This window comes from Petaurus breviceps, unplaced genomic scaffold, assembly GCF_028583685.1.
Source record: "Petaurus breviceps papuanus isolate PSGF00001 unplaced genomic scaffold, PetGlider_PUasm1.0 91041, whole genome shotgun sequence".
In the NCBI taxonomy this organism is placed as follows: Eukaryota; Metazoa; Chordata; class Mammalia; order Diprotodontia; family Petauridae; genus Petaurus; species Petaurus breviceps.
Window position 1 is genome coordinate 6508127 of NW_027187400.1, and position 110755 is coordinate 6618881.

The following is a 110755-nucleotide window of genomic DNA, read 5'->3' on the forward strand; positions in this document are numbered from 1 at the left end:
CCCCTTCCCCAGGCCAGATGTCTTTGAAGCCTTGGGCCTGGGTACTGTGTGAAATTCTTCCCAGAAGCCACAGTCTAGTTAGTTCTACTCCTAGACACCTAGCAGCGCTTCTTAAACTGTGGGTTGGGACTGAAAAGTTTGACAACAGTAAAAGGTTTTGGAACACAACCAAAAATTAATTCAAAATCAAACTCCTAATGAATCTGAGGTATTTCTGGCCACACTTGCCCGTGTTGCATCGAACAACTTCACAGAAGCCTTGGTTCTGAACACAAAGCATGTACACTCTGCCCTGCACGTACCCTTGGGCCACACAACTCAACAAACACTGCCTAAACTCAGAAAGGGATCATGAGTGGGAAAAGTTTAAGAAGCCCTTCCTTGCAGCACCTCAGCTGCCCAACTAGGTTGAGATCCTTTAAGGATCTAGTACCTGGTCCCGTTTGACCCTCTCAAGAACATGGGTCTGCTCATGAGTTCACAAAATTTTAGAGCTAGGGGACCCTGTAGGCCATCTAATCCAAACTATAAGGGGAGAAAACTGAGTCCCAAGGAGAAGTGATCTGCCCAGGCTCATAAAAGGAGTTCACAGCAAGCCTGGGACCAAAACTTAATTATCCTTACTTCCAGCTCAGATCAATGGAAACATTGTATCATAAAGTTTAAGTCGATTCAATTCACAATGTATTTATTGAATCCACATGTGTCAAGGCAATTTGTTTTTTTAACCTACCTGCAATTTCATCAGGGTAGGGAAGCCTTTGGAAGGAACTTTCCCTACCAACCAAGGTTGACTCCAGTAGTCAGAGAGTTGCCTGGGCCACATAAAGGCTAAGTAACTTGCTACCCCCTTCACACCCCCCCCCCCCCCCCCACAGCCAATATGTTTCCGAGGGAGGTCTTGAGGCTAAGTAACTTGCTACCCCCTTCACCCCCCCCCACACACACACACATAGCCAATATGTATCAGAGGGAGGTCTTGAACTCAGGTATTTATGAGTCTCACATCAATTCACCATCCACTAAACCAGCTGCCTAGAAAGATATAAAAAGAAATTTATTTTATAGTACTTTCCCTCAGGGAGCTTATAACCTTATTGGCGAAGTGAGATTTATAGATGTGAAATAATCATATAGTCATATTTTTTTTTCCATTGGAGCATTTTATTTGTATGTATGTTTTACATCCTTAGAAAAAGAATCCCAGCATTTTTCCTCCTGTGTGTTTTCGTCTTGCTTCCTCGTGGTCCATGATGCCAGCTGAGGTTGTAAGCACAATAAACCCAAACTGACGGGATGGTAGCAGATTATTCTGCCACTTTTCCAGATCTTTCAATTGAACATCAAATCTGGGGCTGATTACACCACACTTGTTTAATTGGCCGGTGAGATTCACAACAATTTTTCCTGCTCTGTGATCATCAATGATCTCAAATTCACCAATGTAACCATGCTTCATCATCACAGTTAAGAACTGGACAATTACTTTAGAGCACGGCCTAATGAGAACCTGGCGTTTTCCTCGCTTTTCTGCATTATTGATGCTTTTGAGAGCATCTGCCAGGACATTCATGCGCACCATGGTGGCAGCGCTGCAAGATGGCGGAAAGAGCCACATAGTCATATTTTTAAAAATCATTCTCTTTATGGAAATTCCCTTCACTGATGCAGTTTAGCAACTGATCTCTAACAGTTTTTATTTTATTTTGTCAATTAGTATTTATTTCCTCTCCCTCCCATTTTCTCCTCCCCACCCCCACTGAAAAGGAAAAGAATAACAAAACCTTTGTAACAAATATACATATTCTGGCAAAACAAATTCCTACATTGCCCATATTAAAATATGTACATGTCATTCTTGAGTCCATCCATCTTGAGTCATCTTTCAGCAGGTGGGATATCAATCGTCTAGAAATCATCATTGCTTATTGCAATTTATTAGATTTCTTAAGTCTTTTAAGGTTGTTTGTTTTTACAAAGCTGTTATTGTATAAATTATTCTCCTGATTCTACTCACTTCACTACACATCAGTCCACATAAGTCTTTTCAGGTTTCTCTGAAACCACTGATTTTCTCATTTGCTATGATGCAGTGGTATTCAGTTATATTTATATATCATAATTTGTTCATCCATTCCCCAACTGATGGGCACCCCTTTGTTTCCAGTTCTTTGCCACTATAAAAAGAGGGGCTGGAACCAGAAGAACATTGTACACAGTAACAGCAACATTGTTCGATGACCAACTTTGATTGACTTAGCTCTTCTCAGCAATATAAGGATCTAGGACAATTCAAAAGGTTCATGATGGAAAATGCTATCCACATCCAGAGAAAGAATTATGGAGTCTGAATGCAGATCAAAGAACACATACTATTTTCTTTTTCTTTCTCATGATTTTTCCCTTTTGTTCTGATTCTTCTTTCACAACATGACTAATGTAGAAATACTTATAATATGACTGTATATATATAACCTATATCAGACTGCATACTGTCTTGGGGAGGAGAAGGGAAGGGAGGGGGAAAATTTTAGAACTCCAAATCTCATAAAAGTGAATGTTGAAAACTAAAAATAAATAAATTTATTAAAAAAATAAGAGTAATTAGAAATATTTTTGAAAATACAGGTCCTTCTCCCTCCCCCCCCCCCCCGTCACCTCTTTTTAAAAAATCTCTTTGATGTAGCTGGGTTAAAAGGTATGCCTAAGTTGATAATTTGGGGGGCACCATTCCAAGTTGTTGTCAGAATGGCTCAACCATTTCAGTGCATCAGTCTACCTTTTATCCCACAGCCCCTCCAACATTTATCATTTTCCTTTTATCCTCAACTTTGCCAATATGGTGGGTAGGAGGGGGGCTTTCATATATAATTTAGAGTCTTTGACAGTTGCCTGGAAGCCCCAACAAGTTAAATGCCTTGCCCATGGTCACACAGCCAGTAAGTATGAAGGACAGACTGGGAAGCCAAGTTTGTTCAACTCCAAGGTTGGCCCTCTCTCCACAGTGACACAATGCCTGTCTTCATTAAAAGGAAGAAAGACTAAATATAAAGCATAGAACAAGCAAGCATTAGTCCCAAAGGTGCATATAAATCCCCCCAGAATCATTATAATTTATAATTGTTCTCATTAATAACTGTCAATTTGAGATTTACTCACAACAAATAGAAATAGGAGAGCTGTCACAATCATCCAGAGTTTGGGCAAATCACTTCATCTCTCTTGGCCTCAATTTCCCCCTCTGTAAATGTGGATGTGGACTAGGCCACTGCTAAGATCTCTCTCAGCTCTAATCAATGACCTTGTATTTCTTTTTCTCTGTATATGTTGTATTGTCTCAATAGATTGTAATTTCCTTGAGGGCAAGAACTGGTTTCATTTTCTCTCCATATTCCAGCACCTGGCAGCATCACCTCTGCACATACAGTTTGGTTCATGGATTTGAAGTGTCTACCCTCAGAGAGCTTATAATCTAGCAATTAGTGAGTGATCATAAAGTCATTTACTCTACTAAAATTCTCCTTCAGGGCCTCATTGTGGCATGTGATTTGACTCAGGGTATTCCAGGAAAAGAAAGTTCTAGCAGTTTCTGCTAGACTGGAAAGGATTTGAGTATGACCCAGGGAGTGGCTGGATACCTTATATTCTGAGGACCAGAGAGGTTCATTACCACCAGGTGCCCATGGTCACACAGCAAACAAAGAATCATTAGGCCATAGCAACTCTTGAAGACAATGGAGTCCTTGTGATCTTGCATGGGTGGAGGGACTTTTCACACCGACTATTCCATAGATGCTTGATTGATAACAATATACACTATACAATATACACAATAGCAATGACGCTGTGCATACATTTGTTCATCATTCATTCATTCGCTTGTTTGTTTATACTAATGTGTGACCCTGGGCAAATCAATTCACCCTGGTTGCCTTAGTTTCCTCATCTGTAAACTGAGCTGGAGAAGGAAACACAAACTATTCCAATATCTCCGCCAAGAAAACCCCAAATGGGGTCATAGAGAGACATGTAATTGAAATAACCAAACAACTCATTTTTTATATATATTTATATATATATGTGTGTGTGTGTGTGTGTGTGTATGTATATATACATACACACATATACATGCATATACCTGTATGAATGTATGCGCATATAGGCAAATAATCAATTTAAAGTCTTCAAAATGCTTTATTGTCCATTATCTCATTTGAGGCTCGTAACAACCCAATGAAGTAGAAACTACTGGGATTGTTGGTCCTGTTTTTACACACAAGGCCTGGAGAGGTGAAGTGAGTTGTCCAGGGCCATAGTTAGTAAGTGGCATTTGAACCCAGGTCTTAATTGATTGACTTTTCCCCACAACATCAAAGCTAAAGATTTGAAGATCTGTAGATGAGGAGGGAATGAGGAGGGCATTCTCCTAGTCCAGGGGTGGGGAACCTGTGACCCTCTAGGTCCTCAAGCACGGCAGTATTTGTTCTTGAAGTTTGGAGTCAGTCAAAGGGCCGTACTTGAGGACCTAGAGGGCCACATGTGGCCTTGGGACCACAGGTTCCCCATACCTTTCCTAATCCCTCTGTGGAGTAGGCATGGTTGATATCATTATATCTGTTTTTACAAGTCCCATACTCTCTTGCAGAATTTACTTATGTTCCCCCAGAAGGCTTTGGGGACTATTAGTAAAGCCTCACAAAGCTTCTGACACACACAGAGAAAGTGAATGGTTAATGAATGGTTCAACTTCAAGGCTGGCCCTCTCTCCACAGTGACACAATGCCTGTCTTCATTAAAAGGAAGAAAGACTAAATATAAAGCATAGAACAAGCAAGTATTAGTCCCAAAGGTGCATATAAATCCAGATAAGGAAGAGAATAGAAGAAATAAGGAAGAGATAAGAAAAAGTGATTTCTGTGTTCAGAGCTCTGGTGATTGTCCAGTTCCTGGGCCATGGAGAAGCTATGACATTTTCTAGCACACTCCATGGCAAGGGGAAGCACCAATGCTCTCTGTAGTGCTCCTGGATCCCATATCGGCACCCTTCCAGGAATGATTCACTGTATATTGCACTAACTGTATGGTGGAGGCAGAGTAGTTAATGGGGGACTGAGGGTAGCACTTTCTAGAAGGTACATGGTGGGTGGAATGTTTCATTCAGTGTCCTTGATTAATCTTGCTGCTCTGTCTTCATTAAATAGCTTTTACTGATGATTGCATATGTCAAAATGGTTCGGTCTGCATGAGAACACATTGGATGAAGGCTCAATTCAGAGCAGTCAAAAAGAGCACCTCAAACCAGTATTGAGGGCCTCAGAGATGTGCTGGGGGCCTGAGGTCATTTGTGCTATAAGACACTATCTTAGAAAGTGCTGAATTCATCCCCTCCAGTTCTAAATCCTGTGAGCTTCTTATGACAATAGACTCCAAAGAGGCTTGTGGCATGTGGACAATCAGGGCTGTAAGCCATCGGAAAGGGGAGAGATCAGTTCAGTTATCAGGGAAGACTTCTTGGAGGGGGTGGGACCTCTAACAATAACCCTTCAGATTTCTACAGTCATTCTACACATCCATCCATTTATTCAACTAGCATTTATCCACTGCCTACTGTGTGCCAGGGACTTTGCTGACACTTCACAATCATTATCTCATTTGATCCTGACAACAACCTTGGGAGGTAGAGGCATAATTAGATAGCAGTCTGAAAAAGATCTAGGGGCCTGAGTGGGCAGCATGGTTACTATAAGTCAGCTGATGTGAAGCTAGACTTCATTGTTGTTGTTCAGTCATGTCTGACTTTTCATGGTCCCATTTGAGGTTTTCTTGGCAGGGATACTGGAGTGGTTTACTATTTTCTTCTCTAGTTCATTTTACAGATGGGGAAACTGAGGCAAACAAGGGTTAAGTGATTTGCCCAGGATCACACAGCTAGTAAGACTTAAACTCAGATCTTCCTGGACTCCAGGCCTAGTGCTCTATTCACAGGGCCACCTAGTTATCTAGAGAAAACATAGGCATGGATGTAAGTAAAACTGCAATAGAAAATGTAAAGTGTTGTGATTGCAAGGTCCTGCCTCCTCCAAGAAATCTCTGATAACTCAAGGATTCTCAGAGCTGTAGGTGAGAAGGGATTCACATTCTCTTGAGGCAGGTGTGGGCAGAGCTAATATTATATCTGTCTTACAGATAAGGAAACTTACTTAGGAAGGTACTTACAATCTGATGTAGCCGGGACTAGAACTGGGGACTCCCACAACTCTTCATAAGATCCCCCGTAGTCTAGAACAGGACTCAAATCAGCTCACAGATTTGAAAAGCACTTTCTATACAACTCCTTTTTCCCCCCTTGAGGCAATTGGGGTTAAGTGACTTGCTCAGGGTCACACAGCTGAGAAGTGTCAAATGTCTGAGGCCAGATTTGAACTCAGGTCCTCCTGACTCCAGGGCCAGTGCTCTATCCACTCTGCCACCTAGCTGCCCTACAACTACCTTCTGGGATAGGCCATAACCTTGCTAGTAGAAATGCCTTGAGGAGAGGGGTTATTTTATTTTTGCCTTTGTTACCCCAGGGCTTAGCACAGTGCCTAGCCCACAGCAGGGGACTGATAAAGGCTTATTGAATTGACTTGTGTCGGGGAGAATATTATCATTACCATGTCATGGAGGAGGGATCTGAGACTCTGGGTCTGGAGCAGGATTCAAATCCTGGTGTTCTTGATTCCTGGAGCAGTAGAACCCTTTCTACTTCTCCCTTGCATCTGAGTAGTAGTGGTAGTACTAGTACTAGTAGTAGTAGTACTAGTAATAGTAGTAGCAGTAGTAGTTGTTGTTTTGTAGTCTAGTCATCAGGAAAGGCTTCCTGGAGAAAGGGAGAGGATCTGATCTAGGGCTTGAATGATGGGTAGGACCTGGAAGGATAGAAGAAAATAGGGTTCTACCCGGGGGAGGGGAGCACAGGGTTGCAAAGGCATGAAGAAAGAACACTGCCTCCGTGGAGTGGACAGAGCATGTTGGGAAGTCCTGGGATGCCCAGAAAAAGCAGGGTCACATATAAGATCAGAACTGGGATACGACCACTCACAGCTAAGGAATTGGGGGAGGGGGAGTAGGAGTGGGGCCAGGGGGCAGGGCCCATAGCCACACTGATGCTGGAACACTTCTCCTCCCTCCTTCCTCCCCACCCCCTCCTCAAGCAGCAGCCCCATAAACACATGTGAATCTTTCAACGAGATGCTGACACTGAGTCAGGGGGCTATTTATAGGCCACCCTCTTCTCCTCTCACCTACTTTGCCAGTATTTACCAGGTTTGCTGCTGGCTCAGGGGGGTGACAAGCAGTTTATCATGTAACTGCTCCCAGGCACATAAGCAAGTTGTTGGGACATCTTCAGAGAACTCAGGCAGGCTGGAGGGCTGCCCAGTGACCCCTTCCCTGCCCACCGCCATTGAGGCAGCATTCCAGCTGTTTCCTTAGCATCTTTTGTAGACTCAGCTTGAGCCTCAATCAAGGCTGGAATTCCCACTTCCAAGCCACTTTTCCCATTCTCCACTTCCCCTCCACTTTCCACTTTTCCCTTCCACTTTCCAATAAGCAGTGAACGGGCCAGCTGTGCCACATCTGGATCACGGACTAGAACTTGAGATTTTGTCCATCCCTCAGGTCTGCCCCTTGATACTTTTCACACTCCACTGCTAGCTATGAAGACCCCAGAGGCCAACCCATTTGAGTGTCCCTGATCCCAGGTGGAGACAGACATGCAGGGACTCAAATCCAGGTCCTTGGACTCCAAATCCTGTAGTTTTCCACTGTACTGTGGTGCTTCCCTGATTAAAAGAGAAGGGGCTTCAGACTGGGGTAAGGAGAGGGAGATCTTGATCTCCATGGAAATCTAGTGTGGATAAAGGAACATTGGACTTAGGATTCATAAGGCCTGACTTCCAGACCTATCTGTGATTTAGTAGCTTTGTGACCTTGGACAAATCCCTTCCCTTCTCTGGGCTCAAGTTTCCTCTACTGTAAGATAAAGAGAATTGTATTAGATGGTTCTTTGCTTTTTTTTTTTTAGGGCAATTTTGGGGTTAAGTGACTTGCCCAAGGTCATATGGCTAGTTTTTGTGTTAAGTATCTGAGGCTGGGTATTACATGGTTCTTAAGGCTCCCACTATTTCTAATATCTTCAACCCCACAAAGGTTTTATTAAGTGATTACTATGGGCAAGGCATTATGCTAGGCAATGGAGACTCAAAGGCAAAAACACAATAATCATTTCCTTCAAAGAGATTCCATTCTACTGGAGGGCAATTCAACACATGCATAAGTAAATAGAAAATCATTTCAAGAGGGTGAAATTGCTAATAATTGGGAGGATCAGGACAATAAAGTTATCATATGGGGAAGGGAAGGCCTTTGTTCTTTATTCTGTTCAGTCATTTTCGGTTATGTTCAATTTTTTATGGGATTTTCTTGGCAGAGATACTGGAATGATTAGCCATTTCCTTCTGCAGCTCATTTTACAGATGAAGAAATGGAGGCAAACAGGGTTAAGTGACTTGCCCAGGGCCACACAGCTAATAAATGTCTGAAGCCAGATTTGAACTCAGGAAGATGAGTCTTCCTGACTCCAAGTCTAGCCCTCTGTCTACTGTGCCACCCAGTTGCCCATACTTTATTCAACTGTGAGTTATTTGAATCGTTCAGGTGTGATAAGAAAGGGGGTCAGAAGATCCAATTTTGTTTGCTTTCTGGGAGGAAGTCCAAACTATGGTGACAGTGTGAGTCTCAGAAAGAGACTGTGTGGAACCCTGTGGGAGAGAGGGATTTCACTAGAATATCAGGGCTGCCTGCTTGCAACCCTAAGCTTTAGTTCCCTTCAGAGGGGAGAATTGTGTTAAGTTACTTACAGGTTACTGTGAGTGCTCTCTGTGTTTTCTCTTTATGAGCTCCGGTAAATCATTTGTGCCTTCTGTTATTTTCTGTGGAGTGAAATAAAGCCTCTAATCAGAATACATTTGTTACCATGAATACTTGTAAGGGATCTGTGGTTCTTCTTTACTTTTGTGGAAACCTAGATATTAGCATGCTTAGAGATTTCCCAAAGGAAATTCTGGATAAAGGTATATGAGCCAAAAAGAGCTATTGACCTTTCAGAATAGGCATCCAAGTTTGGACCCTATCTGTGAACTGAGGTCTTGGGGGTCTGATATATATACACATGTGTGTGTATGTGTATTCTAAGGCCCCTTTTCAGCTCTAACATTCTATGTCCCTTTAAGGTTCCTTGTAACTCTGATATTCTATGTTCTAAGACCTCTTCCAGCTCTTAACTTTCTACAAGGCTATTTTGGACATGTCCAGCCCCCAGCTATCAGGCTGCGGTGGCAACTCTTGGTGTTGAGCTTACAGGAGAGCTGGGGCCTTGGGGCAGGACTAAGCAGCTGCTCCCCTTGTTATGGGTCCAGATCTCGAGGCAGCTTCAGTTACTGGGCAGGAGCTGCTTTTATTAACACCCCTGGTCTGGCCATGAACTCTAGAGACTAACTTTAGGATATAGAATCATTATATCTGCAACCGGAAGGGACCTCAGAGGCTACTTAGTCCTCCTTTCACGGTGAGAAAACTGAGGCCCAGGGAGGTAGTGACTTACCCAAGGTTACCCTGGTAGTAAGTATCAGAGGCAAGATTTGGATTTTATTCCTAGAGCCCATGCTCTTTACACTGTACCAAACTGCCTCCCTTCCTTCCAGGTTTAATAACCTTATGCAGGGCCCTCTCTGTTCTACCTTAAGGCCTTGCTGCCAAATCTACCCCAGTTCAAAGTTTTCCTCTTCCAGGAAGTCTTCTCTGATTGCTCTACCATGGGCTCCCTCAGGGTTTAGAAATTTGGCAGACTCACTTGCATTTATCTCTATTTAGGTCTAATTTTCCCAACATCTGATTGTGGGCTGGCTCCCTGTAAGCCTGTATTATGGTACCCTAGATGTGGTCTCTGGAGGCTGGGGCTATGTCTGGCCGAATCTGATGAGGGTTCCCTGAGGGGAAGAGCTCCATCTGTCTGTCAGAGGAGGGGCTCCCTGAGGGCAGTCTAAGACCATAGACCTAGAACAGGAAGGGACCTTAGAGGCCAACTCTCTCACCTTACAGATGAGGAAACTGAAGCCCAGATCACACAACTAGTAAGTGTGTGGGAGTGGGGATTTGAACTGAGGTCCAAACTCAAATCCAGTCCACATTCCACCATACCATATGGAGCTCATCCAGTCCCTGACTTCTACCTCCCCTTGGGTTCCCAGGAACATCTAGGACTAGACGCTGAGTACAGGAGACTCTCCTTTCACTTGTCCCCTAGGAACAAATTCTGCTCCTGTGTTATTCCCTCTTCCCCCTCCCCCTGCCAGCCTGCCTCCCCCCTCCCCCTCCTACTGTATTTCCAGCAACTCTTGAATCATATGTCACCCAAGCAGTTCTCATTCCTCTGTCCTCACCATCTGCTAGGCTGGTGCCTGACCCTTCCAAGGTTCCAGACCTCCTCCAGGAATGATCCTGCACTCAGAAGAGGGAAGGGGGCTCAAGTTCAGCTGTCTTCAGTAGGCAGGAGGCAGTTTTGCCCATGTTCTCTCACTGTATCTCTCTGACTCTGGCTCTTTCTCTAATGATATTGATATATGTATATTTTTCTTAAGTTTTTCAAAGAGCTTTACATATATTTTTTCCTCATTGTAGCGGCAAGCACCCCAAGCGTCCTCAGGGTTTGCAGCTACCACAGGTTCTTGGATCTGCTTTGTTAAAGGAAAGCAACTCAAAATGGGTTAACAAGCTTACTTTAATCAGTCAGACATATATCGTTTACCTTGTTCAGGGGAAATGGTCAGCACCCCGAACTTCAAAGCATACAGGCAGAATTATCAAGACAGAAACAGATCAAGTAGACAGCTTTCCAAACTGTCCAGCCATTACATCCATACCCAGTCAACATCTGGGTTTCCACATCTGAGTTTTTCAAAGCCGGGGGACTCTCAACAATGGCTTCCCATAATTCAGATCAAATCACAGAACACATCTCAAAGTGAGTCCCAAAACAAAGCTACACATCAGGGCTTATATAGCCTCTCCAGGCTCAGAGAATGTAACAACCTTATTGACTCACTGGCCAATCAAGAAGTATCTACTGAAAAACTAGCCTCCCTCCCCAGGCTTCTGGTGCATTTTAGCCTAGGGGCAGGGAAGATCTTCCAAATTTGCATTCCCATTACACTCATCTCCCCCAGTAAGGTAGGTATTACAAGCCAGTATTATCCCCATTTTATAGATAAGGAAACCAGGATGCTTGTTGGTATTTCAAGCCAGTATTATCCCCATTTTATAGATAAGGAAACTGAGATATGGAGTGGTTAGGTGAACTGGGGAGGGGGAAGAGAGCAAATGTTTATTAAGCACCTATTTTCCAGACATTGTGCTAAGTGCTTTACAAATGTCAATTTGACTTCCCAGAATCACAGAGTTTGATCCCAAGTCTTCCTGATTTCAAAACCAACCCTGCCTTGATTATACCTAGATGACTAATCTCCCCTCTAGGGTTTTGTAAAGGTTTGCAATATACTTTATAATATTTAATCTTCACAATAACCCTGGGAGGTAGGGAGCTATTATGATCTCCATTTTATAGATGAGGAAATAGAGGTAAACAGAGATCAAGTGTCTTACCCTGGGTCACGCAGCTAGTAAATGTTGTGAGTTTGGATTTGAACTCAGGTCATTCTGACTCCAAGGCTAGCACTCTATTTCACTGTAGACAGCTTTTCTCCATCCTTGTCTTCCTCCCTCTGTTCATCTTCTTACTCCACCCTTATTCACTGTCTCTGTCTCTGAACCTGTCCCCTAGAGTCCCTGTTCTGTTTATCTCTGCCTTGCTTCTTTCTCTGTAATTATTGTTGCAGCTATTCAGTCATTTCAGTCATGAAACCCCTATTTGGGATTTTCTTGGCAAAGATACTGGAGTGGTTTCCCATTTCATTCTCCAGCTCATTTTATAAATGAGGAAACTGAGGTAAACAGGGTTAAGTGACTTGCCCAGGGCCACACAGTTAGTAAGTGTCTGAGACCAGACTTGAATTCAGGAAGATGACAAGCTTGAATTTTCTCTCCTGCTCATGGCTGGGGGTCTTAGCATTGGGCAGGTGCTAGGGATTGGTATTCCTCCCTCTCCAACCTAACAACGATTATAGATTCAGAACTGGAAGGAACTTAGCATCTAGTTCAACTCTCCTTTACACATGAGGAAACCGAGGCCCAGGATGGTGACGTGATTTGTCTGAGGCCATGTAGATAGTGTCAGAGTCAGAATCTGAACACAGACGCTGTATCCAAAGCTAGAACTCTTTCCATGCTGCTTCTCAAGATAAGTTTTCCTAGTCAGAGGGAGGCTGAAGGCTCTCCAGACACCAGAAGGAAGAAGCAACCCCGAATGGCCCATGAGCCAGTACATTGTGGCAGAGAAGCCAGGGATGTGTAGCCCAGGGACGTGTAGCCCAGAGACCTGGACAGGTCAAGTGAGGCATCTCAGGCTGCCTTGGCCTCCACTCTGCTAATGCTGGCTGTCAGGTTAAATATAGTTTGTTTTCTTTCCGTCCTCTTGTTTTCACTCCTTCATCCCGATGGGGAGGAATGGCAAACCCCCAAGCTCAGGCTAAAGGGGCAGGGAGCCAGACAGGGCAGCTGGGCTGGATCCAGAGCCCCACCGGAGAGGAAGAGGAAAGCAAACCTGGGTCAGAACCTGCCCCCTGGGCTGTGGGATTCCCCATGGTGTCTTCCTTCAGGCCTCCCTCCAAATCAGCCTGCCATAATAATCCTATGGCCCACCTACTCTCTACTACAGAGACTTTCAGGAAAAACTAGTAGATAGAAAGAGCAAAATAGGAAATAATATAAACCAACATACTGTCATTGAGGGGAGGAGCCCTTAGAACCTAGAATATGAGAGCAAAAAGAGATCTTAGAACATGGAATTTTGGATCAAACTTAGAGACTACTATGAAGGGTGGAAAGTGGCTTACCACACAGAATGTCAGGCCTGGAAAGGGGCTTAAAATATGGAATTTGAGATCTGAAGGGGAACTTGGAACATGGAAGGTCAGAGCTAGAAGGGGGTTTAGAACATGGAATCTCTGCTAAGTCTGAGCTAAAAGAGCTCAGAACATGGAATGTGAGATGGAATGGGGCTTAGAACATGGAAGGTCAGAGCTGGAAAGGGGCTCAGAACATGGAATGTCATAGATGGATGAGGGTTTAGAACAGGTAAGGTCAGAGCTAAAGGAGAACTGAGAACATGAAAGGTTAGAACTGGAAGGGGGCTTAGACCAGAATGAAAGAGTGAGGAAGGAATCTTATGAGGCAGCTAGATGCTTCAGTGGATAAAGCACTGGACCTGGAACCAGAAAGACATCTTGTTGACCTAATACTATATACTAATATTAATACTAATACAGATACTAACTCTATTACCCTTTGTAAATCACCCAAACTCTATCTAACTAAGCTCAGTTTCCTTATCTGTAAAATGGGCATAATAAGAACCCCCACCTTCCCAGGTTACAGGGTCAGATGAGACAATATTTGTAAGAGCTTTGCATACCTTAAAGCACTGTTAGAACATAACATAAGATCTGGGAAACACTTCAGAACATCAAACATCGGAGCTGGAAAGGACCTTACAATTGACAAAGAAAGAGTTAAGAGGATTGCTAGAACATAGAATATTAGAGTGGAAGGAACCTTTGAACTCAGCCCAGTGATGGGACCTTAGAACATAGAATGTTGAAGCTGGAAAGGGCTTTAGAATGGAGAATATCAGTGACTCCTTATTGCCTCCAGGATCAAATACAAAATGCTCTGTTTGGCATACAAAGCCCTTCCTAACTCCTGCCCTTCAGCCTTCTTATACCTTTCTCTTCAATGGGTACTCTTCGATACAGTGACACTGAGTTCTTGGCTGTTCCATGAGCAAGACACTCCAACTCTCAGTTCCAGGTATTTTCTCTGGCTGTCGTCCCCCATGTATGGAATGCTCTCCCTCCACTCTGACCTCTCTGACTCCTTAAATCCCATTTTCTATGGGAAGCCCCCCCCCTCTTAATTCTAGTGATTTCCCTCTATTAATTATTTCCTATATAGAGCTTGTTTTGCAAATATTTATTTGTATGTTGTTCCCTGCCCCCCCCCATTACATTGTAAGCTCCTTGAGGGCTGTTACTGGCCTTTGACTCATTTTTTGTATCCCTAGTACTTAGCATAATGTTGGTCACATAGTAGGGTCTTAATAAATGTTTATTGGATTTAACTGAATTGAAAGATCACCTAACCTAAATCCCTCTTTTTACAGATGAGGATGCTGACTTGCAAGTGAGAGGGGGTGTGACCCACAAGGCAGGCGTTAGTGCCCAACTGGGGTCCATACCTGGAGTCTTCTTTGCACTTCTCTTTCTCTCTCCTTTGTCTCTCCCTGTCTGTCTCTGACTATCTGTGTCTCTGTGTCTGTGTCTCTCCCTCTCTGTCTCTCTCTGTCTCTGTCTCTCTCTGTCTCTCTCTCTCTGTCTCTGTCTCTCTGTCTCTATCTCTCTGTCTCTGTCTCTCTGTCTCTCTCTGTCTCTCTGTCTCTGTCTCTCTGTCTCTCTGTCTCTCTCTCTGTCTCTCTGTCTCTGTCTCACCCTTCAGAGGCGGAGAGACACTCCCCACTTTTCAGGATGCTCATAGCTGCCCAGAAGGCACTAGATTCCATGATCTCTGAGGTCTTTCTGAACTCTCAGATTTTCTGATCCCATGACTAGAAGGACAGAAGAATCGCTATGAAACCCATCACCATTCCAGGAGCTCTGGAGTCCCAGTACTGTGCTAGGTACTTGGAACATAAAGCCAAAAATAAATTAGTGCCTGCCCTCAAGGAGCTTACATTCTACAGAAATAAAATAAATTATACAAAATATATAACACATACCATACATTATATCTTTTGGATATATGTACTTCTCTGTACATATTTTGTAGTCCTCTATAGAACTTAAAATTCCTTGGGAAGCAATATGGCCAAATGGATAGAGAGACAGCCATCTGAAGCCTGGAAGACCTGGGGGTGAGTCCCACCTCTGACCTACCATGGATAAGCCCCTTACCCTCTCTGTAAGTCTTTAGGACTATCAGTTGCAGAGGAGATGCCAACCTGCCCTGGTGGAAAGAGTTTCCTCTGCTGGGAGTTCCCTATACCAATGAAATCACAGGTCTAGTCCCTGTGCTGTTTTCTTGTGGCAGAGTGGATCCAGACCTGGCCTTGCAGTCCTGGGTGTGAATGGCCATGGACTTAGACTGAATAAGTCACTTAACATCTCTGTTCCCCAGGAAACTTTCAAGACTGTTGTAAATCTGTAGGAGTAGAAGTAGTTCTGTCACAAGGAGCTCCTCAATAAAATCACACCCCCCCCAAAATGCAAAATATATAATCCCTAGGCGAGTGCTCCCTACCAGTCATGGCGACAACCAGGCAGGAGACCTGCTCCTATCCCCCAGTGAGCTTCTGACCCAGCTCATGGGGGTCACATCTCCATGGGCCCCACCCGGTACCAGCTGCCCTGGCCACAGGAATGCCAGAAAATGGATTCAGTGACCCATACATTTGATCCTTTGATCAGGATGGACTTTCCAAGGAGCATGACACAGAAACAGCTGACTAATACCCCCAAAGTGTGGAAGAAACAGTGACCCTCCTTCTAGGCATCTCCTTGGTGGGGGTGGAGGGGTACAGTGGGGTAAGATAGGGGTGGGGATCCTTATGAAGAAGGAAAAAGGAAGATGAACCAGACACATGCACATGAATAAGGCCCAAAATGTGTTTTGACTGAGAAAACATTTAAACAGGCACAAACACTGCAGTTTGGTGGAGCCCAAAAGGAAGACATAATAGTGTCTCAACTCTGCTAAGTGCAAGCTGTGCAACATTGGGGAAGAGTCCCAGATTAGGAGTCAGGATCATAACATCTAATTCTAGAGAGCAGTAAGGCTCCTAACCCCATAACCACCCTGTGTGGTGAGTAACACAGGCCTTATTCTTCCCATTTTAAAAATGAGAAAGCAGAGGCAGAAAAAGGTTAAGTGACTTGGCCATGATCACACCGCTGGTCAATGGCAGGATTTGAACCTGGGTCCTCTGACTCAAAGTCTAACACTCATTCTGTTCCACCATGTTACCAGATCCCTGGGTTCTAGTCAAAGCTCTGCCTCTGACTTGCCTTGGGCAACTTAACTTCATTTCTCTGGGCTTCAGGTTATCTATGAAATGAAGAGAACAGATGAGATGGTCAGTAAGACCCTCCCAGCTCTGACATTCCGGGTTCTAAGGGCCCTCCTATCTTGGATATTCTCTGTTCTAAGGCCCATCCTGTTCTGACGTTCTATGTTCTAAGATCCCTCTGAGTTCTGACATTGAACAGGCTGTAGTCTTTGCTAGTCTGATTATCTGATCTATTCTTCATTTTACAGATGAGAAAACTAAGGCTCAGAGAAGGAAATGACTTGCCCAAGGTCCCAGGTGAGTTAGTGCCTAAGCCCAGGTCTCTTGTCCAATGTTCCTTACACTTCTACTTGTCTAGACCTTTGAATCAGCATGGTCCAGAAGAGGCTGCCTCAGGGGGTCCTAATCTCTCTCACCTTCACTGGAGGGCTTCCAGAGAAGATGCGATGCAGAGGGGATTTCTGCTTAGCTACACATTTGATGTGACACTGAAATCTCTTCCAACTCTGAAATTTATAGTATTCTATGAATATGGGTTGTTTGATGTCACATGATCCTGAACCTAGAACCAGAAGCAACTGCAGAGTCCATCTGGGCCAAGGGTTCTTAACTTGCACCCTCAAAGATTGAAATAAAGATATATGTAAGTTCCCACCCATGAAATTGGATAGATTTTTTTTAAGAAGTACATCTTTATTTCGATTCTATTGGTTTCCTTTGTAATCCTATGTATTGTATTGTATTTTATCTCATTTTATGCATTTAAAAGACAGGTACCATAGGCTGTACCAGTTGCTAAAGGGGTCTAGGACACACACACACACACACACACACACACACACACACAAGGTTTAGAACCTCTGATCTAGGTCACTCCTCTCATTTTATTGATAAGGAAACTGAGGCACAGAGCAGTCGTGGTTTGCCCTGGTCACCTAGATAGTAAGTATTCTAGGGGGAATCTGAATTCGGGTCTTCTTGACTCTAACATTTTACCCAGAATGCCATGACTAGTCCCCAGACTCATGCTCTTTAGGGCATGATTGGAATTAACCCACTAAGCCCAGCTGCCAAGGAGGTGGGTCACACCACCAGTTTGTGGTTCAGGTGAGCAGGGCATCTGATTTCCAAGTGAAATCCTGCTGCTGAATGGTACCCGGACAGCCTGTCCTTGTTTACGGCCCCCATCCCCTGAGAACAGCGATTGCTCATTCTGGCATGTGATAAAGCCAGTGCTGTGCAGGGAGGAAACTCAACTCTCCTGAAATCCACTCCCCACCCTCCTCCCTTCCCCCCTTCCCCCACAGCCCCTTGGCCAATTTGGGCATCGGCATGCCTGGTCAGTCCCCTCTCCTACAAGCTCACGTGATCCAAGACTGGCTATAAATAGCCAAGGAACTGTGAACAAAGACAGGATCCCAGAGTTTGAGAAGAGCTGAGAGGAAAGGGGATTGTCATTCGGCAAGGCGAGGGTCTTTGCCTCTCAGGGTACCTGCTCAGTGTGTGCTTGTGAAGCCAGAAGCTGCTACCTCAGCAGGATGGATTATAAGTCAGGTCTCATCCATGATTCGAACCCCATGGAAAACCTGGAGAAGCAGCTGATCTGCCCCATCTGTTTGGAGATGTTCACCAAGCCTGTGGTCATCCTGCCCTGCCAGCACAACCTATGCCGAAAGTGTGCCAACGATATCTTTCAGGTCAGTGCTTGGAGGTGCCTGGCCCTGGAGGCCCTAACAATTCCCCCACCCTTATCCTCGTATAAAGCTTCCTGAGACTTTGGGGGCCTAAACTGGCCCAGCCTCATGTGCCAGGCTCTGGGTCATCACAGTTCTTCTCTAGGAGGCAGCATGGGACAACAGATCAGAGTCAAAATCTCAGTTAAATCTCAACTCTGCTTGTATGAATTGGGCCAATCACAACTTCTCTGGGCCTCAGTTTCCCCTTCTGGAAACTCAGGGAATTGGCTTAGGTTTTCTCTATGATTCCTTCTATCTCTAAATCCTAGGATCTCCCACTGTTCTTACCACCCTCCCCACCATGGGCCCTTCCCCAAAAGCCTCCTGTAGGGCCTGGGAGGGGATAGGAGACAGTTGGCTGCCCCTTTCCTTCTCCATGACGCAAGCTTTTTTTTTCCACTAGTGCTCCCCCTAATCCTCTCATCCTCCTCCCTCTTTTGATAAGATTGTTGACCAATGAGTTCCAAGAGGCAACTGATTTTAGTAATAAAAGGGGGGGTGAGGAGAGAGAAACCAGACCCCTCCAGTTGGAGCCAGCTCCAGGGTGGCAGTGGGCCCAGAGCCTCCGGGTGCAAGGGGGAAGAGGGAGGGGTTGGGACAGGGAGCAGGTGATCAGGAAGGCAGTGTCTTCCCCAGCTAAGGGTTTACAGCTGTTCCTGAAGTTTGTGTGTGTGTGTTGGGGGGGGACCTTTCTCAAGAGAGGGATAGGGTCGTGGGGGTGCATGGTCCCTATGCTAGTCTGGGAGAGAAATCTCCAAGGTAGAAGAAAATGTTAACTAGCTGACTGTTATTAAATGCAAATACTTAAATATGTTATCTTATTTGAGCTTCAAAACATTAGGAGATGGGAATCTAAGACACAGATTGTCCAGAGTCATACAATTAGAAAGTTTCTTGGGTGGGATTCAAACCCAGGTCATCCTGACTCAGCTACACCATACTACCCCTGGTTGGTTGCTTTGAGCTACAGTTGAATCATCTATGAAATGGGTCCTTCCTCATTAGAACTCTTAGGATCACACATTTTTATACATAGAGACGGGAGGGACCTCATTCAGTCCAAACCTGTCCTTAAAATTTTACAAATGAGGAAACTGAGGCCCAGACTTGCCAAGGTCATACAGGTAGTAAATGTGTAGGGCTCCTATTGGTTTATTCCATGGAAGGAGGAAGCTAAGAAGTAGAGTGATGCTTGGTTGGGGGGGAGAGTGGAGGTAGGAGGAGGAGGTAGCAGGGAAGGGTGCTCTCTGACACGGTGAATCCCCAGACTTCTCCTCTATCCTTGGCATCCACAGGCTGCAAACCCCTACTGGTCCAACCGGGGTGGCTCCATTTCAGGAGGCCGTTTCCGATGCCCATCCTGCCGCCATGAGGTGATCATGGACAGGCATGGGGTGTACGGGCTTCAGAGGAATCTGTTGGTGGAGAATATCATTGACATCTACAAACAAGAGTGTTCAAGGTCAGTTCCTTCCCCCATGTCCTCTGGGCTGCTGAGTGGGGAGGGGGGGACTTGGGGAGGGATTTGCTTTTCTTAGTCTCAAAGGAGTCCCTGGCGAGGAAGAGGAGAGGTCCCTACTCTCTCAGGCCAAGCTTCTAGGAAGAAGGTTTGGATACTAGATCCCACTCTGTCTTCCTACCTCCCATCCCTTCCACAAACCTGCATCCAGATTCTGCATCCAGCTAAGCCCACCTCCCAGAGCCCACTGCCCACAGCTCCAAGGCCTGATGGGGCCTCCCTTGCCAGAAGCCCAGGGAGTGGAAACTGATTCCCCTCTACCCAGGCCTTGGGCATTAGACGTAGGATGGAAGGGTTAGACTGGCCATCCAGCCACCTTCAGGGGTGATGATAATAATTAGCATTTTTAGGGTACTTGAGGTTTACTTTAAAACACTTTACAAATATTATCTCATGTTTATCCTTATGACGACCCTGTGAAGTAGGTGCTATTATTATCTTCATTTTACAGATGAGGAAATCGAGGCAGACAGAGGTTAAGTGACTCATCCAGTATCACACAGTTAGTGTGTGTCTGAAGCTGAATTTGAACTCAGACTTTGGTGACTCCAGGTTTAGCGTGCTATTCACTGCATCCCATAGCTGCCAGTGCTGAAGAGGGAAAAGAGAGAAAGAGATAAAAAGGGGGGAAGAAACTAAAAAGCTGGAACTTTAACAAATGATGGAACTAATTTTGGAAACATTCTTCCTCAGTGGAAAAGAGTGAGAACAGCCATAAAATTGAGCTAGGGAAAGAATCATAATCAGCATTAATTTATGGCTTTATCATTAATTTAGTGCTTTAAATACATTAGTTTTTTTTTTTTTGATCTTCAGAACAACCCTGGGAGGGAAGCAGGATTAGTATTATTGCACCCATTTTGTAGATGAGAATACTGAGGTTCAGAGGTGGGAGATGATCTGCTGTAGGTCACTAAGCGGCAGCTCATTGACCCTTAGGCAGAAGTATATGATAAGCACTGCAGTACTGGGGCCCAGAAGCTCTTAGGAAAGCAGCTGTGGTGCCTGACTTTCCCAAGTCCTCCTTTCCCTCCAGCCTCCTGTCAAGGGCCTGCTTGGATGTGTTCTATTCCAAAGCCCCAGGGCTGCACAGTGGGACTCTGGTTTAGCTCCACCACACTGTAGGGGCTGAGGCATGGTACTTCCTAGGGGGGGGCTCTGTTTTCTGTCTGTAGAGATAAAGAGATTTCTTGTCAGGATAAAAGGAGATAGAGGATGGGAATGCACTTCGATAAAAAAAAAACCCTACTCAAATTATTTAGATTATGAGAACTAGAAGGGGCCTCAGAAGGGAGAATGTCAGACTTGTGAGGGTCTTTAGAACACAGAATGTCAGAAGTGGGGGAGGGGGAATCTTAGAACACAGAATGTCAGAGCTGGGAAGACCCTTAGAACACAGAATGTCAGAGGTGGGATGGCCCTTAGAACATAGGATGTCAGAGCTGGGAGGGTCTTAGAACACAGGATGTCAGAGCTGGGAGGGCCCTTAGAACACAGGATGTCAGAGCTGGGAGGGCCCTTAGAACACAGGATGTCAGATCTGGGAGGGCCCTTAGAACATATAATGTCAGAGTTGGGAGGGTCTTAGAACACAGGATGTCAGAGCTAGAAGGGGCTGCAGAGTGCTGGACTTGAAATCAGAAAGACCTAGCTTCAAATCCTCTCCTTTACTAGCTGGGCGACCTCTCCAGGACTGTTTCCTCATCCATAAAATGAGGACAATACCTCCAGTGTCTCCCTTACAGAGCTGTTGTGAGGCTCAAATGAGATAATGTTTACAAAGAGCTCTGCAAACCTTAAAATGACATGCAAATATCCATTACTGTTATCCACACACACACTCACTCACACACACATACGCATATTCACATACACACACAATGCTCACATACACACTCACACACATATACACTCCCACATACACATACACATGAACATACACACACTCACAGAAATATACACACATACACACACACTCACTGTCACACACATATAGTCACACCCACACATACACACATACACACTCACACAAATATACACACATATACTCACACACTCACTCACACACACATACACACACACACAAACACACACACACAACTGGGAATTAAGACCCAGAGACTGATCCCAAGTGGTACCACAAGCCAGTGGCCTAACCAGGATGAGAAGCTGCATCTCCTGGCTCTCTCTTTCTATTCTATACCCCTTCTTGTTAATTATTAGTAATAATAATGTCACACTCCAATGATCAAAAATCAGCTGAAGGGGATGGAGGAGTTAAACATCTGTTCCCACAGCCACTGCACCCACAACACCTCAGTGTGTGGCCTGAACAGACTAAAATGCAATCGTGTAATGTTTAACAAAATTAATTAATTAACCTTAAAAGAAATACATAAACAGGTATGGATTTCTAAGTCAACATGCAGCCAACAGGGATCCACGCATATAATTTGGTCATCCTTCTCTCTGTCATTGTCTTATGGTGACATCAACATTGACTAGAATAAAATAAAGTGGGGAAAGAAAAAGGCAAGTGGGAAGGATCTCTTGGTTCAGGAATTATGGCATCAGCTCTAGAAGAATGTTAGAAGTCACCCAGAGGCCCAGAGAGGTGAGGGGAGCTCCCCCTTGTCACAAAGCAGTAAGGGGCTAGAACCAGGATTAGAAGCCCAGTCTGCAGCTCAGTGCTGGGTTCTTTTGTTGCATTGCATGGATTCAGGAGGAAATGCTGGAGAGAGGGGTAGATGAGAAATGCTAAAGGGATAGAGGAGAGGATTAGGGAAGGCAGGCTCCATGGTTGGATGGAAAGAATTCCACAGGACCTGTGTTCAAATTTTAGTTCTACTGCTTACCACCTGTGTGATCTTTGGCAAGTTACCCAACCTCTCTCTGCCTCTATTTCCAAATTTGTAAAAGAAGGGGCTCAGACTAGATGACCTCTAAGGTTCTCACTAGCTGTGCATGCAACAATCTTATGAAAGCCAGCATCAATCAAAGAGGGCTGCCTGGAGGAGGAGGTTTTGAAGGAGAGAAGAGGAGAGGTATGAATTAATTAATGGACGAAAAACAGAAGGGAATTAAGGATTGAGAAGTGGGGCAGGAGAAGGCCTGGCCTGGGAAAGGAGTCTTTGCTGGAAGGACCCTTTCCTACTTCCTCTGCTCATTCAGAGCACCATTCCTTTGCTAGCTCTCAGCCTTAGCTGTGTGACCCTGGGTAAATCACTTAACCTCTCTGGGTTTTATTTTCATCATCCATAAAATGAGATTGGACTCAATGACCTCTAATTCCAGCTCTGAATCTAGGACCTTATGAATATTTGGAGCCCTCTACATCTAATGAAAAGCCCAAACTGGGGTAGCTGCCCTTGTCCCTGGGAGCAGGAGTGGACACTGGCTTATTTGGGATCAGAGTTCTTGTTGCCAGCCACATGGAGACAAGTTTGTTCTTGGGACACAGCTGCCCCAAGGCCCCCAGGGCTGGGGGGGAGGGGCAGAGCAGAGCACTCCAGTGACCTGGGCTGGGCTCTCTCCTTCAGCCGGCCCCTGCAGAAGGGCAACCACCCCATGTGTAAGGACCACGAGGATGAGAAGATCAACATTTACTGCCTGACCTGCGAAGTGCCCACCTGCTCCATGTGCAAGGTGTTCGGGGCCCACAAGGCCTGTGAGGTGGCCCCGCTGCAGAATGTCTTCCAGGGCCAGAAGGTAAGGAGGAGCCTTGGCTGTGCCCCTGGGAGGGGCCAGCTTGATAGCTCATGCCTCACACTGCGGATTGGAGTTCAGGGGATGTGCTGAGCTGGACCTTTCTGGAATAGCCTTGGAGGGACTTCCCAGGGTGCTGGGAGAAGCCATCTCCCCACCCCTCTCAAATCGGAGAAGGGAGGCCTGAGGTCACTTGTTATATTTACTGTCACTTGAGAGTTACAGGGTGTGGCCCTAGGGAAAAGCCAGACCCTAAGAGATATCCTCTCTTGCCTTGCCCCTCTCCCCATGGGCCATCTCAGGTCACAGGTTACATTAATTCCTATAGCAGGAATGGAGGGGCTGTTTTCCCTTCTAACCCATCAATCCCCATCTCTGTGAATACAAATTCCTCTCCTCCACTCCCCAGGACTTAAGAAAATTCCATTTTCTCATCCTTGCGGCAAGCCGGGCACATGGGGAGGGGTTGAAGAAGGAGCCTCTTTTCTTCTTCTCTCACACACCCTCTCCCAGCCTCTCACATCTTTACGGGCCATCATTCTTTTTCTCTTCTTTTCTGTCCTTCCTGATCCTAGCCCTGGCTAGGCTGCCAACTAACCATGAAGTCATATTCACAGGATTTCAGAGCTGGAGGAGACCTCCCTGGGCCTCAGTTTCCTCATCTGTAAAAATGGAGAGTTTGAACTGATTGGTCACTGGGGTCCCTTCTAACTCTAAGGTTCTGGGTTCTAAGGTCCATTTCTACTTTAATATTCTATATTTTTCTTTTTTTATTCTTTGTTATAAGAGACAACTCTTTGTCAAGGTGGGAGGGATCTATCTGGGGATGAAAATGATGTAAAAACAAAATATCAAAATAAAAACATCTTATACTCTAAGAGTTTAACAGCTCTAATTTGAATATTCAATGTTTTGATTCCTTCTCAAGGCTAAAGCCTGCCACTGGTCCCTAGAAATAGAGAGGTTCCCAGTCCCTTTGGGGAACCCTCCCTAAAGAGAACGATTGGAGATCTGGAACAAGGGTGTCCCTGCTTCCCTTTGGCTCGTGGCAGAGTAGAGGTTAAATCTATTTTGGTCTCTCCTCCACCCTCCTTATCCAGACAGAGCTGAGCAACTGCATCTCCATGCTGGTAGCTGGGAACGACAGAGTACAGACGATCATCAACCAGCTGGAAGATTCCTGTAGAGTTACCAAGGTGAGGATGGGAGAAAGGGCCCAGTCTGGGGAAATCAGAGCCACCCACGGTAACCCAACCCTCCCCCTCTCCTACTCCAAATGACTGCTAATGGCTCCTCCAGATGTCATGGGTAGAGGCCCAGTGCCCAGGACTGGCTGGCAGCTGTTATAGATGTGGAGATGAGTGGGAGTGAAAGAAAACTTGGGACTTACAGTTGGAAAAGTCCCTCATTTTCCAGATGTGAAAACTGTAACCTGGAGGAGCTCAGGAATTTGTCCAAGATCACATGGAGAGCAATTTACAAATTTGGGATTGAAACCCAAGTCCTCTTGACTCTAAATATACTGCTCTTTCCAGGCTAATAGTCTATATTTCTGTGGATTCCTTTCTCTCTGTCTACTGCTTATATAACCAATCAATTCTAGCACTGGTTTTTATGAATGAAATTGAACTGCTATAAAAAAAAAAAAACTACCAAGGAGGGGGGGGAACCCACATCGATCCAGAAAGAACTTATCAAATGATTAAAAAACATCTCAACTATACAAATTATTCTCAAAATTTAAAATGCTGCCAAATTCCTTTTATGAGATTCAACATAGTTCTAATACCTAAACTAAGGAAGAATAAAGCAAGGAAAGGGAACTATAGAGCAATACCACTAATGAATATTAATTTTTTAAAAAAGTTTAATGAAATTTTAGAATAGAGCCCACAGCAATATGTTTTTAAAATTATTCAAGAAAGGGAAGCATCATGGATAGCAGAAAGAATAGATGACCTGTGGGATCAGGTTAGATTTCTATCATGGATAGAAGAATGGTTCAAAATTGGGGAAACCATTAGCACAATTATATTAAAAACATAACTACACCAAACACTTGTTTTTCTGAATCCCATTAGGGTAGGAATTCAGATTAGAGAGGGAGATAGTAAAACCTTGACCTAGAGTGCCCACCCTGGACAGCAAGAGCCCTGAATCAGGTGATAATCAGCTAAGAATAATCATAAATAATAATCATATAATTACAACTTATATTTCTATGTATTTTATAGTTTCCAGAACACTTTCCTCAAAAAGTCCCTTGGGGTAAGGAAGGTTCTTTATGGCTATAAATCTAGGATCAAAAGACTATAGAAATATGAGCTAAGAAGAAACATAAGGAAGAATCCAGCAAGGAATTCCAGAATAAGGGACTGGCCCCCCCCAGAGGAGGTGACCCCATATATTTCTCTCTGTTTCTCCAGGAAAATAGCCACCAAGTAAAGGAGCAACTGAGTCATAAGTTTGATGCCCTGTATGCCATCTTAGATGAAAAGAAGAGTGAGCTGTTACAGCGAATCACTCAGGAGCAAGAGGAGAAGATCAGCTTCATTGAGGCCCTGATACAGCAGTATCGGGAACAGCTTGAAAAGGCCACCAAACTGGTGGAGACAGCCATCCAATCCATGGATGAGCCAGGAGGAGCTGCCTTCCTGATGGTGAGCAGCTGGCTTCTCGGTATCCCCAGTCAGCTGTCAAAAGATCAAGAGGATGTCAGAGCAGTATGGAATCTTAGTGTACAGAATGGCAGAGCTAGGAGGGATGTTAGAACATAGAATTCCAAGGTTGGAAGGTGCCTAAGAACATAGAATGTCAGAAATTGAAGGGAGCTTAGAGTGTCAGGGGTGGGAAGGGACTTAGAACAGAGAATGTCAGAATTAGGAGGACCCTTAGAGATCATCTTGTCCCATTCATCCTTCACTGATGAAGAGACTGTAGGTCAGAGAAATAGAAACAACTTGCTTAAGGTCACACCATGGATAAGGATAGGAACCAGAAGGCTGTCTCCAGAGTCTGTGTAGGGCTCTCTGCTGCAAGCTGCTTCCTTATGCCCTTGGGGGAAGACAAAGAATCCTGGATAGCAGAAAGGACAGGTAACCTGTGGGATGGGACTCTAGTGGGTCTCCCTTCTGCCAGGAACCATGGAGGCAGGGGTTAGTCAAACATCAGGAGTTCCCAACCCATTCCTCCAGAATTGGCCAGATTTGGGACTTTGTAACAGGGTTTGGGAAGGGTGCCAGGGAAATGATTTTTGACCACGGCAAAGGGGAAAAACCCAAGAGATTGGAGACATTCTTCAGCTCTGGTACCACAACTGGCTCAGGGAAATCCAGGTTGCTAGGAAGTCTTTGGCTCATGGGAACCCACCTTTAGCACATTTGAGTGCTAAATGTCCGTGGCTGAACCTCTACCCAGCCCTAACCCTCTGCCTTCTCTCTTTCTTCCCACAGAATGCCAAGCCACTGATCAAAGCGTAAGTGTTCCCTGAAGAGTGTAGAGATTCGGGGTTTTGATGCTTCAATACTCCAACAAGCCTATAGGGAATTCCCATTCTCTCCATCCTGACCTTTCCTGATGAATTCTGTGTGCTGAGAGGTTCTGTAACTCCAAGGCCCTGGAACATTTTGCTTCCTTTCCCCCAATCTCTAACTCTCTGGTTTGTCCATTATAATCTCTGCGCAATAGAGGGGAAGGTACCTTCTGTATTAGAATGTCAGAGCCTAGAAGGAAAACTTGTAGGAAAAAAAAGCTTATAGAAAATAGAATGTCAGAGATTCACAGCACCTTAGAACTTAGAATGTTAAGGCAGAGAGGGGGATTGATCAATGATTCAACAAGCCATTATTAAACACCTGCTATGTAGATGCCAGGCACTGGGCAAGGTGCTGGGTATCATAATGGATAGCACTCTGGGCCTGGAATCCTGCCTCAGATTCTTACTAGCATTTAACCCTAGGCAATCATTTCATAGCCAGGAGGGAGGAACCTGAGGCCTCAAGGCCACATGTGGTGGTTCCTCACCCCTGATTTTAACCCTCAGTTTCTTTAGCTATAAAATGGGGATAATAATAGCACCTACCTCAAAGGGTTGTTGTATGGAGCAAGTGAGATGATATATGAAGTACTAAACTGCTATATATTTGGCTCAAGGAGCTTACATTATAATGTCAAAAATTGAAGGGACCCTCAAGAATACTAAGTTAACCTGTCCCATTTTTCAGTTAAGAAAACAGGTCCAGAGAGGTAAAGTCACTAATTTAAGGTCACACAGCAAGTAAATAGCAGAGTCAACACTAGAACCCAGGGCTCCTGACTTTCAGCACTTGGTTGACTATTTTCATGAGTGCCTCACTCTCCTGCTGCATGTGCCCCTAGGCCAGATCCCCTGGGGGATCCCTCTTCTGGAGGGGGAGTATGGCTAAATATAGAGGGAACAGTGAGGAGCAGGGGGAGAAGCTGCTCTCAAATTTAAGAGAGGTTCAAAAGGAGTTGCTTTCCTTGGGCTCTGAAATGGTAGGAGATGAGATCTCAACCCATCCTGTCTTCTCTTCTCCAGCATTGTGGAAGCATCCAAGGGCTGCCATCTGGGCAAGACAGAACAAGGCTTTGAGAACATGGATTATTTCACCCTGGATCTGGAAAACATAGCTGACGCCTTGAGAGCAATTGATTTTGTGTCAGGTAAGACTTCATTGGGAAGGACTGGATCTATTTTCCTACCCTACTATAGAAAATCCAGCATACCAATAGGCAGAGCTAAGCTGATAGAGGACAGGCTATAGGAGAAGAGGGAGAGACTTCCCACTATAGGGCTATGCTTACATTCAGAAAATTAGGGAAGCTTCAAAATGGAAAGAACTTCAGAGGCAATCTAGTTCAACCCCTATACAGATTAGCTGACTGATGGACATCAGGGACCCTGTCCAAGGGAAAACAGAAAGAAAGCTCTGGACTGGGAGTCAGATGACTCAGTTCTAGTCCAGGTTCATCTACCAACTAGTTGTGTGACCCCAGACAAGTCACTTCCCCTCTCACTTTCTTCCATTGTAATATGAGGGCATTGAGACTAGATGGTCTCTAAGGATCCTTTCAGATTTAACATTTCAGCTTAATAATAACAACTCACATTTCTAAAGGGCTTGAAAGTAAACAGATTTCCTCACAATGACCCTATGACATGGATTATCCCTACTTTACAGAGGAGAAAACTGAGGTTTATGAAAGTATCTTTTAAAAAAACTTTATGAATATTTATATCTAGATGAATTAGAAGATGATTTTGACAGTAAGAACATAGAGATTCTGTTAGCTGTATAAGAAAGAAGGTTTTGGATTTTGAAATATTCAAATCTGTCTGATGCTTAGCAAGGATAAATGACCCTGCCGTGGCCACAGAGTACAAGTATTAGAGCTGAAATTGAAACTGGAATCTCCTTTCCCAGCATGGACAGCTCTGTTCACTACATCACAATGCCTTTTTCCACTTTCTCCATGTCCATTCTATATTTTAAGATCTCTGCTAGTTGGTATTCTGTATCTACATTCTCCAGCTCTAAAATTCTATATTCTATTTTTTGTGTCCTGAAATCACTCCAAGCTCGGACACTCTATGTTTTAAGACCCTTCCCAGCTCTGACATTCTGTGTTCTAAGGCTCCTCCCAATTCTAACAGTCTCTGTTCTATGGGCCCTTCCCAGCTCTGACATTCTGTATTCCAAGGTCCCTCCCAACTCTGACAATCTCTGCTCTATGGACCCCCTTAACTCTGGCATTCTTTGTTCTTAAGTCCCTCCCAGCTCCAATAGTCTATATTCAAAGGTTCCTTCTAGTTAAAACTTTCTGTGATTCAGCAAAGGTAGGTAATCTGTACCTTGCAGGCATTCAAAAGACCTCATTTGCTTTAATTCACCTTCCAACCCAGTATTGAGTCCTTAAGGAAAAATCTTTATCCTGTAATTTGGAAATTCACAGACCTCCTTACTGGACTGAAGAATCCTGCTGAGGAATCTCGTGCCTTATTCACCTTGTATTCCATGGAAGTCCCTTTTAGTGGCATCATGGGTAACTCAGACGTTATCTCATCAAATCCAAGCTCTTCATTTTATGGTGCACTGGGCTTGGCCCATAGTAAACCCCCATTAAATATTTTTTCATTCATTCACAAATGAGAAAAAGGCCTTAAAATATGAAGTGGATTGCCCAAGCTCACACAGATAACAAGCAAAAGAGCCAGGATTGAGCCCATACCCTATAACTCAGATGATTCTTTTATTTAAGAAATATGTTTTTAAAATTTTATTGATATATATATTTTTGCATGGACAAAATTTCCCCCTACAGTAAATTCTGAATAGGTGTTTGTTTCATTGAATCGGTGTAAATTAATTTCAGGCCCTCCAGGGTGAAAAGTTTTGCAAACATTCAATCTGGTTAGTAAACAGGGTCCAGTTAAGAGTCAAGGAAGAGATGATTATGGAGATTAGGAGATTTGTTCCCTTTCTTCAGATCCCCAGGAAACAAACCCCTTTCAGAGGAAAGAAACATGGAACAAATTATGTGATCATAGGAAACCAGAGTGGAAAGTGACCTTAGCAAGCATCTAGTTCAACCCCCCTTCATTTTACAGATGAGGAAATGGAGGCCTAGAGAGGGGAAGGGATTTCCTAGTTACATCTGAGTTGACCCACCCAGGCTTTGAGTCTGAGAGAGCTGAGAAGCTGGTGCAAAAGTCACCCACCCAGCTTCAAAGGAGTTACTGAGAAGATAGAGTACAGAAAGTTGGAGGAACAGGGTGAGCAGGACAAGGCGTGCCAGGTAGGGAGAGGGCTCAAAGGCTTGGCTTCCAGGACTGAGCAGAGACACAGAGTTGAGTTTCCAGGGAGGACCTTGACCTCTGAGCCCAGATAGCATTCTCCCTGTTCTTGCCAGACCCCCGTTATCTTTCCTGTGGTTTCAGGGAGACGCAGACAAATTGTGTCTTACCCAAAGTCCCTCTTCGAGGTCACAGCAAGATCAGGTGATACAGGCAATGGGTGACTGAAACAAAGGAATGTCTTTGTGTCAGTCCAGGTTGGGGGGAGGGGAGAAAAAGGGACGGGAGGAAGAGGAAAAAGGGAAGACTCATTCATTCTCCAGGTGTGCTAATACTTGCTGTTCCCCTTGGGTCTTACTCAGCAAGCCTCTTACCCTCTCCATGCCTCTGGTCTCCCCTCTAGAAAGGAGGCCTTGAATGGATGAAGAAGGGTGGAATGCCCCTGCTCGGTATATCTGGAAGTGAGGATGGATGGACAGAGCAAGGAACCCCAGCCCATTCTAAAGCTGTCATTTGCTTTTCATCTACAGATGAGGAAGAGGAGTTCATCGAGGCAGAGGTGGATGAGGATGAGGAAGAGGAAGCAGAGCCCTCTGGAGGGGAAAGTGGGAGGTGAGGAAGTCTATTCCATTTTTTGGATCTGTAGAGATTGCACTGAAATGCAAAGCACAAGGGATAGTTAGGTGGCACAGTGGATAGAGCACTGGCCCTGGACCTGAGTTCAAATTTGACCTCAGACACTTTGACCCTGGGCAAGTCACTTAATCCCAATTTCAGAAGGAAGGAAGGAAGGAAGGAAGGAAGGAAGGAAGGAAGGAAGGAAGGAAGGAAGGAAGGAAATGCAAAGCCTAGATTGGGAGAAACCCTGAAAGCAACATAGTGAGTGCTCCCAAAGAAAAACACAGGGTTTAAACTCAAGGAAAGTTAAAGACCACCCGTAAAGGCCAATTTCTCATTCAGTAAAGAATATCTTAGCATGTAGAGTTGGCCAGGGCTCCAGAAACAGGCAACTGGCTACCCTGACAAACTGAAGCAAAGCCAAGAGGAAGGTGATAGAAACGACCTATAGAAACAGCAGTCAAAGGAACCAGACACCTAACAGGATTATAGATTTAGGCTTGGAAGGGACTTCAGTCATCCCCAAATCCAACCCCCTCATTTTAACAGATAAGGAAGTTGAAGACCAGTGGGTTGAGATGATTTGACCAATTTTACACGGTTCGTAAGCAGTAGAGCCAAAATTTGAACTCAGGTCCTGTGATTTCAACTCAAGAAAGCTTCCCAACACACCACACAGTTTGTTAAATTGTTAAATTTAGCCTAGAGAAGAGTAAAAGGAGGGTTTGTTTTCATCACTTCCTTCAAATATTTGAAAGATGTTTCACGGAAGAAGGTACAACAGGGGACTGACTGTCTAATAGGGGTTTCATCTTTTCAACAGGCAGAATGTCTTGCCTGCTGCATTCTGTTTCCTACCCCCCAATAAGGCTTGGCCTTAGTGGGCTCAGTCCACTTCTGAAGTACAAAACACAGTCCTCTGTCAGAAGACCTGGAATTAGGCATACTAGATCGAATGGGTGGAAGTTACAGAGAGGAAGGTTTCAACTCAATGTACGAAAAAAAAAAGTCCTTCCTTATAAGGAGAGCAGTCCCAGTGTGGAAGGGCTGTCCCATAAGGCAAGAAGGTGTTCCTGAAGATATTGATGACCACCTGTCAGGGATTTTGTAGGGAGGCTTTCTCTATTGGATGCAATTGCATGATCTTTGGGCAACTAGGGGCCACAGTGGATAGAGCACTGAGCTTGGAATGGGGAAAACTCATCTTCATGAGTTCAAATCTGGCCTCAGACTAGCTGTGTGACCCTGGGCAAGTCACTTAATCCTTTTTGCCTCAGTTTCCTCATCTGTAAAATGAGCTGAAGAAGGGAATGGCAAACCACTCCAGCATCTTTGCTGGGAAAACCCTAAGTGCGGCCACAAAGAGTTGGACACGATTGAAAAATGACTTAACAATAACAAGAATATGATCTTTAAGGCCCCTTTCAACTCTGAAACTTTGTACTCTAAGGACCCTTCCACCTCTGTTATTCTGGGTTCTGAGGTCCCTCGCAGCTCTGACATTCTGTGCTGTAATGTTCCTATGATTATACCTCTTGATGTCACTTGTTATATTGTTAGATATTTTTGTCTCTCACATTTCTAACACTAAGTCAAAATATGCTTCTTTGTAGCTTCCACATCTCGATTCTGGTCTTATTCTGTGGAAGTCTAATAATTATTTGTTATCATCATTGCTGACATTTATGTAGCATTACATGGTTACAAAGAAAGCCGTGTTTAATCCCCCATGCCCTATGAGGTGGGTGGTGCAAATATCCCATTTTTCAGATGGGGAGACTGAAGCCCAGAACTGGGATGTGACTTGCTATATTGGAAGAGCCAGGATTCAATCCAGGTCATCTATCTCCCAGCCCTGCTTTCTTTTCTCATCAGATACAAAATACCTTGAGTGTTTGTTGTAACAGGATATGATCCATATATTTGGGCTATGTTATATTACATTTTTTAAAAGGACACAGAAAAAGAAAGAAGAATTTAGGGCACAGAATATCATGGTAAGAAGACTGAAGAATCAGAAGTCAAAGAATGTTCCAGTTCTGAGATGTCATGACCTGGATCTTGGATTCAATCCCTGTGTGACAAGTCACTTGCCCTCCCTGGTTCTCAGTTTCTTCCACTGTGAAATGATGGGGTTAGACCTAGATCTAGATCTAAATCTCTAGAAAGATTTCCTTCTCCCACCCTGTTCACCAGTCTCTTGCTCTCTTTCTTCTAGGAGTACGGGAAGGAGGCAGGAAGATGTCCAGTGAGAAAACCCAAGCCAAGAGAGAGATAGGGGAGAAATGAGGCCTTACCCAGGAGAGGAGTCTCTGTGACAAGCCCTGGGCTTAGAGGCGAGAAGGATCCTACTCTGCCAGGTCGCAGAGACTGGACAGACCCCATGGCCTAGCAAGTGGCCACTCATCCAGGCTTAGAGACTTGTTGAAACACAAGACACAGGACACTTTTCTACGTTGGTGCAAAATGGAATGTTTTGTACAATTTCTTTTTTAATGTTGTTTTTTTGTATATAACTGTAAATGTATATGGATATGGTGCTTTTCGGGAAAAGACTTTGCACATTGTGCAGGGGAGGGAAGTCATTGTGTGGAACGGCTAGAAGTGGTCAGAGATGCCGAGGGACTGGGCACTTGGCACCTGTCGAGGCCCTGCTCCACACCACTTTCTGGACCTAGAAAGAAAGAGTGTACTGTACTTTAATGCATATTCCTGTCACACAGGGTACTTACTTACTGAATTTATGTTGCACATTGTCCAAATAAATGCACAGTTCTATGAGATGTTCCTAAAATGGAGGGAGGTGTTCACTTTATATCCTTGAATGAAGGGTGTGGTACAGAGAGACAGAGGCCTATGGAACCAATCCATGATAGAAACTATGGGGAGAAGAGAAGAGGGTGCATTCATAGAGCTGGATGCTTCTCTGATGTAACGGATAGCATGAGCGATGACTTCGGCATCAAGAAGGCCTGGGTTCTATTCCATCTTCTTATCCAAGGAAGTCACTTAACATCCACTTGCTTTGGCTAGGATTTCACTTTTCAAGGGGAAACTAAGATTTAGGAAGTCTGGAGGTTGGGGGAGAGTTAGCATCTCACTCCAGCCTTATAACATTCCTTTGAAATAGTGCTGTGAGCACTGATATGATATGATCATTATCTCATTCACAGAGGAAGTAACTAGGACTAGAAGCTAAAAGGCAAAGAGAGTGACCTGTCAAAGATCACTGGATTAGGAAGCAGAGCTGGGCTAATAAGAGTGTTAATTACAATCAATGACAATTAGACTGTTCTTTAAGGTTACTTCCAACAATCCAATCCAACAAGCATTGATTAAATACTTATTAAGTGTAAGTGGTTGAGGATACAAAGACAAAAAGGAAAAGAAGCTCATTTTCTGGCTAAGTAATCTAGTGAGATCCTTGATGTCCTTGATTAAGGTATTCCTCCTAGAATAATTCATAAGAGCTTGACCTAACTATTCACATGGGAAAAACTAAGTGGATGAAGAAAGCCATTTAGATAATTTAGACTACATGACAGAGAATCTAGGTAGAGAAACTACAGATAGAGAATCTATAGTTAGTCTATCAGCATAGATAGATCTAGATATAGATGTGTATATATGTACATATGTGTATATTAATATTTTGGACAGACACTAAAAACAGTGTGTACAGGAGAGTATAGGAGGAGGAAAGCAGACTGGATTGCATTTGGAAAACTGTAAGATTGTTTTAATGACCTCAAACTTCTCCCTGAAAAAAAAGGTCCATCTTTTTTTAACACCAATATTATCATTCTGATGTTCTATGGTGGAATCATGAAACAGTCTCCAAAGATATGAATTTGGAAATCTCCCATAGGGTATGGGGGTAGGGAGTATGGTAGTCATGAACAGGTTATAGGACATTACAAATAAGGGATTACACATGAGATGGGGGATAAAGGATGTCATCAGGGAATCCTACAATGGAAAAAGCTGAGTTGCTCAGTAACAAATAACAGATAATCTGTGTTGATATCTCCAAGATGTCAGTAGAAAAGAATTATCCTCAATTGTCATCTTTACTCAGATGAATCTCAGACCTATCTGCCCAGCCCTACCCTCTCTCCTTACCTCCAGTCTTGCATCTCCTATTGCCCATAATGTGTCTTAAACCAAATGCATTGTGGACGTCTTAAACTCAACATGTCCAAAACTGAACACTTTTCCTCTAAATCTCCCCACCTCCCCCTTCCAGGGTACTACCATCCTCTCAGTCATCCAGGCTCCTCAGTTTTGAGGTGTCATCCTCAAACCCTCACTCTCTCACCCCCCATATCCAAGCATATGCCAAGTCCTGCCACCTCTGTAACATCTCTCCTGACACTTCTACCACCCAGGGACAGGCCCTCATCACCTCACACCTGGGTTATTTCAATAACCTGCTGCTTAGCCTCCCCACCTCAAGGCTTCTCCCACCCATCTCCCACTCAAGCTGTCAAATTAATCTTCCTAAATTGCAAACCAGACCTTGTTATACTCTTATTCCACAAACTCCAGCAGCTCCTTATCAACATCAGCATTAATTATAAAATCCTCCATTCATAACCCAGTCCCTTCCTATATCTCTAGTCTTCTTATACCTTGCATCTCCATATACTCTAAGACTCAGTGTCCCTGGGCTCCTTTGCTGTTCCTCCTAATCTCCTGAATTGAGCATTTTCTGGGGCCAACCCCCCTGCCTGGAATTCTTTCTCTCCTCATCTGTACCTCTTGCTTTCCTTCAAATCTCACCTGAAATCCCACCTTCTGTAAGAAGCTATTCCTGGCACTCCTTAATCTTAATGCCGTCCTTATTTGTCTCCACTTTACCCTGCATGTAGGTGTGAGTATGTGTGTGTGTATACATACATATATATATATATACACATACATACACACACAGAGAATGAGAATGAAAGAAACACTGAGAGAAAATAAGAAAAAAAATGAGAATGAGAGAAAGAGGAAATTCAGAAAGAGAATGAGAAAGAATAAGAGAATGAAAGAAACAAAGAGAATGAGAGAGTGTGTGTGAGTTTATACATAGTTATTTCCATGTTGTCTCCTCCATTAGACTAGAAGCCGCCTGAGAGCAGGGCCTCCCCCCCCACCCCCCCTTTTTTTTTTTGGTATCCCTAGTGATCTAGCACTATAGGCCTGACACATTCTTACACACATACTTAATACATGCTTGTTGACTTAATTGCCTGCTCACTATAGCTTATAGTCTGGTTGGAAAGATAAGACCCATGCACAGGAAATGGGGACAGAGCACGTATGACATCCCTGAGAATCACTCTGCCAGGTGCTGCAGATACAAAGACAAAATCCAAGCAGTCACTACCCCAACGAGTGGATCATGTCAGTGTCTTGTGCAGCAGACGTCATGCTGAGGGGTCCCTGAGTGCACACCTGCCTTTCCTTAAGGTATATCCCCAACCCTACATTTTTCTTGTTACACCTGTCCTCAGTTAGAGGAAATACAACTCATCAATTCATCAGGCACCTGATGCAAAGGAGACCAATGGAGACACAGCCCTTGCTCTCAAGTTGAGCTCACAGGTCTACAGCACTTACAAAGGGCTTTCCTTGCAAGAGTTTTATGAATGAAAGTGTGTAAAGATATTATTTTCATTTCCATTTTACCGAGGGGAAATTGGTGCCAGGACAGGGAAGGTAACTTGCTCAGGGTCACACAACTAGTAAGTTTCAGAGGGTAGAACTTGAATCTAGGTCTTCCTACTGAAAGAACATTGTTTTCTCCAACCTTTGGAACAACCTTACTTGCTATCTGGGTGATTTTGGCAAATTCACTTTACCTTTATGGGACTCAGTTTCCTCCTCTGTAAAATAAGGTCTCATAAGTCCTTGTGGCTTCTTATCACTGATCAGATAAACAAGAGTGCTTGTGACAACATCCCTGACAAGTGGTCTTTTGTTTCTGCTTGAAGATTTCCCATTAGAGAAATCCACCTTCGTGTGCGTGGCCCATAGCTCTGATTGCTAGGAATAAGAGCCACATTTATATAGTGCTTTAAGGTTTACAACATATTTTACAGATGTTACCTCATTTTATTCTCACAACAGGAGATATGAGATATGTGCTATTATTATCCCCATTTTAAAGGAAAATTGAGAAGTTAAATGACTTGCTCAGGAACACTCAATCAGATGCAGGAACTGGAATCAGGTTTTTCCAACTCCAAGTTCAATCCTCTTTTTTTCCCTAAAGCAATCAAGGTTAAGTGACTTGCCCAGGGTCACACATCTAGTGTCTGAGGTCAAATTTGAACTCAGATCCTCCTGACTCCATCCACTGTGCCACCTAGCTACCCCTCATATTTAATCCTCTTAACCAACGATCCACTCTTCCCTCCTTGTTGTTATTTGTCCTTCTTTCTAGAAGAGGATCATGGAATCAGGAAGGTGATGCCATGATATGCAAAGGAATTGAATTCAAATGAGGGAAGGCTGTGCAAAGTCACCCGCCTCACTTTCTCTTCCAGAGCCATCTGGGTCTAGTGGCCAGATATAGATCAAGATGAATAGAGATGGTCCCCTTCCCCCTTATATGGATTAACCTGAACTCAGCCTCTCAGCAATTTCTACTTGATTTCTCCCAACTCCCCGAGGACACTCTGGGGCCAGGAAGAACAAATTTAATCTCTCTTCCATATGACAGCCCTGTAGATAACAACCTATATTTCCAAAGGCATTTTAAGGTTTGCAAAAGCTCTTCCCTCACAACAAGTGAGATAGGTAATATATTAGCATCATTATCCCCCATTTTACATTTGAGGAAATTGAGGCCCAGAGAGATGAAGGGATTTGGCCATCAGCTTCCTAGGGCTCCTGAGTATCAAAGCTGATGTAAACCCAGGAATTACATGATCATAGATGAATAAATAAAAGGAACTTCAGAGGCCAGAAATTCCAAACTCTTTATTTTGCAAATAGGGAAACTGAGGTCTACAGAATTGAACTTACTTGACCAAGGAGGCCACACAAGTGGATTTGGACCCAGGTCCTTGGACCCAATTCAGAGCCTTTTCTACTGAACCACATTGTGTCCCCAAAATCTTCAGACCTCAACACTGGAGGCATAACTGGAGGCAATGGTCCAGCTGCTGGAGTGCCAGACTTCAAGGAAGGACTCCTGGGTCAAATTCCTTCCTAGCCGTGTGATCATGGACAAGTCACTCAACTGGGTTTCAGCTTTGTCATCTGTGAAATGGGAATAATAACACTTGCACTCTCTCCTACTCCCAAATTGTTGTGAGTTTTCTCACAACATCATTTTCTTTTAAATAAATGTTACTGAGGAGTTTTTACATTGCCAAAATTTCCCCCAGCATTCCTCCCCATTCCCAAAGAATAAATAGCATAATTATAGGATTTAACAAACTTCAGTGTCTTAAAAATGCAAGCAATTACTACAACACGCTGCTTATTAAACCAAACCACCTCTGTGATCAGTGCAGATGCAAAGCCTTTTCACTCAAGATAGAATTAATAAATAGAACCTCAGGCTTCTGTGAAAAAGATTCTTATGCCCAGACACCACAGGTATCATTATTCTGCTTTTCCTCTTGCTGTTCACTTGTGTCCAATTCTTCATGACCCCATTTGGGGTTTTCTTGGCAAAGATACTAGAGTGGTTTGCCATTTCCTTCTCCAGTTCATTTTCCAGATGAGGAAACTGAGGCAAACAGGGTTAGTGACTTGCCCAGGGTCACATAGCTAGTTCTGAGGCTGGATTTAAACTCAGGTCTTCCTGACTCCAGACCCGGCCCCCTACCCACTTTTTTTTTTTATTTTTTGCTTTTTTTGGAGGGCAATTGGGGTTAAGTGACTTGCCCAAGGTCACACAGCTAGTTAAATGTTAAGTGTCTGAGGCTAGATTTGAACTCAGGTACTCCTAACTCCAGGGCTGGTGCTCTATTCACTGTGCCACCTAGTTGCCCTTCCTCTTCCCATTTTCAACACCTAGCAGATTGAGAGAACATTAAGGGACTTGCCTTTTTGTAAGTGTATAGGGCAGAATTTGAACCCAGGTTTCTCCTCACTCCACATCCTAACATTGTTGCACTGCATAGATTCAAGGTATTGGATTTAAAGGAATCCTCCAAATAGTCACACATCATCTGATATTAGTTAGAAATTCTGAGGGTGTGGAATCATTCAAGCTTCTATTATATATCTGGAGGATAGAGAGGGAAAGTCGGGAAGGAAGGAAGAGAAAGCAGAGGGATTAAAATAGTGGAAAGAGACCTCCCCCTGCCTTCTCCCAGGTAGCTGTGTGGGCCACAGGCCTGCACCCCTCTCCCTATCCCACTGCTACTCTACCTACCTATTGATGGTCTCTAATGGCGGATGATGAGAAGATGCCAGTGGTACTGATGCTGCTTCCTGAATGTCCAAGTAGACCATGGTAGGGTGGGGGCCCTGGGGTCCTTTCCATGCTAAGCAGGAGGGTCTACCCCATAGCCACCCAGATGATCAGCACCTTATCCTCTTCCAAACCCACCCTCTAAGGAACATTTGCTCTAAAAGGCTCCAAACAGGCCAGTTTAGGAGAAGCTCAATCCAATGAACTGGAAGCTTGTAGTGGAGCAAACCTGTAGCTTTTTCCCCTCCTGCTCTCCAGAGCATTTGGTTCACAAGGTTTGGCCTCTAGTGTTTGTGACCAGGCTGGCTGAGCTCCCCAGCTGGGGCCTGACACTCCCAGTTCCCAGTTCGGCATGTCCTTGCACTGTTTTGTCCCCAGCCTGCCTCTCCTCCATCCAACTCCCCCATAAGCTCACTTCCACAGAACTGATGGAACTGATGGACTGCATCGGAGGGCCTGATGTGGTCCCTTCCTTAGGCCCTGGGCCTGATGAACTTACTAAGAGGTAGGAGATAACATCTTCGGTCCTAGATTTCCACATGGGGCACTAGAAGGAAGGAGCTCCCACCCCCAAAGCAGATGCCTAGGCTGCTAAGTCAGTCCTACCCTTTCCGTATTTAATGGCCCCTGGGGAACAAGATTCTATCCCAGGTGGATGAAGCTAGGTGCAGAGGACAGAAGAGACAGTTCCCAGGTATGTTTGGGAGGGGTGGGGGCAATTGATCTGAGCAGGGAGATCCAGCTTCTCTCCTTATCTGATGGGGGTGACATGGGTCCTCACTTTCAGGGACCCCACCTTCCCCTAGCCTGAGCCTTTAGAGAAATTGAAAGTCTGAGTCCTACCTAAAGAAAAAAACAAACCCAAACTCAATGTACTTTTTTGGTGAACCCGCCTAGAGTGGGGGAAAGGCACATCAGTTTATCTGGACCTGCTTTAGGCAGGGGTCATTCAGTTCTCTCAAGGCTCCTGGTCAGAACTGTTCCATTCCTTTCCCAAGGGTCCCTGGAAGTCCTTACTCCTTCTCTCAACCCTGACCAGAGCTTTCCCTGCCCCCTCCCTTCTAGGTACCTGGGACAACCCTTCCCAAGCCTGTGGTTTTTGCCGTCTCTCTCTCTTAGGAGCCCAGTTTTGAGTTAGGTGAATCCGGGCGACGCTGGCTCCCTTCCCCACTCCCACAACCCTTCCCCCTCTATCCCCTCCCTTCCCTCCTCCCCCGCTGCGTCCCGGGCTGCAGTACCTGCAGGTACTAGCCCTAGAGTAGTGCACACGGCGGTCCAGGCGCGGTCAAGGCGCTCTTTGCAGCCGGTCCCCCTACACCTCACGTCCCCCACCCCACCCTATACACCCCTCCCCCCCGCGGGTCTTTGCACACGACGCGCCGGCTGCAGAGGTTTCACGAGCAGTACCCTCCGGGGATAAAGCCGAGCGGGCGCGGGACGCGGGAGGCAGCTGTTGAGACGGGAGGAGCGTCCTGCGCGAACTGGCCCACTTGGGATTCGGCCCGGGGGGCCAGGGGCACGCACGCGCACGGCGAACTTCCCGAGTAGGGCTTCTAGGGGTCACGAGTGGGGCGCCGAGGGCGCATGGAGCCCACGGAGAAGGGGTACCTGTTGGACGTCAAACCTGGAGCCCGGTAAATCAGGAGCAGAGGAGCGCCTGGGGTGGAAGGGGTGGGGGTGGAGGACGCACTCTCCCCACCTCTCCTCAGGCTGCTTCTCATCCTGCCCTGGCCCGCCTCTTGGTCCTCAGCTGACCAACAGCCACAGTTTTAAGGCTGGTGTCGGGTGTCAGTGGTCAGGGGAGGTGTGCACTGCACCATCCCCACGCACCCCCTGGTTTTTCCCGTGGGTTAGGCGCCGGCAGCTCAGTAAGAGACAAAATGACAGAAACTTCCAGAGGCGGCTGGGAAAAGTGTTCGGGGCAGGCTCCGGGAGGGGTTGAGAGAGAGAGACAGAGAGAGGGAGAGCAGAAGGGAGAGGAGTGGGGGAAGACAGGATGTAGGTGCTACACCCTCTCCTTCCCTCCCCCACCTAAGGATGAGAGGTAGGTGGTGAGTCCCCCCCCCCCCATCTGCACTCTGGCCTCCCCGCTTCAGTGCCTCTGTCTGCTTTGCCTTCAAGTCACCAGATGTCTGGGGTGTGGGGAGAAGGCTGGGGGAGAATCACTTTAATCTGTGGTCCCTTGCCGTTTCCTGTGCGGGTGGGGAGTGAGAGATTGCAGCAGTGGCCTCGTCCCCTGAGGGGTTTTCTCTTGGGGCAGAACCCTGTTAACTCTGGTGAGGAAGGGTACCATATTGCCTTACATCCACCCCAGTGGAGGAAGCCAGTTTGTTAGTCCTCTTTTCCCCCTGTCCCACTCACCCACTCAGGCACAATCACAGAATCCCAGAACCATAAATTTTAGCCTTTGACTGACCCTTAAAAATGTATAATGTCAAAGTCTGAAAAGATTTTAAAGACAATCTAACATTCATATTCTCTCTCTCTCTCTCTCTCTCTCTCTCTCTCTCTCTCTCTCTCTCTCTCTCTCTCTCATTTTACAAAGGAATGAACTAAGGGACAAGACTTGGTTCCACAGGATGATGTAGATGGTGATAGATAGCACATTAGAAACCTAGATTCTGTTTCTTCCCCTCTCTTTTCCTTGACTTCCTTCTTTCAACTAGAGGATCAGTCCTTCAGTGCTGCCACTTTGTGACCTTCTCTCCTCCCCAACATGCTGCTTCCCTTATCATATTGTCTCCCTGGTCCCCTTAGAATGTGAGCCCTTTCAAAAAGGAGACTGTCTCTGCTTTACCATGTGTATTCCTAGTACTGAACCCGGTAAGCACATAGTAAGAGTTTTAACAATTGCTCATTAATTCATTCATCCCAAGTATTCCAACCCTTGGGGATGGAATAGGATGGGGTGCTTATTCTCTACCCAGGTCATACTCTGAAGCTCCTTGGCAGAATGGGGCCAGCCCAACTCCCTTGCCTGAGCCTGGTCTGAATCTGCAGGCCATTGGACTCGACTCCCAGAGCAATCAGCACTGCCATGCTCAGCAGGGCCTCAGTGACCCTTATGACCGTCAGAAGGAGAGAGCCCGGCGACAGCTATATGTAGCATCCATCATCTGCCTTGTCTTCATAATCGGAGAAGTTGTGGGTAAGGAACAAAGTGGGCTTCTTGGACAGGTTCTGCCATCTGTGCTGATGGAAGAAAGCAATAGGGAGGGGAGAGAGGAAATAACCCTTTTAAGTAGATGTCCATTAGGTTGGATTTCACTGGAGCCCCATGTTAACCAGCTAGGTTAAGAGCTACCCTCAAGTGGCAGGATGAGAGGAGCAATCAAAGGTTCTAGGCATTCAGGCCCAACAAAGTGTCTCCTTGACCCCATTCCTCTGGCCCTGCAGGGGGTTACCTGGCCCACAGCTTGGCTGTCATGACAGATGCAGCTCACCTGCTTACTGACTTTGCCAGCATGCTCATCAGCCTCTTCTCTCTCTGGATGTCTTCCCGGCCAGCAACCAAGACCATGAGCTTTGGCTGGCATCGAGCAGGTAAGGGACACTCAGTTGGGGCTTTAGCATTGGTTAGCCTATCCGTCCCCAGGGCACTTCCAGTGGGCAGAACTTTGTGCTGGGCCCAGGGGGTAGGAATGGGACCCAGAGGAAGGAAGGCATCATAGAGGCACAGAACAATATAGTTAGAATAAAGAACCTTAGAACATAGACTGTCAGAGCTGAGAGAGATCTTAGAACAGAGTAGATCAGAGCTGGAAGTCACCTTAAAAAAGAGAATGTTAGAGATGAAGCCTAGCAAGGAGGAGTGAATCACCCATAGTCAGATAGCAGACTTGACCTTTACCCTTGGGGAGTCTCATCTGACAAGGAGGAAGAACTCCCGTGTTTGGAGTAACAGTGCCCCACAAGACCAAATGAATGTAAGATTAACTGTGTTTCTGCATTTTTGAGGGGAGGTAGCTGAGTGGACTGTTCAAAGCCAGGTAGGGAAGTGGCTCAGAGACTTATTATCATAGTATCTTGAATTTGGTCCTTGGGGGAGCTGCCACGCCCCTTCTCTTCAGGTATCCTTTCTTAATGTGTATATTAATTCACAAGCTCCCATAGTGCATATGACTTGACAAAGTATCAGTTCCCCCATCTATAAAATGATGGAGTTGGACAAGAAGATAGTCAAGAACCCTTCTAGCTCTAACATTCTGTGTTGTAATGTTCTCTGCATTCATGTTCTAACATTCTAGATTCTGACTCTTTCAGTTTTGAGATTCTGGGTTCTAATCTCAGATGACCACTTAATTTTAATAAGTTTTAAAGTTCCTCCTATCAACAACAATTTTATGTATCATCTGTAAGCAGTACAAAGTGATAGGACTCATTTCTGGTGCTTGGTCTCAGCCAATGGGCCCCATTTTAAACTGTCTTCATTCTGTTTTAAAGGAACCCGCTCCCTACCCTCATTTGTTCATTAATTGTTAGTGTTTGGGATGGGGTTTGCTTTTCAGAGATCTTGGGAGCACTGCTGTCTGTGCTGTCCATCTGGGTGGTGACTGGAGTCCTGGTATACCTGGCCGTGCAGCGTCTGATCTCTGGAGACTATGAGATTGAAGGTGGGGCTATGCTGATCACTTCAGGCTGTGCTGTGGCAGTGAATATCATGTGAGTCTGGGGTCTGCCACTCTACCGCCTTCTCCATCCAATCAATCCATCAGTCACTGATACCTGCTTTTTTGGGAGGGAAAATGGAAGGGCAAGTTCCCCCACATGTTGAAGAGACAGATTCCTCCCACTTTACGTGTGCTGGAGCTTTCTAGAAAAAATTGGCCAATACTTAGCCGCGAACTCTGGACTTTCCATTCTGGGGTCACTTTCAGTTCCATAGCTCTCTGCATCTGGCTGTGAACTTTCCCTATTCCTGGGATTCGTTTCTTTCTTATAGACCCTACTTCATAACCTGGGGCCAATGGAGAAGTCCACCCTTAAGGGAATACATTTCAGGTAGGATCCACCTTCTCTAGGTCCATCCCTATACTTCTAGCCAGCAGTCCTTTCCCAAAGGGCTGCCTGGAACACTTGGCATGAAGCCAGACAGTTAGTGGTCTTAGCCAGCTCTGGGGAGGGAGAGCATCTCATCTGGAGAGATGGTGTGTTACAGTGGAGAAAGGCCTCGATCTGAAGGCAGAGGATTGGACATCCAACCCCACCTATGCCACTTACACCTTTTTGACTATGGGCATGTGAGCCTCAGTCGCCTCAATTGTAAAATGAGGTGGTTGGATTAGGTAGTCTTTGAGGCTCCTTCCAATTCTAGGTCTAGTCTGTTTTTTAGGTTATGGGACAAGAACTGATTTTTCTTAATGTCTGAATATTTTTAAGAATCTAATCCTGAGTAGTGGATAGAACACCAGCCCTAGAGTCAGGAGGACCTGAGTTCAAATCCAGCCTCAGACTTACTAACTATGTGACCCTGGGCAAGTCACTTAACCCCTGTTGCCTCAAAAAAAATAAAGAGAATCTAATCCTAAATTTTAATAATAATAATAATAGCTCACATTTATATAAAGCTTTAAGGTTTACAAAGCTCTTTACATATACCTTACTTGCTCCCAGCTAGGTTGCATAAAACTGATCTCACATTCCTTCAACAAACATTAATACCTGCTGTGCCGAGGGAGAAAATACTGCTTCCATAAAGAACGATTCTTGCCCTCCCACAGTTGATAGAAAGTAGGCAGAAATAGAGACCAAGAGTCAGGAGACCTCGGTTCCAGATGTAGCTCTGCCGCTGACTCAACTGTGACCTTGCTCAAATCATTTATCCCAATCTAGCCTCAGTTTCCTCCTCCATAAAATGAACCTGTTGGTCCTCCAGCTCCCAGAGTCGCTATGAAGATGGAATGAAATCATCTGTGGAAAGTGCTTTGCAAATCTTAAAGCTCTAGCTAGCCATTTATTATTTTTCCAGCTCTCAGGTTTTATGATTGATAGGATTAAAAAGTACGATTCAACAATTCAGTGTCGATTAAGTGTCCACACCGTGCGAGGTGCTAGTTACACAAAGAGGAAAAACAGAATAACTCCTTCCCTGGAACAGGGTCTGATTCTCTGTCTCTGACTCTGTCTCTCCCTCTTCTTCTCCATCTCCATCTTCCTCTACTCTCTTCCCCTCTCTCCCCTGTTCTCTTTCCCCCTTCTCCCCTCTCCCCTTCCTCTTCTCTTCTCTCCTCTCTTCCTTCCTTTCCCCCCCCCTCTTTCTGTATTCTTTTTTAAATAGGTACATTTTGCTATGTCCTAACCAGTATCCAAATGCTACATCTTCATCACATCCCACAATAAAGCACATTCCCCTCCCAAAAGAGTTAAACAGTATATCCTGATTGCAACTGCTAGTATGTGTCACTTTTCACTTTTATGGTTTACTGATTGTCAACAGAAAGGAAGCTCATGTACCCTTTAACTTTAATGATATTATGCCAGCATTGGTCTTTGTAGCTGACCTGAGTTCAGCTGTGTTTCAAAGATGTCTTTATTGACATTGTTGGAACCATTGTATTTATCAGTCCTCTGGCTCTTTCCTCCCTCTGCATCACTTCATACAAGGCTTCCCGCATTATTCTGAATTCCTCATAGTCATTATTCTTGGTGATCTAATTATATTCACAATAACCCTCATCTACTACAGTCTGTTCCAACTGTTCCTCAGTGGTCAGAACTATATTTTGTTGGTAGCTTTTTGTTATCCAAAATAATGCTTCTCTTGGTCATTACCTCCTTGGTGGTGGAGGGTGGGGGATGGAATCCAGTCCCAGGAAAGGAATTTCTGCATCAAAGAATATGAACAATTCAGTAACTTTCCTTGTGTGATTTCAAATTGTTTTCTGAAATGCTTAGATCAATTTACGATTCTATCGACAGAAAACAAGCATAGGCATCTTTCCTCTGCCCCTTCAACATCTAAATTTCCCATTTCGTTTAAGCTAGTTAGATTCTATAATTCTTTGATACTAGGATTCTCCAAAAGTGAAATTCCTGGTGGTAGAGCAGGGAATTGTGGGGGCAGTGAATCTGGTATTTTTTTTTTGTGCTACCAACCTATTGAATTGGCTCTCCAGATCTAGTTGATACAGGCTGTGCTGAGAATAGAACCTTAATTGGGCTTTGAGCCATGACCCCCTAAAGTTCCCACCCTCCCTTTCCCAGAGGTCCCTGCAGAGTTTAGGGGGTCATAAGACAATTCTGAAAATAGAGGCTAACACTGGTGCTCAGGATTCTGCCTGATTCTCTCTTCTCTTTGCTAGAATGGGGTTTACTCTTCACCAGTCTGGCCATGGCCATGGGCATAGTCATGGACACAGTCACGAGACCAGTTCAAAGCAGGAGGAGCAGAACCCCAGTGTCCGAGCAGCCTTTATCCATGTGGTTGGGGATCTACTGCAGAGCCTGGGTGTCCTAGTGGCCGCCTATATCCTCTACTACAAGGTAAGGGGAGTATAAGCTCAAGGTAGGAATGAATGCCTTTTCTGAACTGAAAGGAGATGTGAATATGAGCTTCAGCTCTACCATTTAACTAGTGGTAAGCCTAACCAAGTTCCTTAATCTCTCTGGACTTCATTTCCTCTTCTGTAAAAGGTGGATGACAATAACTGCCCTGTCTTCCTTTTAGGGATATGGGTAGGTGTAATATAATGCCAAGGAAAGGCAACTTCCCAAGGTTCAGAATACCAGCATAGGTGCTCTCCATTTTATTCAGTGACAAACCAAGAACAGAGAAGGTCAAAACATGACATCATTCCAAATACAGCATTTACTAAATGTGATTAAATAATCTCCAAGGACTACCCCACCCCAGGACCTTCCATTCATTCAATCAATTACAAAGTCCCTGTTCTAAGTACTACTCCACCCCTAGGCTGTGCCTTCATTTAGTCCACCACAAAGCCCCTCTTCTCAAATGGAGATTAGTTTCCAAACATAAGTAAAATACATTCACTTGTTCAACCATAGAACACAAAAAGGTCAAAAGTTCCCCACCCCTGGATCACAATTGAATCTACCCCAGAGTTACATCAAGTTTAAGCACAGCACTTAATACCCAAATGGAGGTCTTTTCTTCATCTTGACACCAGACAAGTTCTCAGCAATCTTAGTTCCTGGGGAGACAAGGCTTAGCAAGGCCACAAGATACATTGCCAGTCTCTTCATTAATTCATCCTCTGTCTGTAGAACAGTCCTAGAACCCCTGAAAACATTAGCAAAACCCTCTCCCAGGATTTCTGTAAACATACAACCAGAAAATCCTTCTTCAGGGCTTCTGAACCAACAGAAAGGTTCCCAGACCCCTGCAACAACAGCACTGTCCTTCACCAGTGGACAGTATTCATTCTGTCTGCAGGACAGATTCCAGACCCCTGCAGATCCAAGAACCTGTATGGGCAGCCACCCTGAGGACGCTTGGGGTGCTTGCTGCTACAGTAGGGCAGGTCAAATGAGATCATGGGCAGTGAAAACCCTTTGAAGAGCTGTCTTCGTGGGAGAGATTATCATTCAGAAGTAAAGCTTTGAGAAGAGATGATGGATGGGTCTCCCAATAAATACAATGTCATTTCTCAGCTCCAGAAACTTAGAGCTAAGACCCTGCCCTGAGGGAGGCCAGTGACTTCTGGAAAGAAGTGAACTGGGGCAGAGCCAACATAGATGCTGCCCATGGTGAGCATGCTGTACCAGAAAGAGGGAGTGACTTGCTGAAGATCAGATAATTTTCAAATCATAAACATACCCATAAAATATCTGGGCAAGAGGGAACCTTACAAACCATCTAGTCCATGACCGTAAGTTTGCAGAGCTTCAGAAGGCCTAGGAAAGATTTCTTTCATCTTTGCCTTGCAGAATCCTAATCTTCCTTTAAGGCTTAGCCTAAAGGACATATCCTCCATGAAGCCCTCTCTGTTTCTCAGTAATGAACAGAGTACTGGACAGAGCAAGACCTGGATTCCAATCCTGTCTTGAATACTTATTAGTTGTGTGACCCTGAGCAAGACACCTAACCTCTCTGACCCTCAGTTTTCTCATTTATAAAATAGGCATAATACCTATAGTAACTAACCTCCCAGAGTTGTGGTGAGTCTTAGAAGATGGTGGTAAAGTGTTTTGCAAAGTTTAAAGTGCTCTATAAATGGCAATTACTATGAATAATTTCCCTCAATTTTTTTTCCAAGAGCACTTTTTTTGTTGGTCAGTTGTTTTCAGTCACGTTCAACTTTTCATGACCCCATTTGAGGTTTTCTTTGCAAAGACACTGGAGTGGTTTGCCATTTCCTTCTGCAGTTTTACAAATGAGGAAACTGAGACAAACAAGGTAAAGTGGCTTGCCCAGGGTCACACAGCTAATAAGTGTCTGAGGCTGGATTTGGATTTAGGAAGATGAAGTCTTCCTGCCTCCAGGTCTGGCACTCCATAGACTGTGCTCACTCTATCTAGCTGCCCCAAGAGAACTTTAGATGTCCTTTTTATCCCATGACTCTCTACCTTTTATTATACTTGCCTATGAATAGGTCATATTCGCTATTATCTGGTAGAAGATAAGCTCCTTGAGAGTAGGAACTATTTCCCTAGTGCTCAGCACAGTGCCTCACACATGGTAAGAACTGAACATTTGTTGGGCTGAATTGAGAAAAGCAGGGCCCAGAGAGGGCAGAAGTGACCTGTCCAAGGTTACACAGCTAGTAAATTGTAAAGCCAGGATTAGAATCCTGGTTTCCTTGGGGTGGCTAGGTGGCACAGTGAACAGAGCACTCACCCTGGAGTCAAGAGGACCTGAGTTCAAATGTGACCTCAGACACTTAACACAAAACTAGCTGTGTGACCTTGGGCAAGTCACTTAACCTCAATTGCCCTGCCTTCCCCCCCCCCCCCAGAAAGAATCCTGGTTTCCTAATTCCTAATCCAGAAGCTTTCCCCTCTCTCCCATTGTTCCTGACCTTCCATGTCAACTACCTTTTTTCTCTCAAAGTCATTTCTTCAGTGTATATGGCCCAAAATAGAGACAGTGTGCCATAGTGGATAGATCTTCAGTTCACAGCCCGTCTCTGACCCAATAAGTCCTAGGAAATTGCTTGAAATATAACAATCAGTTGGTTCAATAAGCAGTTTTTTAAATTCGCTGTGTGCCAGACGCTGTCCAAGGTGCTGGTGATAGACAAAAATGAAACAGTTCCTGCCCTCAAGAAGCTTACATTCTGTAGGAGGGGGACAACATGTGTAAGTGTGTGTGTGTGTGTGTGTATACATACACGTATATAACAAGTATATATGGAAGCATATGCAATATTGTGTGTATATATGATGAAATAATGGGGTAGGGGAATGGGGAGGGCCTAGCATTTGTAGGGGATCAGAAGGCTTCACGTGGAAGATGAAATGACTTGTCCAGGATGACATAGCTCATACAAGTGGCAGAGATGAAATTTGAATTGCAGTCTTCCTGACTAGTCCCAGTATTTTTGTTTCCTCCACCTCATTGGCCTCTCTTTAGGAGCACATACTCCGAGCAAGTGATCTTGAGGAAACAAAGGCATATTTGGCACTGATAGGTTCATGAACAATGTGGGGGAGGGGAAAGAAACCCTAAGTTAGGAATGTCCTGCCCACTAGTAGTACTCCCTGATACAAATTTATTTATTCTTCAGATATTCCTAAAGATGTGCCCCAGAATGGGAAAAGGTGTGAAGAGTTCCATTATTACTGCTCTGTGTGCAAGATTGGTCTTTCAGAGCCCGGACTCATTCACTCTGACTCTGGCCTGACCAGTACGGACTATGTCTACCTATTCATTCATTTGTTTATTTATTTATTTGCTGGTTCAGTGGGGAAGGCCAGTATTTGGGAATCAAGATTGGGAATGGGTTCCTCAGAACACCAGAATCTCAGACTTGAGGGGGACCTCAGAGATCAATATCCTGGGTCAACCTACATCAGAGCAAGACCCCCACCCTTCTAATGTAATAGACAAGTGATCACCCAGCCTCTTCCTCCAGTGATAAGGGATATTTTCTGAGGCAGCCCCTTCCATTTGGGGGAGATCAAATTGATAGAAAGTTTCCCTTTGATCTGAAGCTGCTGTCTGTCTCCCTAGAGCATCCTGCATGCCTCACCCCCCTTCTGGGTGGCAGCTGCTATGGTTAAAAGAATGCTGATCCTGGGGTTAGGACACCAGAGTTGAAAACTTAGCTTGTACAGGAGACTTTGGTTCAGATTCTACTTTAGACAGTTATCAGCTTGTGACTGTGGAAAATTCACTTGATTTCTCTGAATTTTAATGTCCTTACCCTAATAGAAACTTAGGTTTTAGGGCTGAAAAGGCCTTAGAGGCCATCTGATCCCATACATTGATTTTATAGATGAAGAAACTGAGACCCAGAGAAATTAAATGACTTAATTATATTTGGTTTTTTAAAACACTTCACACAATGCCTGGCACATAGTAGCTGAAGCTCTTCCTTCCTCTTTCCCCTTATCCGTGGTCTCATAGGTAAGAAGTAGCAAAACCATGTTTTGAAGCCGTGTTCTCTTACTCTGGGTTTTTCTCCCTGTCTGACCACTGGATCATCTTCTCTGTCCTACCCAATAAACGCAGAATATGCCCCAGAGCTCTCTCCTGGGCCCTTTTGTGTTTTCACTCTGTGTACTCTTGGTACAACTCCTTGGGTTCAATAATTATCATTTATGTAAATGATTCCTAGATCTATTTATCCAGCTCTAAGCTCTGGTCCTTCACTACTAACTTCTTAGAGGGCATGTCACACTCAGAACACCGAAAGCAGAGCTCATTATCTCTCCCATCCCGCCAAACTCATTCCTCTTCCAATCTTCCCACCTTCCTGCCAGGTCCACAGCCATGGAATCATCTTCCCTCGCACTCAATCCACACATTCAATCAGTTGCCAAATCTTGACATTTCTGCCTCCTCAACATCTCTTAGATAAGGCCCCTGGTCTGAACTTGCACTGCTACAACACTGGTGCAGGCCCATGATGATGATGGTAATTTATACCATTTATATAGTGCCCACTATGCTCCAGGCACTGTGCTAAGCCCTTTACAATTATTATCTCATTTGATCTTCACAACAACTCTGAGAGGGAGTATTGTTGTAGTTGTTTAGTTTTCTCCAGTCGTATTTGACTCGTCATGCCCCATTTGTTGTTTTCTTGGCAAAGATGCTGGAGTGGTTTGCCATTTCCTTCTCCAGTTCATTTTACAGATGAGGAAACTGAGGCAAACAGGGTGAAGTGACTTGCCCAGGGTCATCCAGTTAGTAAAGGTCTGAGACTGGATTTGAGTCTTCCTGACTCTAGTACCCTTATCTCCTTACACTTGGGCTACTGAAATAGCTTCATGTCCATCCTTCAGTCCATCCCCCACAGTGCTGCCAAAATCATTTCCCTCAGTTATAGGCCTAACCATGTCAGTTCTACCCTCCACCCCCACAATAAATTCCAGTGGCTTCCTGTTACCTCCAGCATCAAATATAAAAGACCTGTTTAGCTTTGAAGGTTCTTCATTTTGACATTGCTACCTTTTTAACCTTCTTGCCTCTTATTCCTCTGTCCAGCTTAGTCATCTATGTATACTGAGTCGAGACTGTATCTTGCACAGGGTGTCTCATATCCTGTCTCTGTCTCTTTGCATTGGCTGTCCTTTCATGCCTGAAATTTCACCAATCCTCGTCTCCACCTCCTGGCTTCCCAGACTTCCTTCAGGTCCTAGTTAAAATCCCTCCTGCAAAGAACCCTCTGTCAGTCCCTTTTAATTTAAGTGCCTTCCGAGCTTGTTTATCTTGTCCATGTTGTCCAATCTGTCTTGTCCATGGCTTGTTTGTGCAGAATCATATGCACGTTGTCTCGGGTGGTAGAATGGGAGCTCCTGAGGGAAGGGGGCTGTCTTTGGCCCCTTTATAGTGCTTGGCACAGTGCCTGGCACATAACAAGTTCATAATAAATGCTTGTTTTACTTGGCTTCAATTTCCTGTCTCCCTACCCCTTGAGCCTTGCCTTCTAACGATGTCCATGAGCTTGTTTTGTTCTTTTCATTTGGATACCTGCACATCAATATCATCATTTCCTTTGTAATCTTATGGATTTTATTTTGTGCATTTAAAAACATTTCTTGGAGGAATTCATAGACTTCACCATTCAATCAAAAAGGCTGATGAACCCCTGTTCTACAGTCACTTTGCATGTAATTTGTATACACACACCCATGTGTGTGCATGTTGTCCCTCCCAATAGAATGTAACCTCCTCGAGGGCAGGGACTCATTTTGTTCTTTCTTGGCATCTGTAGCACTTAACCCAGTGCTGGGAACAAAGTAGGCACTTAATAAGTGCTTGTCCACTGAATGACTCCATATCTGGTGTCTTTATACCAGATTTGGAGTCTACAAGACTCTGGTCCCTGTGTTTTCTTTGGAAGGTTTTTCCAAGGAAAGAAGGGATGAAACAAGTATGTGTTAGACAGCTACCGTGTGCCTGGGCCTTTACGAATTCCATCTTATTTGACCTTAAGAACAACACTGGGAAGCAGATGCTCTTATGATCCCCATTTTACAGATGAGAAGACTGGGGCAGGTAAAAGTTAAGTGACTTGCCCACAGTCACACAGCTAATCTATGTTTGGGCCTGGATCTAATTATATATCTTCCTAACTCCAGGTAAAGTGCTCTTACTATGAACCACCTGGAAGCCTTGATCTTGACCAGGATTAGTGCTGTGGTCTAACCAGCCCTTTCTCCTCCAAGGGCCTGCTTCCTAGGTTAGTTGCTATAAAGGTACTTTGATAGCCTTAAAGTGCTATAAAGCTGTTGGTGTATTATTCTAATTCCTAGTTCAGCCCCTGGGACAAGGGAGGCAGAACAGAACTCTTTTCTTTTCCCAGTTACATCCTTTCAAATGCTTGGAAATGGGTGTGGGGAGGAGTGGGGATAGGAGGGCAAAAGGAGGCCCTGATGCACACACCCTTCTCCAGGCCAAAGAAAGTCGCTCCCCTAGCTGAGGTGAGCCGGGCCCAGGGCTAGGCAGGTGGAAAGGCTCTCCAGTTCAAAATAGTCATTTTTTTGGCTGTCCCTTAGTGGCAGGGAAGGATGGTGGACAAGGCATTTATTTACAAGACTAGTTGAGGGTGAAGTCTTTGCTTCTGTGTCAGCATGGAAGCCTCAGCTACTGTCTAAAGGTAAGGTGCTGGTTCAGGAGTCAGAAGAGCTGGGTTTCAATCCCACCTCAGATACTCTCCATACTTGATTCCCTAGGCCTCAGTTTCCTCATCTATAAAGTGAGGAAGTTGGGCTATATGGCCACTGAAGTCCCTTTTAATCTGTGGTCTTTTTTCTCCCACTAGCCTGAGTACAAGTATGTGGACCCCATCTGTACCTTCCTCTTCTCCATCTTAGTTCTGGGTACCACTCTGACCATCTTGAGGGATGTGGTTCTGGTGCTGATGGAAGGTAAACTTCTTTACCCTAACCCAGAGAGCAGGGGGCCCCTTGAGTCACTGGGAAGTGAGAGATGAAGGAACTATGGCTTGGAGGAAGGGCCCACCCCATGGGATGTGCCCCGGTCTGAGGATTCCCCTGATGCCCACCATTGTATAAGAAGACTTTCTGTTGTTCAGTCTTGCCTGACTCTTTGTGATCCCATGGCCCAGAGTGCATCAATATCATCCATGGGTTTTTGGGTTTTTTTTTTTGGCAAAGATCCTAGTTTGCCATTTCCTTCTCCAGTGGGTTAAGGCAAACAGAGGTTAAGTGACTTACCCAGGGTCTCACAATAACGCCTCATTTGAACTGACTCCAGGCCCAGCTCTCTATCCACTGAGCCACCCAACTATCAAATGGAGGCTCAGCTTTGCCACAAATTCATTGTTCCATCTGGTGTATGTTACTGGGGTATGGACCTCAGCTGCCTTAACTGTGCATTGAGAAAATTGTGATCTAAAAAGTTCTTTCTAGCTCTGCTATTGTGTTCTAAGGTTCCTTCTAGCCTTGAGCCTCTATGAGTTTTTTGTCCTGCTTGTGTTCACCCAAAAAGAAGGGGTTCTCGGCTAAGGGCTGGTAGGCGTCAGGGCTTCCTACACTTTTGTGTGAGCTGGGTTTGGGCTTTGGCCGGGCTCCTTGGCTCTGTACTTTTTCCAAACCCCAAGCCCTACCCCAGCACTGCTGAGCTCTAGCCAGCCAGGGCAGTTCCTGGAATTAGAAATGTCTCTTGCACCCCTCTTTCCTGTTTTTGGGAGATTTCCCCTACTCTGAGCTGTAAGAGGGGCACACTTGTCGGATTGGCTTCAGAAACTCCTTGCCTAGGAACTCTCTCATCTTTACCTTCTCCCAGGGAGAGGGAAGGGCAAAGGTCACACATCCCATTGTACAGACAGCAAGTCACAGTCAGAGTCAAGGAACAGAACCTGGGCCTCTCTTCATGGCCCAGTGCCCTTCCTCCTGGGTTGCAGGTGACATACCACGCTACTCCTTACCAGTGAGGCACAGACATTGAGCTGTTTTCCTACAGGTGGGAATGGATTGCCAGTAAAGCAATCATCTTTGAATGAAGTTAACTGACTGAAGCAGTGAAAAGTAAAGTGCCAAGGCATTATTCTGAGGAATACCTTGACTTGCTGTGTTACTTTGAGCAAATCACTTCCTCCTCATGGGCCCTGTTCAGTTGTTTTCAGTCACGCCGGTCTCTTCATGACCCCATTTGGAGTTTTCTGGGCAAAGAAACTGGAGCGGTTTGTTATTTCCTTCTCTGGCTCATTTTACAGATGAGGAAACTGAGGCAAACAGGGTGAAGTGACTTGCCCAGGGTCACACAGTTACTAAGTTTCTGAGGCCACATTTGAACTCAGGTCTTCCTGACTCCAGGCCTAGTACTCTCTATCCCCTTTGAGAACCAATGGCCCCTAGATTCTGCACATTTAAGGTGGGGAGAGGGGGGAGGGAATTGGGCTCAATGGTCTCCAAGGGCTCTGATAATATATGAAACTGGGTCCTGAAGCAGCCCTTGAGCATTGGTCCCAGGGACATTGTACTCTAACCACTGACATCTCCTTCGTCGTCACATAGACATAGATGCTCTCAGCTTCTCCCAGAGAGCTGGGTGGGAAGGATGAATTCTCAGACCTGCCAGGTCCTCCTCGCTGGGCTTGTGATCCCAGGGGTAGAAGAGGGTGGGGCAGAAGAGGAATAAATCTCTCATCCTCTTTCCCTGATTATCCTTAGCAACCCCCAAGGGGGTGGATTTCACCGCAGTCAGAGACCTGCTGCTCTCCGTGGAAGGGGTGGCAGCCCTACACAGCCTGCATATCTGGGCCCTGACTGTAGCCCAGCCTGTACTCTCTGTCCACATCGCCATTGGTAAGAAGCCACCTAGCCGGGGCTGGGGCTGTTCATTCCTGTAACTCAGGGTTGGGGTTTGGACTGAACAGGGCTGAGGAGAGATGGGAAAGGTAACAGTGGTAGGGATAGAGTTTGGGGTGCAGCTGAGGATAGTCCTGGTGATGGGGGCAGGGCCAGAGGCTGGGGACAAAGACAGGTCCCAGAAGAGGATTGGAAGGCTATTACTGGTATTTGGATGAAAATGATGACCAGGACCAGCAGCTGAGTCAGGGCCCAGACTCAGATCAGGGAATGGACCAGAAGGGGACATGGTTAGGGATAGGGGGCATTGGGATGAGAGCACCTCTCCCTCACTGGAATGTGAGGGCTTGCGGGGTAGGGGCCAGTGGTGAAGGAGATAAATGACACATGGTCTCTCCACCCTTCCGTGCCTCCCTAGCCCAGGAGGCAGATGCCCAGGCTGTGCTGAAGGAGGCCAGATCTCGGCTCCAGGGAATGTTCCATTTCCATACGACCACCATCCAGATAGAGGATTATTCAGAGGACATGAGAGATTGTCAGGAATGCCGAGGCCCCTCTGACTGAGCCTCGTTCCTCCCCTGAGCTGCTGCCCATCCCAGAGATGCCTGGAATCTCAGTGATGAGAAGTGTATGGGACCGGGGGTGGCGAAGAAGAGGGCAAATGCTTCGTGCTTTTCCCAGACCCCCAGGGCCCCTCGCCAGGACTCGACCCATTCCTACGTTCCTTTTTATATATATATATATATAAATTTAGGCACATCCAGGACCCTCACCCCTTTTTGGGACCTTGGACCATACTGGATTTACTGTCTGAACTGAGCCGAGCTGGGCCAGCCTCTCACTTAGGACCACCTCTGCCAACAGTGCTCCCTGGTTGGCTCCCCTTGGCTCACTGAAAGTGCCAGTGCAGGACTCTAGATCATTTCTAATACATGATGACTTCTTTCCTTCACTTGCAAAGTTCCAGACTCTTTATGTTAATGGTGAAGAAAGCTTGCCCCATATACTTGCAGGTGGCCCTTTGTCTAAGGCTGGCTCTGGAGCCCTATCTGTGCCCCCAAGTTGGCTTGGGAAGGTTCTTCTCCTACCTCTGGTGGGAGGGCTTGTTGTGTTTGTCCTTAGGTCTCGAAGGGAATGCTGACACGATTTGCAGTTGACTTGGATTTAAGTGAGGGAGGGCTGTGCAAGATTACCATCCTCACTTTCTCCCCCAGAGCCATCTGGGTCTAGTGGTCAGATGTCCATCAGGAGGACTGGAGATGGCCCAGGATGCAATGGAAGACCTGGCCCTTTCAGGCTGAGGCCTTTTCAGGTTCTCACAGGAATTAGTTGGATGTTCTGAGAATAGAGTTGAAACATGTAGGTCTACCACTACTCTGACTTTGAACTTGGCTGCAAGGGCTGGTGCTGAGGCTGAGGTGAGGAGAGAAAGGGGAAGAGAAGGAAGGGACTTGCTCCCAGCTTCTCCCACCTTCCTGCTGCTGGGTCCAAGGCTGTCTCATAATTTTCTGTACTAGGCACATTCCCATAATCCTTTTTGTTTTTCCTCCCTCTCAAAAGACAAATTATATTTAAGAAAGACCTAATGGGAAATGATGGGCTTAGGCAATCTACCCCCTCACATCCCCATTAGAGGTGCCTAGAGGGACAGACACAGGCCCCAAATGGGAGATTTCTGAGCCTCTTAGGGCATTTCAAGTAGCCTTCCTATGCCTCAGTTTCCCCAGCTATAGGCCCTTTCATTGAATTCGAGTTTTAGAGCTAGAGACCACCTCAGAGACCAGGTAGTCCAACCCTTTCCATTGACAGGAGAACCTGGGGCCCAGAACTAAAAAGGAACATTCTCAAAGTCACACAGCTGGAAGGCACCTCAGAGGCCATCTAGTGAAGACCCATTTTACAGGTGAGGAAACTAAGGGCCAGAGAAGGGACTTGCCCAGAACCCCACATAAGCAGAAAGCATCAGAGGTGGGTTTCAAACCCAGGTCCTGTGACTTCAGTTATCAGTGCCCTGCTGTCTCCAAGGGTGGAGCTGCAGCTCAAACTAAGAAGCTGCTTCCTGGTACTTCTTTTGACATGGGAGGGGAAGTCACTTCTGAGAAGGGAAGTCAGTGTTTTTCCTCCTTCCTCCCTTTCTTCACACTCCCCTCTTTAGGAAAGTATCCAGCTGACACAGAGTATCAGGCCTGGAGTGGGGAAGACTGGAGCTCAAATCTGGCCTTGGATACTTAGTAGCTGTGTTACCCTGGACAAGTCACCTAACTGCTGCCTGCCTCAGTTTCCTCATTTGTAAAGTGGGGATAATAAGGGCATCTACCTCCCAGGATTATTTGTAGAGATCAAGTGAGATCATATTTGTAAAACACTTTGTAAACCTTAAAATGCCAGATAAATGTTAGTTATTGTTGTTGTTAGGGGAGTTAGGAGGCTCATTGGATAGAGTTCCAGACCTGGAGTCGGGAAGACCTGAATTCAAATTCAGCTTCTGACACTTACTAAGCTGTATGACCTTGGGCAAGTCACTTAACCTGGTTTGCCTCAGTTTCCTCATCTGTAAAATGAGTTAGAGAAGGAAATGGCAAAGCATTCTAGTATCTCTGCCAAGAAAACCCCAGGTGGGATTATGAAGAGTTGGACAGGACTGGAATGACCAACAACAAATCATTCTTCTTCTTAATTTACCTTACCATCTGTGTCAATGGCCAGAAAGCCCCTATCCCTCCCAGTAGAGTGGGGCCAACCACAACATGAGAGGGCTGAGGTCACTTGGCGGCCACCAGGGACCCAGAGCGTTTGTCAGGGTTGAAAAACAATCTCACAGGGTCCTGCCTGCTAGACCTGTACTCTCTCTGTACAAGAACTGACATCGATGAAGTACTTTGAAGTTTGCAAAGTGCCTTCCTTACATTACCTCACTGTGGTCAGTTGTCCTCCGAAGACATCTGCCAGAATGAAGTCTGTAAACACTCCCAGAACATTTCATAAACACAACACAGGCCGGGGTCAGGTTGTTGTGGGACACAGACCTGCCCTGAGGGAGCACTTGGGCTTTGGGACCTTTAGCTGCAGATGACTCAGAGCTCAGGAGAGCTCTGTTTCCCCCAAGGGAGGGCGAGGCCTGGGAGGGGTGAGGGTGGGGGTGGCTGCCACAGGGCCATTCCTGAAGGTGGAGAGTATACAGGAGAGTTCTTTCAACAGCTCCTCTTGGTATATGGCCCAATCCTTTTACTGTCATGATTACCTTCCTCTAGAGACTTTTTTGGGGCAGCTTGGTCATTTGGTGGAGAGCACCAGGCCTGGAGGCAGGACGACCTAAATTCAAATCTGGCCTCAGACACTTCCTAGCTGTGTGACCCAGGACAAATCCCTTCACCCTGTTTGCCTCAGTTTCCTCATCTGTCAAATGAGCTGGAGAAGGAAATGGCAAACCACTCCAGTATCTTTGCCAAGAAAACCTCAAATGGAGTCACAAAGAGTCAGACATGGACTGAAATGACTGAAAGAAGAGACCTTTTTATAAGTGGGTAAACTCAGGCCCAGAGAGATGTGACTTGCTTAGGGCAAGAGAAGACAGAACCCTGGGCCTGGAGTCACGAAGACCTGAGTTCAACTCCAGCCTCAGACTCTTACTAGCTGTGTGACCCTGGGCAAGTTATTCCCCCTCTCTGCCTCAGTATCCTCATCTGTAAAATGAGCTAGAGAAGGAAAGGGCAAACCACTCCAGTATCTCTGCCAAAAAATACACCAAATGGGGTCACGAAGAGTCGGACATGACTGAAAAATGACTGAAATCCAGATGTTATCCAGGCATGGAGGTTCTTGGCATGATGGGAGGGGGAGGTGGGGCAGGAAATTGTAGTTTGGTATAGGGGAAAGAGCTAGCCCTGGAGAGCATCTAAGTCCTCACACTCTAACCTTGTGACCTTGGCCAAGTCACTTCTTTCTAAGCCTTAATATCCTTACCTGTAAAGTAAGAGGTTGGGGATGAATAATCTTTAAGAGTTCTTCCAGTCTGATATTCCACTGACTTAAGAGAGCATTGGACTACTACTACTGTTTTTATTACTACCATGATCACCACCACTACTGCTACTACTGCTGCTGCTGCTATGACTACTACTAGCCAGCTAGCTGGCATCTCATTTGAGCCTCACAATAACTATGGGTGGTAGGTGTTATTATTGCCCCCATTTTACAAATGAAGAAACAGGTTAAATGACTTACCCAGGATCATACAGCTAATATGTGTCTGAGTCTGGATTTGAATTCAGGTTTTCCCAACTCCAGGTCCAGCCATCTATCCATCACTTTCCCCTAACTACCTCTAGATAATAGCTAATATATAGAGAGCTAAGGTTTGCAAAGGGCTTTATATATATAATTTCATGTGATCACCATAACAATGCCTTTATGAGATAGATATTATTAACCCCATTTTACAAATGAGACTGAGTGTCAGAGGTAGGATTAGAACTCAGATCTTGAAGGGCCTTCCCTACTCTGTGAGGTTGTGGACCTTGCACCTCTGCTTATAGCCACCTGTTCCCTCTGGCTGGCCAGGTGCTCTGTTCCTGAGTTGGCCCTGTAGACTTGCCGAGCAAACCTTTTCCTGGGTTCCATTCACTGGCTCTGAACTGTTCTTGACTTTCATCCAGGCTACCTGAGCCAGAGCTCTTGGCTCTCTGGACCCTTTTTTGGGGGAAGGAGGGATTTCTCACTGAGTGCTCTCAGCTTCCCCAGCCCTGGGGAAGGCATGAGTCATCCTGTCCCAAGTGAATCAGGAGGCACCCTAGGGGACAGTGCGTTCCCCTGGAGCTGGGTCACTGGGGGTTTCCAAAGCTCCTGAATCCATCCAAACACCTGACGCCCCGGGCTTTGGGAAGGCCCACCCACCCTCTTCCTCATCCTCCCCCCAACCACCTCCACCAGGGCCTCGCCAGAGCTCCACCTCCTGCACAGTCCCTCCCCCAAGTTCCTAGGTTTCTGGTAGTGCAGCTGCTCGAAGAAGATATTTATAGCCTGGGCAAGATGAGGCAGAACCTGGGCCCCTCAATTCCCAGAGAGACTGTAGCAGCCCCACCCCAGGGAAATTGTGATGGGGTGGGGGCTGAGGTGTGAAACTCCAAGAGGAAATTTAAACTCATCCCTCCCTGGAGTAGGTCAAGGCTAGACTGAATGGGCCAAGGTTTGGGCCTCAGGGACCCCGCAGCTGATCTTGGGTCAGCGAAACAGTAATCAGACACTGATAGTTGGCCAAAACAACAATATCCCTTTAGCTCGATTAAATGTCACCAGATGGAAAGGTAGGAAACCTGAACAGGAAGAGTTCTGTTGTTAATATAGGCAACCACTTATAGCACCCCAGGATTTGGAGCTGGATGGGGCCTCAGAGATATCTGAGTCAATCTCCCCTCCCCATTCTTCCCCCCTCTCTTGTTTAACGGATAAGAAAAAGGAAACCAGGAATAAAGTGCTGGGCCTTGGAGGCAATTGGGGGAGCCAGAATTGGAATCCAATTCTTCTGACTCTGCTGGACTCAGTTTCCTCATATGCTAAAATGAGAGGTTTGGTTGAGATGATCTCTAAAGGTCTTTCCCAGATCTAGGGGAGAGGTAGTCTGTAATAGAAGGAACAGGAAGGTCTTGCTGCTTAGACATGAGCTTTCCAGAGCTTCCATTTCCACCTTCAGGGTTGCTGTAAGGAAAAGGCTTTTGCAAACTGAGGAAGCAAAGTGGTCACTGCCACATGGCAAATGAGGCTTTGTCTCAGGCTAACCACTGTCCCCACAATCAGCTTCAGTGACACGGGATGCTAATGTTCTCACACACACACACCCTTCAATTTCCCCCAGGCAGGTATACACACACACACACACACTCAGTTTCCTCCAGTCAGTTACACACACACACTCACACCACTCAATTTCCTCCAGGCAGTTACACACAGACAAACACACACACACACCCTCGATTTCCTCCAGGCAGTTGCACACACACCTCAATTTCCTCCATATAGTTACACACACACATACCCTCCATTTCCTCCAGGCAGTTACACACACACACACACACACACACACACACACACACACACCCCTCAGTTTCCTCCAGGCAGTTAACACACACACATACATACCCCTCAATTCCCTCCAGGCAGTTACAAGTTACTCTGAGCGATTTTCCTTTGGGGTACCTCTGATTCTGCCTGGCTCTACCACACTACTCCTCCACCCCCATTTCCTCTTCCAGCCCTGCTTTAGCTGGTCCCACTCTGGGTTGGGGAGGGGGTTTAACACAACACTCCAGGCTGTCCCCCTTTCTGGCAGCTCAGCAAAGCAAGGGAGCCTAGGACAGGTTAAGAAGCCCAGACTCAGGTGGCCTGGTGCTGTCCTCTAGTGGGACCAGGAGGGATTGTAGGGAGGGTGTTTGAGGAGCTCAAGACCTGGGGAGTGGGTATGGGTACTCTTGAGTCAGCCCTTTCCCTCTTCCTCCCAAGGCTAGTGCAGGAGACCCCGGGAGTCACCTACTGATCACCTCACACAAGGATTAGATGTCTCTGGAGCTATGAGCTCTGCTGGCATGGGCATGGAGGTCCAAAGGCTTTAGATCACTGAATATTAGGGCTGGAAGACCTTCCAAGTCATAGGATCACATATTCTGAGCTGGAAGGGGCCTTGGAGGCCCTCCAGTCCAACCCTCTTATTTTACAGACCAAGAGACTGAGACCCAGAGCAGGTAAGTGATCAGGGCACACACGCAGCATGTAGAAGAGTGAGGCTGTGATCCCAGATTCTTAAACTACAATGCCTCATCCACTTCTGTTCCTCAGTGATCCTCTGGAGCCGTACAGAAAGTGCCCTGCGCCCCACCTGGTCTGATGCTTTCCCCCACGCTAGGCTTTCGGCAAGGTTGAGAACCTCAGCCCAGGGCGATGTCTCAAGCTCTAAAGTCTCTCCAAGTGCCGATACTTTTTCCGTAAGACAGACACCTGGTCCTTGAAGAGTACGGGGTCCAGGCGGAGCTGCGAATGCACCAGAGGCATGCGGCCAAACCACGAAGCAAACTTGTTGATGCAGTTGTTTGACTGCTGTTCAGCGCTGGGATGCTGGAGAGACTAGGGAAAGAGCAAGATTGAGACACAATGGTGGGGCTCCCCATCTCCCATACTTTTCCCCCAACCAACCCTTCAACAGAAGGGATTTCTATTGAACATAAATGAGAATTTCTGGGCATAGATAAAGGTCAAACGGGGGACAGAAGGTGGAGATATCTTCTTAGGGGGGACTTTAAACAGGAACATAGGATTTCATAGTTGGAAGGGATCTCATTGGCCACCTAGCCCAACCCTCATCCAAAAAATGAAGCCCTGCCATGACATGCGTGAGAAGTGGTTCTCTAGCCTCTCTTCCTGAAGGCTTCCTATTAGGGGAACCCAATACCCTCCATAGGCAACCCATTCCCCTCATGGGCAACTCTCATCATTAGAAAGTTTAAACCTGCCTCTTTGTGATTTCCTCCCATTGCATTGTGCCTGGCCCTTCCCAGTTTGTCTAGGAACTGAACATAATAATCCAGGAGTGGCCAACCAGTGTGGAATACAGTTGAACTGTCCACTCCTTGGTCTTCTCTTAATGCAGCCTACCAATATGTGGAGCCAGAGCTAGGCTCAAGTTGCTTGGGTGGCCTTGGGCAAGTCACTTAATGGGACCTCAGTTTCCTTATCTGTATAAGGAGAGGCTTTCACTATATGATCTATGAGATCTGATGATCTTAAGGTCTTGCCTCTGACTCACAAGGAGTTTGTGGTTCACCAAAACCCAAAGGTCTTATCTAACCCTGCCTCCTCCTATCTGGTACTCATGAAATTGATTTTTTTTGGAGCCTCAGTATAAGCCTTTGCATTTCCTGCTATTAGGCTTCATCTAATTAGATTAAAGACACTACTCTAGCCTGTCTATCATCACCTAGTGTGTTGGCTCTCTTTCCCAGCATTGTGTCACCTGCAAACTTAATAAACATACTCTATCTGCCATTATCGAAGTCACTGATTAACATGTTTTCACAACAGAAGGCTGATTCAAACATGTTTCAGTGCCTGGAAGCAGGAGGATGGATAAGATAATCTTCCCAAGTCCAGACAATTCTGGTGAAGAAACCCCCCGCCTGCCCCTCCTGCATGACCTGTTTTAGTGAATGGGTACGTCTCCCGCTTTTCCAAACCTTTCCAAAGGGAAGGCCGTAATCACCTTCTTGTACTTGGGTCTCCTGACTTTTAAGCTGGGGGGTTCATTCCATAGTCTAATCTCTCATTCCTTTCTTAGGTTTCCCCAGCTCTCCCCCTTCCACAGTGTTCCCTCCCCCCACCAGTGCTCAGCAATGCCCTCCTCCCTGGTTCCCCCCGAGGAGCGGGCACCTCCTGGAGTTGTTTCCGCTGTGGTACTTTGATGGGGGGAAGCTTGGTGACTTCAGCCACAAGGAAATTCATCAGGATATCTTCACAGGCCAAGAGCTCATCCACAAGGTCCCTTAATGGGGCAGGCAGGAAGTGGGTGAAGAGGTTATGGTAATACCTGGGCAGTGGAAGAGACCAAAGTCATAGTGTCAGAACTGTGAGGACTCACTCTTAGAACACAAAATGTCAGAGCTAAAAGGAACCACACAACATAGAATGTCAGAAGCGGGAAGGCCCTTAGAACACAGGATGTCAGAGCTGGGAGGGCCCTTAGAACACAGGATGTCAGAGCTGGGAGGGACCTTAGAATGCAGAATGTCAGAGCTGGGAGGGCCCTTAGAATGCAGAATGTCAGAGCTGGGAGGGCCCTTAGAACACAGAATGTCAGAGCTGGGAGGGCCCTTAGAACACAGAATGTCAGAGCTGGGAGGGAACCTAGAATACAGGATGTCAGAGCTGGGAGGGCCCTTAGAACACAGGATGTCAGAATGTCAGAGCTGGGAGGATCCTCAGAACCCAGGATGTCAGAGCCGGGAGGGCCCTTAGAACACAGAATGTCAGTCCAATCTAATATTCCAAAGTGGGCTGTGAGCCTGAAGACAGAAAGTGGATTGGGAAGGCCCAGGCCATTGGCCCCATTCCAAGCATCTTTCCCAGTGCCTCTCCATTAGTCTCCAGACGATGGCGCCTTCTGAGCTCCATAGTCAATCAGGGCAATCTGTCCAAGCACATAGCTGGGCTTTGGTTGGGGCAGTGTTTGGAAGCATTCCAGCTAGCCTCCTTCATTAGGTAAGCTAATGAGATGTGACTCTTAGGGTGTGCCTCCCTTTATGCAAACCTGGTATGTAAAACTCCAGATTTATCCAAAGGTGAACTGGGGGTAATTCTTCACTCTATGATTCACCACAGAACTCTCTTAATGCATTTAAAACAGGATCCAGTTTGCACGCAGAGCTTTCTGAACACTCCCTACTGCATAAAATAAATGTGGCCTATGAGTAGGGGCTGATTTCTTCTTGGGACTGAAAAGACAGCCCCACAGAGCTTTTCTGGACCTGCCTCCCGGAGCTGCCCCTCCCTGGCAGGCACTAGCCTGCGGCACTGGCCATACCCTCTACACAGTCCTTCTCCTTCTTCCTATCGAACCCCATTCCCTGGTGAAAAACCCAATGGTCCAAAAAACAAAACCTTCTTGGCTGAGTGTCTCCATAGCAACTGAGGCAGCAGACAATGTGCTCCCTCCCCCAGCCTCCGAGTCCTCAGAAAAAAAGATGAAAAGAATGAGGGCTGGGAGAGACCTTAGAGGTCCTCTAGCTCAACCCTCTCATTTTACAGGTGAGGAAACTGAGGCCCAGGATAGTGAACTGATTTGTCCAAAGTCACAATTTAGTACGGGGCAGGATTTGAATCCAAGTACTTCCACTCCAGAGCCAAAGCCAACACTCTTTATATTTTATCATAAGAAATAGTTTCTCTCCCTCCCTCCCTTCCTCTCCCTCTTCTCTCTCTCTCCCTCCCTCTTCTCTCTCTCTCTCCCTCTTTCCCTCCTCCCTCTCTCTCCCTCCCTCCATCTCTTTCCCCCTCTCTCCCCTTTCTCTTTCTCTCTCTCTCTTTCCCTCTCCCCTCTCTCTCCCTCTCTTCTCTGTCTCTCTCTCCCTCTCTGTCTCTCTGTGTTTCTCTCTGTCCTCTGTCTCTCTCTCTCTCCCTCCTTCCCTCCTCCCTCCCTCCTTCCCTCCTCCCTCCCTCCCTCTCTTCCTCCCTCCCTCTCTTTCTACCTCCCTTCCTCTCTTTCCCCCTCTCTCCCCTTTCTTTCTCTCTCTCTTTCCCTCTCCCCTCTCTCTCCCTCTCTTCTCTGTCTCTCTCTCCTTCTCTGTCTCTCTGTGTTTCTCTCTGTCCTCTGTCTCTCTCTCTCTCTTTCCCTCCTTCCCTCCTCCCTCCCTCCCTCTCTCTCTTCCTCCCTCCCTCTCTTTCTACCTCCCTTCCTCTCTTTCCCCCTCTCTCCCCTTTCTCTTTCTCTCTCTCCCTCTCCTTTCCCCCTCCCCCTGTCTCTGTCTTTGTCTCTCTATCTCTCCCTTTCTTCTCCCTCTCTCCCTCTCCTCTCTGTCTCTCTCTCTGTGTCTGTCTCTCTCTCCCTTCTTCCTTCCTCCCTCCCTCTCTCTCTTCCTCCCTCCCTCTCTCCCTTCCTTGCTTTCCTCCTCTCTCCCCTTTCTCTTTCTCTCTCTCTCCCTCTCCTTTCCCCCTCTCTCCCCTTTCTGTTTCCCTCTCTCTCCCTCTCCTCTCTCTCTCTCTCTCTGTCTCTCTGTGTCTCTCCCTCCTTCCCTCCTCTCTCCCTCCCTTCCTTCTTTCCCCCTCTCTCAGCTTTCTCTCTCTATCCCTCTCCTTTCCCCCTCCCCCTGTCTCTGTCTTTGTCTCTCTGTCTCTCCCTTTCTTCTCCCTCTCTCCCTCTCCTTTCTCTCCTTCCCTCCCCAGAGGTTCTCATCTCCATCAGTCATCCACTTCAGTCAGAGGATCTGGATTAGAATTCTAGCTCTGCCAGGTCCAAACCTCTAGGCCTTTGGACAAGTCCCTTAATCTCACTGGCCTCAGCTTGCTCATCTATAAAATGATCAAACTCCCTTTCCATCTCTGCCATTCTGTTTTCTAATATCTGATTGTCTAAGGTCCTTTCTAGCTCCAAATGCAATGACCCTGAGATTCCTGAGATTCTATCAGGTCCCACTTTAATGCCCTGGTGCATTCTGGGGGGAGCCTCCTGGGGCAATACCTGTGATAGAAGGCAGCAGCTGTGAGGACCACTGAGAACTCATTGGGCCTCTGGTCTGTGTAGCCCCAGGAGCCCTTGGTTTCATCCCAGAAGTGGCTCCGGGTCTGGAAACCCACAATCCGTTCTGGGAAGCTCTGCCAAACCACAAAGGCAAAGTCCACCTGTGGGAGGAATTGCAGTGACATGCTTAGAAGGGCTTCCCCAACGGGAGCTCCCTATGAGATGCCAAGGCAGGCAGCAAGGAACATGTCAACTCTGGGTTAGAGTCCTGAAAGAATTTTCAGAGCCATGAACTCCAAGTCAAATCAACAAATATTTCTTAAAGCACCTACTATGTGCTAGCCACTATGCTAAGCTCTGATGATACAAAGAAAGGTAAAAAAAAAAAATCCCTCCTCTCAAGGAGCTCACAGTCTAATGAGGGAAACAGCATGCAAGCAACTATGCAATCTAGAACCAGAATATTTTACCAAGAGACAGGGTTCAAAATCTCCTTTTCTGGACATTTTAAAATCAAGAAGCTGGTTATTTATCAGCAACAGTGTTGGAGGCAAAGGAAGAGATTACATGACTTCTTCAGGTCCTTTAGAACTGGAGGCTATTTTGAGACCTAGAAGGGACCTTAAAATATTTTGGAGCAATATTTTGTGGAATTGAGGAATAGTTCAATTTGAATATGAATATTTAAATTAAAATTGAGCAATATTTAAGGAAGAGACCTTAAGAATTGCAGAGAAGAAGGGTCCTTAGAATAGAGGCTGTCAGAGTTGGGAGGGGTCTTAGAACAGAGGCTGTCAGAACTGGGAAGGGTCTTAGGACAGAGGCTGCCAGAACTGGGAAGGGGCTTAAAAATAGAATGTCAGAGCTGGGAAAGGCCTTAGAACTCTAATGTCAGAACACTGGACCTTGAAGGGACTTTGGAGCTCATCTAGTCCCTCCCCCCTCCCCTGTTAGGCACTCCCCCACCATCCAATCCCCTCCTATACAAATGAGAAGCTGAGGACCAGAGAAGTAAAGGGACTTGCCCATAGTCACTCAGTGGCTGAGCTAGGACTAGAACCCAGGACTTCATATTCCCAGTCCAGTGTTCTTCCTTCTCCAGTTACACTGCCTCCCCTCTCTAGGATTTTCTCAGGTCTCCAGCATCACTAAGCATGATGGAGATGCTAAGTATGGCCTGCAGCCCACTAACCTCCCCTAGACCTCACCTCACTCGTTGAAAGGCTGCTGTGGGCATCCAGGCTGAGGATGGCATCAGTGCTGATGGTGCTGTAAGGGAAGAACCGGTCGCTCTTCTGTAGCAAGAAGAAAACAGGAATCACTCCCCTGGGAGTAGAGGCAGGGGTGGGAGGGCACTTCAGCAAAACCCCTCCCTCTCTGTTCCAGGCCCATCCTGGTCACCCTTCCCTCTGCGCTGATTCCCGTCTGTTGGAACCACCTTGGACCATTTCTGAAAGGTATTTTATATAGGCTCACAGATCAAAAGATTATAGACTTAGAGCTGGGGCCATCAGCTCCAATCCCCTTATTTTACAAATAGGGAAACAGGAATGGGGAAGATAAATGATTTGTTCAAGATAAGGTAGGAAGTAAGCATCAGAGGCAGGATTTGAACCCTTATCTTCTGACTCCTAATCCAATATTCTTGCCCCTGCACAATGATGTCTCTTAGAGCTAGTCTAAATCTTCTGTATTACATGTAGATGAGGGTATTGAGGCTCAGAGAGGTCAAGGGACTTGCCTGAGGTCACACAGCTAAGCATGCCCACTCCCAGACCAGTCCTCTTCCCACTAGGCCATGCTGTTCACATCTCCCAGGATGGGCCTCTTTCCAATCTCTCTTTATAGAATTCATACAATCTATCGTTTCCAGCACCTTGGATTTCATTAATTCTACCACCCTGGATTTCTTCAGGCCTCAATTCAGGTTCCGGAGAACACTTGGTGTATTTATCTTGATTTATTAACATTCCATAGATGGATTAATCCCCTACCAACCTGGAGGATGCCCTCCCTGCCTCATGCCCCTCCCCACCTCATCCACCCTCCACTCTGCTATCAAAGGGATCTTTCTAAATCAAAGGTCTGACCATGCCAGCCCTCATACTTGGCAAACTTGAGTGTATACTCAAAGTAAACATTACTTCCAAGGTCAATACAAAGTCCTTGGGATGGCTTTTAAAACCCCCTCCACCTTGGCTCTTTCCTGCCTTTCCAGGTTTCCTACACTTTTGTCCCTTCCATGGACTCCATGATTCAGGCTCCTGGGATTCCTGAAAGTTCCTGGGGTTCCTGGAGGCTCCTGGGGGGTTCCTGGGGCTCCTGATGGCCCCTGGGGAGTTCCTGGGGCTCCTGGTGGCTGCTGGGGGGTTCCTGGCTGCTCCTGGGGGGTTCCTGGGGCTCCTGGGGGATTCCTGGGGCTCCTGGCAGCTCTATCTCCTAACCTTAGGTCTTTTCACTTCACTGTTTCCCATGCCTGAAAACGTGCTCCCTCCTTACCTTGGCCTCCTGGGTTCCACGGCTTCCTACAAGTTTCAACTCAAATGCCACCTTCTATAGGAAGCTTTTCCTAGTGCCCTTCACTGCTGGCATCTCCCCTCTGAGATCGCCCCCATTTATGCTAGGCATGCCTTGTTTGTGCACAATTGTTTGCTTGTTGTCCTCCCCCTTAGACTCTGAGCTACAACAAGCCAGGGAAAGGGTTGTATCTATTTATTTCCCTTAGGGCCCACTTGAAAACAGTCCCACTAAGTCCCTGGTACTTAAGAAATGCTGAATGAATGAAAACGCTTAGTAGGCAGCTGGGTAGCTGGGTGGTGCGGTGCATAGAGCACTGGGTTGGAATTAGTAAGATTGGTCTTCATGGGTTCAAACCCAGCCTCAGACACTTATAAGCTGTGTGACCCTGGACAAGTCACTTCACCCCGTTTGCCTCAATTTCCTCATCTGTAAAATGAGCTGGAGAAGGAAATGACAAACTACTCCAGTGTCTGCCAAAAAACCCCAGATGGGGTCATGATGAGTCAGACGTGACTGAAATGACCAAACAACCAAAGTAGGCAGCTAGGTGTCATGACTGGTGTCACTGGGCCTGAATTAAAATCCAGCCTTAGACACTTACAGGCTGTGTGACTCTGGGTATGTCACTTCACCTCTGTTTGCCTCAGTTTCCTCAAGTGTAAAAAGCGTCCACCTCAGAGGGTTGTTGTGAGGATGAAATGAAATAATTATTTGTCAAGCACTTGGCATAGTTAGTACTTGGCACATAGTAGGTACTATCTAAATGCTTCTTCCCTTCCCTGGGCACTTAGGAGATGTGTTGAATCAATAAATGAACAAACTGGTTGAGGGCAGGAGTTGGAAGGAGAGTCCCCCTTCCACCTTCTTTGTCTTCCATTCATTCTTCCTTTACCTTCTTCCTCCCTTCAATGACTGTCAGGGGCACTGTAGTCTGGGGCCACTTCTCCTGAGCTGGAGTAGGGCTGTCATTGCTCCAGAGGACCAGAATCTATGAGAGAAGGGAGAGATGGTGAGAAGAAAGGACTTAAAGTGAGGGAGGGGGGTTCAGAGCCACCCAGGGATAGGGAAGAGGCAGAGTGGGGGAGGGGGGGTTCAGAGCCACCCAGGGATGGGGAAGAGGCAGAGTGGGGGAGGGGGTGTTCAGAGCTGCCCAGGGATGGGGAAGAGGCTATTATTGTTGTTACTTCTGTTCTCCAATGAGGGGGCATGCTGTTTATTGACTCATAACAGCAGTTCTTTGCCCAATGGCCAGGTCTGCAACTAACTAGAAAGGAACTTGGAATTTGATGACTGGAAGCAAGGGATCCTAAATAAACGCTTACCCGTGTCCCCACCAGTTACTCCATCTCTGTCTTTTTTTTTTTTTAAGCAATTGGGGTTAAGTAACTTGCTCAAGGTTACACAGCCAGTTATTTCACGGCCAGGTGTTTCTGGGTGGGTGCTAAGTGTCTGAGCCCAGATTCGATCCCCAGGTCATCCCGACACTGGGGCAGGTGCTCTTACTCGCTGTGCTACCTGGCTGCCCCAACTCCATCCCTGTGTTTAACCTCTCTCCCCACAGTTGCCATTAACAATTAGATTTTTGCATTATCATTTTCTTCCAAAGTTATGGAAACACAGATGTCAGAGTGGGGAGAGACCTTGGAAAGCAGAATGTTAGTGCCAGAAGGGATCCCAGAACGTGAAATACTGAAGTTCAGAGGGACCTAGAACATGAAATACTGACTCTAAAACAGATCTAGAACACAGAGCATTGGAGCCGAGAAGGATCTCAACAATAACATCCTGGCACTAGAACCGATGTAGAGCGCGGAATGTTGGCACCACAAAGGCCCTAAGTTACAAAACACTATAGCTAGAATGGATCTAGAACATGGACCGTTGAGGTTGAGCAGGACCTCAATGATTAAATACTGGTGCTAGAACAGGTCTAGTACATGGAGTGCTATCATCAAGAAGGTCCTAGATTCTAAAACACCATTGCTAGAATGGATCTAGAATACAGAATGTTGGAGTTGAGAGGGACCTTACAACAAAGAATATCACCTTTCAGGACTAGAAGAGACCATCTAATCCAAATCAATTCCCTGCCTCTTCTCCCTTAATGAGAAGCAGGGGTTATTCTTTCCATTTTACAGATGGAAAAAACTGGCCCAGAAGAAAGATGGCCTGCTCCACTGCGTCAGAGCTGAAACTGAGACTATAACTGGAATCTCCTGCATCCCAGCACCACAAAGAAGCCACACCACTTTCACTTACTAAAATCCTACTTGAGGGGCAGCTAGGAGGTACAGTGGATAAAGCAATGGCCCTTCAGTCAGGAGGGCTTAAGGGCAAATTCAACCTCAGACACTTCCTAGCAGTGTGACCCTGGGCAAGTCACTTATCATCAGCTCTCTCCAAAAAACCAGACAAAAATCCTACTTGGCCTTCAAGGCCCAGCTCAAATATATCTTCTAGGAAGATATAATTTCTGGATCCTTGACCACAAGTCATATGTGATCCCTTCCTCTTCTGAATACACTCACCAGCTCCAATCCTTGGAATATCCCAGGGCCCCCATTCCACTCCAGCTCCAGCCTATTCCCTCCTTCCCCAGGTAGTGGGGCCTAGACCCCTTCTGCTTTGAAGCAGATATGGCCAATCACACTGATTCAGTGGGAAGGGAGTTAACCACAATGCTTTCAGGCCTCACTATCTGCTCTGTCATTATGCTCCCGCCCACCCCCCCATCAGCTGATGCATCCTAAGGAGCCCTCCTAATTAAAATATAAGCCTCTAGAGGAGAAAGGTTGTGTTTTGTCCTATTTGTTTCTCTAGTGCTTAGCACAGAGCTTAGTACCCAGTAAGTGGTTAATAAATGTTTTCATTCATCCTAGTCTTTTGTAAACATATTCTTTCTAATAAGTTGTAAGCTCTAGGAAATCAGGGACAGTACCTCATTCATCTCTGGTCCTGTACATAGTATGTATGTCCTGAATTGTGAATCCATATTCCTCTCAGGCCCTTGTACATAGTATGAGCTCCATAGTGGTTGTTGAATTATTTTTTGGCAGGGAGTGTCACTGTAGTTACTTTCCCTCCATCAGGTTTCCTACTCTAGTCATTCCAACCCCATCTGCCCTCTCACTCCCAAGGATCCTAGGTGGGACAACTCCTTCCCAAGGTTGCCAAGCTAATTCCTGCATTAGAGGAAGAACTTGGTGACAATAGTTTTTTTTTTTTTTATTAAAAAGATCTAGGGTTCTTAGTGGCCTTCATGCTCAATAACTGAACAAGATGACATGGAAGCCAAAAAATATTAGTGAGATATTAAGATAGGGGGATGATATCCCAAGTGAGGGAGATAACAACCCTGTTGAATTTTGTAAGATTAAGTTTTGACACATTTTAGGAGGAACACTGACAAACAGGAACACATAGGGAGGAAGGGGCAGATATTAGTTCTATTAAAAAAAAAAACATCTCTGGACACTTAGAGGCACCCCAGGATAGTAGGGGCTGCCCTTAGGAAGAGGTGAGTTCCCTGTCACTGGTGTCTTTGAGTAGCAGCTGAAGACCAGTTGTTGGGAATAATAAAGAAGGAATTCCTGCTTGAGTATAGCTAAAGACAAGGTGCCCTCCAGGTCCATTCCAACTCCCACATTCTGGAAGCTTTGATATGTGTATCACTCAAAGGCAAGGGCTGGATGGAGCTTTACAATCTCACCTTGCTCCCCCACCCAGAAGGAGTGAGGCCTCCCGCCTTGGGGATTATCTCTCAGTTCTCACTGGGGTTCTCTGAGGGAACCCCACCCTCCACTGTGTCCTTCCAGTCTCCCTCTCCCCTCCATGGGCCCACTTGGGAAAGAGGCAGACCTGGGCACAATGCTGGGAGCCTGACACCTCCTGGATCAGCTTCAGAGGGGGCTGGTCCAGGGACCCCACCCAGATCAGGGCACTGAATCTGCCAGAGGGACGGGAGCCTGTGGAGTGGAATGGAGATGGAGACATGCCGTTAGGGAGCTCTGGTTCAGGGGAGGTGATGGAGGTGCTGGCCGGGAGAGGATGGGGTCCCAGAGGGGTGGAGGCATCTCCACAGCGATGAGCTGAGGAACCAGTCTCTCTGATCAGCTTCAAAGGTCTCAGAGGAACGGCTAGGAGGCAGCTCTCAAAAGGGAGCATTGGGATTACTCAGTGGATTTGTTTCTGGGGGGGTCCTCAGTACCAGAATGGGGAGGGAGAAGGAAATAGAGGATTCAAAGCTAGGAAAAAGCCAAATCCAACCCATAATACACTACAAAAGGCACTGGGCCTAATGTAAGGAGAGACCTAGATCTGATCCTGCTTCAGAAACTTATTTGCTGTGTGACCCTGAGCTAACTGGTTCCCCTCTCTGATCTTCTGCTTCCTCATCAGTAAAACGAGGATAATTCCTTTTGTATCTACATATGGGCTTATGAGGATCAGAGGAGATAGCGTGTTAGCATTCTGAGAGCCTTAAAGTTGTATAAATGTCAGCTATTACTACGATTACTATTATGAAATGACTTGTATAAGGTCACACAGAATGGAAGAAGTCCTCAGGAAGATGGCCTCTGTGGGACTGTGTGTATGCGCGTGCGTGTGCGTGTGCGTGTGCGTGTGTGTGTGTGTGTGTGTGTGTGTGTGTGTGTGTGTGTGTGTGTAAGTGACCCCTAGGGATTGGATGCCTCTCCAGGAATGGTCTCTCTGGGATCCTGGGTCTCTCTCTACATGGAGATCATCATAAAAGTAACGATAACATAGGGTCTGTCCTGGTGAGGGAAGCATCCTTGCAATCCCGGTGTCCTCTAGAACAATAACAAACAGCCCACACACACATAGTGCTCAAAGCAATTTGCATCTATCATGTTACTTCAGCCCCATAACACCCCTGTGCGGTGAGGGCTGCTGCTGTCCCCACTTAGCAGCCAAGGACACTGAGCTTCAGGAAGGGAAGGGATCTGCTCCAGGCCACAGAACAGGCACAGAAGTATCTGAAGCAAGATTCAAATGAAGGTCTTACTGACTCCAAGTCTATTCATCTCAATAGACATTATCATCATCAATATTATTATTGTCAATATTAAGGGTGGTCCCTGAGGGGCAGAGTCATAGAATCATAGATCTAGCACTGGAAGGGACTTCAGAGGCCATCTAGCCCAACCCCCCCATATTTTACAAATGAGGAAACTGAGGCCCAGAAAGGCGACTTGTCCAAGGCCCCATGTGGAGTAATTTGCAGAGCTGGGATTTTTAGCTATGCAGTCTCACTCATAAGCCTATGTACCTGCCCCTTTCCCACTGTGCTTTTAGTGTTTGTGAAGGTCTTTGGATCAGGGAAACCTGGGCATGAGCTTTACGGAGGGGGAGGGTCTCTGTGGTATCTGATTGGGGAGTATTGCAGGGGTCTAGTGCCCAGGGGCAACATACCACGCTGTAGATAGTAGAAGGGGAAGTCTCCCAAATGTGTGGAGAAGGTAGGCAGGGCCAGGAGCCCCCCAGGAGGGGCATTCCACAGCAGCCAGGGACGGGAGGCTGCCCTAAACACGCGGTCTCTGATGATCTGCAGGGGAAACCATGAGGGTTCTCATTTCTTTAGAACCATTAAGCTTACAAAGCGCCCCTCTCTAGACCACCCTGGGAGAGGCAGCAATGTGAGGAACAGACCCTTCTTTTAAACATGAGGTTTGGTAGCTTCAGAAAGGTAAGTAATTTCCCCGAGGTTATGCAGCTAGCAATTGTCAGAGTCTGAGACAGTTTTAAATCCTGCCTCTGCTGCTGACTACCCATGGAGTTTTCAGTTCCACTTTTGTTTTTAACTAGGTCTGTGATTTTATCAGTAAAGGAACCAGTGAAGAAACGCCCAGCACCAATGCAGATGAACCCAATGCAGGCTGGATAGCCTCAGGATACCAAGAAGCTATGAAACTTGCCCAGGGTCACCCTGGCATGTATCAAGGTCCTATAGCTTTTTTTTTTTTCCCCTAGGGAGAAATATCAGAGGGAAAAAAAATTTGACCTAAGAAAACAGGTCATTCATATGTTATGGCAATGTTTATATGACAACTTCTCACAATAAAGCTAAAAATGAGACTCCCATTGGTGCCCCATAGCACACTCTGCAGCCTAAGAAGGGGGTAAGACCTGTGGTCCCCCCCAACCACTGTCAGGCTAGAAGAGGGAGGGCTGCAAGACAGGAACCTCCCCCCAACAACCTGCTCAGACCCCCTTCAGGGGCCTGGGTTCACCTCCAGTGTGGTGTGGACAATCTTCTCCACTGAAGAAAAGTAGGCATCCCACAAGAACTGGGTCTGCTGGCGGAGGGCGAGGACCCGGGCAGGGGTCAGCCTTTGCAGGGCTGACTTGATCTGAGGGAAAACACAGAGAAATTCAAGGAAGGACAGGCTGAGAGCTAAGCTGGGATGTAGGCCCAGCTCCATCACTAAAACATTGTCACAGATCACTGTTCTCTGGCCCAAAGAACTCAGCAGAGGAGAGACAGAAGGGCAATGATGCATCTGGGGACTAGCTCTCCATTGCCTCAGCACTCTACAGCCAACTCCAAGACCCAGGCTGACTTCTCTTTCCCTCCCAACCTTTTCCAGCCCATTCCCAGACCCTTCCTAACCCATCTGTGCACTGCATCAGCCCCAAGAACTTAGGAAAACCACACACATTTTAATATTTGCTCCCTTTTTGGCTCTCTGTTTCCTTATGAAGGAAATTTACTAAAGCTATCTAAGGCCCTTTCCAGCTCTAAAAATCTGTAATATTATAAAAATAACAATAATTCCTTTTTCTATGTAGGCTTAAGATATCCAAAGTATTTTCCTTATAATTGCCTTTTGAGATAGGGAGCACAAGTATTATTATTCCCATTTTACAAATGAGGAAACTGAAGACCAGAGAAGCTATGTGATTTCCCTAAGGTCACACAGCTAGTGAATGTCAGAGTGAGAATCAAAATCCAAAGTTCCTGATTCCAAGTTCGTACTCTCCAGCTCTAATGTTCTATGTTCTAAGGACCCTTCCAGCTCTCATATTTGCTCTTCTAAGTTCTTTTGTCAAATTTAACATTCCCTGTTCTAAATTCCCTCCCAGTTCTAACATTTTCTGTTCTAAGGACCCTCCCAGCTCAGACATCTTGTATTCTAAGGGCCCTGCCAGTTCTGACATTCTGTATCTGTGATCATCCAGGGCTAGAAAGAATTAGTAGGCACGATCTCCTGCCAAAATGGTCATATTTCTGATTTGATCTTTAAAATAATGATCATCTCTGATTTCCTCTTATCCATACCAATGTGTTCCTCCATTGGCACAGATCACTGAGAAGCAACTGAACAACATTAGGTTAGACTGGGAACCTTCCACTTGCCTCATTTTAGAGATGAGGAAACTGCTGCTCAGGGGCAGGAAATGACCTATCTTCGGTCAAACGCAATCACAGGACCTAAGAGGCTCCCAGTCTAACCTGAGGATCCCTCCTATAGCATCCCCTTACAAATGGCCCTTCAGTTTTTGCTCAGGAATTTTTGATGGGGAGAGGAGCTGCTGCTTTGTAAAGGCATCCAGCCTACTTTGGGGCCTCTTGGAGTTTTCCTGATATCAAGCCTGAACTTGCCTCTCTGCTTCTCCTGTCCCTTGCTCTGGGTTCTGATCTCTGGGCCCAGCAGACTCCAGCTAATCCCTTTTTCATGTTAAGACCCTTTAAATGCTTGAAGACTTCTCTCATGTTCTGCTAAGTCTTCTCTAGGCCAAACATTCTCTGGTCCTTCTACCCATCCTCAGCTGGCCTGATCCTGTGGTCCTTCGCCATCCTGGATGCCCTCCTCTGGACACTCCAGCTGATCACTGTCCTTCCTGAAATGTATTGCCCAGAACTAGACACAACACAGCAGATGAGGCCTGACCAAGGCAATGGGCTGTCGGACCAGCAGTGTCCTGGACTTTATGTCTCCCTCAGTGAGGTCTTGGTGGGAAGCTAGGTGGTGCAGTGGAGAGAGGGCCAGGCCTGGAGTCAGGGAGATCTGAGTTCAAATCTGACCTCAGATATTTACTAGCTGCATGACCCTGGGCAAGTCACTTCCACCTTTGTTTGTCCTCAGTTTTCTCATCTATAAAATGACCTGGAGAAGAAAATGGCAAGCTGCTCCAGTATCTTTGTCAAGAAAATTCCAAAATGGGGTCATGAAAAGTCAGACATGACTAAACAACAATGAAGTCTAACCTTACATCAGCTTTATTAGCTGCTATATTCTCCAGCTGACATATTAACCTCACTGCCCACTCAGGCCCCTAGATCTTTTTCAAACTGCTATCTAATTATACCTCTCCCATCTAATATTTATGAATTTCACTTTGTGAACCCTCCTATGAGACATTTATCCCAGTTAGGTGGTACGGTGACAACAACTGGAGTTAGGAAGTCCTGAGTTCAAATCTAGCTTCAATCACTGGGCAGCCTCAGTTTCTCTATCTGTAAAGTGATTATAGTAATAGCACCTACCTCCCAGGGTTGCTGTGAGGATAAAATGAAATAATATTTGTAAAGCTCTTTGGAAAACTTAAAGTACCTTATAAATGCTAGCTATTATCCTAATTAAATTGGATCATATCCTGTCTGACCCCATTCTTTAAGCCTGTCAGGATTTCTTTGCATCCTGCCTCTTGTCGTCTCCTTCGTTAGCCTTCTCTCTGGTTCTGAATTAGAGGCAGAGCCAGTACCAGAACCCAGGTGTCCTGATTCCAGCTCCGGGGTCCTTTTGGTTTCTTACATATCCTCAAGATCCCAGCTGTCAAATGCAGGCAGCACTCCTAAGCAGCCTGGACCAGATTTAAATGTAACTGAGAAATACTGAATAAATAGTTCATTAAATACGTAGTTAATAAAATAATTAGTGAAACAAATATTTAATACATTTGATGAAATAAATATTTATTAAAATATTTGATGAGATGAATGTTTAATAAGAGTAAGATGGAACCTAGATAATGTGTTGTTTTCTGAGTCAATCTGCAGCAGGAAGGGGTTCTTATGCATGTTTTAGTTGCCCCCATTTCTTTGAGTTTGACACCACTGGGCTAACTGACTCTGTCACTCCTTCAGTGTCCAAGTGTTCAATACCAGGAGAGCTATGGGGAAAGGAGGAAGCCCCAATATCGGATGCTCTTGGAAGATAGCTACGAGGGAGTGGGTCATCAGACTCTGAGTCAGGTTGCTTGGGTCTCCCATATGTCTCCCGGGAAGCCAGCCTCTCCCAGCCCCAGTCTCCCCTTTACCTGAAGCAGGTGCCTCTCATCTATGATGATGGCTGCAGTACCCCAGTCAATGACCTCGGAGAAGGGAAGCTGCCAACCCCGGTTCAGTAGCACAGGGATACATCCTGCCTGGAAAGGAAAGCAGAAAAGGGGGAATGTTATGAGGGAAGCCCCAGACTCTTGGACTAGACTCTCCTTATATCACTGTTGATGGTGTCAGAGAGGAGAGAGGGGTATGGTGGATCATGGAGAGAGGGCTGCCAGTGCGTCATTGATCACAGGACAAGTATAAAAGTGCATGCCAAGATTCCTCCGGTCTCCTGTAGCTCCAATGAAGGGCTTTATAATGCCCCAAGACATGAGGGAGGGTGGTTGGTGCTTACACAAGCCCAGCCCTTTCCAAGATTCAGGATTTCTCAGGTCTAACCTCACTCTATGGCTAGACACTCAAATACCTCAGAAGGCATTTTAGTGTACTCCCTTCTAGAAACAAGACTAAGCCCACACAGTGTAATCAAGGGGGAAGATCATAGAGTCTGAGATCAGGAAATTTGGATTCTGGTCCTACTCAGCTACTAACTAGTTATATGACCCTGGGTAAATCACCAGACTTCTCCAGGGTCACAGTTTCCTCTGTCTGTCTTGGCTTGTATCACCTCTAAGACCCCTCATGGCTTTAAATCCTAGGATTGCCAACAAGGCATGACCTTGGGGTGCTTGGAGATCTCCAGTGACAGGGAACTCAGTGCCCTGACAAAGGCAACCCTAATTGTTAGCAGTTTTTTTTTTCTGTCGATTGAGGTGAGAGCTGCAACTCAAACTCTTCCAGCCCACTATCGCCTCTCCAGCTCCTAATTCTGCCCTTCCCCTTCAGCTGTGTGAAGGCAGCTAAGCCTTCTCTTTGGCTAACCCTCATTCCATCCTCACATGACATACTTGCCAAGCCTCTCCTCTGAAGGACCTTAGGTTTAGCCATATCCCTCCTAAAATCCCAATGCTCTAGACTGGGTCTGGCCAGAGCAGAGGCTCCTTCAGACCGTGCACTGCTTTTATTAGCCCAGCCCAAGAACTCCAGAACTTTGGGGACACACCAGGTCCCACTGTTGATTCCTATTAAGCACATGATGCATGAAGGCCTCCAGTTCTGGAAGCAGACAGGGTGAGGTTTGGCAGGGGTGGGGAAGAGGTTAAGCTGGGGAAAGGGAACATTGTGGTACCTTCAGGGCCTGGAGGAGGCGGAAGGAGCCCAGGTGGCAGTTCCGGGGAATGAAACAGAAGGTAGAGTTGTACGGGCGTTTCTGATCCTCAGACCTAAGGGAAAGATACTGAGCGTTTCTAAGGTGGCCTTTCTCCTCCCCTTCTCCCCAGTCCTTACCCCCCCCCAAAAAAAAAACATAGGCCCCAGGAGAGCTGCTCACAGAGGACCTTCTGTCTCCCCTGAAGCAACAGGCAATGCTCAGGAAAGGGCTTGTTGACTTGACATCTGAACTCTACTCCCCACCCCCAACGACCACCACATAGGGAACTCTTATACCAGCCGCTGAGAAGCAAAGATATGAGCAGAGTGTGTACACAAAGACACACACACACACACACACACACATTCAGGCAGCTCACTACACACTGCCACAAACACACGTGGACATACCACAGTGTACAAACACAAGCACACACCCACACATACCTATATGTGTACATACATACACACAGCCCTTCACCTGAGCAGTCAGTCCTAATCCCCAAGTCCAGCCCATGTCTCTCCCACTCCTCAATGGCCCAAACCTATGAAAGGCCTTTCTGTATACAGGCTGAAGATACACCCCTACCCCTACCCCCACTCCCCAACCTGGCCTATCCCTAACTCCCCCCAACCCTCTGGCTCAGCAACCACACAGGAAGCCTATGTTGCCTACACAGGCCTACTCTGTTCCCTGGGCTACGTGTGTGTGCGCGCGCGGTGTTTGTGTGTTCTCTCATGAGGGGGCAGGCAACCCCACCCAGTCCCTGCCCTCCCTTGAGCTCAACATTTCCTACCTAGAAGGTCTGAGATGAACATTTGGAGTTAACATAGGAATCCAGTGAAGTCCCAGAAACTCGGGACCCCTTTGGCCATGGGGTCTGCCAAGATCAAGCAGACTAATGGAAGAGGGTGGGTTGAGTCACCTAGGCTGCCTTGGGTTCAGCTGTCCCCAAAGGCCAGAGGCTAGCTGGGCTGGGCTCTGCCAACTAGATTCACTGGAGTGAGTCCTAGGGACAAGCTCTCTCCAATCTCATGCTGCATACAGCTGAGTCTGGAAATCAACCATGAGCTCCAGGCTTCTACTCTCACCACAAATAGCTCCCCAATTTTCCAATAACTATAGAAAGTGACCATTTCTACAGGGCTTTAAGGATTAGAGAGTCATATTTTCTCAATATACTGTAAAGTAAGTATTTCAAGGACCATTATCCCCATTTCATAGATGAGGAAACTGAAACTCAGAGAGAAGTAGCCATTATTCCAGTTACACAGCCAGCAAATGTCAGATCATAGAATTTGGGGTTGGAAGGGACCTTAGAGATCACCTAATTTTAATCCTTTCATTTTATAGAGGAGAAAACTCAGGTCAACTCGCCCAAGGTTACCTAGCTAGCAAACAGCCATGTCAGGATTTGAACTCTGATCTTCTGACTCTAAAGCCAGTGTTCTCACCCTACAGCAGGAAGAGGAAGGTAAAGTACAGAACCCCCACATCAAAGGGAACAGGGTGTGTGAGAGGCATAAAAAGTGGGTCACCAAGCCTTTGGTCCCATGGATACCAACAGTTCCAGCCCAACCACCAGTGAGCAGGGATGGGGGGGGGGCCCTCAGGGAAAGAGTCTGGCCTGCCCAGCCCCACCCTCTTGAGAAAAACCTGTTTTGGCAGCCTTGATTCTGTCCCTTTCGAGGCTGGGAAACAGGTCCAGGGGCTTGCTCCCAGCTCCTCCCAAGAGCTCTCTGACCCATCAAGCCTAGTGCTGAGAGGAAGGTGAAGCTGGACTGGGAGGTGGGGAAGAGGAAGGACAAGGGGGCTGTGAATGGGCTCTTTTTCTGCCTAAGCTTATTTGCCCAGGCAGTTCCTGGAGCCAGAAGAATCTGGTTGATTATATGGCCTTCCTGTATTGCCTGTTGGTCTCTGACCTGTGACCTCTGGCTTGAGGGAAACTGAGGCACAGGCCACTCATGTCATCACAGGCCCAGTCCCACAGTGAAGCCAGTCCAAAGCAAAACTAAATTAGGAAGCTTCTCTTGAAAGTTGGAGGAAACAAAAGGGTCCTGATGTGGGGCTTTATCATTGCAGGGAATTCTTAGTAGAGAGCAACTCCTCTGTCGGAGACTTAGAGAGAATTGCCCGGGGAACCGAGAGTGGACTTGTCCAGGGTCATACAGCCAGTATGTCAGGGATGGGTGTTGAACCTGGTTCTTCCTGATTTCAAGGCTGGCATTCTATCTACTCTACTACTTGGTCATTCCTGAGATAAGTGTATAACCCTCCCAGCTCTGACATCCCATGTTCTATGGCCCTCCCAGCTCTGACATCCTATGTTCTAGGACTCTCCCAGTTCTGACATCCTGTGTTCTAGGGCCCTCCCAGCTCTGGCATCCTGTGTTCTAAGATCCCCTAAAACTATGACATTGTGAACCCTTGGGATCCTTGGCATGATGGATAGAGAGCTAGGCCTGGAGTCAGGAAAACCTGTTTAAATCCAGTCTCAGGAATTCACAAATTAGGTATCTCTGGGCAAGTCACCTAACCACTGTCTGCCTCAGTATCAACTGTAAAATGGGGATGATAATAGCTCCTACCCCCCAAGACTGTTGTGAGGATCAAATGAAATAAAATGTGTAAAACACTTAGCACAGGGCTTGGCACATAGCAGGCATCTAATAAATGCTTGCTTCTTTCCCCCTTCCCAGCTCTGACATTCTATGTTCTAAGGCCTATGCCTATGACTTTGCACAGCAGTGAATAGACAGATCTAACTTCTTACCCACTGACATTCCAATAACAGCTAAGTTATATTTGTGGATAGAACTATAACAGGTTAGTAAATATAGCTGAAGCTGTCTGGGGATGTCCTAACCACTAAGCATGACAACCACTTTCCCCTCCCAGTAACTCCATCAGAGACAAAGTCTTGGACTGGGTAGATATGTGCCTTGGGACAGTAATCCTAACTGGTTTTTGGTTTTGGGGTTTTTTTTTTGCTTCTTTTGGAGGGGAAGGGTAGGGCACTTGGGCAGTGACTTGCTCAAGGTCACGTGGCTAGTAAGTGTTAAGAGTCTAAGGTCGGATTTGAACTCGGGTCCTCCTGACTCCAGGCCCGGTGCTCTATTTATTGTGCCACCTAGCCGACCCATTCCTAGTTGTTTTTTTTTTTTGTTTGTTTTTTATTTATTTATTTTTTAAAAGCATTCCGGGTTAAGTAACTTGCTCAAGGTTACACGGCCAGTTATTTCTGGGTGTGGTGCTAGGTATCTGAGCCCAGATTTGATCCCTGGGTCATCCCACTGGAGCTGGTGCTCTTACTCGCTGAGCCACCTGGCTGCCCCTCCTAGTTGTTTTTTAAATGTGTTGGGAAGACTTCTTGGAGGAGGTGGGATTTCAGGAACCATGAGCTCCCATTTTCTCCATCAATAGGGTATCAGGGCTCTTTAACTGAACCTGATCCTAAATAGCCTCACAGCCCTGTAGGTACTTGGCCCCATGATGAATTCCTGGGAGAGAGATGGAGAGCCCAGAATAGCTAGGCTCCATTACTTTAACAGAGGGTGGGGTAGGGAGGACAGGGGAGGGAGGGAAGAGGGAGGTACTTGAGGTTTGCCAGGTTCAAGTTTGGCCTGGTCCTAGGGGAAAGCCACAATCCCCAGAGTCCTTGAGTGACCCCAACAACACATGAATTTAACCCTTCCCTTACAAGTCAGCCTTTAGGAGGCTCCAAGAACAGACCGTTCAGCAGCCCTCCTGCCTCAAGAGTGGGTGATCATCTCTGCCCTCCTAAGTAAAGTGGAGGCCTCTCTTTTCTGCAAAAATGCTCACTCTTCTGTGGCCTTCCTCAGGTTCCTATTACAATGCCTACCAAAGAAGGAGTTCTTTCAAGTCTAACCCGGGGGGTCTTAACTATTTTTATGTTTCATAGCAGTCTGGTGAAGCTTGTGGACCCTTTCTCAGACGGATACTTCTAATGCTTAAAATAAAATGCAAGGGGCAGCTAGGTGGTGCAGTGAATAGAACACTGGCCCTAGAGTCAGGAGGGTCTGAGTTCAAATCTGACCTTAGACACTTACTAGCTGTGTAACCCTGGGCAAGTCATACCCCTATTGCCAGCCAATAAAATAAATAAAATGCATAGGATTACAAAGCAGGTCAATTATTTTGAAATAGTTATCAAAAACATTTTTTAGGTTCACACAACCCAATAAAATAAATAAAATGCATAGGGTTACAAAGCAAGTCAATTATTTTGAAATAGTTATCAAAAAACATTTTTTAGGTTCGTACATCCCAAGTTTAGAACTCCCAAATTCTAATCCAATGTTTCCATTTTACAGGATGAAAGAGTTCCCGGTAAGTTAAGTGATTTGCCCATGGTCACAAAGCTAATGGCAAAAGTAGAATCCGAACCCAGATCTTCCTAAATCTAAATAGAGCATTTTGTCTACTACTTGCGGTTTAATATCGCTTCTCTTGGCTTCTCTAACACCAAACCATTACATTTTACCCGACTTCTTTGACTATCTCTTCTTGGCCTCTTTCATGATCTTCCATCTCTTTCAGTAGGAACATCATAAATGTGGACGTTTCCCTGGGATCTGTCCTTGGCCGCTCTGGCTTTCAATCTCATACAAGCTCAGGGCTAGAGGGCACCCCAGAAGACATCTAGCTCAACCTGAACCCCACCAGGAGTCCCTGTTTACAACACACTCAACAAAATGTTCAGTTAGCCTCTCCTTGGAGCCTCCAGCAATGGGGACCCTTCTTGCCTTCTCTGGGATAGTTCTCATTGTTAGATAGTTTTCTTCTACACGTTAAGACAAAATCTGCCTTTCTATAATTTCCATCCACTGCTTCTAGTTCCACCACCTCCAGTTTGATGAGTCCAGGTTATTTGAGGATCAGTTTAAGGAACTGGGAATGTTTAGTTTGGAGAAGAGAAGACTCTAACATTTAACATGTGATAGCCCTACTCCCTCTATACACAGAGTTTTTGTTTTTATTTTTAATGAGCTCCACCTCAATTAAAGCTGATTTCCAGCCTTACCTCTCTCATTCAGCTACAAAAATGCAAGTTATTACTATTACTATTACTCCAGACCCACATGTTCAGCTGCCTACATAACTGCTCCTCCTGCATGTTCCTTGAGCACGTTAAATTCAATAAGTCCTAAACTGAACTAAATTATTTTTCCTCTGCCAAAATAACTTCCTTGTCCTAGCTTCAGTGCTCTGTCAATGGCCCCACCACCTTCCCAGGCTCCAACCTTGTCATCTTTAACTGCTTCTCCCTTCTCTTCAACGCTTACCTGAATATAGCGACCACAATGTCCCCTGAGTCTTCTCTTCTCCAAACTAAACATTCCCAGTTCCTTAAACTGATCCTCAAATGACCTAGACTCATGACCTTTCACCATCATGTTTTCCCTCCTTTGGACACCCTCTAGATTCTTCTTAAACTGTGCCCAGAACTGAATACAGTTGTCCCATGAGTGTAGAGGAAAGAGGGACCATCACCTTCCTATTTTTGGAAGCCATGTCTCTCCCTACAAAGTCCAGGATTCCACTGGCTTTTTTTTGATAGCCCATTATATTTCTGACAAGTAGAGAGCTTGTAATATACTAAAGCCCCCAGATCTATTTCATTTTTCATTTGTTTTTCATGTTTTACACTTTTCTGCATCCCCCAGGGGCTGGCAAATAGCCTGGCATGTAATATGTACTTGGTCAGACCAAGAGCTCACATTTTTACAGCCATCTGCAGTTTACAAAACATTTTTCTCACAATCCTGTAGGGCAATACAAGTATTATAATTACCCCCATTTTACAGATGAGGCGACTGAGGCAAAGTGACCTGCCCAAGGCCACACAGCTAGGAAGTGTCAGAGCAGGGATTCAAGCCCAGATCTCCTGATTCCAAATCCTTTGCTCTTCCCGTAACACTAGTCAACACTTATTGACCAGTTGTTTCTGACAGGTTGCTGAGTGATTCTGAGGCTCATAGTATCAAAGAACTTTAGGAGTTGGGAGCGACCACCTAGTCCAATCTATACCTAAAAAGAGAATACTGCCTATAATAAGTGACCATACAGTTACTGCTTGAAGAGCTCTAATGGGAGGGAAAGATCGCTTATTAATTTCCAAGGTAACTCATTCCTTCAAGCTGAAGCTATCTTCCAGTTGGCACATGGACACCTATGAAACAGAAGAATCCTTTCTGGACAGCTATTCAGGTCCTTCTCTGACAGCTGGGACAGAAATGCCCTGGGCTGAGAGGATGCTTCCCTCCCCTCATTCTTGTCTACCCCAAGGGTTCAGGCTGGACTAAAGGTCAATTCTAGTGGAGAATTTTGTACAGTGGAAAGAAAGTTAGACCTGGAAAGAAAAAAATTCCAGAGGCCTGGGTTCAAGTTCTCATTCTGCCATTTACCATCTGGGCCTCAGTTTCCTCATCTGTAAAATGAGAGAGGAGCTTAACTAGATCAAGGTTCTTTCCAGTTGGAAGGAAGCGTCCTTCCTTTCTTAACATGCTTGGGGATGCCTTCATCCCCAAGCATGTTACTTTCCCTTTTCACAACTCAGTTTCCTCTGGTGAAGGAAGGGAAGATAATCCTTGTGGTCATTCCTATACACCTTGGGGGAGGAGGTGATCTGTTCAGAGTCCCTCATTCCTCAGCAGGGAGTGAGGGCAGCCTTTGATGCCTAGAAGAGCTCAGGATTCCAAACATTTTAAACTGATTTTTCTGAGGCCACCCCACATGTTCCCTTGCCTTTTTCTCCATGTGAGTCATGGAGAATTGGAGGTATTGGGGGCAGGGAAGAGAGGGTGGCAGTCTAAGGTTGGAATAAAGTAATCATTTCTCTTGTTTTTAAAGTCTGGGGGGGGGGACCTGTAAGCTTTAGAAGTTCCCTATGAGAGAACTATTCATCTTTGTATCTCCCCTCATTCTTTAGCCCAGCAGTCTGTAAACAGTGGTGGCTTATTAAATATTTGATGAATTGAATTGACAGAGAGTCTACAATCTGTCCTCATGGCCACACCTTTTGAGGCCTCACTGTCTGGACTGAAATTTTCCCTCAACTCCAGAAATCATAGGAGCATAGAACTGAGACTGGGAAAAAAACTTTGGAGATTCCCTAATTCAATTATTTTACAGCTGGGGAAAGTGAAACCCAGAAAGGGAAAGTGATTTGCCCCAAGTCACACAGCTAAAAAGTTACCAGTTTGAGATTCCAACCCTGGTCCCCTGGCCAGTCTGCTACTCCCCAATATCCTTGGCACTCTTCCCATTAACTTCTAATCCTAAGATCCTGTTCTCCTAGTACCATTTTCTTGCCTCCCTCCAATCTCCTTTTCCCTTCAGTGGATCCTCAGGGTATTCAAGAAGTATACGGAAGGGGAAAGGGGAGGCAAGACTTACTGCTCAGTGATGTGGTCCTGCTCACATTGACTGTCCCTGTGGCCTTTGGTCTCACCATGGCGGTCACTGGGGATCGAGATAGCATTCTGGTCCCGTTGGTTGGAAGAGCCAGTGACCCACATGTCTAGCTGTCCCTCAAAGGCCAACAGGTCTTCTCTAGGAGGTGGAGTAAGATGAGCCAGTTGGCTTCGACTCCCACCCCTCTGTGGGTAGCTCTGGGGGAAGAGGGGGAGGGAGACATCAAAGCCAAGCCTGAAAGTCTCTGGTGTGGGGCTGGCTATGGCCACCATGGCTTGCCCAGGATCAAATCCCAGATCAGGCCAAGAGCCTGAGTGGATATGGAAAATGAGATGATTCTGTCCTCCATTCCATAGAGGGAGCAGCTGGGGGCCCAGGGCATCCCCTGTGAGGACAAAGAGACAAGCTTCCTCAGGATTGGCCGTGTGGTATGGGGAACCCTCAATGGAAGCCAGGACTTTATGGTGAACTTCAGAGATGGGCTGGGTCAGCCCAACTGGGTACACAAACACCTTGAAGCCGTGGCTCTGGCACCTGGAGGTATCAAAGCATGTCTCCATAAGGCAGCCAAACTGCTGGTTCCTCCATTGGTGAGTGCTACAGGAGGGTGGGCAGGGGTCTTTGGTCAACTCCTCAGGCCCCACAAAACTCGGTAGAAGCTCCTGATCCAGCCATCGAGGCCAGTGGGTCAGCGTCTTGGGTCTCAGGCCAGGGGGGATGGCAAGCTGTTGCAGCCGAGGTGCCCCGAAGAGGACAAGAAGGAGCCAGGAGGCTGAAAGTATCAGCCAAAGATATTTCCTTCTCCTGGACTGCATATGTCCACTAGGTTACGTGGGATACTGTGGGAAGGTATGCAAGAGGGAGGGATGCTGTGCAGTAACGGGGCTTCACGGAGGTGGAGAGGCAAGAACAATGTCCATTCAGCTCCCCTTCTCTACCTAAAGGGGCCTGCTCCAATCCAGTCCTCCATCCTTATCTGCCTGCTCCCTATGGCACAGAACTCTGCTGCCTCGGTCTCGAGAACTGAGCCAAATGCCTTTTGTCTTGTCTACCTCCCGGGTTGCAGAGCACCTGCCCAATCTGATGCAACTCAACTTTTAGCAGGAGCCAGGTCAGTTGGGGGCTACCGGGATGAACGGAGAGCAGGGCCAATGAGTTTAGTTTACAGGTCATGCCCGTGACTATACCAGGGGCAATGGGCACAGCAACTCCACTCTTAAAGAATCCAAATAATTGAGGGACCTTGGTAATCTAATCCGCCCCCTTATTGAGAAGAGTAGGAAAAAAGGTTTAAAAAAATTGGGCGACTTGCCCAAGGTCAAGCAGTAAATTACTGGATGACCTGGGACTTTAATCCTTTGATTTCCCCTTAGCTTTCTTTCATTTAGAGAGGGGGCTTCCTTCTGGGCCTTGGGGAGCTGGGAGTCTCCAGCCCAGGGTACAGAACCTCCGGTCAGGACAGGCTCTACCCAGGACTTTCAAATCCAGGGCTCCTAATGGGGTGAAGAGCAGAGGGAGTCCCATGGGGGTAGAATCAGATTTTCTCCTTCCAGTCCAGGCAGCCCCTATCACCTCTGTGACCACTGGGTCCGCAGGGTCCTGCCCCAGCAGGAGCGATGTTCACGCTTGCTTCCCTCTGACTCCAGGAATGCCCACCTTAGGGGTGGATCTCCAGGCAACCCAGCCACATAGAAACTCTCAGGACCGCTCCCGGGGAGGGGGTGTCAGTGACCCCCTCCGCCCTGCCGCTCGGACCCCTGACTTCCAACCCGGGTCCGGGCCCCTCTTCTCCTGTCTGTCTTCTGGGAGCTCCCCTTCTCTCGGGTGCGCTGCCTGCCTCTGCCTGAGTTCGCCTCCGCCGCCGTGGTTCTCTCCCGGCAGGTTCGGTCGCCACCTCCGCTGCCCCTCCGCAGGCTGCCGGAGTCTCTGGCTCCGCGTTGCCAGACGCTCGCTCTAGAACCCCACTGGATCGCTGCCGCCGCCCGCCCGCGTCCAGCCCGGCGCCAGGTTCCAGGCTTCTGCTGCTACTCCGACGTGCTCGCGTAGACTCCCCTGGCTCCTAGCCCCTCTGACCGCCAAGCAGCTGTGCTTCGGTCTAAAACGCACCCCCTCTCTGAGCGCCCACCCAGCGCCTCCTACGCTGCCCTGATTGGCTCTGCATCCAGAGAGGCGGAGCCTTCGAGTAACCCCTTCCCAGCCAGCCCTCTGACCCCCCAGGGAGAGCGCTGTCCACACCCGGCGGTCCTCAGACAGCCTGAGCTAGCTTTCGGACTCGGTCCGGATCGTCCCGCTCCGTCTCCTTACGCACTGGATCAAAGAACTGAGAATTGGAAGGGCCTTTAGAGATGACACAAGATACTCATTTTTCGAAAGAGGAAACTGAGGCTCAGCGAGGTTAACAAACTTGGTCAATGCACTCCGTCACCTAGGGCCTTTCTAATACGGAGCTTGGCGAAGAGCCAAGAAGTTTCCTTTCCTGATGCCCCAGCTGCTAAGGTCCTTCTCCGATACATCATTGTGCATCGATTAAAAAAAAAAACCTATGGACAGATACCTTTGTCCAAAACGTAATTCGTCACCTTTCCCCTAAACCCTCCTCCCACCCACCTTCCCTATTACACACTCAGCAAAACCAAAACGATCTCTTCGGCATTCAAGGACCTTCATCACTCAGTCACCTCCTACCTTTCCAGTTTTTTTACACCTTACTCCCTACTTTGTAATCTTCATTCCAGTGACACTCCATATATCTCAGCTCCGAGTATTTTCTCGGACTGTTGTCCTCCATGCCTAGAACACTATCCCTCTTCTGCTCTGGCCACTGACATCCCTGGCTTCCTTCAAGTCCCAACTAAACTTTCACCTTCTATAGGAAGCTTTCCCCAACCCTTCTTAATTCTAGTGCCTTCCCTATGTTAATTATTTCCTGTATACAACTTGCTGGTGTATATTTGTTTTGCAAGCTAACTTTCCCATTAGACTATGAGCTCCTTGAAGGAGTCTTTTGCCTGTCTTTTGCCTCTTTTTGAATCCCCAGTAGTAGGCACTTAATAAATGTTTGTTGATTGATATGTATACTACAACTCTTTCGGTCCTTGAGGAAAGGGATTTTTTCAGGGATTTTGTCTTTGTAAACCCATTGCCTGAAATGTGTTTAATAAATACAGATTGATTGGTTGAATTGATCTCCTAACAAAATGCTGTTCCCACAGCTCAGCCTAGCTAAGCGGGCATGTATCCTTATCTTTCAACTTGCTAGGAAACAGGAAAGCAGAATGGTATGGTAGTGAGGGCCCTGGTCTGTCAATCATGAGACCTTGTTTCTAATCTTTGCTCGGTGTACTACTAACGTTGTGTGTCTTCTCTTAGTCTTCTTCCCCAAACCACAGGCAAGCCCTGGGTTTGGGGAGGGAGATAGAGGCCCTTGCTCTCAGAGGACCCCTAGTCCAGAAATCCTTAGCCTTTGTGTGTGTGTGATGGACCTTTGGCAGTCTAGTGAAGCCTACGGACTGTTCAGAATCATATTTTTAAATTCGTAAAATCAAACAGGATTAGAAAGTAAATTAGTTGTATGGAAATTTGGTTAACAAAATTAAAAATAAAAACCAACAACTTCACAAAGCCCCAGTTAAGAACCCCTGATACTAGACACAGCTCCTGTCCTCAGGGAGCCCAAGGTATTACTGGGAGATAAGGGACACACAGGCAAGAATTCTCATAAAAGCCAAACATCAACCAGGAATAAATTCAGGAACAACAGAGTTCATTAACACTGAAGGAATGTGGGGAGATAAGAGTGAGCTGGTTTAGTCAAAGTTGAAGAAGGGAGTAGGGTCAAGGACCAAAAGGAAAAGAGGAGGAAGAGGGAGAAGGCCCTGGAAGAGTTCCCATTTCCACATCAATTTAAGGTTTGCAAAACTTCTTTCCTCACAATATCCAACAGGAAGGCAAGAGACTGAGAGACTGAGGATCATGGATTTTGAGCCAGAAGGGACAACTCCCTTTTTGCAGATGAAAAGAACTGGGGTCCAGAGAGGTTGGCCAGGGTCACATAGCTGGTAAATACCCAAGGTGCAATTCAAACCCAAGTTTTGCTGACCAAGCTCAATGCTAGATCCAGTATGCTGCACTGCCATGATCTCACAGCTAGGGAGTAGAAGAGCCAGAGTCCCTGACTGGCCCTCCACTCCCCTGGCCAGTTCTGGAACCGTCCCCTCTCTCTTTCCCCAGCAACCTTTCCTCTATCTGGGTTATGTCAGGAACTGCCTTCCTCTCTAATCTCTCTCAGCATCATCTCCTGCCTGCAGGCCCCACTCCCACTGTGGAGCCTGGGTGTCTCTCAGCCTAACTGAGACCTTGACTTGTCAGGACTGAGTTGGGAAGTGTTTCCCTTGAGGCCTGAATGCAGAAGATGAGGTGGCATCAGCAGATGGTGCTGAGTTGGGCAGTGCCCAGAACCCTCCTAAAAACAGATGTGACCGCTGTTGACAGCTGATGGGCCTATTTCATCAGGACCCTCTATGCCATGCTTCTGCCTCCCAGGCCTGAGTCCTTTGTTTCATTTTAGAGCCCACAGAACACACCAAGAAACTTTTCCTGATCCTCCTGGTTGTTTGGGATCTCTCCTTCAACAGCAACAACAGGAAACATTTATAAGCACATACACTGTGCTAAACTCTGGGGACACAAAGAAAGGTAAAAGACTGTCTCTGCCCTCCAGGAGCTTACAGTCTAATGGGGGAGATGGGACTTGCAGCCAGCTATATACTAACAAACAAAAAATTGACAGGATAAATCATCAGAGGGAAGGTACTCGCATTAAGGGGAACTGAGAAAGGCTTCTCATAGAAAGTGGGATTTGAGCTGAGCCTGGAAGGAAGTCAGAAGCCAGAGACAACCAGGGAGAGAATTCCAGGCAGGGAAAAAAAACAATGAAAATGTTCTGAGTGGAGAGACTACTGAATGCTGTGCCCCAGAAAGAGACAAGGGGGACCAGGATCACTGGAATGAGGGGGAGGGGAGCAAAGTGTAAGAAGATTGGAAAGAACAGCTTAGGGAGCATCCCCCTCAAATTATCCTACTTGCACATGACATATGCCACTCCAGCACCCAACAAGAAAGAAGTTCCTTACTTTGCACATCAGAATTGGTTCATGTGTTTGTTAGTTTTGCTGAACTGAATGTTTTTTTCTTTTCTTCCCCCCACCCCCTTTGTTATAAGGGATGACTTTCACAGCAATGGAATGGGAAATATATATGAATATATATGCATATGTTTATATGGGTATACAGACATATAAGGAAATAAAAGTGATTAAAAAAAGATTGCTTTTTTAAATGTTTAAAAAGAATGTAAATTTTAAAAACACAGGTTTAGAGCAGAAGGGACCTTAGAGCTCACCTAATGTAACCCCCACCCCCTCCTCCCACTTTCTTCCCTTGTAAGGATGTGCCCCATGTAGACTTCAGCAATGTTGAAGGTCATAAGGGGGAAGAAGCAGAGACAATAAAATCCAAGGGTGATGCTCTTTCAGGTGTAAATGTAGCTGCTCAGAGCTCTCTACTCCATAAATGAGAGGCATGGAGGGAGTCCATTTGTCTCCAGCTGCTCATTCAGAATATTCCTGGTTGGCTGAACCCTGGATTCCCTGGATTAGGGCCCTGAGGGATTTAGAGACCAGAAGAAATGGAGGACTCCTGAGAGAATGCGAGGTTTGTGGAGCAGTAGAGTTGAAAGGGAATCCAGAACCAAAAATGTTAGAAGAAAAAGGTTCTTTGGAAGACAAAATGTCAGAGCAGAGAGGGCCCTTAGAACACAGAATGTCAGAGCTGGGAGGGCTCTTAGAACACAGACTGTCAGAGCTGGGAGGGCCCTTAGAACAGAGAATGTCAGAGCTGGGAGGGCCCTTAGAACAAAGAATGTCAAAACTAGGAGGGCCTTTAGAACACAGAATGTCAGAGCTAGGAGGGACCTTAGAATACAGAATGTCAGAGTTAGGAGGGCCCTTAGAACACAGGATGTCAGAGCTGAGAGGGGCCTTAGAACACCTAATCTAACTCCCTCATTTTATAAAGGAGGAAGCTGAATTTTAGAGAGATGCCTAAGGTCACATCATGGCAAAGCCAAGACTCAGGTCTTCCAATTCCCAGTTTTAGTGGAGTTTTTCTGTTTGTTTGTTATTTTGCTACAACACATTGCAATAGGCAAATTCCCCACCTCTGGGGAATCTCTGGTTTGATGGGAGATATAGTTCCTATATAATACAATAATTCTTGTTAAGCACCTACTTAGACCTGAGTTCGAATCTTGCCTTGGACACTTAATTAGCTATGTGACCCTGGGCAAGTTACTGAACCTCTGTCTGCCTCAGTTTTCTCTTCTGAAATGGGGTTAAAGGGCATAATAATTAGCATCCACTCCCAGGGTTGCTATGAGGATCAAAGAGGTGATTTTTCTAAAGGTTTAGCAAAGTACCTGGCAATAATAAGTTCTTAGTAAATTCCTGTTCTCTTCCTTCCTGGGGGGACTTAGATCAGCCTTCATGGAGCTTATAGTCAAATAGGAAGATGGCACAAATCCAAACAGCTTTAATGCACAATGTGAAGCTATAACTGCATCAGAGACTTGGTGAGGGGGTGCCACCTTCCCTCAAGTCTGCTGTGGGAGTAAGGAGCTGGCTCTGCCCCTCCCTTTTGGACTCAAAAGAAAAGCTTGGGATAATTTGGATGACCAGGTCTAGCTGTCCCAGAAGAATGCAGGAGCTGGAAGGATGAAATGAAATAGAGTGGGACCCATGGGAAGTCTGATGCAAATACCTGGGAGATAAGGAGGAGGGAGAGCTGCAAAGAGTCTGACTTGAGCTAACCTGGCTGAGCATTCCCAAGAAAGGTGAATTCCCACAGTTACCTGAAGAGGCTCTTTGTGTTGAGGGTGGGGCAGTGGGATCTGATTGTAAAAGAGAACGATGAACAAGAGGAAGGAAAGACCTATAGTCCTATCAGCTGAGGCTCCTGTATAATCGGTCCATTGTACTTAGAGAGGAGTTAACTGGCACCCTCTGGGTGGAGGGGAGCTGAAAAGCCAGAAGCAGGGAAGCCTAGTTGACAGAGAGGATCCCATAAGCCCCCAGGGAGCTTTTAAAATTCATAAAATCATAGGGGAGACTAGGTGGCTCAGCAAATAAGAGCACCAGCTCCAGTGTCAGGATGACCTAGGGATCAAATCCAGGCTCAGATACTTAGCACCAAACCCAGAAATAACTGTCCGTGTAACCTTGAGCAAGTTACTTAACCCCAATTGCTTTAAAAAAAAATTCATAAAATCAAATGTATAGAGATGATTACAATGGAAATCAATCACATTAAAATACAATAATTAATTTTTTTTTTTACATTACAGACCCCAGATTAAGAAGCCTTGCCTGTGTCATACAAGTACATGGTCCTTTAACAAATAGTTGATTTTCAGATTCCTACAGTATAGTGTGATCAGAAAAGTAGAGAAGAAAATCACAAAAACTCAGAGGTGGAAAGAACCTGGAAACCATCTGGTCCAACCCCTACCTGGACCTTCTACAATATTCCCAACTACCAGTTATCCAGAATCTGCTTGAAGACCTCTAGCATGGGGAAAGCCTGTACCAGGAGTGGGGAACCTGTGGCCTAGAGGCCACACACACATGGCCTCTAGGTCCTCAAGTGCAGCCCTTTGACTGAATCAAACTTCACAGAACAAATCTCCTTCATAAAAGAATTTGTTCTATAAAACTTTGACTCAGTCAAAAGGCTTCACCTAAGGAGGTAGAAGGTCACATGTGGCCTTGAGGCCCCAGGCTCCCCACCCCTGGCTTGTACCCCTGTACCTTCCCACATTATCCATTCTGTTTTCAGGTGGCTATAATTGTTAGGAAATTTTCCTGACACAAAAGCTAACTTTGCCTCTTTGAGATTTTCAGCCCTTCTTCCACGGTTCTTCCCTCTGGGACAAGGCAGAACACATCTAATCCCTTTCCCACAAGTCCTATGCTCAGAATAGCTTTTTATCCACTTTAAAGGTGCATTGATCAGTGGTAGGAAACTTAACAAAATATCAGGGGCTTCTACTGTGTAGCAAGAAGAATCCTGGTTAACCCCCAGTAAGGATTTCCTAGCCATGGAGTACAACTCAAGGAAGTTTTGAAATAGACCCCGGCAATCTGGGTTTGGTGCCAGGGTTGGAGGAGTCAAGAGGGAAAGGAAAGGGATGTGATATGATGACCATTGTAGGAAGATTAAGTCCTTGGGGAGGATAAGGTGCTTTGAGCTCCCAAGACCATGACCATGGAAATACACAGACTGCCTGTTAAGCTGCCCTTTGGCTGTTGATGTTTTCTCTTTTGACCACTGAGCGTCTGGGTGTCTCCCCACATCCTCGACCACAAAATAAACACTTACACATGTAGGGAGCAGCGGAAACACAGTTTTTCCGCAAGAGATAGAGTGTGCCCTGGAGTTCCAGACAGAAATGTGGCCAATGTTCAAATATCTGCCCCAAAGAAGATCTCTGTGGATGGATAATCCCAGATCCCTGTTCAGATGAATTTCTGAATCATTCTTGCTGGCTAATATTTAAATCATTCCTCACTGGCTTTGGGAGGCATTGTTTAGAGATCTATCATTTTCCCCTCTAATCCTATCTAGCTCCTGCCGATGTTCAAAAGAATCTGCCTTCCCTGGACTCACCCCTGATTGGTGTCAGAGGAAGGAAGCCACAATTTATTAATAATAATAGCTGACATGGATTAGTGCAGGGAGACCCAGAGCTCAAATCTGGTCTCTACCACTTATTATCTGGCCAAGTCACTGCACCTCTGTGGCACTCAGTGTCCTTCCTCATCTATGAAATGAGGGTGTTGGATTAAATGATCTTTGAGATCCTTTGCAGCTCTAAATCTGTCCATCTGAGTATGTCTATTTTTTAAAATTGATTCGTTCATTTACTTTTAGTTTACAACATTCAGTTCCACAGTCCCTTGAGTTTCAAATTTTCTGCGCCCCCCCCCATCATGGCGGCATGTACTCAAATATAGTATCTACAAATATCTTCACATTAATCATTAGTCAGGTTGTAAAGAAGGATTATAACTGATGGAATGATCAGTAGGAAAGAGGAAACAAAACAAAACAAGAAAAAGAAACACAGCAAGTAGTTTGCTTCAATTTGCATTCAGACTCTGCAGCTCTTTCTCTGGGTGTGGACATCTCTTTCCATCATGAGTCTTTTGGAGTTGTCTTATAACCTTGCATTGCTGAGAGGAGCCCAGTCTATTGAAGTTAGTTGTCAAACATACGTTGTGTCTGTGATTGTGTACAGATTTCTCCTGGTTCTTCTCTTCTCAATCAGCATCAGTTTATATAAGTCTCTCCAGGTTATTATGAAGTCCACCTGCTCCTCATTTCTTATAGCACAGTAGTATTACATTACATTCATATACCACAACTTGTTCAGCCATTCCCCAATTGATGGGCATCCCCTTGCTTTCCAATTCTTTGCTATCATAAAAAGAGCTGCTATCAATATTTTTGTACATATGGGTCCTTCTCTCACTTCTCTGATCTCTTTGGTATATAACCCTAAAAGTGGTATTGCTGGGTCAAAGGGTATGCACTTATTTATAGCCCTTTGGGCATAGTTCCAGATTGCTCTCCAGAACGGTTGGATCAGTTCATAACTCCACCTACAATGCATTAGTGTTCCAATTTTTCCACATCCTCTCTAGCATTTATCATTTTCCTGTTTTGTCATCTTAGTCAATCTGGCCAGTGAGATGTGGTACCTCAGAGTTGTTTTGATTTGTATTTCTCTAATCAATAGTGATTTAGAACATTTTTTCATGTGCTTATAGATATCTTTAATTTCATCTTCTGAGAACTGCCTGTCCATGTCCTTTGACTATTTATCAATTGGGGAGTGGCTTGTATTCTTATAGATTCAACTCAATTATTTGTATATTTTAGAAATAAGGAACATCAGAGACACTGGTTGTAAAAATTCTTTTTCAATTTTCCACTTCACTCTTAATCTTCATAACATTGGCTTTATTTGTACAGAAGCCTTTCAATTTAATGTAATCAAAATTATCCATTTTGCATTTTATAATGCTCTCTAACTCTTGTTTCATCATGAAGTCTTCCCCTCTCCATAGATCTGACAGGTAAACTATCACTTGTTCTCCCAGATTACTTACAATATCAGCCTTTATACCTAGATCATGCACCCATTTAGACTTGATTTTGGTATATGGTGTTAGATATTGGTCTGTGCCCAGTTTCTGCCATACTATGTTCCAATTTTCCCAGAAGTTTTTGTCAAATAGTGAGTTCTTATCCCGAAAACTGGGGTCTTTGGGTTTATCAAACAGTAGATTACTATAGTCATTGGCTGCTGAGTATTGTGTGCCCAATCTATTTCATTAATTCCCTACTCTATTCCTCAGCCAGTACCAAGTAGTTTTGATGATGTATGTATATCTTTTTAAGGTTTGTAAGACAGTTAACACATGCTATTTCATTTGACCCTCCCTTCAACCTCATGGGGTAATTGATATTATTATTATCCCCATTTTGCAGATGAGAAAACTGAGACTGAAAGAGGTAACATGATTTGCTTAGAATTATACACCTAGAAAATATCTGTGGCAGAATTTGAATGTAGGTCTTCCAAGCTCTAAGTCCAGAATTCTATCTGCTCTGCCAAGCTGCCTCTATAATAATAAGAATCAAAGCTGGCCTTAAGGTTTGCAAAACACATTACAAATATCATCTCACTTGATCCTCACAACAACCTGGGAGGGAGGTGATGAGGTGATATTATATCCCCATTTTACAGATGAGAAAATCGAAACCAAATTTGCTCAGGGTCACTCATTTAGTAAAAGTCTGAGGCAAGATTCAAACTCAGGTTTTACTGGCTCCAGTATTCAGCAGAAACCATGGCTAGCATTTATACAGTGTTTTAAAGTTTACAAAGCATTTTACAGGTGTTTTCACTTGACCTTTCAGAACAACAACATTTTACAGAAGAGGAAGAAGAGGATGGTAAGAGGTCAAGTGACTTACCCATGGCCACACAGCTGTCTGAGGCAAGATTCGAACCCAGGTCTTCTGGGCTGTGAGTTCAGTACTTTATGCATTATCCAGGGGTGGGGAATCTGCTTATGCAATACTACCTCTCCAAGCAAATTTAGACACCCCAGCTCTGAGACTCAATACCTGTGGGATCCTGGACAAATCACTTAATCTTTGGAAATCTATCTCCCTCCTAGGACTATTACAGAAAAAAAAAATTATAGACTTTCAATCTCTACAAAAATGTGTTGTTATTATTTTTGTCGTTAATCATGGATCATTCATAGATTTAGATCTAAAAGAGACCTTGGAGATATTTCTTCAAACTCCCTTATTTTATAGATGAGGACACTAAGATACCAAGAGGTCAAGTGAGTTGACCAAGATCACACAAGTAATAAGTGATAGAAATAAAAATACCGACAGACCAGTTTACCCCTCTTGGGTACTTTTTTTTTTTTTTGCCAAGGCAGCTAGGTGGTGCCATAGTGCACAGAGCACTGGGCTTTGAGTCAGGAAGACCTTAATTCAAATCTAGCATCAGACACTTATTAGTTGTGTGACCCTGGGCAAGTCACTTAACCTCAGTTTGCCTCAGTTTCCTCAACTGTAAAATGGGGATCATAATAATACCCACTTCTCAGGGAGCAGTGAGAATTAAATGAGATTATTTGTAAAGCATTTAGTACAGTGTCTGGCATATAGTAGGTGCTTAATAAATGCTTACTTCTTTCCTTCCCATCTTTCAACTCAGATCCTCTGTCTCCTAATACAAGTTATTCTTGCCACTGAACCTCATTGCTTTTCTTTTTAAGTTTATAATACATTCAGCACATAACTTTCAAAGCTATCCTGCTTGTCTGTGCTTCCTTCTGGCCTTCTGTTCTTTTCTAATTTTTTTTTTTTAGAAATCTATCCCTACATCTCCCCTTTCTCCCAACCCTTACCTGTCGTTTGAAAAGAAAAGTAAAATTTGTGCAATGAATATGCACAATCAAGCAAAGTAAATTCCTATACTACCTGTGTCTAAAATTCATTCTGCATCTAGAATCAATTATGTCTCCCTCATTCAGGAGGTGGGGAGCATGCTTCATCTTCTGTCCTCTGGAATCACAGATGATCATTACATTGATTTGAGGTTCTCTAAATCTCTCCAAAGTGTTTTTCTTTGTGTTGTGATTATTATATACATTGTTCTCCTGATTCTTCTAACTTCACTCTGCGTCTTCCTAGGTTTCTCTAAAATCATCCCTTCTTATAGCATAAGAGAATCCCATCGCAGTCTCATGACATCATTTGGTCAGCCATTCCCCCAATCTGACCATCTTATGGGCAGCCCCTTAGCTTCCATTTCTCTGTCTCTACAAAAATAGCCACTATACATATTTGTGTACTTCGAGTTTTTTTCTCTTTCTTTCATCTCTTCAAGGTTTTAGAGGCTTGGGCATCGTATAGAGATACCACCATTGCCTTTTTAATTTCTTCCCTGAGCCTTTTTCTTTTTAAATTTTTTTCCCTTAGTAGTATTTTGGTTTTTTCCAATTACATGTAAAGATAATTTTCCATATTCACTTCTATAAGATTTTGAGTTCCAGTTTTTTTCTCTCTCTCCTCCCAGACAGCAAGCAATCCAACATAGATTACACATGTATAATCATATTAATCATATTTCCATATTAGTCATATTGTGAAAGAAGAATCAGAAGAAAAGGAAAACACAAGAAAGAAAAAACAAAAACAAAAAAGAAGTAAAAATAGTGTACTTCGATCTACATTCAGACTCCATAGTTCTTTCTCTAGATGTGTATAGCATTTTCCATCATGAGTCTTTTGGAATTGCCCTGAGTCTTTTTCTCATGGGAATGGAGGGAAGAGGAGAGAAGAATGTAACAGAAGTGAGAACCAAATATATAAGTAGATTCTTCTATTTGGTCCTTGAACCCAAGGGAGAGGCTACTGGCACGGATCATAGATCTGAATTTGGAAGGAGCTCAGAGATAAGGTTCAATGCTCCATTTTCTAGTAGAATGTAAGCTCCTTAAGTCCAGGGACTGTTCCATTTTTGTCTTGGACTCCCAGTATCTAGCTCATAGCTGGTGCTTATTGAATCCAATCAAATCTATAGATAAGAAAATCAAAGCCCAGAAAACTTCAGCAATTTGCCCAAGATCATATTTGGTCATAAATATCAGAGCTGGACTTTGAGCCCTGTTCCTCTGATTCTAAATCCAGCTTCCTTTCCATTACCCCACAATGTTTTTCCTTTGACATTTGTAAAAATCCCAAGGTTACTGCATCACAATTTGGTCCCCTTGCTTTCTGATGCCAGAGGCATGAAAGCCTCTTCTCTCTGCTCTTGTCTTGACCTCTTATAGTCCTTTTTCTCTCTTTCTGTCCCTTTATGATTCTACAAAGCAACCCTATATCTCTGTCACTCACAAGCCCCTTTGTCACAGTGTCCTTGGCTGACTCAATTTGAATGGAAGGTATAGCAATTCACACAGTTGGAAGATCCCTTTCAGTTCTAAATCTATGACCCGATGTCATTCTGGCTACTGAACCTCAATTTCACCATGTGCAAAAGGAGGCTAAAATTTTCATATGGGGTGTTGTGAAGAGAGAGCTTTGGCAAATCTTAGATGCAGCTGTGTGGAATGATGGATAGAGTGCTGAGCCTTAGGTCAGGAAGACGAGTTCAAATCTAGTCTCAGATACTAGCTGTATGACCTTAGGCAAGTCACTTAACTTCTGTCTGCCTCAGTTTCCTCAGTCCTAAAAAGGGAATAATAACAGCACCCACCTTTCAGGGCTGTTGTGAGGCCCAAGTGAATTCATACTTGTAAGTAGCTGGCATATAGTAGGTTCTTAATAAATACTTGTTTCCTCCCTTAAAGAGATAGAAGTAAGAGCTTTCTCAGTGCCTGCCCCATGCTCTGATCCCCTCCCCATCTCTTTTTGTCCTTCTTGACCTTGCTCATACCCCCTTCCTTTAGGTTCAAAAAGTGCTTTCCTTTGGTAGGCAGTGAAAGTAATTATTACAGGGAACAAAAAGGAGGCTCAGACTGCTTCTCCGATTTGCTCAGGGTTGCATAGGAAGTACCAACGTTGGGATTCAAGCCCAGGTCTTCTGATCCAAGACCTGCTGTTCATTCTCCTTCACCAAGTCTAAACGATGTCCTCTCTATTTTATTCCTTTTCTATATATGCAAGTTATTGGGCTGCCCAAGGGGTTATTAGAGAAAGCTCAGGTATTTTATTGGTAAAAGTGAAGTCAAAATCACTCCACTCCACTTAGCCCTAACACTTTTATCAGGTGAGAACATGTCAGGCTTTCACAAGATGTGAACAAAGACCTGGAAATCTCCTTAGGTGTGACAAGGCATCTGTTTGGATTGGCTGAGGAACTTGGTCATGCCCTCCTAGGCCTATATAAAAACTAGGCTGCATGTTGGAAGAAGTGATTGTGAGCAGTGAGGCATGACAGATTGTTCTAGTCAGGTCACTAAGGAGGACCCATTTAGGAATGGAAAGATCACCTTGGCCTTAGCCTCAGCTTCTTATCTATCCTACCTTGGTCAGAAAAGGCCCTGTGGACTTTGAATGTTCAGAGGATTTTAGACTTCCCATCTTCTCACCAGTGTCATGTGCTTGGAACAGCTAATAGCTGTGTCTGCATAGGGAGCCAAGGATATATTGATGGCAGATTTAAGGCTGTAAAAAGGGATTACATTTTGGGGAAACCATTTTGGGAGTGAGGGAATAACTACATTATACCTACAGGAAATATTTGAGGATTCCAGCAAAAGGACTTTTTGGAAGTTATCTCTTTGCTACATTTGCTCTAAGCTTGAGTCCAATTTATTCTGGATTCTGTATGTTCACAGAATTTGGGGGAAATGCTTGTGACAACTATTCTCACTATTCCACTTTAGTAAACACTTTAGTACAATCCAATCAAATCTGGTTGACTAGTTGATATTTTGAGAGGCAGCACACCAGTGGGGGCTCACAAGCCACAGCACTAGAAAAGAAAGCCCCCTGCCCCAGCCTCAATCCTTCAGGGATATCCCTACACTCTGAGGGGATAAGTGGCCAAGCTCTAGCCACCCTATCAGTCAATGTAAATGGGTGTTGGAATAATAGCTCCAAGGCTTAAACTCGACCTGAGTTTCCTGTGCAGAAGAGCAGGATATTCTGTGAACTGTCTTTATCCTTAGTAAGCTTGAATACTTGTGGCTGTGCCTATCTTTTCATCCTTTTAAAAATTCTATATAGAGTTCTGCCTAGTTCAGATAGAGGGAAGAGAAGGGAATATGAATTTATTAAACACCTACTATGTGCCAGGCATTGTGCTAAGAGCTTTACAAAAATTATCTCGTTTGATTCACACAACAACCCTGTGAGGTAGATGTCCTAATTATCCCCATTTTACAGTTGAGGAAACTGAACCACCAGCAGTTAAGTTACTTGCCCAGGGTGACACAGCTAGTAAGCGTCTGAGGTTGGATTTGAACTCAGGTCTTCCTGACACCAGGCCCAGCCCTCTGTGCACCACCTAGTTGCTTCTATGTTTCCCTGTTTTTATGGTCCTGTTCCCTACACTTTCATGCTCTGATAGTTTGTATTCTATATTCTGAGATTTCTTCCAGCTCTTGCTTTTAGTGTTCTAATAATCTGTGCTCTAAGATCCGTAAATACAGCTCTAACCTTCTAAGTTCCAAGGCCCCTTACAGCTCTGACATTCTGTCTTCTAAGATCCTCTTTTGTATTAAATGTCTATGTTCTATGTAAGGCCTCTTCTAGCTCTGACAGTCTTTGTTCTAAGGTCCCTTTGAGTTCTAACATTCTGAGTTCTAAGGCACCTTCCAGTTGTGATATTCCATGTTTTAAAATGTCTTCCAGCTCTGACAGTCTGTGGTTTTAGGTCTGAAACTGACATTCTAGGTTCTAAAATTTCACTAATTTCATCCAAAGTTTCCTCCCAATTCTAACATTCTAGACAGCGGTGAAAGTTCTGGGCTCTGAGCTCCCACCTCCTTCTTTCCTGAATTGACTCTTTAAATGTACCTTTCCAGGGGTTGGTCCCAACCTCACGGAATTGTTGTGATCAAAGGACTCTGAGCTCTAAAGTACCAGACAAATAAATAATACTGGTCCCTTCCTCATATGGACGTTTTCAGGGAAGGAGGGGGAACGTTATACCTAGAAGAAATTTTTTTTACAGTTTTCAGAAGTCTAACTCCCTTCTGCATCAGTTAGTTGTGTCCAGAACAGACACACCCTTGGCATGGTCCCTGGGGCCCGTCATCCCCTCTGTTTCTCCTAGGTCCTTGGCAATGCTTGATTTTTTGGGGGGTGGGGGTAGCTCCCAATGCTTGGTTGTGGGTGGGGCGAGGTGCTGCCATAAGGGGTCAGTCCCAGTGTATCTCAAACCTCTGATTGGATAGGGATAGGGGCAGGAGGTCTCTCTGTAAGGTCCCTAGGATCATAGACCTAAACAGGAAAGCACCTCAAAGGTCATCCAATCCACCCCCTCATTTTAGGGCCTCATTCTACTACCTGGAGGTAGGGAAGACAGCAGACCTAAAGGTGCCAGGCAGTCTGAGAGCTAGGTTCAGCACAGTAGCTGGATTCTGAGCCCACAGGCTGGGTTCTCTTGCCAGCTCCTGAACACAGGCGGCCCATTCACAAATGAGTCAGGCCAACCTGAGAAGCCTGGATCGAAGCTCTTAGCCCTGGCTCCTCCTCATTCAACTTCCCCGGTGTGAGGGAATGGAGTGGCAGCCAGGAGGCCTCCCAGAGGCAGGGAGAATTCTAGCCAAAATGTACTGGCTCCTGGTCTCCATGCCTCCACGACCAACTGATGCTCATGAAGGGTTTATAGAATATTAGTTTCATAGGATTTCGAGCTGGAAGGGACTTCAGAGACCCTCTGGTCCAACCCCCCTCATTATAAAAAGCTCAGAGAGGGGATTTGGTCTGCTCAAGGTCACCCAAGCAGTAGGCAGCAAAGCTTAAATTTAAATTTCTCAACTCCTAGCTGACCAGATGCATTTTACAAAACAGCCCTTTCCGGAACCTTGTTTTCCTTTTCCAGAGACTCCTCCAGGCTTCTGGGATCTCCAAGCACATTATAGAAGGGAGGCAATTGTCCCTTTCCACTAGCCTAGGAAGTCATGGGAGATAGAGGGTTAACCAGTTAAGTCGGCTCCATAAAAAGTTTTCCCTGCTGGCGGGTAGTGAACCACAGGTAATTAAAAGCCTGTTTTCCAAAGCAAGAGCAGCTAGATTTATCCTCCCCCAGGAGCCCTAGGGCTCTCATTAGTAAACACGCCTTTCTGGAACTTCTTTGTGGAGGTGCCTTGAGCCCAGTGGGAAAGAGCTGGTGGGGGAACCCCTCCGCACCAGGAGAGGAGTCACGTGGAAGAGGCTGGACAGGGAGGGGGCAGAGGCCAGTGGGGCAAGGTGAAGAGGAAAGGAGCTGGGCAGTTCTGCACTAGGGAATACTTTCTTGCCCTCTATGTTTTAGGCCTTTGACAGAACGCTCAGGGGAAGAGGACCTGTTTTCTTGGCCCCCCCCATAGGGCAGAGCTAAGAGCTATGAGTGTAAAAGCAAGTTGGTTTGGGGAAAACTTCCTAAGGATGGGAGCTATTTCAAATGTGGACACAAAGAATGTGCTTCCTTGGGAGGTGTGGTCCCTTTCCCCTCCTCCCCCTCCCCCCCTATATATACACAATATACAACACACACACACACACACACACACACACACACACACACTTTGGAAGTCTACCGAGCAGAGACTAGGGATACACGCTTTTTGGAAATGTCATTGAGTAGATTCTTGCCTAGGTAGTCGATTGAGTCAATGGCTTCTGAAGTCCCTCTCAAGGCTGAGATTCTACATTCTGGTTGTTTAGCCCCTTGACCATGTTTTGGCTCCACCCCAGAACTTGTCCCCACCCCCCTTGAACCCAGCCATACCTCTTCCAGCTTTTCCCTCCTCCTCATCCAACCAAAAGCTGGTTTCCTATTGGTCTGGTTGTCAGGAGCTCACTGTCACATCTCTTGACTCCTTTCTAGGACCTGTCCCTTTTAGCTCACCTCCTTCGGAATCTTCAGAACCATCTCCGGCATCTCTGGACTGAGTGTTAGGAACCTCACAGCGCCTGGACCTGGGCTACTCCAATATGAGCACACTGGCATTGTGCTGGGCAGCACCAACACTTCCAGCTCTCTCTCTCAGAGGCTTTCTGACCACTCCGAGGCTTGCTTAGGAGAAATCCCCAGTCGTGAGGCCTCTGCACATACAGCCTCGCAGACCATACATGATTCATCTCTGGTCACAATTGCTCTCCTTTGATGGAAGGGTCCCCTTTTCTATTGCGCGTGAGCTTTTGGCTGGCTTTTTGTTCAGCTTTGGGGTAGAGTAAGTCATTATAATTTCTCATTGGATTTCTTGATGATTATTCATTCTGGTGCAAACTTGAGAGTTTTGTTGAAGTACCTATAAGGGAGATGACTGTTCTATCACTTTTCCAAGAGGTCACCTTGGCAGGAAGATTGCTAGGACCAGTCGGCATGATAGGAATTGAAGGGAATTTTCTAGTCCCAAATCAGAAAGCAGACTGATGAGGTAAAGGCAAAGAAGTTCCCAAAACAACTTAATACATCTCTTCTCTGACTCGATGCAGCTTGGGTCTGAATAACAAAAAGTCAGTCAATTAATTAATAAGCATTTATTGAATGCCTACTACATGGCAGGCACTGTGCTAAGCATTGAATACAAAGAGCTAAAATTAGCCACTTGGTCCATGAGCAAAAAGACCTGTTAGATACCTCCCGCTATGGAAAAAGAATGTTGAAGATCAACTGAGACCAGCAGAAAGCAGACTCACTCAACAGGGCAGCCCCTCTTCCCCCATTGGAATCTCTCTACTATCTGTTCCAGCCAGTAATTTGAGCAGCAATGAGCAGAGTTGGAGAAAGAGGTGGGTTCCATTTGGGACACAGCTTGAGAAACATTTGTAGCCCTGACTGGGCATGCTGCCTACATGCATGTCCTATCCCTCAAATGTTCCATGGTCATGTATTCCCTGGTTGTCTTATTTCCTCAAGCATATTCTCTCTCCCATCAGTGGTATGAGGATCTGTGGGAGAGGTGTAGGGGAGCAATTTGTCTTTTTTTGTTTTGTTTTTTAAATTAAAAAAAAACTTTTCAGTGAACAAAGATGTTCTTCAGTTGAGGAATGACTGAATAAATTATAGTATATAACAGAGTACTATTGTGCCATAAGAAAAAATGAAGGGGACAGTTTCAGAAAAATCTGGGAAGACTTTTATGAACTGATGCAGATGGAAGTAAGCAGAACTAGGAGAAAAAATTTATGCTAAAAAAACATTGCAAAAATGAACAATTTGGAAGACTTAAGAATTCTGATCAATGCAATGATTCCATGTGATTCCATGGTCCATGGTATCATGATACTTGCCTCCTGACAGAGGAGTGATGGACTAAAAATGCAGAACAAGATACATTTTTGGACTTGGATAAGGTGGGAATTTGTTTTGACTATTTGTATTTCTTACAATAGCTTTTTTCCCCCTTTTCCAACAGTGATAGGGCAAATGAGATATTTGTTAAGCACTTAGCAGAGTTCCTGGCATATATTCAGTGCCATATAAAAGCTTATTCCTTTTGCTTTATTGTGTATCTGGAAAGGGACTGAGCTTTGAAGTTCTTTCCTTTAAATATATTATATATCCCAATATATTAATATCTCCTGCTCTACCAAGAAAAGTGCAAGCAAACAAGTTGAAAGAGGAGCATGAGGCTGGTACATTGCATTAGTCAGAGAGGTGAAGTTACCCAGGGCTCACAACATTTCTATTTGGCATACAGTAGACATTCTATAAGTATTTATTGATAAGGATGATAACCAGGCCTGACAATTTATTTTTTTTTTGGAAGGGGGGAAGGCAGGTCAATTGGAGTTAAGTGACTTGCCCAAGGTCACACGGCTAGTAAGTGTTAAGTTTCTGAGATCGGAATTGAACTCACATCCTCCTGACTCCAGGGTGGGTGCTCTATTCATTGCACCACCTAGCCCTCAGTACTGACAATTTAGTGCCAGGACACTATGCCTACCCTGGCCTCAGTCAGGGCTCTGGAGAGCTAGCCCTACCTACAAGAATCCTTTCTATTGAGAGATTGAGAGTTAGCTGCTATACTTTGGGGATAATGATTCTACATTCCATACTGATTCCATTCTATGTCCTCTAATGCTCTCTGTCTCTTATTTGGTCATAGATTCTTCCCTTATCCATAAATCTCACAGGTAAAATATTTCATGTTCCCCTAATTGACTTATGATATCATCCTTTATGTCTAAATCATATCCCATTTTAACCTTATCTCAGTATATAACATGAGATGTTTGTCTACACTTAGTTTCTGCCAAATTGCTTTTCAGTTTCCTCAGCAATTTTTGTCAAATAATGATTTCTTGTCCCTAAAATCTTTGTATTTATCAAACTCCAAATTACTATGGCCATTTGCTACACTGTATCATGTATCTAATCTATTCCATTGATCCACCACTCTATTTCTTAGCCAGTACTAGAATGTTCTGATGATTGACACTTTGTAATGCAATTTGAGATCTGGTACAGTTAGGTCACCTTCCTTCACATTTTCCCCCATTGGTTATCTTGATATTCTTGACCTTTTATTCTTCCAGATGAATTTTGTTGTTATTTTTTTCTAGATCTATAAAATAACTATTTGTTCTAGTTCTAGAAAATAATTGTTCAGCAGTTTGATTGGTATGGCAATTAATAAGTAATTTAGGTAAAATTGTCATTTGTATCATATTATGTCATATATATGTCATTTATATCAATATTTCCTCAATTGTTTGTATCTGACTTTATTTGTGTGAAAAGTGTTTTGCATTTGTCTTCAAATATTTCTTGGGTTCGTCTTGGCAGGTAGGCTCCCAAGTACCTTATATTATTTGTAGTTATTTTAAATGAAATTTCTCTTTCTATCTCTTCCCACTGGACTTTGTTGGTCATTATCTCTTCTAATGGCATGGAATTGAGGCCTATTACTATTTTGGTTGTCTTCCTTTGAATGCTTATCTACCTCCTCCCTAAATTGTGGTGCTTAATTAATGCCTTCTTGGTAGAACTGTGAATTGGTCTAAACCAGAGGTGAGGAACCTACTGCCTCAAGGTCACTTGTAGTCCTCTAGGTCTTCAAATTTGGGAAGAGTCACACTTGAGGACTTAGAGGACCACATGTGACCTTGAGGCCGCAGGTTCCCCATCCCTGGAAACATTCTTAAAAACAATTTTTAACTATTCCAAAAAGTGACTAAACTGTTTATACGCTTTGACCCTGAGTGTCCACTGTTGATCAATACCCCCAGAAGGTCAAAGACAAAAAGAAAGGTCCTTCATGTACACACACACACACACACACACACACACACACACACACTGCAACTGTTATAAGAAATGATAATCAGGGGGAAGTCAGAAAAATTCATATAAACTACTTGACACAGAGTAAAGCAAGCAGAACCAGGAAAACAAAGTACATATAAAGCTGTACATGCAAAGAACAATGGAACAAAAAGTAATGCTCTATAATTATAATGACCAATCTTGGTCTTAGGGAAAAGATGAGGAAATTCACCTCCCCTCTCCTTTAGTTGGAGAGGTGGGGGACTATCACTGGTCAGTCAATAAGCATTTATTAAGCACCTATTCTTCCCTAGACACAGTGCTAAATGCAAAAACAGTCCCTGCCCTCAAAGAGCTTACAATCCAAAGGGGGAAACAACATGAAAACAGCAATATACTAGCAAGATATAGACAGGATAAATTGGAAGGCACTAGGATTAAGGGGGATCAGGAAAGGCTTCTTGTTGAAGGTGGGATTTTAGCTGAAACTAAGGCAGGGCATCCAGGAAGCTATGGGGGTGGAATATTGCTATAAGATGTGTCAATGGGTTTTGCTTAACTACTTCCTTCTTCTTCTTCTTAAGATGGAATGTTGGTTCACTAAGGGAAGAGGGAGATAATTTTAGAAATGTCCAAGATAGAAAAACAAAAGGTATGAATAAAACTTTAAAAGTAAAATAAAAATACAGTTTGCAGCATTGAACCCAGTGCTCTAAAACACAGTCAGACTAGGATAGATTGCAACAAGACCAACATCACCTCACTCCTGGAAGATATACCTTTCTTGATGCAGCTCAAAATCACATCAACTTTTTTTTGTCTGACATATCATACCAAGTCATATTGAGTATGTAGATGACTAAAAACCTCAAATGTTTTTGAAACTACCACTTAGCTATACCTCCCCTTATTGCGTCCTTCTGAAGCAAATTTTTTTAAATCAAGTGTAAGACTTTATATTTACCTTTATTAAATTTCAAACTTGACCAAATATTTTAGTTTATCAAGATTGCCTACTTTTTTTTTGAACTGTGGGCCCAGTTAATTTCCTATCTGTAAAGTCTATCCAAAGTGTATCTACTTAGAAATTATTATTATTATTATTATTATTTTGCTTTTTGGAGGGCAATTGGGGTTAAGTGACTTGCCCAAGGTCACACACCTAGTTTTTGTATTAAGTGTCTGAGGCCAGATCCGAACTCAGGTCCTCCTGACTCCAGGGCTGGTGCTCTACTCACTGCTCCATCTAGCTGCCCCCCCTACTTAGAAGTTATATCAATGAGTTGCCTTTTTAACTGCATGTCATAATCTAGATAATGTTTTTCATTCACTTTGTTTTACCTATGTAGATTGTTAGGTAAATCTCTAAGTGATCATGAATTACATTAATGAAGCCCAATAGTGTTCCCAGGTTTGATGCAGTCAGAACAATATCATCATGGGACAATAGGTGGTAAACTTGTTGAACTTATGACCATTAGGACTGAAGGGAAAAAATATTTTAAAGACCATTTTTACTTGATTCATGTGTGCCAGCTCTGCAACAGATTAAAAAGGAAAAAGTGGATGTCCCTAACCTTTCAGGTCAACATCAAGAAAGTGGAATAGGCAAGAGTAGAAAGAGTGTGAACCTTCAGAAGACCTGGATTTGAGTTCTGACTCACCTTTTTCCTGTACAGTCTTGGGCAAATTATTTAATTCCTGTACCTCAGTTTCTTCACCAGTAAAATGTACAGAGTGATTTCTCTTTCCCTGGAGGCCTCCAGGTAGAAGCTATAAAACCACCCACTAGAATGTAATGTAATACTATTGTTCCATAAGAAATGATGAGCATGGGGTGGCTAGGTGGTGCAGTGAATAGAGCACCAGCCCTGGAGTCAGGAGGACGGGACTTCAAATCTGACCTCGGACACTTAACACAAAAATTAGCTATGTGACCTTGGGCAAGTCACTTAACCCCAATTGCCCTCCAAAAAGAGAGAGAGAGAGAGAGAGAGAGAGAGAGAGAGAGAGAGAGAG

At 45.5% G+C, this 110755-nt stretch overlaps 4 protein-coding genes across 8 annotated transcripts; 2 read left to right on the forward strand and 2 right to left on the reverse strand.

Moving 5' to 3' along the window:
* Positions 1–1142: 1142 nt before the first annotated feature.
* On the reverse strand, positions 1143–1616 carry LOC138154499 (small ribosomal subunit protein uS8-like). Its single transcript, XM_069079351.1, has one exon. The coding sequence runs from the start codon at positions 1580–1582 to the stop codon at positions 1190–1192; it is 393 nt and encodes a 130-aa protein (XP_068935452.1). The 5' UTR covers positions 1583–1616; the 3' UTR covers positions 1143–1189.
* Positions 1617–17657: 16041 nt separating this feature from the next.
* On the forward strand, positions 17658–33459 carry TRIM63 (tripartite motif containing 63). 2 transcript variants are annotated; one of them, XM_069079617.1, is made up of 9 exons: positions 17658–17970; positions 19305–19471; positions 23068–23236; positions 24334–24429; positions 25660–25893; positions 26686–26708; positions 27792–27916; positions 30578–30659; positions 32884–33459. In XM_069079617.1, exons 1-9 carry the CDS (start codon positions 17812–17814, stop codon positions 32915–32917), a joined length of 1089 nt encoding a protein of 362 aa, XP_068935718.1. In that variant the 5' UTR covers positions 17658–17811; the 3' UTR covers positions 32918–33459. The 2 variants fall into 2 exon arrangements, with proteins under 2 accessions (XP_068935718.1, XP_068935719.1); XM_069079618.1 differs by lacking the exon at positions 30578–30659.
* A 6967-nt stretch (positions 33460–40426) lies between these two features.
* SLC30A2 (solute carrier family 30 member 2) lies at positions 40427–56438 on the forward strand. Its single transcript, XM_069078831.1, has 8 exons — positions 40427–40718; positions 42012–42232; positions 42481–42627; positions 43593–43746; positions 46386–46566; positions 53478–53583; positions 55351–55485; positions 55907–56438. The coding sequence occupies exons 1-8, from the start codon at positions 40669–40671 to the stop codon at positions 56050–56052; spliced, it is 1140 nt and encodes a 379-aa protein (XP_068934932.1). The 5' UTR covers positions 40427–40668; the 3' UTR covers positions 56053–56438.
* A 4296-nt stretch (positions 56439–60734) lies between these two features.
* On the reverse strand, positions 60735–89745 carry EXTL1 (exostosin like glycosyltransferase 1). 4 transcript variants are annotated; one of them, XR_011166584.1, is made up of 12 exons: positions 87142–89738; positions 79702–79795; positions 78506–78613; positions 75475–75594; positions 74657–74789; positions 73082–73188; positions 70116–70211; positions 67912–67998; positions 66704–66864; positions 63901–64057; positions 61562–62601; positions 60735–61405 (listed from the first exon to the last, which is right to left on the reverse strand). XR_011166584.1 is itself a non-coding variant. In XM_069078828.1 (11 exons), the coding sequence occupies exons 1-11, from the start codon at positions 87972–87974 to the stop codon at positions 62431–62433; spliced, it is 2067 nt and encodes a 688-aa protein (XP_068934929.1). In that variant the 5' UTR covers positions 87975–89738; the 3' UTR covers positions 60735–62430. The 4 variants fall into 4 exon arrangements, 3 of the variants coding, with proteins under 3 accessions (XP_068934929.1, XP_068934931.1, XP_068934930.1); XM_069078828.1 differs by having other exon boundaries at positions 60735–62601; XM_069078830.1 differs by lacking the exon at positions 87142–89738 and adding an exon at positions 80169–80197 and having other exon boundaries at positions 60735–62601.
* Positions 89746–110755: the final 21010 nt, after the last annotated feature.

What these genes read in the sequence shown, in the direction of transcription:
- LOC138154499 (XM_069079351.1), bottom strand. Translation starts at nt 1,582, where the DNA reads ATGGTGCGCATGAATGTCCTGGCAGATGCTCTCAAAAGCATCAATAAT.
- TRIM63 (XM_069079617.1), top strand. Translation starts at nt 17,812, where the DNA reads ATGGATTATAAGTCAGGTCTCATCCATGATTCGAACCCCATGGAAAAC. An exon ending in GTGCCAACGATATCTTTCAG is followed by an intron (nt 17,971 to 19,304) that starts GTCAGTGCTTGG and finishes TGGCATCCACAG; the next exon opens with GCTGCAAACCCCTACTGGTC. An exon ending in TACAAACAAGAGTGTTCAAG is followed by an intron (nt 19,472 to 23,067) that starts GTCAGTTCCTTC and finishes TCTCTCCTTCAG; the next exon opens with CCGGCCCCTGCAGAAGGGCA.
- SLC30A2 (XM_069078831.1), top strand. Translation starts at nt 40,669, where the DNA reads ATGGAGCCCACGGAGAAGGGGTACCTGTTGGACGTCAAACCTGGAGCC. An exon ending in GCTGTGGCAGTGAATATCAT is followed by an intron (nt 43,747 to 46,385) that starts GTGAGTCTGGGG and finishes TCTCTTTGCTAG; the next exon opens with AATGGGGTTTACTCTTCACC. An exon ending in CTCTGTCCACATCGCCATTG is followed by an intron (nt 55,486 to 55,906) that starts GTAAGAAGCCAC and finishes GTGCCTCCCTAG; the next exon opens with CCCAGGAGGCAGATGCCCAG.
- EXTL1 (XM_069078828.1), bottom strand. Translation starts at nt 87,974, where the DNA reads ATGCAGTCCAGGAGAAGGAAATATCTTTGGCTGATACTTTCAGCCTCC. An exon ending in GCCTCCTCCAGGCCCTGAAG is followed by an intron (nt 78,614 to 79,701) that starts GTACCACAATGT and finishes TTTCCTTTCCAG; the next exon opens with GCAGGATGTATCCCTGTGCT. An exon ending in GCAGCCTTTCAACGAGTGAG is followed by an intron (nt 66,865 to 67,911) that starts GTGAGGTCTAGG and finishes TTCCTCCCACAG; the next exon opens with GTGGACTTTGCCTTTGTGGT.